We start from the raw sequence: 121896 nt of genomic DNA, 5'->3' as shown, positions 1-121896 counted from the left end.
TTGTCTGTTTGGGAAGTAGGAATACGAGGAATCAAGGTTCTGAATCCTATGAAGTTTGTGGCAAAGCAATTGGTAGAACTGTGAAAATGAAAATGGTCCATACCAACCAATTCATTCCTTGGGGGATGAATTAAACAACATGATCTTGACCTGATGGAAGGAATCTCAAGTTGTTGTCAAGCAAGAGGATTTCTCTGAATTCCTTTCATATCCATTTTCCTTGATTTTTTCCAGCAGTCATTTTCACCAGTTCTTTTCAATTGCTAAACAGACAACGAGCGATGGCTGGGCTGTTGCGCCCATAAGCTTGAAAAGTGGTGCAGGAGGCAGCCTTTAGCTTTATGAGCCTTCCATTTTTAGAAGTCTCGCGTATTGTTCGGTTGCTCAAATCTTAAATCAACAGTGTCGCTACTCCCAACTTGAAACACAACACGAATAGAAGGGCAAGACATGCTTGGGGCTTTTGTTTGGCAAACCATAAAGAATCTGTTTGCAGGCTTGTCAAAGCAAAAGGACAAGTGATTAATTACCGCTTAAGGCAAGCATGGACAATTTTCCAATCTGAAAACACCTTGGAAGCTTTCAGTTAAGACTATAAATCATCACCCACAGATCATGCATGTTTCATCTACAATTTAGTTGGCCTAAACCAAGGGTGCCAAACGGAAACGAGAAATGAGGTTTTATAGGCACATGAGAAACGACCAGGAAACGGATCCAGAAGTGACCGAGAAAAGCTTAAGAAAAAGAAAAGCCTTGATAACTTAAACCAAACATTACGATGCTTGAGAAACACATGGGAAACATGTGGGAAATAGTGTGAGAAATGTGTTTCCCTTAGAGTGGGAAACACTTTTCCCATAAATTTTTTAGTGTTTCCCAAATGTTTCGAAGATGCAATGTTTATTGATCGGAAACGGTTTCCCATCCTCTTATAGGGTTTCCGATAATCCTGGTCTAAACTACATTTTTTTTTGTGGTTATGTGCTTGAAAGGAGGCACACTGATTCCCTGAAGCACCGGTTGGAGACTACTCTCCAACCTCGAAGCAAGTTAAGCCAAATTAACAAGGAACGCTCAGCACTGTTGAAAAATTGAGCATCTTTTAGGCGACGTGCCATATACGTCTTTAGATAATCTCCCGTGAACAAATCCTCAACCGGGACTTGAATACAAATCCTGTCCTCTTAATAATTCTCTAAAACCACATACAAGCATTCCTCTTTGGACTGATACAACCACTAATTAAATGCAGACCTATTTACTGGAACGCTAAAGCAGAGGAGGCCAAATGCAAAATGAAAAAGGTCTGCCCAATGGCTGGCCTCCCTCATCCAATGGAATCAAGAACATCATTAGAATCAATGAAGAATTCACAAAATTCTTTTGATAAGTGGAAGCATTGTTCCAGCGCCTGCTGTTGAGCCTAAGGTGTGAGATGAAAGATCTGGCAACTGGGTTTGTAAGACCTCTTTGCTGCAGCCTGCTCAATTTTTTTGGCAATCACTTCATTATCTTGCAAACCTGTCTGCAAAAAGTAGCGTATCCACCAGGATTGGCTCCGGAGTTTGGCCTGCCAGATAGAACATATAAGGAAATCAAACTGAAATCGGCTATATCTGATCATTACTGTAACACAGACATGCGCCAACTTTTTCATATACACAAGCAACTTGATGAGCAACCCCAAAACAAATAACTACCTGCACATCAACTGGCAATAGAAACCAACATCAAGCAACATTTTCATTAAGCCGTGTACGAAATGAATGATGTTTTGGGAATTAACCAAAAAAACACTATTCCTTTCTCCACCTTACCTTGATGCATTGCAGCATTGTGGCTATGTCACCTGGGTACGGGTGCAGGTGCAGGTATGACACAGCAATTCTAAAAAATATGGGTACAGGGACACGGCTAAATATATACTGAAAGTTATATATTATATATCTAAAATATATATTATATATTGAAAATATAATACATAATATAATATAATATAGGACACGGCAAATGCCATGTCCAGGTACCAGTACCCGTGTCGACATGGGTACGGCACCCAAGGTGCCATGTCGCGGTAACATAGCATTGTGGGGACTTGTTTCCTAACAGTAAGAGCACAGTCACCAATCATTTGGCAAAGCAGATATAGAAACTTGACAAATATCGACTGTTTCAAAAGGCATTATATAGAAAGAAGGGCTCGGTACATTAACAAGCTCTGGTGTGGCGTGATTCAAACGTTCAAGATCTTGTGTGTCTGAACAATAGTGAGGAACTTATCTCTTTTTATTTTTCCCTATTTTTAGTTATGTGACATAGATATGACCATCATACGCATATGTTATGTCCATGTTTACCCTACTAGACTCTCTTTAATGAAATCACAACCAAAAGAACACTCACAATACCGCTAAGAGCATACAAGAAAGTGCTTAAGCACAAACCCATAAAGGCAAAACACTAACCATTAATAGACAAACACAAGGCCACTAAGGCACACTCACAATGACTCACAATAGCACACAAGAGAACACAAACAATATAAAAACTAATACTTTATTCACTGTTAATTGCTTAAGAAAAGCACACAAGAAATATGAGAGAAATCCCATATATATAGACAGCAAAGGGAACAAGAGGGCTAGCTTAACTAGCCGTTGGGCTAGTCCCAACGGCTAGAAAGAGAACAAAAATAAAAAATAAAAAAATAAAAATTGTACAAAAATGCCCCTAATGGGCATGACCTATTATAAATACAAAACAGAAAAATTCATAGGAATCCTAAGAATATATATAGGGTAAATATTGACTACTAATGAAGGTATGAAACTAATGAGTAAAAATCACTGTTTTCTTCAAAATTTTCTGATTTTTTGTAGAGCAAATGTTGCAGATGTGATTTGCATGGTTTGTTTAGTAGGAAACTTGTTTTGAATCATGTGATTATGACAAGTAATTAGGTTTTTAAAGGGGTCCAAAAATCAACGGCCTACAATGTGCCAAAATTTTATTACTCAAAAGATCACATTTTTACATCAGAAAAACATGATCCAAGGCTTGATCCTTAGCAAACAAACCATGTTAAACAACAGATCACATTTTTACATCAGCAAAACATGATCCAAAGCTTGATCCTTAGCAAACAAACCATGTTAAACACATGTATGTGGTTAGATTGAGTCGATACAACTTGCACCTATGATTTCTAACCCATTAGTTTTGTACCTTCATTAGTAGTTAATATTTACCCATATATATATATTGTTAAAATAGTATGTATATAATGACTGATATACGTATATTCTTTGGACTGCCCCCAAAGGTTATAATTCACTCCCTCTTGTAAAGCAAGCTTTTGAGAAACTTTTGTGTGAATACGAAATTCGTATCTATTGTTTTAGGCCTTGTGCCTCTTGTGCTATTGTGAAAGTGATATTTGTTATCTTCATTGTAAGACTGTTGTTGGTCCATTAGTGATCATTTTGTATTTGTGCACTTGTATAGCCTATTATTAGCTTTGTAATAAGTGCACTACCGTTTCATTACATGGTATAAGAGCAAGATTCTTGAAAAAGCCTTTTTTGGGGGATACTTTTATATACTTGTGATGCTACTCTTCATGATCGTATTCTTGAAAAAGCTTCCTTGTAATCTTACTTGCGGGGTGTTCTTCACGCTCGTGCTCATTATTTTTACTCTCCTATTCAAATTTTTTGCAATCATTATGGGAGAAAAAGATTTCGCCTCCGTCGTCACATACAAGCTCAATGAAAATAATTATTTGACGTAGGCGACTGCAATGGAGAATCACATCAAAGAAAAAAAACTATGGGACATTGTTAGTAGCTCCACTAATGAACCCCAACTTAAATTGACTAGAAGAAAAGGAGATCAAGTCAAAGTTTTGTCCGAAGAAGAAAAAGAAAAGGCTTTACAAGAGTACCAAGACAAATTGGAAGATTACGAAGCGAGCAACGCTTAAATTCTCTCATGGTTTATGAATACCACAGAATTTAAGATTACCACAAACATCATCAACTTCAAGAAGGCATGTGATGCATGGATCTTCTTAAAAAATACCTTCATTCAAAAAGATATGACTAGGCTATATTATCTTTGAGACAAGGTACGTAATGCAAAACAAGGAGACAAAAGCGTAAGAGATTTCTACGGTGTTTTATCTCCTATTTGGGATGAATTAGCCATGTTAGAACCCAAATGAGAAGGTCTGGCTATTGAAACGATAAAATCTCAAATAGAAAGATAAAATCTTTGCTCTTTCCTTTATGGCATCCGGTCGAAATTTGAGCAAGTTAGGTCATCTCTACTTCATAGGACCTCAACTCCTTCTATAAGTGATGCTCTTGCACAAATTTGCCAAGAGAAAACAAGACTTGGTATGCACAAGTCTAATGATGAGATCCTTGACATGGCAAGACCCGAAAACTTTGTAAAAACATACAAACCTTCTTACTTTGAGAGGAAAAACAATAGAGAAGGACATAATGGAGGAGGATACAAAGGCAAAATCATTTGTTATCATTATAAAGAACCGGGACATATAAGACCGGATTGTCCCAAATTCAAAAAGGTAGCCGCTTTAAGTGAAGAACCTCAAGATATCAAGAAAGGAGGCAATTTCAATTATTTGATAATTGCTCAAATAGCGAAGGTCGTCTCACACATTCTTAAAGTCACTTCTTCTACATCTGGCACCGCCATCTCCTCCTCTTCTTCTCCGAGTAAGTCTTCTTGGATTTTGGATTCGGGAGATTCATTTCATGTGACTTATAATGAATTTCTATTATCCAATTGCACCAATTCATACTTTTGATATGTGTCAACCGCCGATGACACTTCTTTAAAAGTCAAAAGTATAAGAAATCTCAAAGACACTTCAATTTTTTTTTGTTCCAAATGTGAGGGTTATTCCAAAACTAGATTTAAACATTTTTTCAGTGTCTCAAATTTTCAATAATGGGTGTAAAGTCTTCTTCTCATCTAAGGCTTGTTGGGTGCAGGATCTCCAGTCAAGGAAGTTGATTGAGCAAGGTCATAGGAGAGGAGATCTCTACTATATGAATTTTTTTATGTTTACCGAAAAAACTCTTTTTGTAATCAAGTCAAAGAACATGGATTTAGAACTTTGGCATAAAAGATTAGGACACCCAAGTATATCCAAACTATCCATTTTCCATTTTTTGAAAAATTTTGTAAAGATAAAAATTTTGTATGTGAAGACTGTATATTTGAAAAAATGCAAATGATTCCTTTTGAATCAAGAACCTCTTCATCTAGTGAAAATTTTGAATTAGTGCATTCGAATGTATGGGGTCCCTGCTCCTGTCATGTCAAAAGGAAGATACTCATATTATATTACATTCATAGATGATTTTAGTAAACATACTTGGAGTTTCTTCCTCAAACTTAAATCAGAAGTTTTTTCGTGCTTTAAAAACTTTCATAACCTTGTTAAAAACTAATTTAAAACAAATATTAAAGTCTTCCGCTCCGACTTAGGGGAAGAGTTTCTTTCGAATGAATTTCAATCATATCTAAAAACTCATGGTATTATTATACACCAACGATCTTGTCCAAGGACTCCTTAAAAAAATGGTATTTCCGAAAGAAAGCATCGTTACATTATTGAGAATACTAGAACCCTTCTTATTTCAAAAGCTATTCCAAAACAATTTTTTCACTGACCCCAATTGTTTTGGGATGAAGGCGTAGTTGTTGTTGTTGTTGTTGTATTCCAAAACAATTTTTGGGCTGAAACTGCACTCACCGTCGTATACCTAATAAATAAAATGTCTTCTCAAGTTTTGGAAAACAAATCTCCAATTGAAAGATTTTTTAAAATTTCTCCTGACTTGAAAAGACTAAGGATATTTGAATGTAAGTGTTTTATGCTTCTTGAAAAATATAACAAACTCTCTCCCAAAGCCATAAAATGTGTCTTTCTTGGATATGCCAAAAATAAAAAAGGTTATCGATGCTATAATAAAACAAATGACAAACTCTATGTTTCTAGAAATGTTACTTTTCTTGAAAAAGAAAATAGATTTAATTTTGAAAAACCCAAGAAAGAAACTGAGTATGCCTTTTTATTTGATTTATTACCTAAATCAAATAATGAAATTGTTAATGACATTGAAAATTTCGAGTCTATTAATGACTCTAGTGAAGAAAGAGAACCATCCCAAAATCTCTTACAATATTCTAGACGAGATAACTGGGAGCATCTATGTGCCTTTGAAAGCTATAATCAATCAACAAATATTGAGGAAACTAATGTTAGAAGATCTGAACGAATTCATAGGCCTCCAACTAGTTTTGTGTCCTATGAATCTTTCTCTCCAAATTATAGGGCTTTCCTTCTAGCTATCCATTAATATCATGAACCATCTAACTACAATGAAGCTAAAAACATAAAAGAGGGGATTGAAGTCATGAAGATAGAATTAGATGCACAACATAAAATCCATACCTGGACAATTCAACCTCTTCCCAAGAGAAAAAAGACTATAGGATGTAAATGGGTCATTAAAATCAAAACAAAAAGTGACGGGTCCCTAAAAAGATATAAAGCACGATTAGTTGCAAAAGGATACTCTTAGAAATATAGAATAAATTATGAGGAAACATTTGCCCCAGTAGCCCGTATGACCACAGTTATGACTCTAGTTGCAGTAGCGTCTATTAGAAAATGGCCTATATATCAATTAGATATTAAAAATGCATTATTAAATGGAAATTTAAATGAAGAAGTGTACATGGATCCTCCTCCTGGTTTTACTATTGAAAATGGTATGGTTCTTCGACTTCAAAAGGCTTTGTATGGGCATAAGCAAGCCCCTAAAGCATGGTGTGATCGGTTTAGTAATACTGTATTGAACTTTGGTTTTAAATCCTGTTACACTGACATGCTCTATTTGTAAGATCTACAGGTACCTCACTTATTATTATTCTTTTGTATGTTGATGATATGATCATCACAAAAAATGATCCGAAGAAAATTAAAGAAATTAAAATTATGCTTAAAAAATCTTTTTGTATGATTGATCTCAGTTTTTTGAGATATTTCCTAGGGATTGAAGTAGCTTACTCGCCAAAAGGATACATTTGATCTCAAATCAAGTTTGCAGCAGATATTGTTGCACGTTCGGGAATCACTGACATAAAGTGTGTGGATACACCTGAGGTGATAAATGCAAAAATGAGAGATAAAGACGAAGTATTATTAGATGATCCAACTCCTTATAAGCAATTTATCGGATCATTAATGTATCTTTCTATTTTTAGACCCGACATTGCGCACGTTGTACACAATGCAAGTCAGTTTCAACATACGCCCACATCGGTTCACATTAGTACAGTATTGAGAATAGTTTGCTACATCCAGAAAATTATTTCTAAAGGGTTATTCTTATCATCTTCCTCATCTTTAAATCTTATTGTTTATATTGATTCTGACTGGGGAGGAGATCCCAATAGTTTGTGTCTTTTTAGGTGATTCCCTCATCTCTTAGTGATGCAAGAAAAAACAAAAAATGGCATTATCCTCCATTGAAGTTGAGTATAAGGCAATAGCTACAACAACCACCGAAGTTGTGTGGATGCGAGCATTACCTTCAGATATGGGAGTTGATATTTAAGAACCTTCAAAACTATGCTGCAATAACAAAAGTACCATATACATATCCAACAATCACACCTTTCATGATCGAACAAAACATATTGAGATGGATTATCACTACGTTTGTGAAGAATATTTGAAGGAGACAATTACTTTGCCCTATGTTCAATCTGAGTTTCAGACTGCAGATTTTTTCACCAAAGCCCTTCGTCTACCAAGATTCTTGTATCTTAGCAAACTTTCGATGATCTCACCGTAAGTTTGAGGGGGAGTGTTAAAATAGTATGTATATAATCACTGATATATGTATATTTATAACTGTGTATATTTATAAATATACATATATCAAGGGTATTATGGTCATTTCATGTATAGTATTTTAGCACAGTCCATTAGGGACTGAAATGTAATTTTTTTTTTTTTTGTAATTCGGTATAACCGTTGGGGGTGGTCAGTCCAACGATTGTTGGACTGCCCCCTTTTGAGCACAAGTGAAGCTCTATAAATAAAGACTCCCTCCCTCTTGTAAAGCAAGCTTTTGTGTGAATACAAAATTTGTATCTATTGTTTTCGGCCTTGTGCCTCTTGTGCTACCGTGAAAGTGATATTTGCTATCTTCATTGTGAGATTGTTGTTGGTCCATTAGTAACCATTTTGTATTTGTGCACTTGTATAGCCTATTATTGGCTTTGTAATAAGTGCACTATCGTTTCATTATATATATATATATATATATATAATTTAACACTCCTCAAACTTATGGTGTGATAACCAAAAGTTTGGCAAGAAGAGAGATGAAACAAGGTGAAGGTAAAGTTTTAGTGAAAAAATGTGCCAACTGACATTCGGACGTCACATAGGGCAACTCAATTGTTCCTCACAAGTACTCTTCTCCAACATAGCGGCAGTCCATCTTTATATGCTTTGTTCGTTCATGGAAGGTAATCGTTGTTTGCAATACAGATATCACTTTTGTTGTCGCAACACGTATTCGAAGGACTAAAGATAACGACTCTCGTACTCATATCTTTGAAAAGACTTCTCAACCAAATAATTTTTATAATTGTCGTTACCATCACACGATATTCAGCGTTTGTAAGACAGCGAGACCTTTTCTTGCTTATTGCACCTCCAAGATATTAAAGAGTCCCCTAAAAACACACAAAATCCAGTAGTTGAGACTCTATCATTAGGATTTCCCTCCCAATTTGCATCAATATAAGCAATTAATTCCAAAGAAAAAAATCTCTTTAGTTATAATATTTTTATATTTCTGACTACCCTCAAGACGACACTCATATGCACCGCAGTTGGTGCATGTTGAAATTGGCTTGCTAAATGGACAACATGAGCAATGTTTGGCCTTGTAATGGACAAGTCAATTAGGACTCGATCAGTTGTGGATATGATGTTGGATCTTCGAGAAGAATTTCATCTTCCCGTCTTACTTTTCAATTGACAACTTCCAACATGTCTACTTTTTTGTCATCTGAGATCCTTGACTTGCAATAATATTTGCAGCCAGCTTCATTTGAGATAAAATATATCCTTTGGGTGAGTAAGATACTTCTATACCTAGAAAATATCTCAAATAACCAAGATAAGACATGTCAAAATGATTTTTAAAGATAATTTTAATTTCCTTAACTCCCTTTTTGTCACTTCCTGTAATAATTATATCATCTAAGTATAATAGAATAATAACAATGTTAGAACATGTATCTTTGACAAAAAGAGCAATGTGAGTATAACAAGATTTATAACTCAAATTCAACACAACATTTGTTAAATCTATCATACCAAGCTTTAGGAGCTTATTTAAGCCCATATAAAGTTTTTCTCAAATTAAGAACTTTTTCTTTCTCGATCTCAAGGAAGATTCATATACACTTCCTCATTTAGGTCACCGTTTAAAAAGGCATTCTTAGCATCAAGATGATAGAGAGGCTATTTTCTAATAGATGCTAAAGCAATAAGAGTTCATACACTAGTCATACATGAGTGCAAATGTTTTCTTATACTCAACACCATACTCTTGAGAGTAACCCTTGGCTACTAATCTAACATTGTTTCTCTTTAAAGATCCATCTTTTTTAATCTTAACCTTATAAACCCACCTACATCCTATAGTCTTTTCCCTAATAGGTAGTGATTGAAGAAGGACTTTGGCTTCATTGTAGAAAGAAGGATCATGATAATGGATATAAGGCAACCTCTATACTTAGGCACAAATGACTCATAAGATACAATTCTATCGGAAGGCCTAGAAGTATGATTGAATTTTCTAATGCTAGGTTCTTTGGGTGTTTGATTTTGAGGGAAAGATGAAGACACCGTGACTTTGAAAGTACGAGTTGAAGACGACTTAAGAAATTGTTGAAGAACCTCTACAAGTTTTGTTGATGGACATATCCTTAAGATCACTTTCGTTTTTGTTTGTCTCACTCCCTTCTTGGATGATTCTTTAACGGCTATGTCACAGGGATTCGGCCAACAGGGTGTCGCACTGCGTCGACGTGACGCGACCCGGGTGCAGGTGTGGCACCCGGTGCGTTCAAGCCGACCCTGGGTGCGGTCAATGAACCCAAGGTCATAAATGTTCAAATCTGGACTCGAAAAAAAAATACGATGAAAGGGGGCTAGGAGGGGGATTAGGGCAAAATAATTAATCCCCCCCCCGACACCTCCCCTTCTCCTCTGAGTCCTCTCCTACTCCTTTGACGCTCCTTTAGCGACTGCATGTGCAAGGTATGTCTCTCTCTCTCATCTCTCTGAATTCTACGCAAGTCGGCAACCCAACCTTGCAAGTTGGGTTCTATGCTGACAAACCCAGACCAGCAGGCTGGGTTCTGCACTGTCAAACCCAACACTGCAAGGTTGGGTTCTATGCCGACAAACCTAGCTCAGCAAGCTGGGTTTCGCGCTGACAAACCCAACCCAACAAGGTTGGGTTCTGCGCGTGGAACCCAACCCTGCAGGAGTGGGTTATGCACTATTGAACCAAGCATTAGGAATTAGAAAACCCCCAAAAAAAATCACTAGCATATGCTCTATGTTCATGGATTGAGATTTTAGAAAAAAATGTCAAAAGCATTAGAAATTTTGTTGTCAACAACCATCATGCTAATGTCATATTTAATAGGCATTCTAATCTAAAATTGTTGAAAGTTGCTGAAATACGTTTTGTGTCCATCATTATGATGGTGAAAAGAATTAAGTCAGTCAAGAACGCATTGGTTAACATTGTGACTGATGAGAATTGGACATTCTATCATGCTGATGATATTGTCAAGGCTCAAGAAATTAAGAAATTCATCGTTGATGATGAGTTTTGGGATAAAGTCTTATACTTCATTGAGTTTACGCAACATATTTGGAAAATCCTGAGAAAAGTTGATAAGGATGAGCCCATGCTTCACAAAGTTTATGAAATATAGGATAATATGATAGAAAAAATACAAGCAATTTTCAAATATGAAGAAAAAAATCCTACATTGGATGATTCAGAAGTTTTTAATCATATTCATTCAATTTTAGTCAGAATATGGGATAAGAGAAATACTCATTTGCATTGCATGGCACATTCTCTTAATCCCAAATATTATGCAAAGAAGTGACAAGAAGGTGGTGTTGGTCATATCCCTCCACATTTAGATCCAAAGCTATCAAGGCATAAAAATATATGTATAGCACGACTTTATCGAGAATCACATATTCTAAATCAAGTCACACAAGAGTTTAAAAAATTTACATATTCGAGGTTATATGGACATACATTAATAGCGAAAGAGGAGGAGAATATGGATCTTATCACATGGTAGTCAACATATGAATCAGAAACACCTCTTCTTCAACGTCTTGCATTGAGATTGCTATCACAATCAACTAGTTTATTTTGTTGTTAAAGAAATTGGAGTACATATTCTCAAATCCACAACATGAAGAGAAACAAACTCACCAACAAGCATGCAGAGGATTTAGCCTATGTTTATTTTAATCTTCAATTACTTTCGCGAACCAATGAGGAATACATGTACTAATTGCTCTCTTAATCAAGGTTTTAAAACTCGCCGAGTCAACCCAGTGACTCGGCTCGGCTCGGACCTCCAGCGAGTCAACCCGGCAAGGTAAACTCGGTTTGCGAAGACTCGACTGCGACTCGGCATTGACTCGGCTTGACTCAGCCGAGTCACGAGTCATACTAGACTCGGACGAGTTCTGGGCACTTGATTAAAATTCTTTCAATTTAAATTTTTTTCTTTCTCTATTGCATGCTTAAGAATGTGTCATATTTTATTGAATGAAGGATTTCTTAAGGGACTTGGAGATGGAAGTTGAAAACATTGAAGAAGTTAATCTTATTGATGATGAAGGTGGTAATAGAGTTGAAGATGCAAGAGAAAATGCAACTACTAGTACTCCAATTCAGCCATTAATTTCTACTTCCAACTCAAGAATTGATTCAAATGAAGTTCCAAATAATAGCACTTCGCCTCTATTTGAGATTTGACTCTTGACTTGAGATATCATATTTTGCAAAAGTGGATGAATTGTGGATGTTTGAAATTTGATTTTTGGGGTATCAATTTGGTGATAAACTTTGTCTGTTACGAAAACCGCGAGCAAAAAACAACCGAATGAAACAATAAACAAGAATGATCAAACCAAACATAGCAAGGACACACATTTATGTGGCAAAACCTCCCCTCCAATCCGAGAGGGAGTAAAAAACCATGACTGCCCAGAGGAAAAAACTTTATTTCTCTTTTCCGACAGTTACATGAGAGAAAGAAAAGAAAGAATTTATACAAGGCAAGGGCGACAGCCCTAAACCTAAATAAATTGGGTCTGATCCATAAGAAACCGGGTCTCAAACATAAGCCCAAGAAAAAATTTCTTCTGGGGGGTGTTGCCCCCTTGGACCCCCACCTGCTGAACGCGCAACGGGACCCATTGGACCCCCGCCTGCTGAACGCGCAACGGGACCCACGTTGGGGGGGATCCCCCAACCACCCCCTCCCTCCAGAAAAGGAAAAAACTTTGAATCAGGCTCCACAACTCATCATTTGTCATTGTGTTATGATTATTAACTTTAGAGTTATGAACTTTGTAATTGTGTTATATGACCATAGGCCTTATGCTTTATACTTTATATTTCTTACTTGTACAGTTGTACTAGATTGTAGTGAATGGTTTACAACTTTACTCAACATCTTTAGCTTATTGATGCAGAGCAGGAATGGACCTGGATCCATACAGCGTAACCCAAGCTGAGGACTGGATCTACACTCTGGGAATTGGTCCCAGAGCACAACAGGAAGAAGCTGGGTCCTAAAACCGTAGATGTTGTCTTTTTGAGTTATGTAGAGAACAGCTATGCCTACAAGTTCTTAGTAATTAAGTCTGAGATATCTGGCATAGATGTAAACTCTATTGTTGAATTTCGAGAAGCTACATTCTTTGAGGATGTATTTTCCATGAAAGTTGGTGTACCTCAGAATCTTTCTTCTATAGATATACCTTCAACTTCTGGTTTTCATCCCGTGATTTTATTTCTTTTCTTCGAAATAATAGAATAGGAAGAAGGGTGTCCTGCCCCCACACCCCTCAACAAAATGGGATTGCTGAACGAAAACATAGACATAAGTGCCATGAGTATGCTTCATGACAGTCATCTCCCTATCAACCTATGGACAGAAGCCTTTCATTCTGTCGTGCATGTGATAAGTAGACTGCCCATGGTTGTTCTGGAAAATAAGTCTCCTTATCACTGTCTTTTTAGAGCTCATCCTAGTTATCATGATTTGTGTGTCTTTGGTTGTGTTTGCTATGTGCATATTGATCAATCTTTGAGAAACAAGTTTCAGGACAAAGCCCAGAAATGTAGGTTTGTGGGATATGCAGATGACTACAAAGGATATAGGTGTTATGATCCCACCAACAAACGTATCAGAATCTCAAGAAATGTTGTCTTTGATGAACAAAATTTTGATGACGGAGGTGATGCAACGAATATGCCAACTGAAGTTTACTATCCTTGGTTGAGTTCAGAACTTTTTGTTGACTCCAATGAAGCATGCTCCTCAGATTGCGTCCAGCAAGAAGAAGAGAGTTTTGAAGACACTGGGAAGTCGAGATCACAGAATACAGAAGAAGTACCAGGCAGATACAAAGGCATTCTCTATTCTAGACAGAGACCGACAGCATCAAGCCATTCAGATCATGTCTCAGGTGGCAATCTGACTCATTCTCGTACTCCTGAGGTCAGAAAATCAAACCGCATACGACATCCCATTGACAGGTGGGTTAGCTATAACAACTTCTCATTGGATTTTCAACTCTTCTTAACTGCTCTCAATAAGGAAGATGATCCCACCATGTACTACCAGGCAGTCACTTCTACCAAGTGGGTAGAAACCATGAATGATGAAATGCAAGCCTTGCATGAATGTGGAACCTAGGAAGTTGTTCCCAGACCACTTGACAAAAATGTTGTCGGATGTAAATGGGTCTACAAAATAAAGTACAAGCCAGATGAAACTATTGAACGATACAAAGCAAGGCTTGTGGCAAAAGGATTCACTCAAGAAGCAGGGCAAGACTATGATGAGACCTTCAGTCCGGTTGTAAGAATGGGAATAATCTGAATTATTATTTCCTTGGCTGTTGAACATGGATGGAAGTTGAGTCAGCTTGATGTAAAAAATGCATTCTTACATGGGGACTTAAAGGAGGAAGTATACATGAAGCAACCCCCTGGGTATCAAGAACAAAATTGTAAAACTCATGTGTGCAGGTTAAAAAGAGCTATCTATGGTCTGAAGCAAGCATCTCGCTCATGGTTTGATAGCTTCTTGCTAGAGATTCAGAAACATGGATTTTCACATTCCATGCTGGACCACTCATTATTTATCTTTAGAAGTCAGACTTTGAGCACTCTGTTATTAATTTATGTCGATGATATTGTCATCACAGGAAACTCTGCGACCCACATCCAAGAAGTAAAAGGCTTACTAGGTCAGAGGTTCAAAATGAAGGATCTTGGAGTTCTACGTTATTTTCTTGGCGTAGAAGTTGATAACCAAGCTCATGGCTTGACCCTCACTCAGCACAAGTACATCGTAGACGTTCTCAGCAAGGCAGGCAAGCAAGACTGCAAACCTCTGGGAACTCTGAGTGTGCTTCATCAAAAACTTAGCGCTCAGGATGGAGATCTGTGTGATGACCCCACCAGGTATCAAAGCATAATAGGAATGTTACAGTACCTCACATTCACCAGACCTGATATTGTTTATTCAGTCAATCAAGTGTCTAAATTTATGCATGCGCCACGTACTGGACATATGGAAGCGGTCAAGAGGATCCTTAGATATCTGAAAGGGACTATTGGGGATGGATTGATATATTCACCACAGTCATATGGCAAAGATGAGCACGGACTCACTGTATATTGTGATGCAGACTGGGCAGGAGATCCTGATGAACGAAGATCTACATCAGGATATTGCGTCTTCATCGGAAAAAATTTAGTCTCTTGGAGCAGTAGAAAACAAAAGGCCATCGCTAGATCAAGCACTGAGGCTGAGTATAGATCTATGACTACTGCTACTGCCAAAGTCACATGGATCAGGCATCTACTAATCGAAGTAGGAGAAAAGATTTCCCACACTACTTTGCTATGTGACAACCAAAGTGCTATCAACATGTCATTCAATCCAATACATCATAGTCGTGCCAAGCACATTGAGATCGACCAACACTTTGTGAGACAGAAGGTTGAAGAAAAAAAGATTGAGCCTGAGTTCATAAATACTGAAAGACAAGTTGCAGATCTATTTACCAAAGGGTTAACAAAGGATCGTTTTTGAATGCTTAAAGGCAAGTTGTTCATGGTCCAAAACCATGATCAACTTGAGGGGGGGTGAAAAAGGTGGAAAGGATCCATGTCGATCCATGGATTGTGTACAGCCATGTAACATATCCATACTTATGTATTGTAACCCACTTAGACTGTCGGGTCGGGATACACCAGACCCGGATCCATATAACTCTATTGTAACATTATAAAAACACCTTTTAGGTCACGATTCTAAGCATGAGAAAATAGAAAGCGTAACAGCTGAAAAAGGCCTTGTGTTTCTTCTCTCTCTCTCTCTCTCTCTCTCTCTCTCTCTCTCTCTCTCTCTCTCTCTCTCTCTCTCTCTCTCTCTCTCTCGCTCTCTCTCTCTTTTCTCTACAGGTGAAAAACTTTCAGGTAGAACCATCTTGTTCTCATCCTAGACCCATTGAGTCTAAAGAAGTGACTGAACCTAGAAGGAGCAAGAGACCACGGATTTTCAAGGATTTGGGAAGTGATTTTATCACTTACCTTATCGAAGATGATCCTCCTACTTTCCGAGATGCAATGGCTTCACCTGAAGCAAGGCATTGGAAAGAAGCCATAAAGAGTGAAATGGACTTCATTGTCTCTAATGGTACTTGGGAATTAGTTGACCTCCCTCGTGGTAGTTCCACTATTGGGTGCAAATGGATCTTTAAGAAAAAGTTGAAACCAGATGAATCCATTGACAAGTACAAGGCAAGACTGGTTGCCAAGGGGTTCAAACAAAAGGAGGGAATAGATTACTTTGATACATGTTCTCTGGTTATCCGGATGACCACAATTAGGGTGTTTATTGCACTGGCTTCCATTTATGATCTCTCAGTCCATCAAATGGACGTGAAGACTGCCTTTTTGCATGGCAATCTTGAAGAAGAGATCTATATGGATCAAGTTGAAGGTTATGTGGCTCTTGGAAATGAAAACAAAGTTTGTAGACTTGTTAAGTCAATATATGGACTAAACAAGCCCCTAAACAATGGCATGAGAAGTTTGATAATGTTATTTTATCATTTGGCTTTGTTGTCAATGAATCTGATAAATGTGTTTATTGCAAAGTTAAAAGTGATGGTTGTATCATTTTATGCTTGTATGTAGATGATATTTTATTGTTTGGTTCCAATATGGGAATTGTGAATGAGACAAAGTCGTTTCTTAATATTAAATTTGATATGAAGGATATGGGTGTTGCAAATGTGATTTTAAGCTTAAAGCTGACTCATTCAGCTGAGGGGATAGTCATTTCTCAAACTCACTTTGTTGAGAAAGTACTTGAGAAATTTGGCTATAACCAAGGAAGATCTGTAGCAACTTCATATGACCCTTTTATTCATCTTCATAAGAATACGACTAATGTCCTTGTGTCATAATTAAGGTATTCCCAGATTATTGAAAGTTTGATGTATCTTGAAAATTGCACGAGACCGGATATTTCGTTCTCCGTGACAAAATTATGTAGATACACAAGTTATCCAAATCACACTCATTGAAAGGCATTGGACAGGGTACTTAGGTACCTGAAAGAAACTATTTTCTTGAGTTTGCATTACAAGAGATTCTCTGTCATTCTTGAGGGATATAGTGATGCGAGCTGGATAGCCATGAACTCTGAGAGTTATGGAGTAACAGAGTATTTATTTATCTTGGGTGGCGGCGCAATCGCTTGGATATCAGTAAAACAGACCATCTTGTCACGGTCTACTTTTGAGGCTGAGCTCTGTGTTTTAGATATCACAGGATTGGAAGTTGAATGGTTAAAGAGACTTCTTGAGGAACTTCCTTTAATGAGCAAACTAATTCCTGTTATATCTATGCATTGTGACAATATAGCTACAATTGCAAAAATCAAAAGCACAAAATATAATCAAAAGCAGAGAAAACACATCCAAGTCAGAATAAAATCTGTAAGGGAACTGGTGTCTCAATTAGTGGTTCCTGTGGACTATGTTGGATCCAAAGAGAACACAGTTGATCCATTAACGAAAGGACTAGATAAGTCATTAGTCCTAAAATCCAAAGAGGGGATGTGACTGAAACCCATCAGTAGTTCATCTATAGTAGCAACCCAACCTATCTGAGTGGAGATTCCACAAAGTAGGTTCAATGTGGTAATAACAAGCTGTAGGGTGAACTGGATACCACCTTATTTATGGGATACTATGTATTTGTGTTTGTTCCCCTGTTTACTCTGGAAAGGTGTTGTAGCTGCTAATTAAGGAAGAGTTAAAACTCTGAATGGGTTCAAAGCCTTATAAGCGAGATGGTAGCAGTGCATCTCTGGAGAAGCCCACCTATGTGAGTGTGACTGTGTGGCCGCAGTTTAAGGAATTGGGTTATTCCTGAAGTCATTCATGAAACAGGATTCGGTCGCATGGCCTTTAACGCGACATCCCTAAAGATTACAACCAGAACCTTTATCATGTTGTTGCTAATAGACACTCCTACACCAAAGGTTCAAGTTCAAGACTTCAGTTCACTTCATTCCTGTGGGGGTAAAGTTAGTCAATTAAGGTAGTGGTTCAAACCGGAAGGTACCATTACTGAAAGCATGATATGTCCTGCTGCAGATTATCCCATCTTGCATCTTGGTTTCCTCCCGTTTTCATTCTTTGAATTTGTGGGGGAATGTTGGGTGTAAGAAGAGGTGAGAGAGAATTCAAATGAAGAAAACGTGAGTTCTTTTACTTTTTGGAAAAGGTTTGGACTTGATGAGCGGGTCCAATCCAGATATTGGTTCCAAGACATGGGGAAGAGGTCTCGTTGCGTGCCAATTCCAGATCATGAGCCCAGAGAATACGGGACGGACAACTCCAGATCCAGCAGCACACCGGAGTGGCATCGGGTTCGGGGCCGGACCCGATACTCGGATCCAGCCAAAAGCCTTTAAAAAACCCTCTAGGGTTTCGTGCGGAAGGCAGAGAATATTCAGAAGTGCAGCCGCTTTTCCCTTTCAGCAGTTTTTTTCCTGTTTCTTTTTTTCTATTGCCTATTTCCTTGTCCTTTACACTTATTCAGTTTTATTATCAGTTCCTTATTCATTGTTCTTTGAATTTGCATTGAAATAATAAAAAGAAAACAAGCCTCACCGAGTTATCGGTGGGCATTATTCTCTACTTCTGCACATTGCACGATCGTGAGGATCGTGCCTTCGTCAGCCATTGTCAACGATTGTGAAAGTGCACAGTCGTGTGGGTCGTGTTTCTCACAGCCATCATCAAGGATACGTGAGGGCTGAAGACTGCGTCAGGTGGTCGTGCCTTCACTGCCATCAGCAAAACACGTGAACGTTGCATCACTTATCATGTGATGATTTCTAAATTTTCAATATATTAAGAGTTGGTACATAAAAAAAATAGAATTGTTGTCACTCATTAAATTTGCAGATTACATATGATACAATACGAGTACAAATTGGAGTAAAGACTGAATAGCGAAAGTAGATTGCTGAAATGCATTGCAGATTGCTCAAGTATGGTTATCTTTACTTTAGTTTTTACTTTTACTCTTGTAAGTTTTTAACTTAACTTTAGTTTAGGGCTTGTTTCTATTGAAATATTGAATTATTGTTTTGCTTGGTTGTTTGATTTCTTGCTATTAGATGAGTAATTATAAGTTAGATATAGTTTTACTTGGTGTTATTTTACTTATTAATCAATTAAACTAGTAATTAAGTCATTCTACAAACCTTTATATGTTTAAATGACAATTTATATATTGTTTTTCTTTTAAAATCAAAAGTTAACAAAACCCGGTCCGAGTCACCGAGTTGACCCGCCGAGTCACGAGTCAATAAAGAACGAGTTGAGTCCCGAGTCACTGGGTTTTAAAATCTTGCTCTTAGTTATTTGACTATTTCTTAGTTTATTCATTTAAATATGCAAGTATTTAATATTTTCAAATTGAGTTTGTAATGAAGACAATGATCATCCAAATTTTGAGATGTAAACCCATTAGAGGGAGAGCATGATTTCAATATTACAAGCATGGATTCAATTGAGCCTACTCTTCCTTCTTATAATGAAATTGATGATAAAGAAGAAAATTATTAGGATCATTACCTCATCGTCATATACATTGTATAGGATATACTTTTGGTATGTAATTATGCATTGTTTGCTTCTTTTATTAGTAAAATATATAATTTACTTCTTTTTTGCTTTACTTGTTTGATTATTTCTATAATATATTTAGGTTGATTTAATTGTGGTGTTAATTTTTATGATGAAGAATAGAATTATAGATTGTTAATTTGATTTATTGTATGCATGATGAATTGATGAATTGATGATATGATAATTGTTTTTTAATTCATTAGTGTTATTGTTAACTGTTAAAAATTATATATATAATTTTATATATATATACCCTCCCGCACCCCCGCACCCAAGCTTTTTTAAAGTGCCGCACCCACACTTATGTGACATAGCATATATTCAATAAAAACATATTTTTTATCTTTCTTGTGTTGCCATTATTGGCTCTTGTATTGTCTCATCGTGGACTTGTGCTTGTGCATTTTGTGATTGTGTTGTTATAAGCCCTTAAGAGGCATTTGTTTATATTTTTCGCATACTTCATTACAAATTCTCCATGTCGCCGGCCGACATAAGGTAGTTGGAATAGTTGAGCTTGAATGTAATCATCGTCATGGGTTCCTTCTTGGTCATCTTTGGAGGAGAGAGCTACAAGCAACATAGCTCTTGAAGTAGCCACAACCACGAGTCTCGAGCAAGTACAAAAGGATAGGCTTTGAAAACATGTAATCAAATCACAACCAAAAGAACACTCATGATACCACTAAGAGCATACAAGAAAGTGCTTAAGAACAAACCCACAAAAGACAAACACTAGCCACTAACGGGCAAACACAAGGCTACTAAGGCATTCTCACAAGAGAGCACAAACAATATAAAAAATAATATTTTATCCATTGTTAATTGTCTAAGAAAAGCACACAAGAAATATGGGAGAGATCCCATACATATAGAGGGCTAGCCTTTGGGCTAGTCCCAACGGCTAGAAAGAAAATAAAAATAAAAGAATGTACAAAAATGCCCTTAATGGGCATAACCTATTACAACAAAAGATAAAGACAAAAATGCTCCTAATGGGCATGACCTATTACAAATACAAAAATTCATAGGAATCCTAATATATACATATGGGTTAATTTAATATTAAACTAGTTGCGTTTGACATCAGATGGATTCACCCTTATTAAAATAACTAAAATACCCTTGAAAAAATGGTATTTTTTAAAATGCATAGTTATTTTTTGGGCATTATAGGTCTTTTGAACTTGGAGGGAATTGAAAAGTCAAACACGTTTTCCAAAAAAAGTAACTTTATGAAGCCATCAAAGTTACCTTTTTTACCTCAAAAAGTAACCTTGAATTTTCAAAAATGTCATTACTTTAAGGGTGTTTTAATCATTTTAATAAGGGAATCCATCTAATGTTAAATACAACTAGTTTAATGTTAGATTAACCCTATATATATACATATATATAAAGTAATTATACAATTTAACACTCTACATGGTTACTTTCCATTTTTTATTATGATAAAGGAGAAGATTATTCTTTTTACCAAACATATACAGATCAAATCACAATCTTATAATCTTATAATAAGAAGAAATCTTTCTCAATCAATCCCCTTGTCCCTCATTCTTTGAGAATTAGAAAGGACCTTTTTGAGTTTAAATTTGTCCATTTGGAATCTGGTTCAACATGGTTGCCTGTCTGAGATGCATTGCCACCATTAAATCAAAATTACCCAAAAAGGCAAAGTAAATGCACCTGATTTGCAGGGAACATTCAACACACTTGAACAATGTGAACTACACTGAGGAATAATGTTTCTGTTTTGTTTGTATGCTTAAATAATGTGAAGTATGTGGAGACAATGTTTCTTTTTTGTTTTGCTTCCATTACAGTCTATCTATGTATAGAGAACTGTACATTTAAAAAATGGAAATATGAACATATAAATCCATATCATGCAACGAAATAGCAATATAAGCATATTATAAGCACAAACATAAAATGAAAAACCCCCCAACACACCAAGTGGAGGCTGATGCAAATCTTACAAGACAATGTAATTAGGTATAACAGCATAGATGCTGCATCTCAGTGGTCTGAATAGAAGATAATTATTTGTCATTAGAATGAAATGAACTCCTCATAGGATTCCCACCTATGTTACTTGGACAGTGACACGGGCGTTGGTGTTGGACACGGAAAGAAGTGTCGGACACAGCATGTCTTAAAAAACTAGATACTTGGACACGGCAATATATATAAGAGATTTAAAGAATTATGAAAACAAAACCATAAAATATAAAATGCACATTCCTTTCAAATTTGTAATTTTATCCTTGATAACTTACAGTTTTATGAACATGTAAGATTGTAAGTACAAAAAGTCAAAAACAAATCATCAAGACTAATAGGAGTGTGAATGTGTGATGGATATACTTCCTAGATAAGTATCTTCCACACCCTAGAATAGTCTACACTTCCATGTTTAACAAGTGTCCATAAAGCGGGACACCCCTGTCCTTTATGCAAGAAACTAGACACTCGTGTGGACACTCCTTGAACACGGTGTGTCCAAACACAATTTAAGGTGTCAGACATCCAACATGCATGTCCAAATTTTTGGATACTTCTAATTTTAAAAACAGCATGTCGGTGCCGTTTCCAGGAGTGTTGGTGTCAGTGTTGGAAAGTGTCTGACACCGACACTTTAGCTTAGGTGAAGTGTCAATGTATCATAGATTCCCACTAACGACACATAGTTTGAATAGTTTAATAAAAAAGAAGCAAGATAAATAGATAAAGAAACCATTACAAAAAAAGAACTTACAGGTCTACCAAATTTCGATACTTCTGGTCCTTTAGCTCTGTGATGACCAGGATAACCTTCATAAGAAAATTTCAAAGCAAAAATTAATCAAAGAAGAAAGTCAGGTGAATCATAATTTATGTCTATGAGCTAAATTAAACTCCTCAACTGAACACGCATTATCCAACTAGTGCAGTAATGCTACACTGAGATGTTGGGAGCCAAAGACCTATTAATCTTTTCAAATAAAATGACATGAACAACAAAAGCGTAAAGATGTATTCACTAGGGAACTTGCATTTTCCTACCTACCTGACAAAAGTGCTGTGTGAGACTGTCCAGAACATAAAAAATAAACCAGATAAAAATAAATCATAACAAGACCAATTGAAATTTTATAAAACTTTATAAAGGCAAGTAAGGTAAAAGCTGTCAAACATGCCATATGTTATCACCCTAGATGCTCCTCCAAGCAGCTTCTGGAAACTGAAGCATCTTCATCAGCAATCAGGATCCACATGCAGATGTAACAGGGACTTGAACAAAATCCAAAAGTCAAGCAACATTATGGAACATATAAGAATTCTAGGAAGTGCAGGATTTTATGTAGCACATGCTTATGTAGAAAGATGATTGTCTAATCAAATCATATACTTGTTAATTCTGATGATAACTAAGGGTCTTCCCACAGGTTTACTGCTTGCCTGGCTGAGGGAGGCATATCGTTCAATGTATCTGTCCCTTGAAGGAGCAATTGTAGGCTTAGAGTCTACGAAAGATGCTCCTTGCATCATGAATTGATATCATCATAAATGAATACTCCTCAACAATGAATAATAATTTTAGCATTAGGAAGAAAACTAGCCTACAAATTATATTCCACTTTACTGAATCGAATAACATTATCAATACACAGAACAACTTAGGTCACTCGTGCTATGTCCACTGTTCATGAATTGGAGTCATTAGTGGCTCATAGCCAGAACAGAATCGCATGTCCTGCAAACTAGTGATTCAAGAAATTAAGTTCATTTGTATCACAATAGCATGGAAGGATGAGAATGAAGTCCTCTATTATTATAATCTCTAGGCGATTATCAGTATCTTTTGTAGAGAATTAGCTCTAGCGACAAGCAACAGAAAGTCATATAGCGATTAATCTCCATACCAAATTGTTAAACACAATTTTGGTAAAAAAAATGAATGGCATTGTTGTTACTACAAGAGAATTGTGTAGGAATAACAAAAAATGTAAAATACGGTTAGAATACTGTTAAAATATGTGTATTATCGACATTTGTAATCTCGTATAGATTTATATTCATATATATATAGATATATATATATATGTATATATATATATATGAATATAAATATATATACTTTATTTCACCCAAAAGGGTATTTCTGTAAATTCCTGTTTTACGCATATTCCATTTTGGAATAATGCTTGTAATTTTTATTTTTATTTTTCTTTTTCTTCTTTATTTTTCTTCTTTTTCCCTTTTTTATTTTTTGGCTTTTGCGCCACATAGGGAGGCTCCCCAAAGAGTCGTTGGGGAGCCTCCAACGGTCACATATGTGACCGTTGGGGGCTCCCAACGACTCTCTTGGGAGCCCCCTTTGTGGCTCCTTCTTATGCTTATAAATAGGGGCTCTCCCCTTTGTATTAGTGCATCCTTGAGGGAGCTTATGCTCCATTGTAATGGGGTTTTTACCCCTTCTCCATTATTCTTCAATGATATGCAACTTATGACTTTATGTCATATTTTTCCCTTTTTATGGGTTTTATGTGTTAGCACATTATGTGCTTATGTTGTTTCCCTTTAATGGGTATATTTGCACTTCACGTGCATAAGTATGGGTTCATTATTGAACCCAATGTATTCCAAGTCACTTTCTAACATGGTATCAAAGCAAGGTCACGATGGGGTTGTCCTTTGGTGCAACGGAAAGCGTGTCGCTCAAGAAATGGTGAAGTATTAATTGCTCTTCCTTTTTTGCTTTGAAGTTATTCGGTATGTATCCCTTTTCTTAAAATATTATGCATTTGAAAATATGTTTCTTGCATATAGTTTGTTCGTTTAATGGTTATGATAGTTGAATTATGTCTTTTCACATTTCGTGTGCTCGTATATTTTAAAATTATCTCCCTCAAATTTGGTGAACTCGTTTGTTGTTCAAATATATAATTTGTGTTTATCGAACTACTCATCGCATATAATAGCAATTTATGTTTTTCTTTAAAATTACCTTCAATTATGTGAGATTTATAATTCTTACATAACTATCTCATGATTGACCTATAAGTTAATTTTTAAAATTATATATATGATTTCTTGCTAAAGTAATGATCTTTGCTTAAAATTTCTTAACTCTCATATGAATCCTAATTTGATTTGCGTTCCTCTTTTGATTATGAATTTTAGTGCATCTTTTGAAAAATTTGATATAATCCTTATATGAAAATCTCTCACATCTAAAAATCTTTGTTGAATCCTAAAGTAGTTCTTGTTAATGATAACTTATAAGAAAACTCCTAAAAGTTTTTTGTTTCTTTTTAAAAAAAAATTGTTTATGATAAACCATTAGGAAAGATTTTTTAAAAGGAATTTCTCACACTACATAGAGTGCATAGTTCATCTTTTGCATCCTTTTGGTATAAATGATTTCATTTTTCATCTTTATAAACTTATTGGTTTGTATTTTTCATAAGGTTTCAAAACCTCTTAATAATATCTTTTAAAAATGCCTACATTGACCATAATATGGTTTTCTTTGTCCTCAATTGCAATTGTTAAAGTTTGAGAATTTCAAGCATTGCTCTTTTTATAAAGTGCATACTTGCTCACTTTTGTATATTTTTTTTGTTTTGTGCACATTTGTTTCTCAAATATTTGCGCTTGTATGCATTCCCTCTTTTTTATGAAATACATGCCTTAGTGCATGTTTGTTTACACCTTGGTGTGTATTTGTTCAAGTATTGTATGAGTGCCTTCGTGCACATCTTTTATAAAGCCTTTTGTGCTCACATGTGTATTGTCTCTTCGTAGACATTTTTGCATTATGGAGCCTTTATGCACATTTATTTTTGTGAAAAATATAATGAATTTAGATATTGAGTCCTTTTTAAATCATTGTAAGTGCTTTTAGCACTTTGAATGTTTCCGCATATCTCATCACAATCAAAGGTTTTTTTAAAATTGTTGTATGGGATTTAATCCCAAATTTATAAATTTTCAAGTGTTTTAAATATTCATTCCTTGAGTATTGTGTTAAAGCCTTCTTTGTGAACCATTACGGTTCTTATGATTTCTTTGATTAAAAGCTTGATTGTCTTGATGAATTCTTTATGTTGTTGTGTTTATTGCTTAATAAGTCCTTTTTGGTATAAATGACTTGTTTGAAGATTAAGCATAATTTGTGTTTATGCAAAATTGTTGTTATAAAGCACATTATTGATTATTGGACCTTTTGATTCAATTTTTTAATCGGTCCTCTTTTCTTTGAAAAATGATTCCTTAAGTGTTTATTGCATTTTTGTGGCATTTATATTTTTCCATCACATGTCATTTAATGCATCTTTTATTTGGCCTTATTATTGTTATATTAGAGATGTTTGTTGAGGTGAGTTATGGGCACCTCGTGTTATATCATTTTAGTTTGTCCACCTTCCATATTATAGATGGTTGTTGAGGTGAGTTATGGGCACCTTGGGACTCTAAAATGGTTTGTTGTATGATCTCTAATTATGAGTGTGTCACTCATTTTTCTCTTGTGGCCATTGATATTATGGATGCTTCTATATAAATGTGATGGACATATGGTGTTTTAAAACCTTAAATGTTTTAAGGTATATTAAAAATCAAGGGTTTTGGGATTATTGCCCAACCTTTTCTTATTTATGAATCTTATGAGTGCATTTGCACATTTATGATTTTGTGTTCTTGTGATTTTGCACAAGTATTCTAAGTGTTCTTGGTGTGTGTATGTTCACACATTTGTTCTCAAGAATTTTATTTTATCGATTATAGTATCTTGTTGAAGATATTTTTTACATGCATGTTATTGTTATGAGAATTCATTTTAAAAGGAGTATTGTTTTATTCGAGGTTTATTTTCATTACAAGTTTATTGCCTTAAAAGTCTTTTCCTTTTATGCCCATTATCTAAGTGTCATCATATGTAGACAAGAATTTTATTACACCTTCATGTGTTTTTAGCCCTTTGTTGGTTTTTGCTCTCTTGGTCTAGTAGCTGAACATACTTGTCTTGAGTGTTTTTATATGTAGACAAGGCTAGTTGATTCACACCATGGTGTGTGATTTTTAGCCTATGTTGGCGTTTGTGTCCTTGTTCTAGTCGCTTAAGATGTATGCCCATGGTTGGCTTATTTCACTCATTTCAAGTGCTATCATATGTAGACAAGAGATGTATTATGTTTTAGCCCATGGTTGGCTTATTACTCTTGTTCTAGTAGCTGAACATACTTGGTTTTAAGTGTATTTTTTACGTAGACAAGAGATACTTTTTAGTCCATGTTGGCATGTATTCTCTTGTTCTTGTCGTAGATGCACTTATTTCAAGTATTATTATATGTAGACAAGAGGTTCTTTTACACACTTTTGTGTGTGTCTTTGGCCTTTAATGGCTTTATATTCTTGATCTAGTAGCTTATACTCTTGATTTATGGGTTTTGGAGGACTAATGAGGAAGATGTTTGTAATGGATAAACTATTGTTGAAATTTGCAAAATTTCATTCATGACTTGTGTTTTTCAAGCAAATCATATTTTTGATATGCATATCAAGTTGATTTCTTAGCATTTAATCTATATATTAAATGCTTATGGTTTTTGCCACCCTTATATGCAAAATGTGTATTAAGTATGTCTTTCATAAATGATTTTAAAACCTTGTGATCTCTTGGGTTTATTTTGCCTAAAGTATGCTTGGAGACTTTGTTTCTCTTGTTTGGCACTTCATTACATGTTTTAAGCATGTTCATTAATGAGTTCTTTGAGTATTAATTCATTTCATGATAAGTATATGCATATGCTCTTTATGGCCTTTTTGGGCCCTCATTCAATAATGTTTATGTATATCATGCCTCTTCGTAGGCTTATTGTGGTGTCCCTTAGTGGACCATTTTGTTATTCCCCATTATGGGGTTATATTTGTCCAACGTTGGACCTTATGAATGCATTATGCATTCTTGCAATTTATTTATGCATAATTTGCTTCCGCACATTTTGTTTTAACATGATGTATTATTTTGAAACTTTGGTGTCATTTCTGCATAATTTGCATAACTTCTAACATGTGTCATCCATAATTATGCTAGTTAGAAATGTTTCATTTGAGTAAAAGTGCAAAGATATGTTTTACTTGTTTCTTTGTTGTTTTTCTACAGGATCACTAAGATGTGGAACATTAGGTACATCATGGATTCGATCGATGGTGAATTGGATTTGAAGACCTAGCTCAACTGTCATGAAGATGGAGCTTTTTCGTTAAAGATTTTTTGAAGAATTGGACTATGTTTCAAGACTTCCCTCTGTTTTGAAGAAATGTTTTTCCAAACTTTCGGGTTTTTCCCCGCAAAGTTTGAGGGGGGATGTTAAAATATGTGTATTATCGACATTTGTAATCTCGTATATATTTATATTCATATATATATAGATATATATATATATATGTATATATATATATCTATATATATATATATGAATATAAATATATATACTTTATTTCACCCAAAAGGGTATTTCTGTAAATTCCTGTTTTACGCATATTCCATTTTGGAATAATGCTTGTAATTTTTATTTTTATTTTTCTTTTTCTTCTTTATTTTTCTTCTTTTTCCCTTTTTTATTTTTTGGCTTTTGCGCCACATAGGGAGGCTCCCCAAAGAGTCGTTGGGGAGCCTCCAACGGTCACATATGTGACCGTTGGGGGCTCCCAACGACTCTCTTGGGAGCCCCCTTTGTGGCTCCTTCTTATGCTTATAAATAGGGGCTCTCCCCTTTGTATTAGTGCATCCTTGAGGGAGCTTATGCTCCATTGTAATGGGGTTTTTACCCCTTCTCCATTATTCTTCAATGATATGCAACTTATGACTTTATGTCATATTTTTTCCTTTTTATGGGTTTTATGTGTTAGCACATTATGTGCTTATGTTGTTTCCCTTTAATGGGTATATTTGCACTTCACGTGCATAAGTATGGGTTCATTATTGAACCCAATGTATTCCAAGTCACTTTCTAACAAATACCTCATAGATGGACAAAGCCCAAATCACCTAATTAATAGATATAGAGCAAGCAGCCAATCTGATGCCAAGCACCACTGCTTCCATACAACAACAACTACGCCTTCATCCCAAAACAATTGGGGTCGGCGATATGAACCAAAAAAGAAAATCATTCTGGGTCTTCCACATGAATCCTTCTCCTCCAATCATTTCTATCCAATGTCATGTCCTCGGTGAGGTTCAAAGCATTCATATCCTTTCCTATCATCTCCATCTATGTCTTCCTAGGCCTACCCTGACCTCTTTTAACTAATATATTTTCCCATTTCTCCATCCTTCTAACTGGAGCATCATTAGGCCTTCGCCGAATATGTCCAAACCACCGTAAACGATTCTCTCTCATCTTATTTTCAATGGGTGCAACGCCTACCTTCTTACGTATCTCCTTGTTCCGAATCTTATCTTTTATTGTATTTCCACACATCCATCTAAGCATACGCATCTCAGCTACACTCATTTTTTGAATATGATGTCTCTTGGCAGCCCAACATTCCGTACCATATAGTAAAGCGGGCCTAATAGTCGTCCTATAAAACTTTCTCTTCAACCGCAATGGCATTCTACGATCGCACAACACTCCAGTTGCACTTTTCCATTTCATCCACCCAACCTTTATCTTATGATTTACATCTCCATCAATTTCTCCATACTTTTGAATGATAGATCTCAAATATTTGAAACAATTATCCACCGGTATTTCTTGCTCACCAAGCTTCATTACACTCTCATCACTACTTCGTTGCTTACTAAACCGACATTCCATATATTTTGTCTTACTCTTACTCAACTTAAAACCTCTTGCTTCTAATGTCTGTCGCCATAATTCTAACTTAGCATTAACCCCAGCTCTAGACTCATCAATCAAAACAATATCATCAGCAAACAACATACACCACTGCTTCCATGATGCATAAAAAAAACACTTGAGAAAATTACAAATTATTTGGATGTCGGAGATCTAGGTACTATGTCACACAAACACTTCACTTAACCTGCATATCCCGTGTCGACACAACACTATATTCAGACATACCAAGACACCTCATAGATACAGTCAAATCAGCAACGGACACAGTCAACACTGTATCATTAACTTTATCTATTTCCTTTTATGACCTTGTCTACTTATTTTGTATTCACTTGAAATTTTTTTTTTTAATGTCATTAATTACATCATGTTTCAATTTCAACTTAGTTTTAATATTTAATGTTTTCAATTTGAATCAGAATTGATGTTCAAGAGTTTCCACTTGAGATGATATTCATGTTTCATATACATACATCTGTGTGTGTGTGTGTGTGTGTGGCTGTGCCTCCATGTCCTAATTTTTTAGAACTGCTTGTTGTACCAAACCCATTTGCATCATGCTCCATTCCCACACCTGTATCCATGTGACATAGTCTAGGTATCAGTCGTGATGAAATCATCCTCAATATGTTTAGATGATTACCATCTAACCTTTCTTAAGATCATCCAACCAGCAACAATCTCCCAAAAACTCGTAAAATTGAGGTCAGGCTACATGTACCATATCTCATCCTCAAAAATAAACAATATTGGTGATTGAAAGGATGATGGAATTCATCCAGCATTCATGAAATAAATAAACAAGAATGGGAGTATATTGCTGTGGAACAAATTAAACAAAAGCTGAATATGCCAATGAACCACTGCAAACAACCAGCCCTTGGAGTTTAGAACAAAAGCAAAGCAACACAACGCAAAATAGTTCAATTTTCAGATATTCAAAACAGTTGAAACAGCTTTCTGGAACTGACCAGTAAATAAAACAAGTCCATCCTTGGACACTCTAGCAAGTTCAGGAAGTGTCTTGTTGAGGTACTTTGGGGACAGATAGTCCAGTGCATCTGAGACAATGACAACAGAAAATGACTTTGGCTTGTAAGGCAGAGGAAACTTGATATCAGCTACACGGACTATGCCCCTGCGCACAAGGGCCTTGCAGTTGCTGTCTGCATCCTCCAAATCATATGGCTCCACACCCCAAGCTTCTGTATCATCTTCTTTCAGCAATTTTGAGACAACTGCACATGTATCAGGGCCTACGTGCAAAACTTTGTGCATGCTATCACCATATACCTTTTTTAGAAGAGGCAATGCTCTAAACACTTCCAATGTGCATGAATGATCACCTGCTCAGAAAAAAAATCAATCTGAACAAAATATGAAGCGTCGAAAACATATATGGATCTATTTATACAAACTGATGAAAAATCACTAGGATAAATGAAAATGAATCAGGCAGCTTATAGATAGCAACAACAGTCAACTAGGCAGCACATTAAGTGTCAGGGCTTACTATCACAGACAGACTCTCTTCAACCTAATATTTATGGCAATTAAATTAATGTCATCCATCTAAATACGAGCTAATTTGCAAGCCTTATTGATGTCAGATTTTGAAATGAAGCAGACAGCTAAGTCACCAGAGCAATTACATTATTTCCTCATGTATGTTAACAAACTTCATGAAATGTTCATTAGTTTGTCTGAAGCCTCTTTCTAACAATTGGCTGTTAATAAGTGAAAACTTAAATGACTCAATAAATGCACATTTTGAATCCAGGCACATTAAAAAATCAATGCAGGAAATATATCATTGTCATGATCTTGCAATCACCTAGAAGATCATACAGAAAAACATAAATATGGAGTTCCAAACCAGCCTTCCTTTATGCAGCAATAGTTCCAAGGCCCACCTCATCACTATATATGTCCAAATCCAGGCATCAAACCATTAACCCTATCTACACCCCCGATTTTGGCAGGAAGCATCCTTATCAGGATGATTAATCCATAACAATAAGCTGTCTTTGAAGAGACTCACATGCAGAATGTCTTGAAAGAATACCCGGCTGCTCCTTGATTGTCAAGCCATTGTGGGGTGTGTTGGTTAAGTTACTGAAGGAAGCATGTTGAATCATGAAGGAAAAGGCATTCTGAATTTATCAGATGGTTTCCACTTTCTGGAGGGGCACTTATTAGGAGTCTGTTATTTGGTGATTTGACATGGGCTAGATTAACATCCATTAATATATAAAAATTGTAAGAGAAGAAACCTTTTACTGCCCATATACATTTGGGTAATAGACAATGTGGAAGCATAGCAATTATTGGCTACTGGTTACTCTCCATTATGGCGGTTGATATATACATGATAAGGGAACACATGCATCAGTAATTTATAAAAGCAGACTTTTTTCATGTCAATAATTGATTTAATCTCATGATGAGCATGTTGTGGGGCTCCCTCAATGCAGTTTTGGTTCACATGCTTCAAATAAAATACCACATTAAAGCAGGGGTATGAGAGGAATGGTAAATGAAGGAAGCAATCAATCCAATATAGGGCTAATAATTCCTGTGACATATTGATAGAATTACAATCCCGAAGCAACTAAAATCCACAATTTCATGCCCATGATGATTTATGCATGGGAAGCTGGATTTTACAAGCCCTAGCCACTTGTATGGGTATAGATATCGCTGTGCATAACACACACACACACACACACACACACACACATAGGGAGAGAGAGAGAGAGAGGGAACAGTGTGGATGGAAGGTTTACATCCGGAATAATCAAATGAGTTGGAACCATTTATTGAAGAGCCTCAAAAAGGGGAAAACGCAAATTGAAAATTTTCATGGGGAAGCACTTTTATTTACAAGCAAAAAATGTAACTTTTCCCAGAGAAAGAAAGAAAGACGGAAAAAGACTAACTCCACAATGAAAGTTCTAAAATCTTAAAAACTTCTCTTTGTGCCTGAGAGATGGATGCTCTCAGCCAATGATTGATCACTGGCAGATAAGGATACGTCCATGTCAATGTTAAAATACAAAAAGAAAGCAATCCTAAGATGTCCATGAAAATGGAGCATAAGCCATAAAAAAATGCACTGATCATACTCCACATTCTAGTGCAGCAGAAAGTGACAAGATGTTCACAGCGTTCCTGTATGTCAAACAGCATCTAGTTTAAGCTCCCAATGGAACATGAGTTCAGAGCTAAAAAGGGAACATATGTTCTACTCAGGATATATATATATATATATATATATATATATATATATATATATATATATATATGTCAACCAAGAAAAAAATGATCCATTAATGAGCCAAGATGCAGGTTTTCAGGGAAGCGATAGAATGAAATGAAAGGACAAGTTAAACTTCATCAATGAATCAAGATGAAAGTTTGCATGGGAAGTGGGAAGAATAGAACACAACGAATGCAAGAGTGTATTTGAATATATGTTGCTTTTCACTGTTCAAATGGAATTCCTTTCTCCAACAAAAAACTTGGAACTAAACAAATGGGCTCATAAATTCCATCTTTGCTCATAATTGGTAGGTGTGCTCTGTCTTATTTTAAGGCTTTTATGATGGATCGATATTAACCAAAAAATAGGACACATGCAGCTCTCAAGGAGTAAGATAAGAATATCTTACTTTTTGAAGTTCGCAACAAGTGATGGTGAAGAACAAAATTATTTTACATTTACTTGACATTATTTTACATGAATTTTTTTCCAAAGTACCATCTAATTCTTTAGATAAATCATTTATGGTGCCACTATGACCAATAAAAACATAATAACAAGTGCACTGACGATAAAGGTGGGAATGCATGATCAAACCGAGCAGGCCTACCATCAACCCTGACCAAAGCTTCTTTATCACTACCAAAACCCCCTGTTCAAGACAAACAGAGGAATGTTAGAACAAATAAAATAGGGAGTTAACACTATACGAAAATTATATGCTAATTTAGTTATAAACAGACATTTATGTAGCAATGCGCCATTGATTGTGTACATCCAGCATCGGAAAAAAACTTGTCATAACTACTGCTGGATAAGCAAACACACGTGCAAATAGAAGGTTCCAAACAGGAGTATTTTCTTCAATCAGTTCTTTTTTTCTTTTTTCTTTTTTTGACAGGCCCAAAGAGAAGTACCTAAAGTCAGAATTTTCCACAAAATATGGGAGGAAATTAATTTGAATGTTATGGCATCTAACAAATAGAGATCCATACAAGACAATGATTTTCACATAGTTTGGGCAGTTATTAACAACTCGAAGGAAAAGCAAAAAAGTTTTTAAAGGAGACGCATGCATGAAGTTGAAAATGTAGGACATGAGAGATGAGCCAAACCTGAGCCACTGTAAGAATAGGCAATGAGAAGCAAAGCGCCCTGCAAGTAATCAACAAGAATGCGGTTAGACGCCAATTGCAATGGTGCATCCTTTCCCCTTTCAGACATAAGATAGTCACCACTGAAGACACTACCGATCTGTAACGGAAACAAACCATACCAGCACAACCAATCCAACCGGTAACAAAGAAGAGGATCGTGATTTCTGATGAAAGGCGTTCGTCAATGGCACGGTGGAGCTATCCGCAAAGCGTCTCGCGTTCGGATTCACCTGCCTCCTCGACATAATTCCCGATCTGTAAAGCCTCTACTATCTGAAAACATTATGTTTGAAACAATAATACAGAATGATTGAGGCATCGCGCTAAACAAACATACCGATATTCAGCAGTAAATAAAGCCACGAAATTGAACAAGTGACGCAAATGCGATCTAAAGCCCTAGTCAAAATGGAAAACTTCGTAAACAGAATCTGCTACTGAAATCATTCCTAACTGCTCCAAGAGCGAAACTGAAAAAGAATTGTTTTGCGAATAAACTAAAGAGTCAAAAAAAGGAGGAATTTGTGAGAAAAAATAGATCATAGTATTTACATTGGGCAAAAGATCACTTTTCACGGTAAATAACAAGAAATTCAGAGTCTCTGCCACGAAACCCGGAGATCTCATCGTGAAAATATAACGAATCAAACGATTCCGAACCGTGAAAACGACCCTAACGATCGAGAAGATCCGGCACGAACGAGAACAGGATCCACAGAGGAAGACGACGCTTTCGAAATCGAACATTTTCAAGACGAAAATCCCCGAACTACAAACTATCGCCGGGAAAGAACCCAAGAACTCATCAGAGACGATGAATCGAAGTGCGGAAGTAAATGCAGAATTAAGAAGAATGAACTTACCTCGTAAAGGAGAGAATTGCAACTTCGGTTCGTGCAGATCTGGGGCAGAACGCTGCGTCTCTCTTTCTCTCTCTCTCTCTCTCTTCCCGCTCATATAGTGTGCAGTTTTAAAATGGTTTTAAAACTTTAAATTGAAAATCAATAGGACGAAGAAAAAGGAGTGGGAAAGGACGACTGGACGAGAGCCTGTCGGCGGCGTGACAAATATCGCGAGATTTTCAATATCGGGAGAAATTGCCTAAAAGTTTCGCGAGATTTACGAAAAATATATAAATACCACGATTTAAACGCGATATTTACGTTTTAAACGGCTATTTATGGTGAAAATTCATGTATTTCCTTTTTTTAAATATTAAAATGTTATTATAAAAATTATTTTTTATACTTTTACTTTGTTTTTTATTACTAAGATTTTGCCAAAAATGGCAGATTTATGAAAAAATTTCAAATTCTTGTGATTTTTTGAAAAAACGATATTTTGTCATTTTTAATGTTTGTCACTATGGTCGGGGGTTTAGAAAATAATATGCATTCTTTTATGATTTTTTTGGCTTTGTTTTGTTTTTTTATTCAAATGGTACAAATTTGCACAGCCAAGATCATAGAAGACAAGTGAAGTTCACATGAGAAACCTCTTGTTTTTATTTGGCTCTTAAAAAAAAGATATGAGAAACACCTGAGAATCAGTATGGGTAATTTGATGTGTTTTTCTCTAAAAACTCTACAATTTGTGATATTCTTCTTATGTCCAAAATCATAAATAACTAGCATTCAAATATCTCTTTTACCCTTCACTTTTATAAAACTAATGAAGTTTGCATGATATATCGTTCTGCTCCTTGGGTGTCGCATACGCTCACTTAAAATAGGTTCACATGTTTTTTTTCTGAAGTTTGCATAAAATTATATGCAAACTTTCTGTTAAATTTTAATAAAATGTCGAACTCCACACATACTTTATGCAAACTTAAGGAAGTTTTGCGAACTTTCTATTAAACTTGAACAAAATGAGAAATTTCGCATATATGTCATACATACTTCATCAAGTTCTCATATATTTTATGCAAACTTAAGAAAGTCTACACATATTTTATGTAAACTTCCTCAAGTTTGCATGTATTTTATGCGAATTTGAGAAAGTATGCATATATTTTTATGCGAACTTCTTCAAGTTTCCACGTATATTTTATGTGGACTTTCTTAAGCCCTCATTTTGTTCAAGTTTAAAAGAAAGTTCGCATATAATTTTATGCAAACTTTGTGAAGTCTAAAAAAAATGTGCAACCCTCATTTTAAGTAGGCGTATATAGCACTCGAAGAGTGAAACAATATATCGTGTGAACTTTATCAATTTTCACATACAAAGGATAAAAGAGATATTTTAATGCTGGCTATTTGTGATTTTGGACACGAGAAGAATATCGAAAATGATAAGGTTTTTAGAAAAATACATCAAATTAACTATATGGTCATTTTTCAAAAAAAACATTTAGGGGGCAAGAGAGCAGATCTTGGGTTGAAAAAACTTTTAAATTATAGAGGTGGTAGTTATCTAAGGTTTGTTTTACTAGTTACCTTTGTGTTTATAACAATGGGGGCATAGTTTTCCTCTTTACGTGTGGTCCCAGCTTTTGGTCCAGTTATAAATATGGGCTTTGGTTAGGGATGTCAATGAATAGGATTTCATATGATATCGGACCAGATATGGTTTTGATTTTTATCTACAGAAAAATGTCCAAATTTGATTGATGTTCAAATTTGTTTACATGTAAAAGAAGCGGATATGGTATGAGTTGTTCACCATTAGAATCCGAATCCATGTAGCTAACATCCAATTAGTTGAATATGGCATAGGCTACATCTGATCCGAATCCAAACTGTTTACAGCCTATCTTTCTCAAATACGAGCAAGAGGTGCCTAATATTAGAACTTTAAAATAATTTTTACAGGGCCATGCCCATCGACACCCACCTTGATGGATTCAATAAGTTTATTGGTAGTGACAATTATGCAAATAATGTGGACATGACCATCCTATCTGCTGAAAACATGGTTTATTTGTTGTTGGGGTTAATATTTGGTGCTATTGAAAGCAGAAAATCACGAGTTTAATCTTCGTCGACTCAATCTAACCACGTAGATTTGTTCAACATGGTTTTTTTTGCTAAGGATCAAACCTTTGAACATGTGATTTTGATTTTAAAATATGATTTTTTTAGTAATAAAATTTTAGTGCATTGAGGGTTGTTGACTTTTGAAGCCCTTAAAAAAACATGCTTACATGTCACAATCACATAATTCAAAGTTCATTTTCTACTAAACAAACCTTTTAGGCCACATACAAAATAAAAAAAATATGAAAAGACGATGATTTATAGTTTTATACTCGATAGTTTCAAAGCACCTGAAATCCACAAAACATTTAAAATATTGAGTCAAATATTCAAAACCTGAACCCATTTACTTGGGTATGTTTTAAACTAATAACTCTAATTTAGAAACTTGGTTGGATGTACTTTTGGCTACATTTTTATTTTGTCGCATCTAGGGTTGGGAAAAACAAGTCAAGCCCCACATGGCTAATGTTCAGCTCGTAAAGTTCTCATTCAAACTCGTAAAATAAGCATAGAAAGATGAATATGAAGTGTAGTCATAAAATCTTATTGCTTCTAACTTTGAAAGAATGCATTTTTTTATAACCATATTACTCACTACAAGAAAACAGGTGATTAGCAATGGCATTTAGTCGCTACTTAGCGACGGGTTAACGTGAGAAACACATTCATCGCTTTAATCAATGAAATTTATGAAAATAGCGATGGAATATATTCCCTCGCATATTCCTTCGCTAATTAGCGATGGCTTTTGCAAAAGAATATTTTGTCGTAATAGACACACCATTTAGCGACGTTGGTTGCAACGGAATATATTTTGTCGCTATTTAAAGACATAATTGGTGACGGCATCTATTCCGTAATCATTTTCGTGTTTTGATTTACTGCGGCTTAGCATTGAAATTAATCTGTCGCTAAATGTCGCATAACCCCTAATCCCAACTCTCTTTTTTCTTTCTTCTTTCACTGCTCCCGCTGCCCTCTCCCTCTCGCCGCCCTCTTTCTCCGGCCACCCTATCCATCCCGTCGGCCTCTCTCCGGCCTCCACTGTTCGCTGACCGTCGATCCTCGTCAGCCTTCCGCCGTTGTCCGAAGACGCGCAGGTAAATTCCCTTTTCCGGTAGGGGGTCAACCCCCTGTATTTTTTTGGCAGGGGGTCGACCACCTACGTTTCTCGACAGTGGGTCGACCCCCTACGTTTCTCGGCAGTGGGTCGACCCCCTGCAGTTTCCGACAGGGGGTCAACGTCATGTGTTTCGGTAGGTCATTGGGTGTTGGGCTTCTCAAGGCCTATGCAATATGTTTTCATTTGTCTCATTTTTTTTTGGACAGGTGGTAACTTCATTTTAAAATAGTGTTTTTTGCAGATTTTTCAACGGAACTCGCTTGTGCTCAGCCACACATGGTAAGTGACAAAAAAAATGCAAATCGGGTAAATACCCATGGTGAGTAAGTGATGCAAGCGTATCATATGTTATTTAATTGATTGGATGTAACACTTTATTGTTTACACATTCACTTAGTTGTTGATATCTATGAATACTTTGTTGGAGTTCGGAGATCATGCTGAGCATGATTTTAATGTATGAGAACAGAAGTGTTCTTATTTTTTTAGTACGGATTTCATGCTAGGTATGGTAGCAATTAGTGGAATATTGGAGTGTGTTTACTGCAGATACAAATTCTATTTGAATGCATTGCAATACTTGATGTGAATGATTTAAATTATTTGAATGTATTGTAATACTTGATGCGAATGAATGGGTTGTATTGCAATACTTGATGTGAATGATTTGAATTATTTGAATGTATTATAATACTTGATACGAATGATTTGAATGGATTGCAATACTTGATGTGAATGATTTAAATGTATTATAATACTTGATGCGAATTATTTGAATGTATTGTATGACATTTGTTATTTGTTAGAATATGGTTCGTGGAGGTTACAGTGGTCGTTCATCCTATAGTAGCCAGGCTCATACTTCATCTTCATGTGCTCCTGTGATAGGTATATCATTTAACTAATTGGATGCTTGATTAGTTGAAATGCACATTCTGAGAATTTTTAACGTATTTTTTTTACAAATGATGTTTCTCCTATACATGACCCACCTACACCAGTTGATCACACAAGTCAGGAGCCAACACAGAATGCAGGGTCTTCTCAGTCTGACACAATAAGACTCATTCGAATAGTGTATATCGATAATCGACCGTAAGTATTTCATTTTCAATTATTGCATATCTTATAAATATTTTATATTGATATTTACTGTGTATCAATTCATATACAACACGAGGTTTGAGCCACAAAAAGTAGTACGCAAGATTAAAAATTCACTTCTTCAACATCTACCAGAACCAGTCGCTTAATGGAAAGAGTATCCAAAAGAGGTGATAGACAGATTGTCGTTCTCATTCACGGTATACAGTTGTTTATCATAGTTAATATGTTTCATATTGAAAATTTTTTATAATCATGTTTACTAACTTTTTGAAAATATATGTAGGTTTCGAATCGCTTCGCGACTACGGTGGAAAAACATGATGCAAGGAAAGTGTGACAGAGGGTGACTGTCAATCGATTTGCAGACATGTTGCATAATATGAAGACTGCAACAAAAAAAACATCTGGCGGAATAGATGATCCACTACAGTGGAAGGGTCATGACCCTATTACTATCAGGAGAGATTATTAGGAGGGAATGTGCGACAAGTGGGTGGGGGTGCATTTTAAAATCCCTCTACAAAGGCTGCACAAAATCGAGCGAAAATGCTCAAAGCCCATCTACACACATGTGTATATATGACTTTTGGGAGCCACCCGAAGAAAATGGTAACTCATTAATATATAATATCAATTTTATAAGTATTATTGCAAACTTGTTAACTAAGTCTTTTATCATTTAACTTCGCACGAAACAAAAAAATTAGGCATTGTAGCATATAAGAATGTGTTTGTTGAAACACATAAATGAAAGACCGCAGGATACTTTGTATCAGAGAAGGCGAGAACGACAACGGTATGTATTTATTCTATTAATAATCATTGCAATATACAAGTTATCATAAATATTGTAATTCTTAATTATTAATGCATACTGTAACATTATTTTGTATGAGGCATATCAGCAACATATGGTAGAGCGATATGGCGATGACGCTACTCATCATCCATCATTTGATCCTGCAGTATGGGTGATTGCAGCAGGTGAACCCAAAAAGGGTCGTGTGTTCGGGTTTGGGAGTAATATGAACACTTCACATGTTATTGCTTCTTCTAGTTACGGCTCACAGACTTCTTCCGTCGACATAAACTCCAAGCAGCATCCTATTCTTTCTGATAATGATGTACGTCAGATAGTTAAGGACACAATGTGTGACTACTTTTATGAAACCGTCGCCGACATTCTCCGAGTTGAGTTCAACATTTTTTTGCTAAATAGGGGAACTTCGATTGCAGGTCCCCCTCAGGTATGAAAGTTTCATGCAATATATTGCATGTCGTTAGATTTCATGTAACTTTGAATGTCTTAACATATTATTATTTTTTTACTGCCTTATAACACATATGAGCATGCTATAATCACATATTCAATTTTTTGACTGTCGTAGAACACATGTGAGCATGCTAGAATCACATATACAACTTTTTGCCTGCCTTAGAGCACATATGAGCATGGTAAAATCACATATAGAGTTGTTTTGATTGCCTTATAACACATATGAGCATGCTATAATCACATATTCAGTTTTTTGACTGCCTTAAAACACATATGAGCATGATCGAATCACATCTATAGTTTTTTGTCTGCCTTAGAGCACATATGAGCATAGTATAATCACATATAGAGTTTTTTGCCTATCTTATAACACATATGAGCATGTTATAATGACATATAAAGTTTTTTGCCTGCCTTAGAGCACATATGAGCATAATAGAATCACATATAAAGTTTTTTGACTGCCTTAGAACACATATGAGCATGCTATAATCACATATTTAGTTTTTTGACTGCCTTATAATACATATGAGCATGCTATAATCACATATTCAGTTTTTTGACTGCCTTATAAAACATATGAGCATGCTAGAATCACATATAGAGTTTTTTTACTGCCTTAGAACACATGTCATTTATGATAGAATTACATATAAAGTTTTTTGCTTTGTCTGCCTTAATTAGAGCACATATGAGCATGATAGAATCACATATAAATTTTTTGACTGCCTTAGAACACATATGAGTGTGCTATAATCTCATATTTAGTTTTTAGACTGCTTTAGAACACATATGAGCATAATCAAATTATATATATAGTTATTTGCCTGCCATAGAGCACATATAAGCATGGTAGAATCACATATAGAGTTTTTCTAACTGCCTTAGAATACATATGAGCATGATATAATCACATATAAAATTTTTTTACTGTCTTAAAACACATATCATTCATGCTATAATCATATATACAGTTTTTTGCCTGCTTTAGAACACATGTGAGCATGATAAAAATCACATATACAGTTTTTTGACTGCCTTAGAGCATATATGAGCATGCTATAATCACACATACAGTTTTTTGTCTGCTTTAGAACACATGTAAGCATGATAGAATCACATATTTTTTTTTTACTGCTTTAGAACAATATGAGCATGATAAAATCACATATACAATTGTTTGCCTGCCTTAGAGCACATATGAGCATGGTAGAATCACATATAGATTTTTTTTTACTGCTTTAGAACACATATGAGCATGCTATAATCACATATTTAGTTTTTTTACTGCCTTAGAACACATATGATCATGATCAAATCACATATATAGTTTTTTGTCTGCTTTAGAGCACGTATGAGTATGGTAGAATCACATATAGAGTTTTTCTGGCTGCCTTAGAACACATATGAGCATGATATAATCACATATAGAGTTTTTTTACTGTCGTAGAACACATATCATTCAAGATAAAATCACCTGTAGAGTTTTTTGCCTGCCTTAGAGCACATATGAGCATGATGGAATCATATATAGAGTTTTTTTACTGCCTTAAAACACATATGAGCACATGATAGAATCACATATAGTGTATAGTTTATTTCAATATATTTTGTTTATCAATATTGCTTGTTTTTTTCTTGTGTAGGTTACTGACGATAATCAGCGTAGCAGAGCTGAAGGGACAGATCAAGGCAATGAACAAGAAGACACACAAAATCTTGGCGATGATTAGATTAATGTGTTGAATTTGTTCTTTTTTTTTGTTTCAAAAATATAATTGTTGAATTGTAAATAATTAAACTTATGAATTTTAAAGTGGAATGATTAATTGTTTTAGTTTCCTTTTATATGTAACTTTATGTGTACTTTGTTTTTTATTCACAGAAAATATAAATTGTAGCGTTCTCGATATTTGATTTTCAATTTTTTTTTTTAAATTTTTTTCGTCTTGTTTGCGATGGATATATCCAACATTATACATATAATGTAGCGACAGTTGTAAATTCGTCGCCAAGATGAGGTCGCCGTTTAGTACCGATGGATTTGCGACATAATCCGTCGTTCGTTATTCCATCGCAATTAGCGATGGAACGGGCGGCAAATTTATGCCGTTGCCAGTTAGCGTCGAAAAAATTGCGACGTAAGATATCCGTCGCTACTTCGTCGCTAATCCATTGACAAGCCAATTAGCGACAGATTAGCGACAAAATTAGGTCGTCGCTAATCCACTGCTTTGTTGTAGTGACTCTCAACTCTGGAACATTGTATTTTTTTCTGTAAACGAGTTAGCTCAAGCTCAACTCATTTAACTCAAACTCGTTACGACCTAAAACTCGACTTGGCTCGCCACAAGAATGAGCCAAGCTTGAACACTTCAAGCTCTGAGTCATTTGGCTCATTTACCTGCCCTCATTTCATCCTAAGGGTTTAGGTTCAGGTTTAGAATATGATCACTGAGATGAGCCAATATAACAACTTTTAATCAAAATAAGTAGCTAAGCATCCATTGGTGTGCTTGCACTAAAGTAAGAGAATTACTTCTGATATCCACTGACAGTGGGTGTGACTAGAACTTAAGTGGATTTCAGGTCGGATTCAGTTATTGTTCACATAATCAAATTCAAAATCATTTTTGTGTTTTTTTTTACATTCAAGTTAGAAACCAAATTTGATTAATCATATTTGATTATGCATACATCATACTCGAATCCAAACTATATGAACCAGACCCGATAAAACCATACTTTTTATCATTTTTACATTGAAATTTTGGTCTTAATCGGAACTCTGGTATAAAATTTCTTAAAATATACCCTTGTCCATGTATTAATCGGACCTTCAAGTCCGGACTCAGGTCTTAATCAAGTCTTATTATTTATCACCATACCCAAACCTTATAGGGTTTGGGTTGGGTTCGGGTAAACCAAGCCCATTGACACCCTTAGGTCTACGTGACTGAGGCTTACATGTATCATATGCCTTCCTTGGTGGTAGAACCCTTTTTTTTTGACAAAAAGAACATCTATTTTTTTCGATATAGGCAAGTTATGACATAGAATCCTTGGGATTTGAGATTGAGACCCCTTGGTTGTAATATGTGAGACCTCTAACTCTATCCTGGAATAAATTTGACTTTTTTAAGCATATTATGTATCTCTTTAATTAAAGTGAATGATATCCTTTTTATTTTAGTCTCTCTCTCTCATCATTAATGAGCCTAGTTAATAAACATAACTCAACGGTATATATCCATGCATGTTTAGCTATTGAATCATAGAATTATCTTTATTAATTGAAGCAACTTGACCAAAGAAAATGTATGCAAGAAATTAAACATGAAACATATAACATGCTACATATTAATAAAACCGCGCTCACTGCATTTGTGTTGAGAACCAAACTGTCTGCACCAGTCCATATTTGGGTTTTTATCATATGTCAGACCCTCTAACTCTATCCAGGAATAAATTTGACTTTTTTAAGCATAAAATTACAAATGCAACTGAAATTAGAAAAGACAATTTACCATAGGCCCTTTAGGTTAACTATAAAACGAATATGGTATGCATTTGAAATGCCAATTTTTTTAGTATGATTTTGAATGTAAAATAATTTCAAGTATGTGTTGTGAATAACTCTACAAAAGGGTGAACAACGAGTTTGACCGAACAACCACCATCTCAATGGTTTTAGGCACGTAATACTATTTGAAAATGGAAAAATGATTGTGACGTGTTTCTTGAAATGCTTTTAAACTTTTTAATTTCTTTCGCCGTCTAAAATCATAAATACTCATATTTATAAGGCTATTTTAACCTTTACACCTATTATTTTCGATGTGGATTTTCTTCATATGCAAATTTTATGTCTCTATTGAAAATGCCTTAGTCACACATATTTTATGCGAATTTAATAATTTTTTTATACGAGATAACTCAACTATTTGCGATTTTTTTTGTTCGAGTTTAAAAGATTTTTTTTTTTATTTTTTTTTATGCGTATTTTTTAAAATTTTATGTGAAGTAACTTAAGTATTTGCGATATTTGCTATGTTTTTTGGTTCGCGCTTAAATTTTTTTATAGATTTTTTATACGGATTTAATTTTTTTTTAAAGTAACTCGGGTATTCGTAATGTTTGAAGGTTTAAGTATAAAAAAAAGTTCATTTGCACTTATTTTATATGAATTTCATAAATTTTTTATGCAAGGTAACTTAAGTATTTGCAAGGTTTGTAGGAAAGAGTTTGTAGTGCATTCTTTCTTGTAAAAAAAAGAATCACTTGGGTTTCTTTCTTTAAATTACCTCATAAATGTGTGCAAGATTTTAAGGTTCGAGTTTAAAAGAAAGTTCATTCGCACATATTTTATGCGAATTTAATAAATTTTTTGTGCGAGGTAACTAACTATTTGTGAGGTTTTGAGTTTAATTTTTTTTCGTGCACTTATTTTATGTAAATTTCACAAATTATTTATGCAAGATAAATAAAGTATTTACGAGATTTATCAATTTGAGTTAAAAAGCAAATTCATAAATTTTTTATGTTATGTTATTATATTTTTTATGTAAAATAACTTATGGGAAGAAACACAAACATTCTTTTTTGACGAGAAAGGATGTGCTATGAACACTTTTCTACAAACCTCATAAATACTTGAGTTACGTCACATAAAAAATTATGAAATTCACATAAAATAAGTGCAAAAAAACTTTTTTTTAAACTCAAACCTCAAAACATCGTAAATACCTGAGTTACTTTGCATGAAAATTTATTAAATTTCTATAAAAAATCTATAAAATTTATTTTAAACTCAAACAATAAACATAAAAAATATTGCAAATACCTGAGTTACTTCTCGTACAAAATTTCTAAATTATTATAAAAAACTGTGTTTTTTTTTAAACTAAAAAAAAAATTTAAAAATAGTTCTCACATAAAAAAATACTAAATTCGTATGAAGAGAAAGAAAATTGTCATATAGAGAAAATTGACACTGAAAACAATAAGTGCTAAGGCTAAAATGACCCTAAAAATAACATTATTTGCTATTTTGGACATTTAAAAAGTTTCAAAGCATTTTTAAAAAAATGCCATTTTGCCGTACACTATGTTCATTTTTTCGATTTGAAAAGGTAATTTTCGTGTAAGCACTTAAGGCTTGATAAATTTGTGGTTAGTGGCCTCAGTTTTGAAATATTTAAGGTTAATATTACTGCTTGAGTTACTTTTATATCCATTGAAATTACTCATCTAAACTTAGCTGTAGCAAGATGACATTCAACCATTTAAAGAAAGTGAACGGTTAAAAATGTGATTTTCGAAAGTTAACCAGATTTGAGTGATATAAAAAGTAACTCAATCAGCCATTTAAACAAATTCTAAAAAGTCAACCATTTATCTCAAATATTTTGAGAACTGAGATGGTCAATTGTAAAATTTTCATATGTTAAACGTCTATGTGTAAAGTGCTCCCTTTTAGGAACAGCAAGACATAAATCCAAAAGAAGAAAAAAGGGAAGGTCGGGTAAATGTAATAACCGAAAATTTTGGCAGGATTTACAAGAATATATAGTAATTTTGGGGGTTTTCTGTGTTTTTGCTCGTTTTAGCATGATTAGGTATGCAGAAAAGGGCGGTTGAATAAGTCGTCGCTATTGCTGACCCGTCCATCGGAAGCGAGATCCGACGGTGGATTATGGGGAAGAGAAAGCACAATCCGAGCGAATCCTGGCCGTCAGTGTGGGAGTGCAGAAGCACACCCAATATTCAATCTCAACCGTCGGTTTGAATCTCACAGTCTCCAGAGGGAAGACCCATAACGGGCATTGGCCGACTATAAATTAGAGTCAATTATTTCTACCCCCCTTCTTCGTCCGTCTCTGCGCAAGGAGATTCGTTTTGGGAGAGAGAAGACTCGTCTTTGAGGTACGGCTTCTACTTCTCTCTCTCGTTGTCTTTACTTTTTTCATTGATCGTTTTCTCTTCTTTTGGATGGAGGGGTCGATCGGGGTTTTCCCTTGCGTTCGTGTTCGCGCTCGTGCGTTGTCTTCACTTTTTTTATCGGTTGTTTTCTCTTATTTTGGATGGAGGGGTTGATCAGGGTTTTTTCTTGAGTTTTGAACTCTCTCTCTCGTTGTCTTTATTTGTTTTATCGATTATTGTCTCTTCTTTTGGAATCAGTTTTTTTCTTGCGTTTTGAACTCTCTCGTTTTCACTTGTTTTGGATGGAGGGATTGATCAGGGTTTTGTCTTGCGTTTCGAACCACCCCTCCTCTCTCTTGTGCGTCGCGATTGCGTGAGAGGGGATGGTTCGTTGATTGTGGGGTTCTTGAGTTTTTTTTTTCCGTTTTATAACAAGTTTTTGGAGCATTTGGTTGCTAGAGTTTTCTTTTCGTGTTTTTGTTTAATTTGTGTGGTTTATGCTAATTTTGCCAGATAATTCATCGTGGATAGGGTAAAGCGGGGATCGCTGGGGGTCGTATCCGTTTGTTGGTTTTATACCTCGTTTTCTTAGGTTTCTGAAGGCTTTCTTCTTTGGGCATATGGTTTATTCGTCTCCGTGTTTCGCTTGCCTTTTGTTCGTGCGAGTTATTTAGGAGATTAGGTTTTGATTCTTTGTGGTTCCCCAATTTTTTTCGGAGTTGTGGGGAGGGGGTGTGTTGTGGTGAAGATTGATATAGGTGGATGAAAGAAATTCACACGATACATAAAATAACATGCATACCAGAGAAGAATAGACAAGGAGCACAAACGTTCACGTGGTTCGGGTGAGAAATCACCTACGTCCACGACCTTTGCTGATTCAGCCTCATACAAACTCGTTTTTTGGTTACATTTGGTAGGATTTCTCTCTTGAGAAGGTGACTGCTTTGCTGGAGGAGTCTCATTGTTACAAGTGATTGAGTTTCTATCCTGAGAGGAGTTCATCTTATCTAGGTAGACCTTCTTCTCTCTATACTTGAATGGCGACATCTTTGGAGCGACGGACATTTTATCTTCACTAGCTTTGATTCGTGGATCAACTGGATCTGGGCGTGTGGATCCGATCAGCAATGGCTGAACCCATAGCTTTAACAGTGGATGATGTTGTCTTACCAAAATATGGATGTGGTTTCTTATTTTTTGTGGTGTGGGTCGTGTGTCTTCTTTGATATTTTCTTGTTATTTTTTCTTTTGCATCCTCAAGTTCGTGAGTTGTTGGTAGAATCGTAGATTGCTTCTGATTTTTAGTTGTACACGGTTGTTGCTCGTACACTTGCTATATTCAGAATTTGGAGATAACCCTTTCTCTGCTCTCACGGACATGGTCATTGTTTGTGTTATTGGACTTTAGGTTTTCTTCAGCCATATCTGGTCACGAGTTCTTTTCTTTTCTTTTATTCTTGCTTTCTTCCTTTTTTCCCTTTCTTTTTACTTCTCCCTTGCAATATTGATCTATTGATTCCTCGTCTGTACTTTTTCATGTTTCTGTTAGTCGTTTTTGCTCTGTTTCCCGAGTCATCCAACCTACGTGGTTGTAAATCACAATCACAACCCTTTCTCAATTTTAGTGAACAGGGGAAAGTACAATTTCTGATTGTGATTACCAGCTGTGATTGAATCATATGAAAGTTGGTCACAAGATTGACCTTGTGACTAACAATCACAGCTTCAACTTTCTCAGCTGTGATTGTTCATCCCACTCGTGACTAAAGTAAACATCCCCTAAAGTTTTGGGCTTCGGGGTTTTAATTTTCTACCATATCGAGTGGACCAAGTGGTTGTATGGTTAGATTATCTCGATTGATGGTACGATCAGTTGTGTCTGATGCTATGGTAAATTTTATAAAGAAAGAAACACACAAAATTGCTTGGTAAAACGATCTGTGCTTTGTTTCTGTAGATGGCGCGTACCAAGCAAACAGCTCGTAAGTCTACTGGAGGAAAGGCTCCCAGGAAGCAGCTTGCAACCAAGGTGATGATTTAGTCTACAAGGGAATGGTTGTCATTTCTCTTTTACATCCCTTGCGTGCTAAATCTGAAAACCCGTTTCAAAATTTTCTTTAGGCTGCTCGGAAGTCTGCCCCTACAACTGGAGGAGTGAAGAAGCCCCACCGCTATCGTCCAGGAACTGTTGCTCTTCGGTGTGTTGAAATTTCACTCTTTGCAATGTTGCATTTCCGTGTTTCTTATTTATTTGCAGCCATTGATTTTTCTTGGTTTTTGCTTTGTCACTTGGATAGTGAAATACGCAAGTACCAGAAGAGCACAGAGCTCTTGATAAGGAAGTTGCCGTTCCAGAGGCTTGTTCGTGAGATTGCCCAGGACTTCAAGGTAAGTGAGCTTGCCCGAGTGGTCTTCCTCATCTCTCTTGGCTGTGCTCCCAACTTGGCCTGTTTGTTCTTACTACTGCACTTGTGGTATGAATGTTGTGCAGACGGATCTGCGTTTTCAGAGCCATGCTGTTCTGGCCTTGCAAGAGGCTGCAGAAGCCTATCTTGTGGGGCTCTTTGAGGACACCAACTTGTGCGCCATCCATGCCAAGCGTGTAACCATCATGCCTAAAGACATTCAGCTGGCTCGAAGGATCCGTGGCGAGAGGGCTTGAGCTGATTTGAAGTGGTTGGGGGCCCGCTTTTGATTCTGGAACTGTGAGGAGCTCTATCCATGACTACTTTTAGTTTAGTACTTGGCAGTTGATGTATGAAGACTTTAACCAGGTTCCAATTGATACTTTTGGCGCGTCGATATTTATGGATAATGGTGATTAGAATGTTTTGTACATAAAACCGTCTTATTGTAGGGAAAACACCTTATGGCTTTATGGTGACAACACTTTTGTCCGCGTGCCTATGTTCATTAAACCGTTGATTCTTGTGTTGATGTGCATATTTCTCCCTCTCTCTGGATCTTGAGTTGGCCTCTGTCAGGAGGACTCGGGACGGGTAGAAGGTTATCTCTTGAAACATTCTAGTGCATTTGGTGGGTTGAGTTTGTTTTGTACAATTTAAACTGTTTCAAGATGGTGCTTGAAAGATGTCGTTAGTTCAATTGTTAAACTGTATCTCTGCATCTGAAATACTTGGATGGTAACCTACAAGTGATCTCTTTCAAGTATGCTATGAGTAAGTTCTAGTCCAAAGTATGGTTCGTGTGCGAATGAGATCGTGGGATTATTTAGAAGGCTAGCTCTGGATGGTTTTTTATGAATCATTGTTCCCCGAGGTTGATTTTGAAAAGGCCTTTGCCAAATTTTAGAAGCTTAATCTTGGTGGTGAATCAATAAATCACCAGTAACAAGGATCTGTAAGTTGGTTTCTCTGGTTATTCTAAAGACAAAATCGATGGGAAATTAAATAATTATACATTCTTTGGGATTGGGGCGTTGGGTCTTCTGATTATGGATGGGACATCACCTTATTAAATAGAAAGTTGGTAATCGTTTTAAATGTGGACTCGCGTCACGAAACGGGCACCAGATTGAACTTTTACTAAAGTTGTTTGCCCCCACTAATGCCAGAATCGGCATCAGCCTGCGGGGATGGCTGTGCCATTTTATGGTCCATTGTTAGGTTCCACCACTGGCTATAAAATAGGGTGTTATATTCTTTTTCAACATTTTCAAGCTACAAAGATTCTGAACGCTGAGGGGATATACGATGTTAATCTGTGCTAACCATTAAATTTTTTTCTTTTGCAATGTTGTACGGATCTGTTTTTGAAAAACACGTTATTTATTTTTTCTTGTGCATGTTATACAGATCTCTGTTTTTTGAAAAACAATCTATCCACGAGTTGTCACCAAGTTGACATGATATGAACAAGTTCAAAGCCCTCACGAAGCATTCTTTGTTGCAAGGTTGAAGCTGGGTGTACTCCCAAACGGGCAGGATGGAGCTCAGGAGTTGTTTTTTTTTTCCCAAAGGCAAGCTGGGGTGGGACAGGCCCCACCAGTTATTCAATCGTATCATTGGGGTTTTGAACCTGCAACGTTCCACCACAAGGAGACGTGCACTGACAGCATGGTTGGTGATGAGGGAGTTTTACGAACAAGCTCCAATAATGGTCCCGATTGTGTAGGTTCACCTCCATTTCCCCTGGAATATCTATCAGCCAAATTCTGAAATCATTGTTGCCAGAAGAGATGGCAGCAGGACAATGCAAGCTTGACATCTCGATGGCACATAATTAAACGCGGATAAGCTTGATTAGAGAATGCATGAAATGAAGCATTGGAATGACATGAGAACTTAAAATCAAGCCTGCAATTTACACGTATCAAAACAGAGACTTTCGGACGAACACATCATAACTTTACAGAAGGGACTGCATCAAAGAGCTACGAATTAAAGCAAGAGATTGATTAGCAATTCCTGGAGATTTCTGATTCAATTGATACACATCAAACCAATCTAGTCGCTGGTTATGCAAGAACAATTATGAGCAAATGGTCGTTCGCAAGCAATGCCCCCAAAAGTTCCCATCTACAAAACCAGAATAGCCTCAAGGAGCTGAAATCACTATACGACGTGGTCACAGAGGAATTTTATTTGAAACAAGGATATTTTGGGAGAACGGACACATGAAAAAAGAAAAAAGAAACTGGTGCTGAGCAGAAGACAGCGTCTGAAGCGTTGAATCCAGCAAGGATATCTATCCATCCATAACTATTATGAAAGAAACAAGACTGAGTCTCGGCACACGCCTATAACTCTTCTTTATATTTTGACAGTTCCCGGTAGTTAAAACCCGAAAAACTGTAGCTGCGCAACAGAAAAATGGGCAGGTCCTTATTAAATTAATCATTTGGAACAAGATTTTATAGGAGTTTCCTCATTTTAGTGGCCTTTCCTGATAGCAGTCGGTATGAAATAATCACTGCATGTCTTGGCCCCTTCTGATTACAAGGGGCCAGGGAATGTGCCATTTTCTCTTTGCTCATTCCACCTCTCAATCTGCATACAGAATGACCAGAAATGAGGCAATGAATATGTTACTTAGCAAATGCATAAGCAAACAGTTATCCTTACCATGAAAAAGGAACCAATGCAACAGGTTACTTCACATAGACATGCGGGTGTGGGACATGACAAAGGCATGCATGGGCAACAAACAAGTTTTCTAAAACTGAAGACATGCTAACACAGCAATATATATGGATTTATCAAACTTTAAGCCCTTTAAATTAATATTAGCAGCATTCAACTGATTGAAATGACTGAAACCCTTTAAAAACAATGATAAATATGAAACATCCGCCTACTATGGATAGATTGTCATCGTTTTAAAGAGAGAAGAAAAAGCTGAACACAGTTCTTAAAAAGTAATAACTGTTATTTTGATAAATTTCAAGTTAAAATTAACATTTTTTACCAAAAATCAAAACTTCGTACCTTAAAAAATGCATCCGCTTTTAAAGGTGACATGGTCATTTCAATTAGTTGAACACTGCTACTATCAATATAAATGGTTAAACGTTGGGTAAACTCCAAATATAACACATATGTCACATGTATGGGAAAAGATTCAGATATGTCTTGGGCCATTGATTTACATATGAATGAACAGGGAAAATGATACCACAGTCAGTCAGAAGTGAAAAGAAAAACTGTTAAATAATGAATATACCATAAAAAAGGTTTTATATTAAAAAAGATGGATGAAAAATGGCACACAATATACATTGGTTTAATATTTTGGTTTGAAAAATGTACAGAAAACTGCCCAACTTTTGACCTAATTACAAAGACCTGCTTAATGTTTCAGATTTTACAAATAGGGACCGAGTTAACATAATAATTCTCAATCAGGCGCTTAGACGATTAACCATGGTCGATTAATGTCAGAAGAACATTTTACCCTTATAAGATACTAAAATGGTGGTATCAACCTTGTGCCCTGCCAGAACTGCACTAGATTCCGGTCGCAGAAAAGCCCGATCTTCTGTACCTACCTCCTCTCTCTCTGATTTTTTTCTCCACCATTACCACCATGATTCCCTTCATTCCACACTGTAGAATTTTTCCTCGTGCTCTTCCTCTCTCCACCATATGATTTCCCATGCTCCAAGGTTTGTTTTCCCCTTATTTTCCAGCACCATAAAAAAACATCTTTAAATAATAGAGAGGGCTTCAACTTAGGGTTAAGCCTTAGGATTTTGGTATGTCTAAGATCTCTGCCTGGTTCCTCTGTTCATCACTAGGGATGGGCAGTGGACCGGGGGAAAATGGGGCCCCGCCCCGCCTCACCCCGTTTGGACTGGGGATGGAGGACATTAAACGGGGATGGAGGCAGGGATGAAGGTTAAAATCAAAACCCGTGTGGGGATGGACTTATGCTTTCCCTCGTCCCGCCACGTCCCGTCCCCGATCCCCGTTAGTAAAATAACTAAAATACCTTCAGGGATGGCAGTGGACCGGGGAGAAACGGGTCCCTGCCCTGCCTCGCCCTGTTTGGACCGGGTATGGAAGACATGAAACAGGGATGGAAGTTAAAATCAAAACCCGTGATGAAGGCAGGACTGGAGGGCAGAGTTTTGAGACGGGGTGGGGGTGGAGACCTTGTCCCCCGCCTCCGCCCCGGTCCACTGCCATCCCTATTCTCCACTTTGAATTAGTGGCTAGGCCCCCAATGGACCACCAGTCAACCGGAGCTCAACCCTTCATCACCGGATTGGATGGTGGACGGTTCAACTCTGATAAGTGCTCTATGCCACGCTCACTCAAGTGCCGAAGATGATCTATAAAGGGTCCTCATATTGAAGAATACTTGATGCTACAAGATTGGATGGTGGGCGGTTTAACTCTGATAACCAAAGTTGCTGCTGCTCCTACGGCCATGTCCTTTGCTGGCCCATCAGCCACCTCAAGGGCTTCAAATGTCACTGAGGCACTAATCCTAACACCTGTGTTCAATGTCTCCATTCAGGGCTTTCTACAAGAGAGGGTAAGACATTTCCATCTCATATTCCAGTGAGCAACTAGTCTCCAGAATGGTGAATTCTGGCATTCTACCAGGGCTATTGAGGTAAAGGAGATTAGTAGGGACAAGGTAAGGGCAAAAAGGTCTTTTGATATAGGCCAACCATGGTTTGATTAAGGTTAATGTTCTACGGATAAGCCAGGAGTCTGCTTGAGAATTATTTTGTTAACTCAGCACTTCTTTGTAAAATCTGAAACATTAGGTGGGTCTTTGTAAAATTTTCTTTTGGTTTTATAAAAAGAAATTGGATGTACATATGTAATTTTCCTTGAAAATCAAATTAGGGGCATAGGAACTACGAGATTCAAATTCAAAACTCAATGCAATTCAGGCCTGAGATCTGATAAAACTGGATCCACACTTAAGTTTTTTGTAAAAGTAATTTTGTAAATAATATTGTTCATGTTCTAAATGTTTTGCTCAAGATTTTGAAAATTACCAAGTTTCCTCTAGTTGGTTTTTGAAGTTTTATTGAAAAGGACGTGTGCTAAATGGGGTTTTGCTAATTATGTCTACTGCTGGATAGATAGCTGTGGCAGCTATTACAGTGGAGGAACTATTAAAATGTGCAGTAAACGGCTCTATGTGCATGTGGGTGCTTCACACATGCATGTATGAGTATGATTATGTGTATTCAAATTGTTAATCCAAAAGAATGAAGCACGGATATCATTTTAAGTGCAGATTCTTCATCGACAATTCTGAGCCCCATGATTAGTAGACATTACAATAAATCTAAGTTAAAAAAATGCATGTAATAAGTAACAATTTAAGATAAAGAAAAATGCTACTACAATATAAAGGATTGAGATTATAAAAGGATGAAATCAGGAACAAAATGTTGGCTGTTTCTGACAGGTTTTGTAGAGACAAGTCTTGTACATTACCAGAGGGTACTCATGTGCACTTGGACATTCTAGTTATTTTTTACTTTTTCATATCCTTTAGCCTAGGGCTGCTTAAGGGTATGAATGCCTGGGTACTCATGTGCACTTGGACATTCTAGTTATTTTTTACTTTTTCATATCCTTTAGCCTAGGGCTGCTTAAGGGTATGAATGCCTTTACTTCTTTTACTTCTTATGCATGTCCTCGTTTTCTCTAATGTAACTTTTCAAGCGTAATGAAGATGTTATGCTTTGTTGAAGCCTTCTTCATAGTGAGCTCCATTGTCTGTGATGTTTGACCGTCCATGAAGTGCATGGTGTGTGTGGCATCATGGTGCACACATGCCAAGTGAACTGTCCATGTGACAAACTACAATTTGAGTGAGTTGTAGATACTAGATACAGTTAGCATAGAGGCAAGATAAATTCGAAGATGCACAAATATGCATTAGTTTGTAATCCAGCGCTCACAAGGTTGTAGCCCATACCCAGAGACCAAAGTTCAGGTGGAGTAATGCAAGTAGTAGCATGTTCAAGAGTCCAGGCACTGGCATCTGGAAATTCTGTTCTACTAACCTATGGTTGACATTAGAAAAATGCAGAAGCCACCAGAGGAGATAAAGAGTGGATTTCAATTTGGTGCAAGAGCACCTACTTTAGGACACGTTTGGAAGCAAGAAAAAATCTCATAAGAAAAAAACATTGCCTATGAGAAGTTTTGATATGAGAACCTTTCCAAATAATTTTTTTTCACTTGTTTGTGTGTAATAAGAAAATTAGGATTGGAAACTTTCCTCTATTGAAGGAAAGTAGGGAGAAGGGACTCACTCAGACCCCAGAGAGAGAGAGACCTGAAGATGGAGGTGCACTGGAGGAAGATGAAGATGAAGGCAACAAAGTGGCAGCCGATGGAATGAAATGTTTTGAAGGTGAAGGGTTGCTCTAATGCCAAAAGAAAACTTTTGATATGAAAAATTCCTCCACCCCCCTAAGGTAGAGGAATTTTTCCTATAAAAAATCTGAGTTTTTAGAAAAACTTTAATTTCAGAATATTCGCTTGTTTGGAACAGATGGAAAAATTGCCACTTTTTCTTTCATATTTACATTTTTCCTATCATTTTCTCGCTTCCAAACATGCCCTTACTGAACACGTGTATTTGTGCACACTGTGCCATGTGCCTTATAGGCTTATGTACCTGTCACAGGATGAGCCATGCTTGAACCCAAATTTTGGGTCTGAGACTCATTAACTCAGGCCATGAACTGCCCAAATTATTTCAGTAGACCAAGATACTTAGCACAGAATTTAAGGTTATGTAAGATAATGTACATTATGAACACCACATATAAAGATGTGAAAATGACCAGGGAAAAGAAAAGCATTGAAGATGCTAACATACCCATTCACCAGGGCAAATGGAACGGTAACACTTTGCAAACTTATCACATTCAGTAGCACCTTCTCCTTTTGCAGCTATGCACCTGCAATATATAATTGTAAAAAGCCTTATTTTCAAGCAAGCCAACACAATCCCAGTAGTTTAGTGATTAATTAATGATGTAGATTCAGAAAAATGAAAAGATGAAGAGAAAAGAAAATCTGTCTGCAAAACTAGCTTACTTATGATACTCAACATAGCATGTAAAGCAGTGTCTTGTTTGATTTGTCGTAGGGAACCGGAAGTCTGCTGGTGCAGTATCAACCTGAAATTCAAAGGAATAATTAGGTGCACTATATGCAACTTACTGACTTAAGCACACAGCATAATCATAGTATTAATGACTATATTACCTTGATCACTGGTGCTGGATCAGCAGTTTCTTGCACTTCCGGTTCTTGTGGCTCAGAATCTCCATTACTTTCATCAGCAGCAACAGGATCGAATTTTTCTGTAGCTACTTCTGGAGTAGCATCAGCAGCAACAGGATCAGGTTCCTCTGTAGATGCTTCTGAAGTAGCTTCAGCAAAAACAGGATCAGGTTTATCTGTAGCTACTTGTGGGGTTGCAGTTTTATTTTCTCCCTCCGTTGGTTCCATGGCAGTTTCTACTTGTTTTTCCTGCGGCTCATTCTCCTACAGTAAATATTCAGAACTATCAAAGATCATAAGAAGGTCAACCATGTTGCTACCAACCTACCACCAAGTGAATAACATACAAACATGAAGAAAAAAGGAGCAATGAGACAAATAGGAAGGCACTTCACAACACCAGATACTAAACCCAGAATTTGGACAGCTAGGTCCCATGATATGTAACATGTGCACTTCAAAATGCCTAGCATGCTTATTTCAATGCTGGTACTTCAGGGTGTAGGGGATAACCACTACTGCATGCTTTCACTTATTCATATATGACATGTACAATTATAATAAATTTCTCTGTATTTTATAATTTGTTTATGTTTTTCTTCATTGTCATCCAAATCCTATACACTCATGCACACACATAACCCCTCATGATTCCTTTAAAGAACATGTTCCATATCAGCTGTACCAGTGTCTTACCGTGTACCTATACTTGAAACCATGTGACATAAGTCTCATCCCAAGAAACCCAAATTGTCATGTGATTTACCTTAGAAACTGAAACTTCAATGGTGAAGGTCCAGAAAGATTTCATGGTGTAAAACTTATTGACTGGTACAAACAATCCCAGATTAAAATAAATTGTACAAGCAGGAGGCAAAAACCAATCTCTAGTGCAACACAAAAAGTTGAAAGCCAAAATATTTAGTCAGGGCTAAAATAAAAACAGAATATAAGAAAATAAGTTCTGTACAGATTCACTACATATTTGTGAATGGCCACTGTATGATGATTAGGTGATTATCCATCAACAAAAAAGAGGGGATACAGAAATGCTACCAATCCTTCTGAGCAGCACAATAGGAACCACGGCTAAATCTAAATTCAGCTACTGTCACTATCCAAAACCTGCACGAAAAGGAATTAAATTTTCCTGACTCTTAAATTCAATGGCCTCAACTCTCAAGGTTCTCATGAAAGTTGAAGGAAACTACTAAACCACTCTTCGCTCCTTTTCAGATAAAATTATGTGGCATTTGTTCAAATATTGATGGTTAGATATTTCCCAAATATGAGGATGAAGCAAATATTAGAAACTCCATGCAGTGAGATCCACAATGCCTCATGTAGAAAAATACATTTAAATTATACTTATATTTTTTATTGGTTTACCAAGCTTTAACCCATTGACTTGGTTGGAGCTTTGTCTTGAGATGCCATTCCAGTTTGCTTGGTCTTGGTGGTGTTCTTCTCAAAAGATCAGTCTTCCATACCCTTTTTTGCTCATAGTTGTGTATCTCATATTTGATGGGGTGGATTGCCAAAGTAGAGAAGTTGGTAGGAGTGCAAAACGAGTTAGCCCTAAAAAACAAAGGATAGTACCCCAAGGAGCAAGCCAACAAACCACTCAAAGGAATTCCTATTGAAGCGTAGCAGTGGATGACCAAGCAAGGATTGGACCACGCTTCTCTTATTAGGTATGAGGGGAATAGAACTGAAAGGGCTTTCTTTTTCCATTTGAAGGACTCTTTGAGAGCAGGAATTCTCTAGATACATTGGGGCTCCTGTTAAATTATGTATCGATATTTGTAATCTCATATATATATATATATTCTTATCCACCCGAAAAAGGTATTTCTGTAAATTCCTGTTTTACGCATATTCCATTTTGGAATATGCTTGTAACCTTTCCTTTTATTTTATTTTTTTCTTTTTTCTTTTTGTTTTTTTGTATTTCGTGCCACATAGGGAGGCCCCCCAAAGAGTCGTTGGGGATATGTGACCGTTGGGGGCTCCCAACGACTCTCTTGGGAGCCCCCTATGTGGCTCCTTTGCTTTCTTATAAATAGGGGGATTCTCCCTCTATGGCTTTGAGTCAAAGCCCAAGGGCTCAATAAAGTAATTCCAATATTTTTTATGCCGTTGTGCATTTGTGAGATTTTGTGAGTTGTACTTTTCTGCACAAGTGTTCTAAAGTGTTCTTATTGTGCATGTGTGCCAAGTTTATTATCAAGAATATTAAGGTCTTGATCTTAGTATCTTGTTGGAGATACTTTTACATGGTATCAGAGCCTCGTAGAAGAAGGGAAATCGTGCATCTCTTCATTTTTGAAGTGCCTCGAAAACCATGCCTTCAAGCTATTGGAGTTTGAAGTGGATCATCTTCTTCGTGCAATATTTTAGAAGCCTCTTTTATCAAGAAAGACTTGAAAATCTTTTGAGGTACGTGTTATTTTTTATTTTCTACCCTCTCTAATGGGTGAAAAAGACTCCCACTTCTCCCTTGGTTTTAAACTTAGTGGTTCAATTTGGGCCGACAATATGGAAGCCCATATCAAAGGAAAGGGCCTTCGGGGTACGTTCAGGGTTCAATACCGGAACCCAAACCCAAACTTACAATCATTGAAAAAGGGAATATTTGTTAAATTATGTATCTCAATCTTGTAATACAATACATATTTTATATATATAATAAGTACTACATATACATATACTATATGTATGTATATGTAGTACTTATATATATAAAATATGTATTTTCTCAATATTAGCCATAGGGGTAGTTTAGGTATTTCCTTTTATTTTTATGCATATTCACATTTCCAATATGCATGTAATTTCCTTTTTCTCTTTTTTTTTTTTTACTTTGACTTGCCTTGGGGGGCCCAACCATGTAGACATTGGACCCCTCCAACGGTCACAATTGTGATCATTGGAGGGGCTCCAATGTCTACATGTTGGCCCCTCCAAGGCCTCTTGCATTCTATAAATAAGGGGCTCTCCCCTTTGTATTTTCTAAGCTTGTGGGATTATAGCCCAAGCTCTTTTAGTGGAACTTATAACTTTTGGGTTCGCATTTGTGAGTTTGTATTATGCCCTTTGTGCACAAGTGTTCTTGTTGTGCGTGTGTGTTCACATTTGTTTCCGAGAATATTGTAAGATTGTTCTTGGTATCTTGTTGAAGATACTTTTACATGGTATCAGAGCCACGTTAGTGATAAAGGATAGTGGATTTGTTTGATTTTCGAGTGCCTCGAAAAACGTGCCTTCGGATATTTGAAGATTGAAGTGGTGGAGCTTGCTTCTCAAATATTTTGGAAGAATCTTGTGCAAGAAAGAGATTTAAATTTTGTGTTGGTACGTATTTCTCCTTCTCTCTTTACTCCTTAATGGGTGAAAAAGAGTTTCATTTTGCTCTCGGCTTTAAGCTAAATGGATCCAATTATCATGTTTGAGCCAGGAACATGGAGGCTCACATAAAGGGGAAGGGTCTATGGGGCTACGTGCAAGGCACAATCCCCGAACCGGAACAAAAAATTACCATTGTTAATGATGGTGAAATCAAAATTCTCGATGGAGAAGAAAGAATCAAAGCTCTTGAAGAATATTAAAAAAAACATGAGGAATGGGAAATGAGGAATTTTAAGATCCTCTCTTGGATTTTTTCCTCCGTAGAAACAAGAATCAATGTAAATATCATCAAATTCAAGAAGGCCGCTCAAGCTTGGGAATAGCTTGAGAAAATGTACACGTCTAGAGATTTATCCCATAAATATTATTTCCAAAAGAAGGCGCTAACGCTTCAACAAGGGGAGATGTCTATAAGAGAGTATTTGTCGAGCTCTCTTCTATTTTGGGACGAGCTTGTTATGCTCGAACCAAAATGGAGTGGAGAAGCAATAGTGCTTCGCTACAAACAATTGGAAGAAGATAGGTTCTTCAATTTTTTGAATGGGCTTAAGCCCGAATTTGAACAAATCCGGTCTTCGCTTCTATTCGCTTTCACTTCCCCCTCTCTTGAAGATGTAATTACTAAACTTAGTGGGGAAAAGACTCGCATAGGGATTAGCAAAAACCATCTAAGTGTTCTTGCTACTCCTCATATTGAAGAGAATGAAGGTGCTAATGTCGTATCAAGACCGGGGAGTAATTTAAAGTCCTACAAGCCTCCTCATTTAAAGAATCAAAACTCAAGTGGTCAAGGAGTGAAGAAAGGCTATAGCAACCTTACATGTCATTTTTGTAAAGAACCGGAGCACATTAAACCTATATGCCTTAAATGGAAGAGAATTCTTGCTATGACCATGACATCTCAACCGGAGGAACAACCATCAACATCAAATGGGTCTCTTTCTCTTCATCAAATTGTAGAAGCTTTGCAACCTTTCCTCAAAGAAGGAACTTCCGGAGCCGCTATGTCACCGCTCCTGTAATATCTAAAGGAGGATTCTCGTATTATGTTATTTTCATAGATGATTTCACTAGGTTTTGTTGGATATACTTTTTAAAACATAAACATGAAGTTTTTTCCACTTTTAAAACATTTCATATGATGATTTTAAATCAATTTAATAGAAGTTTAAAAATTCTTATGTCTGACTCTGGTGGTGAATTCAAGAGTTATCTTGAAGGTTATGATATTCTCCATCAGAAATCTTGTCCAAAAACCCTGCAACAAAAATGGGTTAGCCGAACGGAAGCATATTATAGAAACTACTAGAACCTTGCTTATTTTACAAAACATTCCAAAGAAACTCTGGGCTGAAGCCGCACTTACCTCAGTATATCTCATAAATAGACTTCCATCGAAAAATTTGAGCAAAATTCCTCCTTTTGAAAAGCTATATGAAAAAGAACCTGATTATAGCACGTTAAGGGTGTTTGGATGTAAGTGCTTTGTCTTTACAGATAGAAATGATAAGCTTTCGCCAAAGGCCATCCCTTGTGCCTTTCTTGGGTATTCAGAAACCCATAAGGGTTTTCAGTGTTATGACATTAAAAATGACAAACTATATGTTTCCAAAAATGTGAGTTTTTTGGAAAATCTGAGTGGTTTTAAAAGTTCTGAATCACATAATGAAAATACTGACAATTCCTTTTTATTTGAACTATTAGCCAAAGATGATGATTCTAGTGATGATAAGTCAAATCAGAATGACTCAAGTGATATTGATATTGAGGAAATCTCCTCACAACAACCTATCAATAAAGGACCATCTAGAGATCCCATCACCTATATTCACAGAGATAGAAGCACCTTTAGAAGTGCTCATGAAAGATATGATAGTCCGACTGTTCCTCATGAAGAGGAAAATCTTCGTAGAACCGAAAGACATATAAAGGCTCCATCTAGGTTCATATCGTATGACTCCTTTTCACCCAGATATAGAGCCTGTCTTAATGCTATTCATTCTTATGTAGAACCTAGAAACTTTGCGGAAGCTAGTAAAAGTTCTGAATGGATAGTTGCGATGGAAAATGAACTCAAAGCTCTAAAAAAGGCTAAGACATGGGAATTTCAAGATCTTCCTAAGAGTAAGAAAACAATAGGGTGTAAATGGGTCTTTAAGGTTAAAACTAAGAGCGATGGATCTCTTGAGAGATATAAGGCTCAATTAGTTGCCAAGGGTTATAGTCAAGAGTATGAGATTGACTATGAAGAAACTTTTGCACCTGTGACCCGAATGGTCATTGTTCGATGTCTCATCACTGTTGCATCCATTAACAATTGGAACATCTATCAAATGGATGTTAAGAATGCCTTCCTGAATGGTGATTTGAATGAATAAGTTTATATAGATGCTCCACCTGGAATGAAGACTCCTAAAAAGAAAGTGCTTCGTCTTAAGAAAGCACTCTATGGCCTAAAGCAAGCTCTTAAGGCTTGGTATGATATGTTTAATTATGTGATGTTGAAAAATGGTTTTTCTTCTTGCTTTACTGACGCTGCTTTATTTGTCAGAAAATCCAATGCAGGGATTGTGATTTTGCTGTTGTATTTGGATGATATGCTCATTACAGGAAGTGATAGTAATGGGGTTAAAAATATAAAGTCAGTTTTAAAAGATAAATTTGAAATGTTTGATTTGGGTTTTCTAACTTATTTATTGGGTATTGAAGTAGCTTACTCTCATAGAGGGTACTTTTTATCTCAAACTAAACTTGCTTCTGAGATCATTGACAGGTCAGGCATTACAAATGAAAAGGTTTGTGAAACTCCTGTTATAGTAGGAGCAAAAATGAAAATTGATGATGGGATTTCTCTTTCAGATCTTACCTCCTACAGACAACTTATAGGGTCTTTAATGTATCTGAGTATTACCAGACCAGATATCTCTCATGCAGTTTATACTGCAAGCCAGTTTCAACATTCACCAACTTCAGTTCACATGAGTGTCATCTTGCGAGTCGTAAGATACATAAAGGGTACTCTAAATAAGGGAGTTTTTCTGTCATCCTCTTCTGATTTAAAATTAATTGCTTATACTGACTCTGATTGGAGAGGTGACCCAAATAGTCGTCACTCCACCACTGGTTTCTGTGTGTTCTTAGGAGACTCACTGATTTCATGGAGGTGCAAGAAGCAACAAAAAGTATCACTTTCCTCAACTGAAGTTGAATACCGTGCCATGACAATTACTACAATGAAAATTGTTTGGATCCATCAGTTGCTAGAAGACATGGGGATCACAATAGAAGGGCCCACCAAGTTGTGCTGCAACAACAAAAGTGCAATCTACATTGCAAAAAATCACACCTTCCATGAGCGGACTAAACACATCGAGATGGACTGTCACTATGTTCGTGAGGCGTATTTCAAAGGAGTCATTGACCTTCCATATATCACATCAAAATATCAGTTGACTGATTTCTTCAACAAAGCATTGTGTGCTCCACGATTCAACTTTCTTCTTTGCAAACTCTCGGTCATTCTGCCCTAAGTTTAAGGGGGGTGTTAAATTATGTATCTCAATCTTGTAATACAATACATATACTATATATATGTATATATAGTACTTATATATATATAAAATATGTATTTTTCTCAATATTAGCCATAGGGGTAGTTTAGGTATTTCCTTTTATTTTTATGCATATTCACATTTCCAATATGCATGTAATTTCCTTTTTTTCTTTTCTTTTCTTTTGTCTTTTTTTTTTACTTTGACTTGCCTTGGGGGCCCCAACCATGTAGACGTTGGACCCCTCCAACGGTCACAATTGTGATCGTTGGAGGGGCTCCAATGTCTACATGTTGGCCCCTCCAAGGCCTCTTGCATTCTATAAATAAGGGGCTCTCCCCTTTGTATTTTCTAAGCTTGTGGGATTATAGCCCAAGCTCTTTTAGTGAAACTTATGACTTTTGGGTTCGCATTTGTGCATTTGTGAGTTTGTATTGTGCCCTTTGTGCACAAGTATTCTTGTTGTGCGTGTGTGTTCACATTTGTTTCCAAGAATATTGTAATATTGTTCTTGGTATCTTGTTGAAGATACTTTTACAATATTAAGATTCTTGAGGGGGAAGATTGGCAAAAAGCTATACAAGATTATTCAAAAAGGCATGATGAGTGAGAGATGAAGAACTTCAAGATCTTGTCTTGGATTTTTTCGTCCGTAGAAACCAAGATCAATGCCAACATTATTAAGTTCAAAAAGGCCTCCGAAGCTTGGTTGTACCTTGAAAAAATGTATACTTCAAAGGATTTATCACACACGTATTACCTCCAAAAGAAGGCTTTGACCCTTCAACAAAACGATTTGTCTATTCAGGAATATTTTGCCGAACTATCATCTATTTGGGATGAGCTTGCTATGCTCGAACCAAAATGGAGCGGAGAAGCAATTGAGTTAAGACACAAACAACTAGAGGAAGATCGATTCTTCAATTTTCTAAATGGACTTAGACCCGAATTTGAACAAATCCGGTCGTCTTTTCTATTCGCCTTCACATTTCCCTCTATTGAAGATGTAATCACTAAGCTTAGTGGTGAGGAGACCTGTATGGGGATTAGTAAAAATAATCCTAGCATCCTTGCTACATCTTCTTCTCAAGATGATTGTGAAGGGGTTAATGTCGTGTCAAGACCCGATAACAATATGAAGGCTTACAAACCTCCTCATTTCAAAAATCAAGGACAAGGAGGAAATGATCGATATGGCAAAAGAGACTAGCAAATTAACTTGCTATTTTTGTAAAGAACCTGCGTATATCAAGCCCATTTGCCCCAAATGGAAGAAAATCCTTGCTACGGCTATGGCATCCCAACTAGAGGAACGACCATCTTCATCAAATGGGCTTCTTTCCCTTTAACAAATTGTGGATGCTCTACATCCTCTTCTCAAGGAAGGCATTTTCGGAGCCGCTATGACATCCTCCTCATCTCTCGGTAAGAAATATTGGCTCCTAGATTCCGGTGCATCTTTTTACATGACTCCAAGTGCTTGTTCTCTTTCCGATTTTTCTAAAAATTCTCTTCCATCTTTTGTCTCAACGGCAGATGGAACACCTCTTGAATTTAAAAGAATAAGCAATTTTGAAAAATAAAACTTCTTTATTCCAAAAAAATTGTCTTATACCAAAACTTAACTTAAACCTACTTTCGGTCTCTCAACTCTCGGACTATGGTTGCGATATAAAATTCTCTTCTAATAAATGTTGGATACAAAATCGCTACTCCGGAAAGTTGATTGGGGAAGGCTCTAGGAGAGAAGACCTCTACACTATGTTGATTTTCTCCAAATCCCCAAGAACCAGTTTTGTAATGTTGCTCAAAACAAAGATATTCATGTATGGCATAAGAGACTAGGACATCCCAACATTGTTAAAATCTCTTATTTACCTTTTATTAAACATCTTTGTAACGAGAATTTTGTATGTAATGAATGTATTCTTGAGAAAATGAAAAGTCTACCGATTACTCAAAGATCTATGTTTACAACAAAATCCTTTGAAATTGTTCACTCCAATGTATGGGGTCCGACTCCTGTGATATCTAAAGGAGGTTTCACATACTATGTTATTTTTGTGGACGATTTCACTAGATTTTGTTGGATATATTTTCTAAAACATAAACATGAAGTTTTTCAATTTTTAAAACATTTCATATGATGATTTTAAATCAATTCAATAAAAGTTTAAAAATTCTTAGAACCGACTCCGGTGGCGAATATCTTTCAAATGAATTCAAAAGTTATCTTGATAGTTATGGTATTCTCCACAAAAAATCTTGTCCAAAAAACCCACAACAAAATGAGTTGGCTGAACGAAAACATAGGCATATCATTGAAACAACTAGAACCTTGCTCATCTCTCATAATATTCCGAAAAAACTCTGGGCTGAGGCAGCTCTTACATCGGTCTATCTCATAAATAGACTCCCATCAAAAAATTTGAACAAGGTTTCTCCATTTGAACGATTGTATGAAAAAGAAGGTTTGTGAAACTCCTGCTATAGTAGGAGCTAAAATGAAAATTGATGATGGTGTTCCTCTCTCCGATCCTAACCCCTACAGACAGCTTGTAGGATCGTTGATGTACCTGAGTATTACCAGACAAGATATCTCACATGCAATTCATACGACAAGTCAGTTTCAGCATGCACCTACTTATGTTCACACGAGTGTCGTCTTATGAGTCATAAGATACCTAAATGGTACTCTAAATAAGGAAGTTTTTCTGTCATCCTCTTCTGAGTTAAAATTAATTGCTTATACTGACTCTGATTGGGGAGGTGACCCAAATAATCGTCACACCGCCACTGGTTTTTGTGTGTTCTTAGGTGATTCACTAATCTCGTGGAGATGTAAGAAACAACAAAAAGTTTCTCTATCTTTGACTGGAGCTGAATATCGTGCCATGACAACTACTACTATGGAAATTGTATGGATGCATCAGGTGCTTAAAGACATGATGATCACTAATGAAGGGCCTACTAAGCTGTGCTGTGATAACAAGAGCGCAATTTACATTGCCAAAAATTATACTTTCCACGAGCGGACTAAGCACATTGAAATGGATTGTCACTATGTTCGTGAAGCCTACTTGAAAGGAGTCATTGATCTACCTTATGTTACTTCAGAATATCAGTTGGCAGATTTTTTCACCAAAGCCTTATGTGCACCAAGATTCAACTTTCTCCTTGGCAAACTTTCGGTCATCATGCCCTAAGTTTGAGGGGGGGGGTGTTAAATTATGTATCGATATTTGTAATCTCATATATATATATATATATATATATATTCTTATCCACTCGAAAAGGGTATTTCTGTAAATTTCTGTTTTACGCATATTCCATTTTGAAATATGCTTGTAACCTTTCCTTTTATTTTATTTTTTCCTTTTTTCTTTTTCTTTTTTTTTTTGTATTTCGTGCCACATAGGGAAGCTCCCCAAAGAGTCGTTGGGGGCTCCCAATGACTCTCTTGGGAGGCCCTTATGTGGCTCCTTTGCTTTCTTATAAATAGGGGATTCTCCCTCTATGGCTTTGAGTCAAAGCCCAAGTGCTCAATAAAGTGATTCCAATATTTTTTTATGCCGTTGTGCATTTGTGAGATTTTGTGAGTTGTGCTTTTGTGCACAAGTGTTCTAAAGTGTTCTTATTGTGCATGTGTGCCAAGTTTATTATCAAGAATATTAAGGTCTTGATCTTAATATCTTGTTGGAGATACTTTTACAGCTCCTTCTAGTCCCCATGAGTGGGTAGAAGCTCATTTATGGTGTATACATTGCCTAACAACATCAAACTTCACTGAGACCTTTGAGTCAAACCAGAAAAAGGCTCGAGCAGGTGGAAAACACACCTCTATTAGGTTGCCTAAACCACTAATGCTTCCATTTTTCTCATGACATATCAGAAGATAGAAGGAGAGGTAACAAAAGCAGTTCCTCTCTTCTAATCAAGCCAAGGGTGAACACTGACCACATATGAAAATTACAAGGTACCAAGGGTAGGACAAGCTCTTATAGTCAAAAGAAGAGGGCAAATTTACAATGAGAATAGGAAGGAGCAGTAGTAGATTACTACCAAAGTTGAGAGAGTGGTTCATAATTCATAGCTTTTCCTTCATGATCCAGTTAAAGCAGAAGCCAAGACAGAAGGTTCTCTTGCTACTATTGCAGTTGCTTCCATTCACTCTTGATTTGGTATCCACTCTTTCATGTTTTTTTTTTGGTTTAGTATTCATGAATTCCGGCTTAGTATACAACAACAACAACAACAACAACAACTACGCCTTCATCCCAAAATAACTGGGGTCGACGATATGAACCAAAAAAGAAAATCATTATGGGTCTTCCACATGAATCCTTCTCCTCCAATCATTTCTATCCAATGCCATGTCCTCGGTGAGGTTCAAAGCATTCATATCCTTTCCTATCACATCCATCCATGTCTTCCTAGGCCTACCCCCGACCTCTTTTAACTAACATATTTTCTCATTTCTCCATCATTCTAACTGGAGCATCATTAGGCCTTCGCCGAATATGTCCAAACCACCTTAAACGATTATCTCTCATCTTATTTTCAATGGGTGCAACACTTACCTTCTTACGTATCTCGTTCCGAATCTTAGCTTTTATTGTATTTCCACACATCCATCTCAGCATACGCATCTCAGCTACACTCATTTTTTAAATATGATGTCTCTTGGCAGCCCAACATTCTGTACCATATAGTAAGGCAGGCCTAATAGTCGTCCTATAAAACTTTTCCTTCAACCGCAATGGCATTCTACGATCACACAACACTCCAGTTGCACTTTTCCATTTCATCCACCCAACCTTTATCCTATGATTTACATCTCCATCAATTTCTTCATACTTTTGAATGATAGATCCCAAATATTTGAAACAATCATCCACCGGTATTTAATATCTTGCTCACCAAGCTTCACTACACTCCCATCACTACTTCGTTGCTTACTAAACCGACATTCCATGTATTCTGTCTTACTCAACTTAAAACCTTTTGCTTCCAATGTCTGTCTCCATAATTCTAACTTAGCATTAACCCCAACTTTAAACTCATCAATCAAAACAATATCATCAGCAAACAACATACACCACGACACATTTTCTTGAATTGATCTCGTAAGATCATCCATCACTATAGCAAATAGGAAAGGGCTTAAAGCAGATCCTTGATGTAACCCAACCGTTATAGGAAAATTGGTTGTCACCCCTCCACAAGTGGGGGCATTGGTTACTACTCCTTCATACATATCTTTAATTATTCTAATGTACTTGAGAAAAACACCTTTCTTCATCATTGTCCACCAGAGAACGTCCCTAGGTACTGTATCGTATGCCTTCTCCAAATCAATAAAAACCATATGCAAATCTTTATTCGTCTCTCTATTTCTCTCAATAAATTGTCTAAGAAGATGTATAGCTTCCATAGTTGATTTTTCAGGCATAAAACCAAATTGATTCTCCGATATCATGACAACCTTGCTCAACCTAAACTCAATCACCCTCTCCCAAAGTTTCATAGTATGACTCATGAGTTTTATACCACGATAGTTTGTGCAATCTTGTATATCACCCTTATTCTTATATAGAGGCACCAAAGTACTCTTCCTCCACTCATTAGGCATCTTATTTGTCCGCCAAATCTTGTTAAAAAGATTTGTCAATCATTCTAAACCTTTCTCTCCCAAGCATTTTCAAGCCTCCATAGGTATACCATCTGGGCCAACTGCCCTTCTTGATTTCATTTTCTTCAAAGCCTCTGCAATTTCTTTCTTTTGAATCTTGCGCATGAAGTCACGATTCATCTCTTGAAAAAGAATAGAGAAGTCTCCAAGATCCTGAGCATGACTTTCATTAAATAGCTTATCAAAATAATCTTTCAATCTCTCCTTAATCTCCTCATCTTTGACTAAAACCCTTTGCGTTTCATCTTTGATACATCTAACCATACCCAGATCCCTCGATTTCCTATCTCTCATCTTTGCAAGCCTATAAATATCCCTCGAATTCCAGCTTAGTATGCATGACAATAAAACGGAAGGCAGTCAATGTGAAAATGTCTACGAAGAGACACTACCCATACAAGCACAAATACTTTGCACGAAGGCACTCTTACAACACTTGAACAAAATACGCAAAAAGCGTAAAAGTAGCAAACATGCACTAAGGCATGTATTTTATAGAAAAGAGCAAATGCTTGAGACTCCCAAGCTTATCAAATAACAAGGGGAAACACCCCTATTTATACAAGAGCAAAAAGGTGCAAAGGGGGAAGGGGGGGGGGGGCTCCCAAAGGAGTCGTTTGGGAGCCCCCAACGACTCTATTGGGAGACCCCCAATGCACCTTTACATAAAAAAAAAATACAAAAATACAAAAATAAAAAGAAGGAAAAAATACAGCATATTCCAAATGGAATATGCACAAGATAGAAAATTACAAGAATACCCTTTTCAGGTAAAAAGCAAAATATATATATAAATATATATACTTATATATATAGAGATACGTATACATATAATATATATGTATGTATATGTATCTCTATGTATATAAGTATATATATTTATACTTACAACAATGGTTTTTGAGGATACATTTTAACACCCCCCTCAAACTTACAGTGCAATAACTGAAAGTTCGTCAAGAAGAAAATGAAATCTGGGTGAACATAGTGCTTTTGTGAAGAAGTCTGCAAGTTGATACTCAGACGTTACGTATGGTAGATCAATGACCTTCAAGTATTCTTCTCTGACATAATGGCAGCCCATCAATATATGCTTTGTTCGCTCGTGAAAGGTGTGGTTCTTGGCAATATAAATTGCACTTTTATTGTCAGAGCATAGCTTTGTTGGTTCTCTGATAAACACTCTCATATCTTCCAAAAGGTGTCGTATCCATACAATTTCCATGGATGTACATGCCATGTCTCTATATTCGGCTTCAGTGGATGACAATGAGACATTTTGTTGCTTTTTACATCGCCATGAGATCAAAGACTCACCTAAGAAGACACAAAAGCCAATGGTGGAGTGACGGTTACTAGGGTCACCTCCCCAATCTGAGTCAGTATAAGCAAATAATTTTAATTCAGAAGAAGAAGATAGAAATACTCCCTTATTCATTGTGCCCTTCAAGTATCTGATAATGCGAAGAACAACACTCATATGAACGGTTGTGGGAGCGTGCTGAAACTGACTGGCGATGTGGATAGCATGTGACAAATCAGGTCGAGTAATGCTAAGGTACATCAAAGAGCCTACCAACTGCCTGTAAGGAGTGGGATCGGTTAGAGGAACACCGTCATCAATCTTCATTTTTTATCCCACGACTTTAGGAGTTTCACAAACTTTGTCATCAGAAATCCCTGACCTGTGAATAATCTCACAAGCAAGTTTAGATTGAGATAGAAAATAACCTTGTTGAGAATAGGCAACCTCAATTCCAAGAAAATATGTCAGAAAACCCAAGTCTGACATCTCAATTTTTGAAGTCAAGACAAATTTAATACACTTGACTCCTTGAGCATCAACACCTGTAATTAGCATGTCATCAACGTAGAGTAATAGTATCACAATCCCTGCATTAGATTTTCTAGTAAATAAGGCAGTATCAGTATAACATGAGGAAAAACTATTTTCCAGCATTACACTGGTAAACCTGTCATACCAGGCTTTGGGGGCCTGTTTCAAATCATAGAGGGCATTCCGAAGACGAAGAACTTTATCTTTATGAATCTTCATGCCTGGTGGGGCATCCATATACACTTCTTCGTTAAGATCACCATTTAAAAATACATTTTTCACATCCATTTGAAAAATGTTTCAATTTTTAATAGATGCAATAGTAATAAGACATTTAAATGTAACCATTCGGGCTACAGAAGCAAATGTTTCTTCATAATCAATTCCATACTCTTGCCCATACCCTTTTGCGACTAAGCGAGCTTTATACCTTTCCAGAGATCCGTCGCTCTTAGTTTTAACCTTAAAAACCCATCGACAACCTATAGTTTTCTTTCCTATGGGTAGAGTTTGGAAATCCTAGGTTTCAGCCTTCTTAAGAGACTTAAGTTCATTTTGCATAGCTTCTTGCCATTCTATACATTTTTTAGCTTCTTCAAAATTTCTTGGTTCAAAATAAGAGTGAATGGCACTAAGACAAGCCCTATATCGGGGTGAAAAAGAATCAAAAGAGACAAAATGAGTTGGAGGTCTCCTATTCCTTTCAGATCTTCTGTGATCGAGAGTAGGAACCAACTCACTATATTGGTCAATAGCACTTCTAAATGTGTCTTGGTTTCTACGAGAGTAGGTTATTAGATCACTTGAAATTCTACTTCCTTGTTCATTGAAAGAGTTATGCTCACCAACATCACCATCATTTTCCTCATCATGGCTTGATGAGGTATCATCATCACTGGATATATCATCATTACTAGACAATACGTCAAATAGGAAGGAGTAATCAAAATTTTCTTGTTGAGAAACATTTTTTTCAAAACCACTTTCATTTTCTAGAAATGTTACATTTCTAGAGACATATAACTTATCATCTCGAAGGTCATAACAATGAAACCCTTTTTGAGTTTCGGAATATCCAAGAAAGGCACTAGGAATAGCCTTGGGAGAGAGCTTGTCATTCTTATCTGTAAGTATAAAACACTTACACCCAAAGACCCGTAACCTATTATAATCAGGTTCAAACTTATGTAATACCTCAAAAGGGGATATTTTTCCTAATATCTCAGATGGTAAACGATTTATTAGATACACAAAAGCAAGAGCTGCTTTAGCCCAAAAGTTTTTAGGAATGTTTTGGGATATAAGAAGGGTCCTAGTGGTCTCAATGATGTGTCTATGTTTTCTTTCTGCCAACCCATTCTGTTGAGGAGTTTTAGGACAAGACCTTTGGTGAACAATTCTGTGATCCTCAAGGTACACCTTAAATTGATTGGAGAGATATTCTCCTCCAGAATCACTTCTAAATATCTTTATGTTACTGTTGAATTGATTCTTGATCATTGAATGAAAAGTTTTGAAACACGAAAAAACTTCATGTTTGAACTTAAGAAATTATATCCATGAATATCTGGAAAAATCATCCACAAAAATTACCTAATAAGAAAAGCCTCCTTTTGAAGCAACAGGTGCGGGTCCCCAAACATCTGAATGAATAATTTCGAAAGTTTTAGAAGAGAACATAGTTCTTTGCTCAAAAGGTAAACTTCGTAATTTTTCGAGAATACAGTCATTACAAAAAAATGAGCTTTTACATAGGTCTTTTGCAAAATGTAAATAAGATAACTTGGTGATATTAGGATGACCAAGTCTTTTGTGCCACACATTTATGTCTTTGTGTCGGGCAGCATTACAAAAAAAATTTGGAACTTGAAGAGATTCCATATAGTATAAGTCTCCCTTTCTAAAGTCTTCCCCAATCAATTTCCCAGACCGACGATCCTGTATTAAACATTTATCACGAGAGAATTTAATATCACAACCATGGTCCGAGAGTTGAGAAGCAGAGAGAAGGTTTAAGTTTAGTTTAGGTATAAATCTAATTTTTGGAATAAAAAAATCTTGAGTTTCAAAATTACTTATTCCTTTAATTTCAAGAGATGTTCCATCCGCAGTGGAAGCAAAAGATGGAGAAACATTTTTTGAGTAATCGGAAAGCGAAAAAATGTTTGGGGACATATGAAAAGATGCACCGGAGTTCAAAAGCCAAGAGACTTTACCTGGAGATGAAGAAGCGGATACAATAGCACCGGAGGTAGCTCCCTTGAGGAGAGGTTGAAGGGCTTCTACTATTTGATTTATAGAGTGACCCACTTGAAGATGCCTCCTCCTTTTGTGGTACACCGGTGGTAGCCATTGCGAGAAGCTTCTTCCATTTAGGACATATGGGTTTGATATGCCCCGGTTCTTTACAGAAATGACAAATAATCTTGCTATAGTCTCTTTTTCCTCTTTGTCCAGCATTTTCACCTTGATTTTGTGGTTTAAAGTGAGGAGGACGATAGGTTTTTATATTGTTTCCGAGTCTTGATATGGCATTGACCTCATTGTTTTCTTCATAATTACAAGGAACCGCAAGAACATTTGATCCTTGTTTACATAAACTCATACGAGTCTCCTCACCACTTAATTTGGTGAGAACATCTTCAAGAGAGGGAGGAGTAACCCATTCAAAAAGTTGAAGAACCGATCTTCTTCAAGTTGCTTGTGACGGAGTTCAATTGCCTCTCCACTCTATTTTGGTTCAAGCATGGAAAGCTCGTCCCAAATAGAGGAAAGATCGACAAAATATTCCCTTATAGTCATTTCACCTTGAGTAAGAGAGAGGGCCTTCTTTTGAAGGTAATACTTATGAGATAGATCCCTTGATGTATACATTTTCTCAAGATAATGCCAAGTTTTCGATGTCTTTTTGAACTTGATAATGTTGGCATTAATCTTAGTTTCAACGGATGAAAAGAACCAAGAAAGAATCTTGAAATTCTTTATTTTCCATTCATCGTGCTTCTTAGAATATTCTTAAAGAGCTTTGATCCTTTCTTCTCCCTCAAGAATCTTGATTTCACTTCCGTTTATCACTGTTATTTTGGGTTCCGGTTCCGGAATTGTGCTTTGCACATAACCCCATAGCCCCTTTCCTTTTATATGAGCCTCCATGTTCCCGGCCCAACATGATAGTTTGACCCATTTAATTTGAAGCCAAGAGCAAAATGAGACTCTTTTTCGCCCATTAAGGAGTAAAGAGGAAGAGAGAAAAGGGGTACAAACACAATATTTCAAGTTCTAGCTTGCACAAGATTCTTCTAAAATATTTGAGAAGCAAGATCCACTACTTCAACCTCCAAAGATCCGAAGGCACGCTTTTCAAGGCACTCGAAAAGAGGAGAATCCCACGATCATCTATCACCAGCCTTGCTCTGATACCATGTGAAAATGTCTACGAAGAGACACTACCCATACAAGCACAAATACTTTTGCACGAAGGCACTCTTACAACACTTAAACAAAATATGCAAAAAGCGTAAAAGTAGCAAACATGCACTAAGGCATGTATTTTATAGAAAAGAGCAAATGCTTGAGACTCTCAAGCTTATCAAATAACAAGGTGGAACACCCCTATTTATACAAGAGCAAAAAGGGGGGGCTCCCAAAGGAGTCGTTGGGGAGCCCCCAACGACTCTATTGGGGGACCCCCAATGCACCTTTACATAAAATAAAAAATAAAAAATAAAATAAAAAATAAAAATAAAAATAAAAATAAAAATACAAAAATAAAAAGAAGGAAAAAATACAGCATATTCCAAATGGAATATGCGCAAGATAGAAAATTACAAGAATACCCTTTTCGGGTAAAAAGCAAAATATATATATAAATATATATACTTATATATATAGAGATACATATACATATAATATATATATGTATATGTATCTCTATGTATATAAGTATATATATTTATACTTACAACAATGGTTTTTGGGGATACATTTTAACAGTCAATAGGGGGAGGAGCTCCCCCCACTGCTTGTTTGTTTCCTTCACATGTCATTCATGACCTAACTACTATCCTGGTTTTAGAAAGGCAACCTCTTGCTGGATAGATTTTCTCAGCCAGGTCTTGGGTGGTTTATTGAATGAACACTTGACCTCATTGATCTCATTCAATCCTTTACAGCTATGTATAATACTCGCTTGACCAGGTCATCATAATGTAATGTAATATGGAACTTCTTTGAGAAATGAGATAGGTTATGCTCGTGGAAGCTCACTTTCTTTCCTAGGATGTAGTGATCAGCATTCCTACATGCTCCCATTATAGAAACTACCAAAACAACATATTCCTCTCAAATTTCTAAAAGCAAACATTAGGCTTCATGCCTTTGCAATTGATTGCTAACTCATCATATTTGATGTTAAGTTTATTAAAGATCATTTACTGTGACCACTTTTTTTTTCCAACCAAAGATGCAGATATTTACATTTGAAGATGTGCACAAAATGTGGAGAGTGTGTTTCCTTTACATGTTTAAGACAAATCACCTACACAATACTGTTAGAGGGAGAGTACTTACAACAATAACCAGATTAGTTCTTAACATGGATGGCACTACCACTTAAAGTGCTACTACTGGTAGGGATGCACACGAGCCGAACCTGGGCTGTTCGAACTCGGCTCGCATAGAAATGCTCCTGTTCAAGCTTGGAGCTGAGTTTCAACAGCCTTGTGCAGACTCGGCTAAGTTCCGAGCTCGAACCGAGTCAAGCTTGATCGTAGTTCCATTTTTTTTTACATTTTTGAAACAGTGGGATTCGATCCCTCACACCATCAAAAGGTGCACAAAAGCCTCACCGTTAGGCCAAGTTATTGTTTTTGCATACATTGGCTCAAAAAATAATACACATTAAATAAAGTGGCTAGGTTATCGTAAAACGTGAAAGTTTAAAGGAGCGAGATTCGATCTCATCACCACCTTTTGGGAAAGATACTAATGCCCTACCCATTAAAGAAACATTAACTTCTGTTTTATCTTGGAGAATATGTTTATATATATATTATTTAGGCGAGTTTAATAGAGTTCAGCGACTTGATCAAGCTTGGATCGTTTATCTAGACCGAGCCTGGACTTGTGTTCAAGCTTGGCTCATTTATTTTCACGAACGAGCTTGAGTTGAGCCTAAACAAGCCAAGCCCGAGCTAGCTCAGTTCGTTGTGCATCCCTAACTACTGGTTCAATTATATCAAAACTCATGACTTGCAACCCGTTAATGAAGGGCTCAGCTTTATTATTCCAAGGAAGAAATTTTTGATTAACTGCTGATAAGGTGAAGCCAACATTATGATGATTCAGATTCATTGGAAGACAACATTTATGAGCAGCTGGGAACAAACTGAATGTCAGCAGGAGGAAGATAAGCAGAGAGTAAGTATTGTAGTCAACGAGGAGGAGAAAACAAATCTTATTTGGCAAAGAAAGAACAAGTGACGTTAAGGGAAAGGTGGTAGAAGAAAAGAGAGGTGATGTCTGACACACAATTTGATTCACAAATCAGCATAGTATTGAGAGAGAGAGAGAGGAGGCCTGAGGTGAAGTAACAATAACATGAGATGGAAAAAGAAAAATGAGAAGAAAAGGAAAAAAAAGGTGAACGGACAATGTTAAGGCAAAGAAAGACAAATAGTCACAAGTTTTCTTAAAAAAATATCCACTGGAGTAAACCTTGCAAATAAGTTTTGGTTCAGAAGTATCATAAAAGAAAGAATACCTGGAATGTCTTCACTGTTTCAATGCCTGGATCAACAGCCGCACTAGGTGGCTCTTGTACCACGTGATAAGCGTCAAGAAGGGTTGGCTGCTGCACAGCAAAAGACAGAGAAAAGAAAAAAGAAGAGAACCAGTACTCAGGTGCTGATGTTGGAGAAGACACTCACAACTATTCAAGTAAATCAAATGCAAAGGTACAAAGGAAAGGTTACTACTGCATAAGTAGATGGATGGATATAAGAACTAAAAGGACAATTCATTGGAAGACAACATTTATGAGCATTTATGATGATTCAGATTCATTGGAAGCCAACATTATGATGATTCAGATTCATCGGAAGACAACATTTATGAGCAGCTGGGAACATACAGAATGTCAGGAGGAAGATAAGCAGAGAGTAAGTATTGTAGTCAACAAGGAGGAGAAAACAAATCTTATTTGGCAAAGAAAGAACAAGTGACGTTAAGGGAAAAGTGGTAGAAGAAAAGAGAGGTGACGTCTGACACACAATTTGATTCACAAATCAGCATAGTATTGAGAGAGAGAGAGAGAAGAGGCCTGAGGTGAAGTGACAATAACATGAGATGGAAAATGAAGAATGAAAAGAAAAGGCAAAAAAAGGTGAACGGACAATGTTAAGGCAAAGAAAGACATATAGTCATAAGTTTTCTTAAAAAAATCTACAATGGAGTAAACCTTGCAAATAAGTTTTGGTTCAGAAGTATCATAAAAGAAAGAATACCTGGAATGTCTTCACTGTGTCAATGCTTGGATCAACAGCCACACTAGGTGGCTCTTGTACCATGTGATAAGCGTCAAGAAGGGTTGGCTGCTGCACAGCAAAAGACAGAGAAAAGAAAAAAGAAGAGAACTGGTACTCAGGTGCTGATGTTGGAGAAGACACAACTATTCAAGTAAATCAAATGCAAAGGTACAAAGGAAAGGTTACTACTGCATAAATAGATGAATGGATATAAGAACTAAAAGGACAATTAATTCAAAACTCAAGAAAATTGAAATGCTCCATGATGAAAAAATAAGACTCGTATAAATATGACTTTTTCTTATTCAATTAAATTAAACCCTTAAAATTGATAGCATGCACCACAAAGCATATGTTAAGACGTAAGCCATAAAGGGCATCAACAATCCCAAAAGGTGGAGACTAAAGGCGCAGCATTAGCAACCCAATAGTTCATGAACACCTATATCTCCGACATACTCTTGGACAGGAGTACTAACTTTTCATTTTTGAAACAAACAAGTGCGCTGGGGATTTTGGTTGTGGAGAACATGCAAAAAATTTCTACCAAAAAAAATCACAGTTGCAGGAGAAAGGGTTCACAATTTTATAGTTTTTATTTTCCAGAAAACTAGTTTTTTCAATGTCAATTTCTATGCCTGCAGAGAATGGAGTCTTGACACTCCTATAATTAGATGTAATAGCCCATAAATAACTTACATGCTGATGTAAGAAGATTGACCATGAACGGGATTCCTCAGGACTCATCCACCAAAGATGCATTTGGAACCACTAGGAACCAGATAGTTCCCTTTCTTTGCCCAATTAGGCGAAGAATTGAAATCCAAGGAAAAACAGAACATCAGTTTCTTGGAGTTTTTAAGCCAGGGACTCTGATTTCTAAGCTGTCTATTTCCATTTTCCAGCAGACTAGCATTTTGTAATGCCTGTTGATACTGTTTTACGGGGAAACAACAGGTTTGGATTCACCAAGACACAAGCCTAAATAAGTTTGGAATAAGTAATGCTGGCAAAAGAACAGAAATGACGTAGGCCCCTCAGGACTTATCTCATGGACCTGCATTGCACCAAGAAGAAACCAGTTGTGAACCCTTTCCCTTCCTCAAGCCAAATGTGCTACATAAATGGAACAATCACCCCTATCAAACCGGTTCAAATCATTGACCTGCTGTCAAACAAATAGCAGACACGCCATCTTTTCTTTCAGTCGGAGCCACCTAATTCCCAGGCCAGTTGAAGTTTTTTGAAATTTGCTGCAATTGAAAATATAGTAATTGCAGATCTTATTATGATTTGCAGTTCTATATTTTCTGCATTCTACCAAACATTAATGTTAAGCAAGAAAGTTAAATTCCAAACTGACTTTCAGACTCATAAGCAATCCTCAAGTTTGATTAAGTCATTCAATCGCAGTTCGAATCCCAGACAGACGCCAGCAAAAACTGTCGTGATTTTACCAAACTCAGCCATAATATTTGATTTGTTGGCACCGAGTTAAGAACAGATTTTAGACCTCTATGTAATACAAGCTTTAAAATACATCACCTAGCATACTATGAACACGAAAAAAAAAGAAGAACACCTCTTTCGCTATCATATCACTAAATCGCCCTCACAAACATCTCCCCTGACAATTTTCTACAAAGTACAGCTTAACCTCATCATCCTAAACATCAAAGACCCAAGCTTCAGGCAGAATATACACAGAGCCATTCCAACGAATAAATCATGAATTCACTCTCAGAAAGAGAAAAACGATCACCAAAACAGAAATTCATCGGTCGGTCAAATGAGAAACAAGAAGAAACTTCACATCAACCCCAAAAAGCCGCGCATTCCGAGCAATCGGTGTCAACAACAACAACAACCCGTGACCCAAGATGAATCCTCAGAACACGAAAAAAGGCGATCGCATAAGAGCGGGATTGAAGGGTGGCGGAGAAGAGTAAGGGAGAAGGAAGCATCTAGAACTTTCTAGATCGAGAGGGGCGAGAGGGTACCTGGTTCTCGGGACTCTTGTGCTCCGCTTCCGCCATTGACGGACTCCGAGCGAGAGGGCGGCTTCACTCTTTCAAAAGAGAAACACGAGATTCCGGAAACGACGGAGAAATTTCTCAGGTACAAAGAAGGATCCAACGGCTTGCACGAAATCGCCCCTCTTTCTTCGCTTCACGTCAACGAGCGGTTGAGTCGCCCTAAGTCCGGTACGAGTACGAAATAACGTAAAACCTTTGCCTATCTTTGATAATGCCTAACCTACCCTCCACACGTTTAAAAAAGGGTCGAGTACGTTTTTGACGGGACGGCGAATCAGGAAGCGAGTGTTAAAAAAGTAGTCTTAGCGAAGCGAACGTGAAAAGTGTACAGAGAAGCCAAAAAAAAAAAAATTAAAAAATTAAAAAGAAAAAGAAAACGATAGGAAAGCAAATGAGAGGGAGAAAAATAATAAATATTAAAATAAAATTATAAAAATAATCAAGAGAAAAATGAAAAGGAAGTGAGGAGGAAAGCGAAGATAAAACCGTTTGAGAAACGAATGGGAATCACGCTCCCTGGAATGATACTCGTCTCCCATCCCACGCCCGATTTTGGATGGTGTGTGGCCATTGGGAACGGGTTACCTAACAAACGATGAATGTGGCGGATACGCTGAACGTCGTTCGCTGCCTCTTTATTTCATTGATTCAACCGTTTCACCCCTGTTACGCTGAGAATAGGACTGAGAAAACAACTTAACGAAGAGGCCACCGACAACTTAAAAAAAACAACCGTTTCGCCCCTGGCACACTGCTCTCTCTCTCTCTCTCTCTTTTCTTTCTTCCTCTTCTTCTCTCTCTCACCCTTGTGCAGTAGCCGAGCGATGAAGGCCACCGACAATAACACCCAGGTCTCTCTCTCTCTCCTTTTTTCTTCTTCTTCTCTAAATAGGGCTGGGTTAGAGCTTTATTTAGGGATCCGAATAAAAAAAAACTTTGATTAAGGCTTTAAATCATTTTTTTAAATTAGAGCTTTTATAGTTAGTCTGATTAGGATTTTTCTTTATTTTTTATCAAGGCTTTGAATAAAAAATCTTTAATTAGGGCTTTTGATATATAATTTGGTTAGGGATTTTCTTTTATTTGATTATTTTTTTCTTTGAATCAATTTTATTAAATTATGGGTTTAATTTTATAGTTAATTTGATTAGATTTTTTCTTCAATTTTCATTTATTATAGTTTTGAATCAAATTTCTTTACATAGGAGTTTTTATAGTTAATTTGATTAAGGTTTTTCTTGCATTTGATTAGGGTTGTTTTTCTTTATTTTTCTTTTATTAGGGTTTTTTATATTTTTTATTATGATTTATTTGTGGTTTCTTTGATTTTATGACTTGTTTATAGTTTATTTTTCTTGTAATTTAGGATTTTTGGTTTGTTTATAATTTATTTTCTTGTATTTTAGGGTTTTATAATTTCTTTATGGTTTTTGATTTGTATATAAAAAATTGTGAATTCTTATTTTTCTCAAATTACCCAAAATTTAAACAAGTTTCTGTACTTTGATTGAGTTTGAAGCATTTATATATCAATAAATATCAATTCTTATTTTTATCAAATTATCCAAAATTTAAATATTTTTTAATTTTTAGTTCCATTCCAAGATCTATATTCGAAGTTAAAATCCATAATAAACATGTTAAAACACTCATGTGGTTGGACGGATCAAGTCCTATGATCCAAAAAAGTTATCTTACCCATTATCTATGTGTTTCTATATTATTCGCATAACGTAAAACAAACGTTGGACTTTGGAATACAACTTCCTTGTATAGTCGAAACAAACTTTAGATCGAATACAGTTGTTACATTGTTACTTAATAGAAAAAACTTGTATTATATCTGTTTTATTCATAAGTTTTGTCCAATCTTGGACAAACCATCAAACATACCCTAGCACTTCCTGCTTCAGAAACGTGCTCCCTCCATCCCGGCTCCCCTTCCCTTTTCAATTAGGCACTTCTATTAAGTATGGCCTCATCAACATCGCATCATCACCAACATCCATGACTGTCATCCCTACTATTCATGGGAATAGTCAGTAGGACCAATATTGCCAAAATCAATCAACTCAAATCTCATTCAAAAAGGGTTGATTCAAATTCATTTTAAGCATTTTTAGCATTTTTTTTTATTTCTTAATAGCATGTGTCATCTGATTTTAAAAAGATGTAGATTCCAAATTGATTCGATTCATTTTTTCCATTTTTTTAAGAGATCAATTCACCTAGTGAATTGAATTTAACAACATTGAGTGAGACTCCCTATAAGGCTTTGTTTAAAAATTAGTAGTAGAAGAAAGCTTATTAATACACCCTCAAATTCGAGGACACATAAAATCTATGTTACCCTACTCCTATGCAAAAAAAACAAAGAAAGAAGAAAGAAGGAAAGACGATGAAAAATAAAAATTAACTCAAAAGAATAAAGAAAAAAATAAACAAGGTCTAAATCCAGCAAGCTCTCTACCAAAACCCACATAGCCAATATATAGGAAACTAACAAAACGCTAATATATGTGATGGATCTTGAGATAAGATCCAAATAAAAACAAAATCCAAAATAATAAAATCAAATCCAAAACTAAAATACTAATTGGAGATACATTTTTTATCCTAGATCCCAAATTCTAATGTCGGCCTTTGTTCTTTTTCTTCTTCTTTGGATCTTTGTGACTCATCATGGTTGGATTCAGCTTCGGCTGTCTTCGGTTCCTTGGGTGCATCATCCTCCCCGGGTTAGAAAGGCTGTCTCTGATGAATCACAAACATTGTCGAAGCCATGAATCCTCACAATAAATCATCTCCATAGAAGTAAATTGTCTTATCTTCTTGCCATGTATCTGCTTTCACATGCTCCTTGTGCTCAACCAACTGAACCTGCTTGTGAATTGTTGAACTTTGGTCTGCCAAGTGTCTAACTCCATCACATCAGAAGCATATTTGTCTGCTCTAAGTTGCCTGCTCATGAGATCTGGTATTATACGCGGGTCCCAAATCTTCATGTCATGTTGGCGACTTGGGGTCCCTTTGACTGATGACCTTAGTATTGTCATGGTTTGAACCTACTCCCTAAGTTAGAAACGTGTCCTTGCAACAATTAGACGAAGATACACGTGTGGATCACCAAAATTTGAAAAACATAAAAAGTTTTTCTAAAAGAAAACTTTAATTTGGATAAAAAACTAAATCCAAACTTGAGATTTGAGTGAGAGTTGTGAGGTTGGTTCCTCAAGTTGTGCGTCTTTCCTGCTTCGTCGAGTAAGGATTACCTGCACCAGGAGTTCAAAATCTTCAATGCGGGCTTCAGCTTGTGGGTGCTCATACCTCATATGTGGGTCCTAGAAAAAAAAGTAAGCTTGATGGTGTGAGTTGTAACACTTGCAATTTTTTTCTAATATAAAAAAAAGATGTATTTTATGTCCAATATATATATATATATGCAAATTTTAAATTTAATTTGTAATTAGATTCTGAATATTGTTTATAATGGATATTGGATATATTAATTATGAATTTAAATCCTAGTATTTAGATCCGATATAAGTTTAAATTAAATTATGAATTTGGACTTTTGAATGAATTAATAAAATTGGATGCAACCCACTTGGATTAGATATAATAACAGTTGGATCCAATCTCAAATGGATTGGACCCATATATGGGACACCACCTAGGTGGGACCCATTTAAACTAATTAGAGCACATGTGGATGGAGCTCTAATTAATTGAAATGAGCTTAAGAGGGTGGGACGTCCCCATATCTCTAGCTCTATTAATTAATGAGTTAATTAACTAGTAAAAACTAAAGTCAAAATAAGAAGTTTAAATAAATAAGATTTTTAAATAGCTTAGAAAGTTTAAAATAATTGGGACTCCCTCCTCCATTCACACAAATATGGGGAGAGTGCCCTATTCTAAGGTGAATAGAGGAGGTGAAGGCCATTTAAAAGACCTCTCATATGCCCTCTCTCCCATCTCGGATAGAATTCTCTCTCTCTCTCTCTCTCATAATTTTCTCTCTCTCCTTCTCTCATCTCTTCTTCTTCCTCCTTAACCCACAACCCCTAGGAGAGGCCTCCCACACACGAGTGGGTATGGCAGCTATTAGAGCATTCATATGAAGGTGGTCATGAAGCTTCGCATCGACACCGAACATTTGGCAATTTTATGTTCTACGTGATTTTAGGTAGAGAACCTTCAACTTGTGTGTATGTACATATCACCAAGGATGTATCCACATGTTGGATTAAAGTTTCAGATGCGTATTAGAGGTGATATCAATCTCAACCTCAAGCTCGGATCGATATTCGATGTTTTTGGAGGTCTACGGGACCCCGAAAGGTGTTTTTTACCAAAAATAATTTCTAAAAAACCCTGTTTCTTGTCGTAGTTCATAAAAAACATGAATTACACTTCTAGCCGTGTGTTGGATGTGATCAATATATTTAAATAATATTGAAATCAATATTTATGGTATTTAATAAAATAAAATCTAAAAAAATAAAACCTTAAATATGGGAAATCAAGTTTGGGGATTTCAAGTTTTTTTTTTTGAAAAAACGGGTTTAAGTATTATTTGCTGATATGATTCCTGTTGATATTAGTGTATTGAATGATTTGAACCATCTTTATGTTTGATTCATGATTTTATGGATGGTTGAAATTAAATATCATAAATAAAATTATTATATAGTTCATAATGATTAGGGTTTATGAGAGTTTTTTTTTTTAAATATGAGTTATACGATTTTATTTGTGATATGTGTATGATTAATTCATGATCAACCTATGTTTTATTCATTATAAAATATACATGTGTATGATTCATACTCGATTCAAAATTAAATTTTATTTTTCAATACGTATTTTGATGTACAAGTGCCTGTTTTTGAATAAAAAAGTTTCTTGGTTATTTGAGATTTAATTTCATGTGTTAGATGATTTTGTATGCAACATAAAATTTTGTTGATATATGTTTATACTGCGATTAATTATATCGTGATGAATCGAATCATGAAAATCATGTTTATGTGGTTTATTTTGTAAAAATATGAAATATACATGATTTTTCATGAAAAAGGCATAATATTTTATTTTTCACAAGCACAAACACTTTTCAAGAATTTTATCATTCGCCTAAATGGCTTAGCAAAAAATTTCCAAATTTTAGATGGACGTTCCAGACTCATTGATAAAGTTCTAGGAGAAATTATGGCTTTGTTCGAATGAGAAAATATGACCTCCAGATGTCAGAACAAAATTTTTATCCTGACAGAAATCCTGTATTTTGATTGAACTGCATGGCAATTTTATTTCTCTTAATCTATTCATGGTTATGGCTGAAAAATTTATGTGTTAGATTATATATTGAGAAAGTTTCAATAAAAATTTGATGCATAGATTCATTACGGTTTGTGTCTTAAAAATCATGAAAATTGCTTTCAAAACCTGAAATTTTCTTAAGCATAGTCTGTCCAAGAACATAAATAGGACATGGTCTATTAAATTTAATTCACAGTTCCGATGGAGTTTGGACCTAATTTCTATAGAAGATTATTTTAAACATGTTCATCTATTTACAATAATTTTATAGGATTTTTTTAATTATATAAAGATATTGAATTTGTGCTTCTTTAGAGCGGTTGAACCGAACATGTCAGTTCTGGAGCAGAAAAATCAATTTTATTAAAATAATTATTTCTTCCTACTCCAAACTCAGAATTAGGCAACATTTATGGCTATATTAGTTAACACATCCCACATCTACTGTTAAAATTTTAGATTTTTTTTTATTATAATTTGATCATGACAAAATTTACATCAAATGATAAAATTTAGTGATTATTGTCCAAGTTTTGAAAGTGGACCAGTTGGAACATGGTTGAGTTCTAAAATTGAACCTAATGAGTACATAGAAAGTTAATATCAATATGTATTCTTTTGATATTTATGATATGTACTTTATGATTATGCATGCTTTCATGAATTGATATACTACATGTGCTTGTATTAAATAACATGTTTATGATATGCATGAGGCTATGATATGTAGTATGTGTGCATATAATGCATTTGAGATTTTATTTGTATAAATTATTTAAAATATAATATGTCACTATGTGATTCTTGTATATAATATGTTAATGTGCATGTGTTTATGGTTAAGTGCATTATGCCATGATTGTACATAAAAATTGTCATGTGTGTATAGTGCATAATAACAAACATGCATATTGGTTATGAAAGTATGGACCCAAGGCACATAGTGTGGGTAGACAACCCACTTGCACTGACCTATGTCCTTAATAAAGAGAACCTTGTTGGAGATTTTTGTGCAGAATTGATTGCTAAAATCACAGGATGATGGATCACATTTAGCAGTTTTGGGCATTTGTGCAGAACTCGTGTGATCAAACTTTTTTTAGCTTGCCTTGGAGAGGGCGGCGGTACAACTTGCGTAGACCCTATTTTTTTTTGCGGGCAAAAGGTTTCATTGGTCCCCAATCCACGAAGTAAGGGGGCCAGACTATATAAACAAATCATAGGCGATATGTCAATGTCTCTGCAGAGTTCAGATCGATCATGTTTGTATCACTAATGAGTTTCGCTTGGCGTTGAGACTAGTCCCAGGTGGGTTTAGCGCAGTCAGTCACTCGATTTTAATTAAAATGCATTGAATAATATATCCCGAGTGGTTTGGACTGGGTTGTGGTTGCTCTTTGGCATACCTAATAGAGTTGTTAAAAAGAGAAATAATGCATTCGTTGATCAATGACACTTTACAAATATTGCATGTATGTTCATAATTGCATTTGTGTTTATAGCATGTTCTTGATCATGCGATGATTAACTATGACATATTTGGATATCATGTTCCCTGAATTTAACTTTTTGATTGAATGCTTATGATTATTAATTGCATGTACATGTATGCTTTGTGTTAAGTATATATGCCTTGTTGATGCATTTTTCTACTGAGACTGTGGAAGTCTACCCCTATATTTTAGAATTAACAGATACAGATAGTTGAGCTGGAGCAGTTGCAGGGGTGCCATGAAAACCAACTATTGATCCTTGGGAGACTTTTTGGATATTTATATTTGTTTATTTCATTTAATTTAGACTCATAAATAATTGATTTATGAAATGAATAATTTAGATTTGTTTATAGTTTCGTAGAGACATTTTTACATACATGTAACTCGCTCAAAATGTTTAATTGGTTTCAAAATAATGCTTTAGTTGTAATTTGAAATATATTTCATAAAAGCGGTTTTATCAATTGGATGCATTTTCTTGAATTTGATTATAGGGAGCTATTAAACGTCGGTGCTTGCATAAGCTGACTTCTTAGAGTTCAATTCAATTAAAGCAATACCATAGATGAGATCTCATATATATATATATATATATAAAACATATTTTTGAGTTAAAATTTTGGGGTGTTACATGCGTCACCACAAAGGCTAAAAAAAAGCAAGAAACACATAATATACGAAGGTTAGAGAATTTCGTACTTATAGAATAAATGAAATAAACATAAAATGAAACCAAATCTCACTTCGGTCTTAGGTAGCCTTTTTTTAGGTAGCCATGATGACGAGCATGGTGGAACTCGAACAACACTCCAACTTGGTGTGGGTCTCAAAGGTGGGTGAGATAGAAAATATGGGCCCTAGGTTAGCTTAAGTGGATTTAGCTAGGATGAAGTGCTAGGTTTAGGTAAGTAAGAATTTTAGTAGAGTGAATAGACAACTAGATCTCAAACTCCAGATGCTGAAACGGGGAGGGTGGACTCCAATTTTATAGTTTTTAGATAGATTTTGGTGCAATTCTTATATATTCGGGATTCATAGATTTGGATTCATCCAATGATGAGTTGGCAGAATTCTATTGGGCGAAGTTTAAATATGATCTTTTGATTGACCAAGAGTGTTTTTATCCTAATATCTAGAGATTAGGTAGGCTAGATAGGATTTAGGATTGAGCTAGATCTTTATCTCACTATTTTGTGAAATAGTGATAAGGAAATGAACAATTTATCTTCAAATGATTTACACTTTTGATGACTCAAATTAACTGCTAACAACACATTCTGCTAACGACATATGCAGATAACGATACTTAAAATGTTAATGACACATTTTGCTAATGACACTCCAAAATACTAACAATACATTGAAATTTGCTAACAATTCATTATTTTTGAACTCTCCTGATGACATGAAAAAACTGCTAACAACACTACAAAATGTGTCATTAGGAGTTTTCTAAGCAAAGCCTTATCCTTTACCCTTATTAATGTCATGTGCTGACGCTCACGGGAATGGAATCTTGACCACCCGCCTTCAAAGCCGCCTTCACTCCACCAAACCCCTTGGGGCATGCACTATTTGGCATTTGAATCAACATTTCTTAGGCAACACAAACCAACTGCTATAGTGGTGGCCCCCTTCCTTCCTCCAAGTGGATTTTCCTTTCTTTCCACTAAAAAGGAAACTCAATGTTGCCTGAAGGGAATCATGAAGTGAAATTGGCCCAACAATCATACTCTTGATAAAGTCACGGGCACACCCTTTAGTGGTTTGATCTCTAAAGTCCAGGGCCTCTAGTCTCTTGACCCTCTCTCCTAGCCAAGACGACATCAACCACCAACGGGGGCTCAGACCATCTGGTAAGAGCAGTTTGTGCAAGTCACCATGTGATGGGACGTTGTAAGTTCAAACCCTTCTGGTATATGGGTAGTTGAATAACCACCTTATAGTATAAAAAAAGCCTGTTTAGGTTGGCTAAAGCATGTTTGTAAAAGGGAGGGAGCCCTAATTCCCCCAGCTCTGTTACAAAAAAACAAACAAAAACAAAAACAAAAAAAGAGGACCTCAACCACTGGCACATTCAACTACGATAAAATGGGCTTCCACTTACTTCAGTATCAGGTTCCCCAGGTTATCCTAATCGGTTATAATTCAATGACACACACACACACACACACACATATATATATATATATATATGACAAGCATTATCACAATCACAAGAGTGTTTTCTTCCTCGCTTGAATATCACAAATTTGAAAAAACACCTTGACAATAAAATCTTGTCAAGTGTATGATGCTAACACAATTGAAAAATACGACATTGTTTCCTGTTCTTAGTGTCTTCCCTTTAACCAAAAAATTGTTATTTACTTTACCCATCTTCCCTTTTTTCACTTTTGTGAAAATTGAGAAAATTTAATTTAAAGTTTAGGATGCATAATTCGCCCTTATGTGATTCAGTGACGCTTGACGCCATGTCTATTAGAGCTTTCAAGGTCTGTTTTTCATCCTTCAGTATTTCAAGCACATGAATACAAGTCTCTCTCTCTCTGTATAAATAATAAGAATATCTAAGTATGGATCAGATGGATGGCAGTTTCCAATTTATCTTTTTTTCTCTGCACATTTCTAGGGAAGTCTTTTTGGTTAGGTCACCGTTAAGACCCTCTAAAAATTATAGTTTCAGGTGTTTTATACTAGATCTGAACCCATTGGATGAGTTTATCATGGTTTATTCAATATAAAATATGTTTTTGATTAAGCATCTTTACGTTCATATGTGTATTTAAAAGAGGTAAAAAAAAATCAATAGTTGATATTGTACTAAAATTTGATAATAAAAATATTCACATTTTTACATCAAATTGACTCGAAACAAAGCTTGCTTCTTAATAAATAAGCAATGATAAACACATCTAATGGTTCATGTCTATCATAAAACACCTAAAATTATGATTTTTGAAGGGTCCTAACGGTGACCTAACAAAAAAGAGTCAACACGATCCCATTCCCCAAAATAAATCATGAAATAATAGTCCATCTTTTAGGATACATTAATGGTTGCTGAACAAGTAGGTGATCCAATAATTCCTTTTGTCCTTTAGGGAGAATTTGCAAATTGCAACCTCGGACGCTGGAAGCCCACATCTCACAGAAAAATGGGACAAAAATTGCCTCTGCTGCACATGTGCCTTGCAAACGCAGGACAACCCACCACAGAGACTGTTTTGTCCCTGAACGTATCCTGTCACCCGTGAAGGGTTAATCGCTTATGGTCTATAAGACATTTACAAAAATGAATAGAATTAAGGATCGACCAACTGATTAACGAGCAACTCACGTTCTTATCCATGGGTAGGCAGAGAAGAAACATGTTCAGCACAGGGCAGCTGGGGAGTTTTATGATACAACATAACACATGCATCTGTTCTTCACATACTCAGGTTTATTATCTCTAGCCTATTAAGAATAACCTGAATGCGAAATTTAAGATAGAGATGCCAGAAAACTTGGCTACTGTGATATCTTCATCAAAACCATCGAGTTTGAGGCAGGATGTACCCACAACACAAGCATGCATGCACACACACAGTACTCTGTTTACCACTGAGACCAGATGTACATGAACAACCATTGCAAGTTTATTCAGCACAGAGCATACGGGGAGTTTTATGATACATCATAGAACATGGATTTGTCCTTCACATACTGAGGTTTATTATCTCTAGCCTATTAAGAATAACTTAAAAATGAAATTCAGGATAGAGATGCCAGAAGACTTGGCTGTTGTGGTATCTTCATAAAAACCATCAGTTTGAGGCAGGATGTACCCACAACACAAGCACGAATGCACACACACACATATAGTACTCTGTCTACCATTGAGACCAGATGTACATAAACCATTGCAAGTTTATTCAACACAGAGCATATAGGGAGTTTTATGATACATCATAGCACATGGATCTGTCCTTGACATACTGAGATTTATCATCTCTAGCCTATTAAGAATAACCTGAACATGAAATTCAAGATAGAGATGCTAGAAGACTTGGCTATTGTGGTATTGTCTTCATCAAAACCATCAAGTTTGAGGCAAGATGTACCCACAACACAAGCATGCATGCACACACAAACACACACAATGTTCTGTCTACCACTGAGACCAGATGTACATGAACAACCATTGCAGGTTTATTCAACACAGGACAGATGGGGAGTTTTATGATACAACATAGCACAAGGATCTGTCCTTCACATACTAAGGTTTATTATCTCTAGCCTATTAAGAATAACTTGAAAATGATATTCAGGATCGAGATGCCAAAAGACTTGGCTGTTGTGGTGTCATCTTCATAAAAACCGGCAAGTTTGAGGCAGGATGTACCCACAACACAAGCATGAATGCACATGCACATGCAGTACTCTGGCTACCACTGAGATCAGATGTACATGAACAACCATTGGAAGTTTATTCAACACAGGGCTGATGAGGAGTTTTATGACACATGGATCTGCCCTTCACAGACTCAGGTTTATTATCTCTAGCCTATTAAGAATAACTTGAACATGAAATTCTTTTTTTTTTTAGATAGGCAAGATGGGGTTAGGCAGATGGTTATATGAATGAAATATTAACATAAATCATCAACTAACAAGGGGAACCAGTCTGGAGGTTTGTCCTTCCAGATTTTGCTCTCCTAATAAAATTCCAAACGAGCAAAGCACTTTGGAATATAGTTCTTCTCAGCAGCTACATGAACACATCACACTCGCTCAAACCGAAAAAGAGCATCTACAACAAAGGGCTTCGACCATCCAAGATTCGATTCTCAGCATGATAATGTCCCACCTCAAAGATTCAACTATCACCCTATGCAGTTCCAGAATAAGGTTCAAAACTGTTAAAATGTAAACTGTAATATATATATATATATATATTATTTAATATTATTATATTTTCTTTTATTATTTTCTTTTTCTATTTTTCTTTATTTTCTTTTTTAGCATCTAGTTTAATAGAAACTAGATATTTGATCCAGTCAAGTACCTGTTGGAACTTGACTGTGCAAATAGCTGTTGGACTGTAGTCCAACAGCTATAATAAATGCTGTTGGACTATAGTCCAACAACTATAATAATAAATGTTGTTGGACTGTAGTCCAACAGCTATATTAAGAGACGTTGGAATCCAACGTCTCTTTTGGAGAGCTCAAAATGAGCTCTCCTCTCTCCCACTTTTTTGTATATATAGGGGTGAACCCCTTCAATGTATATAACCATGCTTTTTAAGCATTTTGTTCATGAATAAAGTATTATTTATTTTTCAAGTGTTCTTCCTTTTATACCCTTTCAAGGGTCATGCTTGTAGTGTCTCCAATAGACACTTATTTGTGAGTTATTTGTGCATTTGTTGAAGACCACCATTTCATTACATTGTATCAGAGCTACGAAATCCTTAGATCTTGAAGTGCTTCCGCCTCGATTTCCGCGCCACATTTACAAAAGGTGTTTCATCACCTTGTTCTTGGTTCAAGAAGATTTGTTTGAAGAAAGGCGAACTTGTGCTACAAAAAATTTTGGTTTTGTATCCTCTCTTATTCCTTTGTCTACTCTTTTTCTTTTCTTTTTATTTTTCTCTCTCTCTCCTCCTATTTATTCCTCTCTTACCCTTGTAAAAGATGGATGACAATGATAAGATCACCATCATTCCTATGAAGCTAAATGATACTAATTATGTAATGTGGGCTTCGATTATGAAGCACCACATTTGGGGAAAAGGTTTATGGGGTATAGTGGATGGTTCCGATTTGGAACCTAAACTATCTCTTACCAAGAAAGAGGGTGATAAAGAGGTTCCTCTAACGGAAGAAGAGAAGAGTAAGGCATTAGCCACTTATGAAAAGAAATGGAAAGAATGGAGGATAGGGCATGCAAAAATTATGTCATGGCTCATCAATAGCATAGACATTAAAAAATGCTCTAGTCTAGCTAAGTTTGAGCATGCCGATAAGGCTTGGGAATACCTCAAAAACATGTATTCCCTTAAAGATATTGCACATGTATGCAATTTACAAGATAAAGTTCGGACAATGACTCAAAAAGATAAAACTATTCGAGAATATTATAATGAGTTGTCCGAACTTTGGGAAGAGTTGGCACTTCTTGAGCCCAAATGGCATTGTGCCGAAGACATCGAGCTTCGCCAAAAGCAACTCAATATGGAACATTTCTATCAATTTGTGAATGGTCTAAGGCCGGAGTTTGAATCCACCAAATCGGCCCTTTTACATCGTGGAAAAATTCTTTCTATTGTTGATACTATAGAAGAGCTCACTATGGAGGAAAATAGACTTAGAAAAAGTACTCCAAAAGTTGATGATGACTCTGTTTTAGCTGTATCTAGACCGGAAAATCATACTCGTACTTACAAGCCGCCTTATTTTGGAAGGCAAAACGGCAACTTTGATAAAAGAAAAGTTATTTGTCATCATTGTCATGAATCGGGGCACTATAGGCCTCAATGTCCAAAGTTAAAAAGAAGAGAAGAAAAAAGAGTTGCATCTGTTGAATCTGAGTCAAAAGATCAAGATGCACCTGTGTCTATGGCTCAACTGATGGAAATCCTTCAACCTCTTCTCAAAGGGGTATCCTCCTCAACCGAAGCCTCAACTGGAGCGGCAGTTGCATCTTTCTCCGGTCCAGGTAACTTTCCTTGGCTTTTAGATTCTGGTGCTTCTTTTCATATGACCCCAAATGTTAATAGTCTATCCGAATGTCTTAAAAATAACTCAAGTGTGTCAAAGGTTTTTACAGCCCTGGCACATCTCTCGAAGTAAAAGAAATAGGATGTTTTGAAAATCTTCAAAAATCCAAAAGATTTTTTATCCCAGAAGTTAGATATATCCCTAAACTTAATTTGAATCTCTTATCTGTCTCACAAATATCTGATTATGGATGTAATATCTCTTTCTCTTCTCATGGTTGTTGGGTACAGGATCGCCAGTCAGGGAAGCTGATTGGGGAAGGCTATAGAGAAGGAGGACTTTATTACATGGACTTTTTGGAATTACCCAAGAATGCATTTTGTTATAATATTCAGAAATTAGAATTGGATTTATGGCACAAAAGGCTTGGCCATCCTCATATGTCTAAAATTCAATATTTTCCAAGTTTGGAAAAATTTTATAATTATGAAAATTTTTCTTGTAAAGACTGCATTCTTGGCAAAATGAAAAGGTTACCATTTCTTAGTAGAACTTTTGTTTCCTCACGACCACTTGAGTTAATACATTCGGATGTTTGGGGCCCCGCACCAGTTATTTCCAAAGGTGGTTATATATATTATGTCATTTTTGTTGATGACTTTTCTAGACATACTTGGATTTATTTTCTTAAACATAAATCTGATGTCTTTGCTAACTTCCAAATATTTCATAAAATGGTTAAAAATAAGTTTCAAAATGATATTTCTGTTTTTCGCACTGATTCAGGGGGAGAATTTATGTCCAACGAATTCAAAGACTATCTCAATTTACATGGTATTACACATCAAAGATCATGTCCACACACTCCACAACAGAATGGCCTAGCCGAACGCAAACATCGGCACATTATGGAAACTACTAGGACATTGCTAATTGCAAATCAAGTTCCAAAAAGTTTTTGGGCTGAAGCGGTCCTAACTGCCACCTACCTCATTAATAGGATGCCATCTTCCTCATTAAAGAATACAACTCCAATAGAAAAGCTTGTTAATTTAACTCCAAATTATTCTAGATTAAGAGTCTTTGGATGCAAATGTTTTGTTTTCACCAACAGAAATGACAAACTCTCTCCTCGTGCAATCCCATGTGCCTTTTTAGGATATGCTGATAATAAAAAAGGCTACAGGTGTTTCGATTTTCAAAATGACAAATTATATGTGTCAAGAAATGTATCTTTTTTGGAAAAAGAAAGCTTCTTTGAATTTGAAAAATCCAAGGATGTCACTGAATACTCGTTTTTAATTGATCCAACTTCAAAATCCAATGAATGTGATGTTGGATGTGACCTTGACAATGATCAAAGTCCTATTGTTGTTGAAAATGATGATAATGAAGAGCAAATCCATAGGGATGTTAGTCTACAATATTCAAGACGTAGAGAGCAAAATCTTCCATGTGCATTACAAAAATACTCTGAAGTCTCACCTAGAAGAACGTCTAGAATCTCTAAACCTCCAGAAAAATTTGTGTCTTATGAATCTTTTTCACCCACGTATAAGGCCGCCATTACATTAATACAATCATATGTTGAACCATCATCCTATTCTCAAGCAAAAAATCATATAGAATGGATAGAAGCCATGAAAATAGAATTGGATGCACTAGAAAAGGCCAATACTTGGACGATACAAGATATTCCTCCGGGTAAGAAACCTATAGGTTGTAGGTGGGTATACAAAGTCAAAACCAAAAGTGATGGGACCCTGGAAAGATATAAGGCCCGTTTAGTAGCAAAAGGATATGCTCAAGAGTATGGCATCGATTATGAAGAAACATTTGCTCCTGTGGCCCGTATGACCACTGTTAGAACTTTAATAGCCTTGGCCTCCATTAGAACATGGCCTATCTTTCAATTAGATGTCAAAAATGCTTTCTTGAATGGGAATCTCGTTGAAGAAGTATACATGGAAGCCCCACCTGGTATTAGTATCCCTAAGGGTAAAGCTCTTTATGGTCTTAAACAGGCTCCAAAAGCCTGGTATGACCGATTTAGTCATGTTATGCTTGATATTGGTTTTCAACCTTGTTTAACTGACACTGCTTTGTTTGTTAAGAAATCTGATGCAGGCATCATTATTCTTCTTCTCTATGTGGACGATATGATCATCACCGGAGGCGACAAACAGGGAGTTGCAAATATCAAATCTCTTCTTAAAACTCACTTTGAAATGACTGACTTAGGTTTATTAAGATATTTTTTAGGCATTGAAGTTACTTATTCCCCTCGGGGGTATTTGATATCTCAATCTAAATTTGCTCTTGATATCGTTTCCAGGTCTGGAATTACAGATGATAAGAAAGTAGACACTCCAGAAGTGGTCAATGTTAAAATGAAAATTGATGATGGAGAACTTCTTGATGATCCTACTCCTTATAGACAACTTGTTGGAGCTCTTTCTTATCTTTCCATTACTAGGCCAGATATAACTCATGCGGTTCATACAGTCAGTCAGTTTCAGCATGCTCCCACCTCCGTGCACATGGGAGCGATTTTGCGTATTATTAGATACTTAAAATCCTCTCTTTCACGAGGACTTTTCTTGTCTGCTTCATCTTCATTAAATTTAATTGCATATACTGATGCTGACTGGGGAGGTGATCCCAATAATAGACACTCAACTACTGGTTTTTGTGTGTTCCTAGGTGAAACCTTAATTTCGTGGAGGTGCAAGAAGCAGCAGAAAGTCTCTCTTTCCTCCACCGAAGCTGAATACAGAGTCATGGCAATCACCACTATGGAGGTTGTTTGGCTCAGACGATTGCTGGCGGATATGGGAGCTAAAGCATCGCAAACTTCAAAGATGTGTTGTGACAACAAAAGTGCGATCTACATTGCAAGCAACCGGACATTCCATGAGCGCACTAAACACATTGAGATGGACTGTCACTATGTCAGAGAGGAATACTTACATGGAACCATTGATCTGCCATATGTTACATCAGAATATCAATTAGCAGACTTCTTCACCAAACCTCTCGCTGCTCCCAGATTTCACTTCCTCTTAGACAAACTTTCGCTCATTGTACCGTAAGTTTGAGGGGGAGTGTTAAAATGTAAACTGTAATATATATATATATTATTTAATATTATTATATTTTCTTTTATTATTTTCTTTTTCTATTTTTCTTTATTTTCTTTTTTAGCATCTAGTTTAATAGAAACTAGATATTTGATCCAGTTGTGCAAATAGCTGTTGGACTGTAGTCCAACAGCTATAATAAATGTTGTTGGACTATAGTCCAACAGCTATAATAATAAATGCTGTTGGACTGTAGTCCAACAGCTATATTAAGAGACGTTGGAATCCAACGTCTCTTTTGGAGAGCTCAAAATGAGCTCTCCTCTCTCCCACTTTTTTGTATATATAGGGGTGAACCCCTTCAATGTATATAACCATGCTTTTTAAGCATTTTGTTCATGAATAAAGTATTATTTATTTTTCAAGTGTTCTTCCTTTTATACCCTTTCAAGGGTCATGCTTGTAGTGTCTCCAATAGACACTTGTTTGTGAGTTATTTGTGCATTTGTTGAAGACCACCATTTCATTACAAAAACATGCTTCCACACAATCAATTCAGAATGGAGCTCATGAATGTGATAAACAAAAATTCTCATAAATAAGTTAATGCATCTGAATTGCAGATAGTGAACCCAACTCTCCATTTGTTCTGCGGCATGGATTAGACGTTTACTTTAATCCATTCCAATGTAGGAGGAACCCAACAGGAAGCATACAACCATTTTAAGAAAATCCGATGATTTGACTCCACTCCCATACAAAGAACATGGGTGTGTACCTCATTGAGAACCTGGCATTGGATAAAAAGTTTATGTATGCTTTTTTGATCAAACAAAATGCGACATCCAAGTTCCCAGATCTTCCTCACCACCACTTGAAAGGAAACCAGCCATGCCCAATGAAGTTTTTTTGTCCTTAAAGCCATGTCCCCCCCCCCCCCCCCCTCCCCTAACAAGGCATCCAACAAGCTATCTCTAGGTATTTTTCTTCTTTCAAAATAGAAAACTATTTTTTTCCAAATAGAGATGGCAACTTCACAAGACATATGTGATCAATCGATTCACAATCCTTTCCACACATAACACACCTGCTAGCCATATGAAAGCCAAGATGCTGCAGACGACCTTGAGTAAGCAGTCTTCTGCCCACTGCTAACCTTAGTGTAACTGCCGCATGAGGAATATGTTGGGAAAACCAAATGAATGGATGTAACTGGAAAGGAGGGGGCACCCACGATTTGCTTCCCAAATAGCATGAGTTGAGACCTCTGAATTACCTAGCCAAGTTAACATATCCACACCTGTTACTCTATTAGTGGAACCATTTATCAGTGGGCCAATGAATGTAAAGACTAGAGCGCATAGCTCCTCCCAGTTTGAGTCTGAAAGGAAGCAACCATTCCTTCTAGTAGGATCAATCATCTCTGCCACTGATATCTGATGAAGCTTTTTCAATATCACCTTATCCCAAGTATTGTTGACATGACGGAATAAGTGGCCCAAATTCAACCCAGGGATCATACCAAAAAAGATTTTTTTGCCCATCACCAACCTGCCATTTAGTCCCATCTTGAATTAACGCACAACTATCCACCGCACCTTTTCATCCCCACGAACGACCATGAAAGTTCCATTTGTACCAGATTGGACCATCTTTGGCATATTTAGTGATGACAAGATTGGTCCAATGATTATCATGCTTAGAAGCTACAGATCATGCCAACTTGGCCAACAATGCCAAATTCATCTCTTTCAGCCGTTTTATTGCGAATCCCTCATGCAAAGGTAGACAAACATTTTTCCATGCTAGAAGATGGAAAGAATTAGAAAAATTTGGGCTATTCCATAGAAAATTACATATCAAATGTTCTAACTTGCTGATCACCTTTTTAAGAATCTTGAAACTCATCGTCCAGTAAATAGGAAAAGAGCATAAGATTGATTTGATGAGTACAAGACACCCAATGGTAATAACTTACCACTCCATAGATCAAGACACTGCATAATTTTATCTACTAATGGTTGGCACAAGCTATCAGAGAGGCGGCTAGTGAAGATAAGAACTCCCAAATAATTGAAAGGAATTTGATCAATTTTCCATCTAGACATACGTCTAATAGAAATAATTCTACCAAGAGATAAATTAAAAGGACCAAAAGTAGATTTCTCCTTACTCACCAGAAGACCTAAAGCATTTTCAAAGCTGTGCAGAATAGATTTGAAAATTTCAACCAAAATTTTCTCGTCTCTTATAAAGAACAGTGCATCATCAGCATAAAAACTATGACTCCAGCTAAACGACAGAATGGATGATAAAAATACTTCATTTAATCTTTCAGCAAGCCAAATCCTCTTGGTAAGCCATTCCATGACAATGAGGATGAGATAAGGTGATAGAGGATCACCTTGACGGATGCCTCTGCTACTAAAAACTATCACATGGTTCACCACTAACAAGCACCACAAACAAAGTTGTAGATACACATAGCATAATATGATCAATTCCCTTGCCACTGAAACCAAAATATGAGAGGGATTTATGAAGAAAACCCCAATCAACACTGTCATAAGCCTTCACCAAATCTGACTTAAAGAGAACATTCTTCTTATTGCTGACTTCCAAGGAATGGACCATCTCATGCATAATCAAAATACTTTCCTGAGTATAATGACCTTTTAAGAAGGCACGTTGGTTTTCTGAAACGATACGTTGCAAGATCCCTCGCATTCTGTTAACCATGAGCTTTGTGATTACCTTGTAATTTTGTAAATCACATTACATAAACTATTAGGATGGTAATCCTTCAATTTCTTAGCACCCTGGATTTTGAGAATCAGCGAAATGCAATGTTGTGAAAAGCGTTGAGGCATAGCAAGGCACTCCACCAAAAACTGAGGCGAGCTGTAAGCCTCGAGGTGTAAAGCATAAGCCTCAAATTTTTTTTGAAAACTTCAAAAAAACTATAAAAAAATCTAAAAATACAAATAAATAAAAAAATGCTTGATTGATGAAACAACAACCAATAAGAAATAAAAAACCTCAAATAAATACTAAAAAATATGAGATTAACATGTAAAAGTTATGCTTCAATTTTTTTTTTGAAAACTTCAAAAAAGCTATAAAACAATATCTAAAAATATAAATAAAAAATGCTTTATTGATGAAGCAACAACCAATAAGAAATAGAAAATAAAAAATAACTACTAAAAATATGAGATTAACATGTAAAAGTAACTGAAAAACTGATTATATAACTGAGAAACTGATTATATAATTGAGAAACTAATTATATAACTTGGAAACAAATTATATAGCTATGAAAAAAACTACACCGCATAACAAGATTAAAAAAACTGATTATATAACTGAAAAACTAATTATATAATTGAGATCTTCTTCTTCTCGCCTTAGGCTGGCACCTTGAGGCACAAAAGGCCTCGCCTTAAAGCGTGCTTTTAACAACCCTGGAGAAATGTATGTAGCATTTATCCGCATAAGTATTCTCCCACTCTCAAATTTTTTTTTTATTGCACAACAAACATCACTTGCAATAATTGACCAATATTTTTAGAAGAAGAAGACCGGGAAACAATCAGGACCCGGTGCACCATCACTTTTCATCTGAAAAACAGCTGTTAGATTTCTAAATCAGAGACAGCAGCATTTAAAAATTGGTTCTCCAAATCACTCATCCTTGGATGAGCCATACCTTCAAAATCATCTGTGCCAACAACAGTCATAGTAAAAAGCTGCTAAAAATAATCTTTAGTCGCTGCAGCCATATCCTCCCATCGATCCACCACTGAACTGTCATCTTTCTCAATGACCCTGATGTGATTCCTAATAGTGCTATGTTTAACTTTGGCATGAAAAAAAAGCCGTATTCTGGTCCCCCTCTCTCATCCATTGTACACGAGATTTCTATCTCCAAAAAAGCTCTTCCATGAGAATGCAACACTGTAATTCATCCTGAATAAGGGCACTCTTTTCAATAGCCATACCATCCTCTCGGTCAATAAGTCCTTGAATCGAAACTAAGTCTTTTTGCAACTTTTTTTTATACCAATTCTAGTAGAGTTCCAAATTTTAAATTGCTTTTTGACTTCCTGTAGTTTCTACACCACAATAAACATGGGAACACCCTTAATCGGAGTAGACCAGGCTTTGAGAACAATCTGATCACAATCTGGCAAGATCGTCCACATCTTGAGAAACTTGAAAGGCACCTTGGCTTTATGCAGTAAGGAACCACTATCTATAAGAAGGCCAACATGATCATAGACAAGATGTGGAATAAAGGTGAGTAGTTCTCGGGCAAGACAACATCCAGTTAGAGTTTAGTAAAGCCCAATCAAGCTTGCTGGCTTTAAAACTTACTCCGGATTGCTTATTTGTCCATGTAAACCTCACCCCTTCATTCTGCAACTCAAAAAGCTTACAATTTGAGATAAAACAATTAAACTCATAAATCCCTAAAGAGTTCCCCTAAGAACCTTTTCTCTCAGTTGGGGAGCGAATGACATTCCAATCATGCAGGGAAAATTCTCAGGATGAATATCCAACCGTTAAATCGAAAAGCGCACGCCGATAAACATAATAATTATGACCACAGATACGGGACATTAGTATTTAATGCCTCCCCTTTTATGGGGTCAACCAACCATCAGCAGCTCCCATGCCTTTAGGCAACTCTATATCCACCTTTCTCAATTTGGCATTCACATGATTCGAAGGAAACTTACCAAAATCATCTGCCTTGCCGGAAACAAGGGTCCTCTCGCCAGAATCCGGTGGAAGGGCAGTTGCAGACATCCCACTGGCTGCACCATCAGCCAACGTCTCCCTCTCATCACCTTTAATCTCAGGTGGTGCACCCCCCATGACATTAAGTGATGGGTCACAGATCTCACCGCCCTCATCTTCTTCTTCTAATATGATGAACAAATTAGTCTTATCAATTTTCATAGGCTGTTAGGCATCCTTCTTGCGTCACATCTTTCGAGTTTTTACCTGTTTCCAGCCACCAACAGGTATTTCCTTCTCCGTGTTCATGTGCACAGCTTCCATTCGCTTAATACACGCTCCATCTCGATGGAAGGCGGAGCCACATGAGGAGCAGAAAGTGACCACGCCTTCGAACTCCAATTCTTGAGAAATTATTCGGTGATCTTCAATCTCTACTTCCACCACCAAAGGTGGACATTTCTGTGTAGGAAGTTCTACACATATACGTGCGTAAAACACACGAATGGAAGATTTAGTGCATCCATCAACATCAACCAGACGTCCCCCAATAAACTCTGCAAAATCAGCGAAAAATTCTTCAGACCATAGTTCGTTGGGTAGTCTCGGAAGACAGACCCACAGCGGAACTGAACTCATTGGCTCAAGCTTCCACTGCATCCCCGGTTTCCATTGATTCACGAGCAACGTGCGACCAGAAAGTTTCCAAACTCTTATCAGAATGAAATTTAGATCCTCCTCTTTCGTCAAATGAATCAAGAAAAGACCGTCCGGACCTACCGAGAATCTCAAATCAGCGGATATTCCCCCACATTCTGATCAGATTCGAGAAGATAAATTTAAAGTCCATTCGTTTATGATCTTCATCCCCTGCGAAACCAGCCAGCACTACCAACTTGGCGTATTTCGAAGCGGAAAGGAAAATCCAAGAGCCTCTTTCCATCGATCTTGTCTCCAGCGAACTTATCCTATTCGCATACGATACCGATCCTCCTCCTACGACATCAGACCATTTTCGAGCTTGAGCAAACATCTGCGAAGAAGACCCTCCCGCATCACCCTGCTGACTTACATGGACACTACAGTCACCAAGATCCCAATGGTGGTGTCCATTACCAAGGGGAGCCCAACCTCTCAGAGCAGACCTTTCCACCATCTTCGACCTCATGTATTGAGGTCACTTGTTTGTTTCTTCGCTCAATTTTTCTTGTCTTATTTTAGTCATAAAAAAGAAAAAGAATTGCTTAATGAGATAACCATTTTTCACTTGAAAATGAAATTCAGGACAGAGATTGCAAATGACCTGGCTACTGTGGTATTATCTTCATAAAAACCATCAAGTTTGAGACAAGATGTACCCACAACACAAGCATGAATGCACACTCACACACAGTACTCTGTCTACCATTGAGACCAGATGTACATGAACAACCATTGCAAGTTTATTCAGCACAGGGCAGTCTGGGCAGATGAGGAGTTTTATGATACATCATAGAACATGGATCTGTCCATCACATATTGAGGTTGGTTATCTCTAGCATATTAAAAATAACCTGAACATGAAATTCATGATAGAGATGCCAGAAGACTTGGGTACCGTGGTATCATCTTCATCAAAACCATCAAGTTTGAGGCAAGTTGTACCCACAATACAAGCATGCATGCACACACACACACACACAATACTCTATCTACCACTGAGACCAGATGTACATGAACAACCATTACAAGTTTATTCAGCACAGGGTAGATGGAGAGTTTTATGATACATCATAGCAAATGGATTTGTCCTTCACATACAGAGGTTTATTATCTCTAGCCTACTAAGAATAACCTGAACATGAAATTCAGGATATAGATGCACCATCAAGTTTGAGGCAGGATGTACCCACAACACAAGCATGCGTGCACACACACACACAATACTCTACCATTGAGACCAGATGCACGTGAACAGCCATTGCAAAATATTCAGCACAAGGCAGATGGGGAGTTTTATGATACATCATAGCATATGGATCTGTCCTTCACATACTAAGGTTTATTATCTTTAGCCTATTAAGAATAACTTGAACATGAATTTTAGCATAGAGATGCTAGAAGACTTAGCTACTGTGGTATCATCTTCATCAAAACCATCAAGTTTGAGGCAGGATGTACCCACAACACAAGCATGCATGCACACGCACACACACAATACTCTGTCTACCACTGAGACCAGATGTACATGAACAGCCATTGCAAGTTTATTAAACACAGTGCAGATGAGGACTTTAATGATACATCATAGCACATGGATCTGTCCTTCACATACTGACATTTATTATCTCTAGCCTATTAGGAATAACCTGAACATGAAATTCAGGATAGAGATGCCAGAAGACTTAGCTACTGTGGTATCATCTTCCTCAAAACCATCAAGTTTGAGGCAGGATGTACCCACGGCACAAGCATGACTGCACATACACACACAGTACTCTGTCTACCACTGAAACCAGATGTACATGAACAACCATTGCAAGTTTATTCAAGAAAGGTTGCAAATTTGATAAACAATGTCATAATGTAAATAACACTAACAAAATGAGGTTCTAGATAGAGAAATAAGCAGATGGTTACTCTGAATCAACAATCGCCACCAAATGAATAAAATGAGTACAAAGTTAATAGAAAGTGAATGACCAAGCTGATCAAAGCAATCTCCAACTAATTTGCAATGGAAGAACCTTGACCATATTCGATTTGGCATTACATTTTCCCCCAGTTTAACATTTCACATAAGACCTATAATGTTGATCCCTGGAACAAATCAACTATTTGAGGCAGATTGTTTGCATGGTGCACCTATGTCAGCAACTACATAGACCACATGCTTCCAGAAGCCCAAAATGCAGCATGTCTGCAACTTGGATCCGTAATTCTTAAAATCCACAGGCCATTCAACTACAACAATATAAACACCTGTTTATAAGGGCAATTATCACTATACTGCTAACCATGCCAAAAGTTTCATTCCCAACATAAATCCATGGCTTGAATCAGATTTGATGTTCAATGACATTGGCTAGAATATCAAAACAATGACAGTATGGAGAAGAAGAGCATACCATGCACAAACAGGAAATTCTACTCTAGAGCAGACTATGATTGCAGCATCTCAGTAGCAATTGCATTGGAAAATGCTCACTGCAAATAATATTCTACTAGAAGAATAGCTGGTGATTACAATATTTCATCTTTGCAAAAGGTCTGGCCTCAAAACACCACCATCATAAAACAAAATCATCGGATATCTGTTGGATGGCTACAAGTGTGAAAAAACAGCAGCAGTCGTCAATTTTGGGTCAGAGGCAGAGAAGATGACTGTCTCCTGTGATGCTGCTCTTTAAAATCGACACCAAACTTGTAAATGCAAAAAAATGATTGAATCACAAACAATCATCACCATTCTCTATCTGAAAGCTCATTTATGGTTGCCTTTTTTCTTCAACAGGTCCCCAAATCTCCGCAGCAATGCCTTTTTCTTTTTCTGTATGGCAGGAGAGACTTTGTTGCTTTCCATCTCTTCCAAATGGGGAACATCTATGTGATCATAATCATCAGAGTTAAGTATTTCTAAATCATCCATCTTGCTGGGTGATGGTGTTCTCACAGATATCTTATTGACGGAGTCATATTGTGGTTCAAAGTCATGCGATTCTGCTTTATCAAAGGAACCATTCATAATTAATTTCTTGTTTGTAAAATCTGCACTTGAATTTTCTGATGGAAGACTAATGGGCTGAGCAGACTTTGTTTTTCCATCCAACGACAATCCTGCAACATGTTTATAATAAAGCCCCTTAGGTGATGCTCTAGATTCATCAGCTGCTCCTTTCAACTTCACTTCCGATAGCCCTTCAATCCCACGATTTTCCGGTGACCTGGTTTCATTCTTCAACAAATCATGATTTAACTTACTTGACAAACTGCTCTTTTCATTGGAGTCTGTTACTGATGCTGCTTCCAGCAACCTCATCAGCTTGTCCACTTTCTGAAGGGCTACTGCTTCACTATCCTTTAGATGTTCATTTTCATGGAGAGCATTCTCCAACTCTTTCTGAGCCTCTGATAACGTATCCCTGAGTCGCAAGTTCTCAAAACTAACAAGCTCAAAGGCTTCCCTGGCAGCATGGGCCTCAGCCTCAGCTTGTTCTACAGAATCCATAAGTCTGCGTTTCTCCTCTTCTGCTGTTCTTGCTTCTTCAGTTTCCTTGAGTAAAATGATCAATTTGTCATTCTCTTCTTTCTTGGTGGCAATCTCCTCTTCTGCTATCTTGATACAGTTAATAAATCCCTTTTCCTTTTCATTCCAAGCCGAACTAGAATCCTCTGCATCTAATCTAGTTTTTTCAGCCACCTCTTTCAATTGTTCAATTTCTTTCCTTGCTTCGTTTAGATCTAATTGAAAGTTATCTTCTAAGCTATACACATTCATCTTGTACTGCTCTGCTTGAATCTTCAAGTTCTCCAATTCTGATTGGGTGGAATCCAGTTCTTCCTTCAATTGGTTGGCCTCACTGGTGACTTCATGAAGCACCATTGCAAGATCATCCAGCGCCTTCTTGCTCTTCTCCTCTGCCTCTGTCGCCAACCTAAGCTCTTCTCTAAGTGAACTTGTTTCCTCTGCTAGAGTCTGCATGTTTGAAACTGCTAATGATTCTCTCTCTCGCGCACGAAGCACATCAGTATGAGCAATTTCTAGCTCCAACTTGAGGGTTTCAACAGTTTCACCCATGTTAAGAACGCCAGCCTTGGCTTTCTCAAGACGATGATGTGAAACTTCCAGATTCTTGCTGCTCTGCCCCGATGCTTCCATCTTCTCTCTAAGAGAAGATATCTCAAGCTTGGCTTCTTCAAGAGACATCTTTGTCTCTTCTAGTTGTTTTGTTAGTGAGATCATTGATTCAAATGCTTTGCTCTCAGATTCTTTAGCAATCTCAATTTCTTCCTCCAGCACCTCAATCCACGCCTTGCTTTCCCTTAACAAACTTGTAGCCCGGGACTCCGATTCTCGTGCATTGCTAAGCTCAAGCTTCAGCTTCTCCCATAACATTTCCCTTTCAGACAAATTCACTTCAACACCTTGTGTCCTCTCGATCTCCTTCCTCAGTGACTCGATAACCAAATTCGACTTAACAGCCAATTCAGCTGCATCTCTCGCCTCCACTTCCCACTTAGAAACATCAATTTCCTTCTCTCTCTCTGCTGCCATCCAAGAATCAGATACCGAATCCAGAGATCCCTTCACGAGCTCTGCTGACAGATCCTCAACCTTTTTAGCATTTGCATCTGCCATCTTCCTAGCATCCTTGGCCTGATTCAATGCTAAAGTTTTTGCTTCCAATGCCACAGACAGCTCTTTTCTCACCCCCTCGAGCTCCTGCTTAGTTGCAAGCAATGCCGCAGCATCCAAAGAACGCTGCTTCTGCACTGCCTCGAGCTCCTGCTGCCAAGCTTGGTCCCTCTTCTGTGCCGCCTTGATGCATGCCTGCTCCAATTCATCGACGTTGAACTTCTCGATCTCTGAATTCTCCTGAGCACGCTTCTGTGCCAAGAGAGCCTCGCTGAGCCTCAAATTCGCCTCCTCGGCCATCTGCTTCATCTCCCTGAGCTCTTCTAGAGCCCGCGATTTTGCATCCTCAGCCATCGCCAGCTGATCATTGACCTTCTTTAGATCTACCTGAGCCTGACCCAGTTGCTGCTGCAGCTCTGATCCCCTAGCCGTGACCCGTTTCTACAGAGAGAAGGGAGATTTCCATCAAAATTGAGATCCCTCACCAATTCCAAATCAGAAACAGAAGACTAAAAGAAAATGGGAGAAGGGCATACCTCAGAAACCGTATGGTTGTTGTTGGTGCTGCTGCTGCTGATTTTTAAAGATTTGCGTTCTACCAACCTGGGTGATTGATCAGCAGAGGCCTTTGCATGAGTCGAATTCGATTCGGAATCTGGAGATCCCCTTGGGATTCTGCTAGCAATCTTAGAGGTAGATGTGGGTGTAGAAGTGGAGCTCTTGTGTGGCATTTCAGATGAGGAAGATCTACACACAATAAAATCCCAATATATATATATATATATGTATACATCAATCATCGAAAGCATTACCAACAACAAAATGGATCGCAGATCAAAATTTCATATGGAGATACAGCAAAAACAACGCAATCTAGCTATTGATCAACGTGTATCCTTTCCAGTTAATCCCGAATATGGTGAAAAAAATTTAGCACCCACCAAAAGAAGAAAACAGAAACTAATCGAAAACACAAGATTTTGCTCGAATTGAATATGCATACCGGGATTTCGAAGACATGTTGAATATTTGCTTCTAGTGGAGATGATGGAGAGAGAGAGAGAGAGAGAGAGAGAGAGAGAGAGAGAGAGAGAGAGAGAGAGAGAGGTTTGAGGAAGGTTTGGGGAGACGAAAATGGCGTTTCTATCCTTTGCCGAAATCCGTAAGTCGCGGGTCTCCTTTGCCAAACAGCGCGAGACAACTATCAGTTGACCCCCAACGACTCGTCTCTCTCTCTCTCTCTCTCTCTAACGGCTCTGTGTAAGTCTCTCTCTCTAACGGCTCTGTGTGCAAGAGTCTCTCTCTCTCTCTCTCATGTGCCAGAGGGCAGAGGCCTTGTTGAGTCCTGCCAAGCCTGGCCCAGCACGTTGGCCCTAGATGCGCGGCTTTAACCTTGTCGTACAATTTAGGCCAGATGGGCTTCATGGGTGTCAACGGGGCTTGGTGTCCTACCAATCAGGGTGAACCCAAACTCCCCAAAATAACTAGTTGCTAAATTCAGGTAGAGATTTTGTTAGGTAAAAAAAAAAAAACCTCACGTTCATATTGTTCAATGACCATGTACTTATTAAAAATACATATAAAATACTCGAGTAGTTGAATTAGACATCCCACAAAAATCATAATCCAAACCCAACTTGGGTTGACAACTTGACATCTCATGTGCTCATACTTGATTATTTGGGTTTAGGTCAAATCAATACTTAGTGCAAATCAAACCCATTGATGCCCTACGTGACGTGCACATGAACTGGGACTCGTACGAGCACGAGACTCGAATCCACAAATTTTGTTTTTTGGAAAAAAAAGATATCAGATAAGGATGTCAAATGGGTCGGACATCTGATCCAAATCTGAATCCAAGTAGTTGGATTTGGTATCTAAATCTGAATCCCATTAAAAATTGAATTCAGGTTCGGTATTGAGTTTTGCATTGAAACCCAAATCCGTTTAAAATCCGAACCCGATTAAGTGTAAATATTGGATTTTAAGTTAGTCGGATCCGGGTTCGGTTTTAACCTTTTCCATCAGACTCTTAATTTGAATCAGAATCCAATTAAATCGGATTCAATTTGGTTTTATCGGCTGACATTTTTTTTTCTGGACTGCAGATATATATATGTATATATTATATATATACATATATTTTTCTGTTTGAGTTTTGTTAATCGATATCCTGTTCTCTTCTAAACTGCTAAACATTGTTCATCTTGATTGAACAACAGGGTGACCCTACGTTAACCAGCAACATGTATGCTCATATATGCTGAAGTCACCTGCAACCTGTATGCTCATATATATAAATTGTGGATGTTTGATTGAAAATCAGGAACCAGTTTTGACGTCAGCTGTCATCTTGTATCTCAGGCTTCTGCGTGGTTAATTATCGCGAAATAACTCTGATTTTGATTAAAATAAAAAATACTGAATTTATGTTGATGTCGATTCTATGACTGATATAGATTGGGCAGCTAAAACTCTGTTAGACGTTGGTTCAGTTTGCTCCAAACTGTTTATTTTGAACTGATCTTCCTATGTTGGAATTGAAAAATGTGCAACTGAAGTACGTATGTGACTGAATTTTTAGAACACGTAGTTACTCATGCATTTACTGGTTTCATGCTCGATCTAAATTCCCCAACTGTTTGGGATGAAGGCGTTGTTGTTGTTGTTGTATGCTCGATCTAAATTGCCCAAATCCGGTTCCCCAAGTTAGCCCCTTAGTTGTGTGGCATTTCAGTTTAGGCTTAGTTTTAGCATTGTTCACGTGTGTGCATGTGAACATTTGTTGCACATTTAGTGTTAGAAAAAATAGGCTCATACTCGCACTTTAGAAAACCTTTAGTGTTTGAGACACCACTAGCTAGTGCCTAAAAAACCCGAAATGTAAAAACAAAAACACATACCAATAGCCATCACGGTGAAAATGACCGAAGGGAGCATTGACGCGAGTGCTCGGCGTTCTCCCCAACTTATCGACGCCCACGATGAGCTCAAGCCATCAAGTCGATGGTGAGCAAGATCCTGAACCCAAACGAGAGAGAGAGTACCTTGGTTACACTCATCAAGCAACAATGCCTCAATTTATAGTGAGAGAAGAGTGGAGGGTTACATGCATGACATTTATATATGTGAACCTTTCACATTGAAGTAACCCCGTCCTCATTAGTGCCTTGTTTCAAAGCGGGTCACTCACGGTTGGACCCAATCCAAAATATCCAAGAGGGTGTTCTTTAGCGTCGCACCCCCATTAGCTACATCAAATAGCCATAAATTTGGATATTTGTTAGTTTTTTTAGCAAAAAATCAAAACCATATCTGCATAGTATTACAATTTGATACAGTTTTGGCTTACCAAATGAAACTAAACTAAGATGTCAGATACAATCCAATTCATTGACATCACTAGATTTAGGATGGTTCAGGTAATAAAAATTCTGTTGTTTAAAAATAATCTTTCGTGTGTGAAATTGGAATGTGACATTTATTTTTATAGTCATATTTTGGTGCAACCTTGACTGTTCATTTTTTTTATCATTATTCAAAATATATTCTGACGTAGATGGCACTTACTTTTGACACCATTTTGTGTTTTGATTGATACCGAAAAATATAACACATGATCAATTCATGAGTCACAATATGACAAATTTGGCCAATTATTAGTCAAAAATATATTCTGACGTAGATGGCACTCACTTTTGGCACCATTTTGTCTTTTTTATTGATACCGAAAAATATTACAAACATGATCATGAGTCACAATATGACAAGTTTGGCCAATTATTATTTCTTGATGGTTTTATCGTTTTGTTTGGAAAATTAGGTACATCGGTTAAGACATTTGTCTAAATTGTTACCTAAAAAATTTAGGTGCCATGCAAGTTGTCGCCTGAAAAAATCAAGTGCCATGGAAGTTGTCACCTGAAAACATCAAGTATTATGATTTTAACGAAACAAAAAGAGCAAAACTATCAAGAAAATAGTAAATTGGCCATGTTTTTTATATTTTCTAGGTCACGGTCAATTATGGTATTGTACTAAAAAATAATGTCATCTGCGTCATTGCCTGAAATATATTTAGATGTCTAAGTTTATTGCAAGAATTGTGAAAATAAACCATGATAAGATCAATTTGTGCAATCAAATTTACTGTAAATGGATGAGTGATGAAATATTGGGCATTGATATCAAATTTTTGGAGTTGCCTATTTCAGCACTAAACACTTATATTATATATACACACTAACAAGCCAGGTTCAAGCTGAGCTTGAGCTGGCTCGGCTCTAGAGGAAGAAGTGGTTGTTCGGCTCGAGCAGAACACATTTATAATTTTTTTTTTAAAAGAATTTTTTAAAATTTGTGTTAAAAAGAGGTATGTAGTGGGATTCGAATCCAGGACACTTCCCAAAAAGATAAAGGACAAACCACTAAAGCAACAGCTCTTTTCGTGATCAAGTATAAAAAAATAATATACATATATAAAGTCTAATTTCTTTATATAACTATGTGAACTGAGCCTAATCGGGTTCATCGAGCCTAACCGAGCTGGACTACCTTTTCAAGCTCGGCTCATTAATTTTCGAACGACCTCGAGCCCGAGCCCAAGCCCAAGCCAAGCTTAAATGGCTCGTTGTGCATCCCTATACTCACATACAAATGGCACATGCACACAAACACACACCCAGAGTTTCATAAGCTATTTTTGCCTCAAAGGTAGCGGTGTCAAGGTCAGGTTTGACCAGGACCCGACCCATACCAAATCATATAGGGTTAAGGTTTGCTGATAAATAAGAAGACTCTATTAGAATCTGGGTCAGACCCGAAGAGTCCGATTAATATATGGAGTCGGGTATGGTTTGTGAAATTTCATACCAGAACCAAGTTTCGATTAAGATCCACAAATTTTCAATGTAAAAATGATAAAAAATATTATTTTACCGGGTATGGTCTGGGTCTAGTTCATGTAATTCTTATAGGATCTGGGTATGGTTTTTCTTATGGTGGGTCTGATTAGACCCGAATTCGGACCCAGTACCATCATCATAAATCAGGTTTGGGTCTGGTTCTACCTGAATCCGAGCCAAACCGGATCCATTGACACCCCTACACAAAGAGCATGTAGAATAGTACATTATCTGACACTTGAGTCTTGACTTTAATATTTAAAGTCTAAGATGATAGGGATTGCTTTCTTGGTATATATTTTTTTGTTCTGAAGAATATTCTTTATAAATTTATACAAAAACATAGAAGATAATTTCATAGGAAAACGATTTTTAGAGATCGCCATCTCACGGATTTCACAATGGCATGTGCCCAAAATGAATACTTTCAGTTTTCCCAAGAAATTTATTATATTTCTCAAATTAAGACCAGGACCCTCGTTTCCATCATTTACGGTTCGACCTGTGGAAAACTCCGGGCACTTTTGGCATTAATAAAAAGTTGAGGACGAGACTTATTGCTTCGAAATTACTCGTCTTAATCTCAACGCATCACACATAATTATTATGCATAGGTAGCACACGTAGGGTTGTCAACGGGTTGGGTCAGGGTTGACCCAGATCCACCCATATAACTAATAATAGAGTTCGGGTTTTATCGGGTCACAAAAATGGAAACCCAAACCCGAACCTGCATATATATCCCCAACAAAAAAGCTGGGTTGGATATCCGACAAAAAATTATGACCCAAACCCAGCCCACATATTGCACTACAAGAAAAATGTGGATTAGCAACAGACGATATCCATTGCAAATTTGTCGTTGAACTATACTTTAACGATAAATTGATGACGGATTAGCGACATATATCATCCATCATAATTTTTTGATCGCTAAATACTGACCGAATTGATCTATCACTACTTTCGTCGCTACTTTGCGATGGATTAACGACAACCATGATCCATCGCGAGTCCGTCACTAAATAAGCACGGATTTGGTTTTACGAAAAATACATATCCATCACTAATTCGTCACTATTTTAGCGACCGATTAGCGACGGATTACATTCCATCGCAAAACCAAATATTAGCGACGAATAATATCCATCGCTAATCCATCGCAAAATTTTAAAAAAATTTTTTAAAAAATTTGTTTGAAATAAAAAAATGATCCAGCAAACATGTTATTTACATAACTAGAAAAGAGAACCGACAAACATGTTAATTACATAACTGCATTCAACATGATCTGTCTGTTGTTCACAAATGTTAAAACAAGTGCTTGAGAAAAGCAAATGATCTCACTTAAGAGGGTGGGATTGCACACTGCCAATGAGAAAACCACTTTCTCAAAGATGAGTTTTGTTCAAATCATTAAAGTAAGCGTGCTCCATTGCCTTCTTTACAAAGATTCTTTTTGAGGAATCATATTGCAACATGTTCTCTAGATGTTAGAGCACATATGTAAGTCAAGGAGTTAACATGAACTTATCGATCTAAAAGAAAAAAATGGAATGGGGCATATAATACCCAGAGAAGATCCAAACCAATAGGGTCAAGATCAAGAACTACTCTTAATAAACGAAAAAAATGGAATGGGGCATATAATACCCAGAGAAGATCCAGACCAATAGGGTCAAGATCAAGAACTACTCTTAATAAACTCTTTGGCTTCCATTGTGGGTACTCATGCCAGTTTTTTAGTGCACTTACACCAGGCCACACCTCTTCATTTGGAGTTTCCAGCAACTTACAACCAAAGGAAATAATTTCTAGTTGACCATTTGAAGCAATGCAGTAGTTCATATAAAAGGGAAAACTAATAAAGTTAAGGGCTAGCTAGTAGAACCTGAATATGTGCATCTCCTGCAAAGAGTGCTTGATTTGTAAGAAGCTTAGCTGCAACATAATTTCAATCTTTATGTTGTTGAAATAATAATAAACATGTAATTGGAAAAATTCATGTTAATGAAAATTTGGTTGGTTAATTTTTTTTAACTTGCTTTAGGCCTTGTTGAATCAGATATGAATCACATTAAGGTTTGAAATATTTTGAATCTAATTGAAGAAAAGAAAAAACAGCAATTTCATCTATTCACAAAATTAAAACAGGGTCGCTTTGTGCTAGATGCGAAATTCAAACTTTTTTTCTGAGAAATTGTTAAAATATTAGCTTTATGATAAATTTTCTTTCACACAAATACATATTGCCCTGAATATATTATTTTTCAGTGAAAAAAGTCATACCTACCAATTCCAAAGACCGGTATGAGCCCAAGACTCGGGAATGGTTATATCTCCTATTTGAAGGCTTGGATTTGCATTGCTTGCTATCCCAAAATGCACAACCCTTTCAACTCTAAATAAACTCAGTAACAGTTGGGTAGTTATGCCTACATTAAGTTGTAAAAGAAAAGCTATGGTATCATATTTTGTATTATAGCAGTAAAATTTTATATTTCCTGTCAAATACAAATTGCAGAAAAATACATTACCATGCTCAATCCTGTCATGACCACAATGACCTTCTTATCTCCAATTGCACCAAATCTAAACCTTCTACCTAAAAAAAAAACATTATACACCATCGAAAGAACATATGACTATGGAATTCTTCACTTTTTGGAGCTCTCTACAGATGACTATGGAAGAATTCATGTGAAGTTAAAAATTTCTTCTCAAGAATTCATGTGAATCTATAAGGAGTCACTAGAAAAATCCAAACATAAGTTGAACCTAAAAAATGAACACTGAAAAAGCTGTGACTAGAAACAGAATTGTCTCAATCATATTTAGCAGATGATCATTTACATGATCAACAGCTGATGAACTAAAATGCACATGAAAGCACCAGAAAAAGATATAAATTTTTTATGTTTTATGGAATTGCTTACAAGAAGATTGAGAAGGAAAGTATATGACAGGTTCCATGGACCTAAAAAGCATTGCTGTATGTAAATGGATTTGCACTTTCAATTGCCAGTGGGCCCAATACATGAGTTGCATTTAAAATTTCCAGGCTCAGTAGGTTGCACCATGCTCGAGCTTGATCTATCTCAGTAGGTTTTTAATAATTTACTTGTAAAATTTCCAGGTCTTTATGGGATCTCTGGTCACAGACTGGTTTATAAACCCCAAACCAGATATGAGTCTGCTTAACACTCAAATACCAATTACCAAGAGTCCAACCCAATCAGCTATTTAGGCCCACTTGGTGGGTTGCCAATGCTATTGGGTCAATTTTTTTTTTCAGAGGAATTATCAGGTATCATTGGGTGAGACCCAACCAAAAGACAACTCTATATAGATTTTACTTTTTCTAATGGCTGCTCAACAAGTATACATTATTGGGTCCTTGACAAACCTATGCCAGGCATGAGCTTGGAAGTCAAAACTAAAGGGGTTAAAACTAGGCTCAATTACTAAATAAGAAGACTCCAGTTGAGCTGTTATTGAGTCAAGCTTGAGTATCTAAAATGAGTTTTGACTAGTGGCCCACCCTTAGTAGTGAAACACCCATATGAGTTTACTAAAGCCATGAAATAGTGAACCGCTATAAAAATGCACACACACACACAAGGAAAAAGAAAAGAAAAGAACAGAACCTTGAGAAGATATATGCTGCATACAGGTGGAGAAATTACCATGAAGCTCGGTCGGTTGCCAACATTATCAATCAATGTAGGGCTATTCCAAAAAGTAAGAAACATAGAAAAAAGGTAAATACAAAAAAAAATTATTTTGGTGAAACGACACACAACCATTCTTCACAAATGTGGTATAAGATTCTATAACTGGTAGGGGTCTGCTTAACCCCAGCTTTCTATTTAAAAAAAAAACCTAGCACATCGGGATACAAACATCAAACCCTATTCATTATCAACAACCACAAGGAAAAACTTCTGTATATATTTTTGCACCCATTGAAGCCTCCACATACGCTCAAATGGTGTTTTGTGTGGGCTCTCCAAAAATGCAGCACATCTGATATCATTCATTTCTGCATAAAAAAGGTTCAAAATTACAACAAAACTATTTTCTATGAAACACAATCAAGAAATGGTCTAACTATATGTAACAATAGATGAACATAAGAACATATCCTCCACAGACTGCAGCAAGAGAGAGAGAGAGAGAGAGAGAGAGAGAGAGAGAGAGAGAGAGAGAGAGAGAGAGAGAGAGAGAGAGAGAGATGATCGAAATCGAAAGGGAGGGGACGCAAGAGAGTGAGGGAGCGGTAGCGAGAGAGGACGATTGAGAAAGACGAGGAACAAGAGAGTGAGGGAGAGGGAGCGAGAGATGAACCACTCCTGGGCGACATGCACCTCGCACTCGGCGGAGCAGGCGCCGAGCTCCTCATGGTCGTGCGACTCCGGATCGATCGTGAAGATCTTCATGATCCGATCGACCACCTTCCATGACGACAATGACGACGACAAAGACACCTCTCACTCACCGAGTGGGGGGAGAAGCACGAGCGGGAGAGAGAGATCGTGCCCTAAATGGGCCTTTTTATATCGCAAATTAGCAGCGAAATTCACGATGGAAAATTTCCGTCACACAATCCGTCGCTACTTAGCGACAGATTAGAGACGAAAAATTTTCATCACGAAATTCATCGCTAATTTGTGACAAATTAGTGAAGGAATTTTTTCGTCGCTAATCTGTGTCTAATTTGCGACAGATTTTGAGACAGGATTTTTCCGTCGCTAGTTCGTGCAAGAGTAGAGATGGATTGTGCGACAAAAAATTTTCATCGCGAATTTCGTAACTAAATTCAATTTTATGGATGACTAGTTTTCTCTGGCTAATCCGTTGCAACTTTGCAACGGATTATTTCTGTCGTAAATGTCTATCGCCAATTAGCGTTTTTCTTGTAGTGTTGCTTGGGTCAGGTTCAGGTCGACCTTAATATTATTTGGGTCGGTACTTTTCATGCTCATATTCGGGAATTTGGATTTGGTTTCGGGTTGAGTACTGGATACAAAATGAACCTGTTGACAACCCTAAGCACACAGTTGGTTTTCTTGGACGTTATCTGGTTATCTTCTGTTACACCCACTCATTGTATTGTTAGGGAATTGCCTGAAAGGATAGTTAGAGTCCAAAATCTACACCAAAATTATTGTAATTTCTTTGTACACCAAAATTATTGTAATTTCTTTGTTTGGAGGTTAAGAAAAACCCTTATTACCAAACGCACATTGGCGGACCTCCAAGTAGAGAACTCCTTGGGTTCCTCCCTAAAACCACCGTCGAGTGTGCCCAACTTCGTATCTTGCAGCAAGACGTGTCTCCTGTGGGTTTTGAACTCGTGATAACCTATTTAGTACGGTGGCGTTACTTCACGAGCAGACTCTGCTTGTGGCTAATACCACGGGAACCACTAAGAGATCCTCAAGAATTTTTGTCGAAAAAAGAAGTAACAATGTTGCCGCAATGTTGCCAGTATCGACCAGAATCGTTCGATAAGTATCGTATCGGCAGAAAATTGATACGCTACTAACCTGGATCATCTATTTTTTAATAAATATAAAAATGCATAAAATTAATTTTTAATATCATTTTAATAGTTCTAACACATGTCACAGTCTGATTGACATAAAATATTTTTTAATTATTTTTAGCTGATTCAGAATGATTCACTTGAGAATAGGTATCGGCCAATTCACCTCAATCGTTGGCCAAACGATTCAGGGCCGATACAGATACTGGCAACATTGTTGTTGCCAATTAGTTAAGTTTGGGAATAAAAGAAAAAATGGCTCCTTTTTTTCCATACTATACAATCAAACCTAAAATTAGAAGGGCTGATTTTTCCCTATTTTTGCAGCCATATTTCTCTTTGAAAAGAAAATATGGAATATTGCTGGTTGGTAGTTGGCGGGGAGGGTGAAACTGTAAGACTCAGCCCGGTGGGCTCGAAGTTGAACCCAGTCAAGCCCCATCAGGCTGGGAGGATATACATAAAAAAAAAAAAACAAAATTTTGAAGAAAGAGGGGGAAAGATCGTTTCTCCAAACGAGGAATTGCCTCTCTCTCTCTCTCTCTCTCTCCTGTGGGAGGGGCCGAAGATAAACCTCGCCCTCACGATTTTGGGAGGTGGAGAGTTATAAGAGCTCTCAGAGTGCATCTCCCTACCCTACCAGATCAGAGAGAGAGAGAGAGAGAGAGAGAGAGAGAGAGAGAGAGAGAGAGAGAGGAGGAGGAGGAGGAGGAGGAGGAGGAGAATCCCGTAGAAAGCCCCCCTTCTATTTTTAGTTCTTTCTTTCAGTTTTGTGAGGGAGGCTGGCAACCATGGCTGCCGATGTGTCCACTTAGAGGAGAGGCTGACAACCACTAGAAAGAGAGAGAGAGCTGACAATCAGGTGGTTGTCGATGACCTCTGCTCGAGAGGGAGGAGGTCGGGTGAGGGGTCGCGCCCCTCGGCCTTGACCACCGACAATCGGGTGCAGTTGTTGGCATCCTGGTTTGGGGTGCAGGAAATGCATTGTTGGCTGCAGGTTGCTGCAACCAAGTCTCAGTTGCACCAGGTCTGTAGATCAAGTCAATAGGTCGACTCGTGCTATCTAGGAGCAAACTAGATCGAGTTGGGACTATTGGGGACCTAGACCAGGCCGGTCTGGGTGAGACCTAAACCAAACTAGTTAAAAGAAAAAAATAAAGAAAAAATAAGGGGCTCGTCTGGATTGTATGTCGATCGACCTGGTTTGGGCTAAACCAGACCAAGTCGGCTTGATCACCGGTCTGGGTGTGAACCCAGACCAGAGCAGGCTAGACTGAGGACTGATTCAGTTTGGGTTTAACCAAACCGAGCCTGATCAGGGAAATAAAAAAAAGTGTTAAGACGAGAACCGAGACAAGCTGAGTTGGGCCCTGTTTCGGTTCCTTGTGATGGATCTACATTGAACTGGACCAGACTCGGTCTTGGTCCAGTTGGGCATAAACTAGTTTAGATTGGAGTAGACCTAGACTGAACTAGGTATAGATCTAGTTGGGTTTAGACTAGGTTTAGTAAACCCTGTGTACTAAACTCAATCGAGCCCGATCTGACCTGGGCTGAGTCAGGTAAGCTTGCAGTGAGTTGAAATTATCATTTTTTTTTGTATTGTGACTCAATATATAATTAGTAAAATGGTCATAAATTCGCACCCTGAACTCAAAATTAAGTGAGGTTTGATGTGTTAGATTCGTGATGCAGAGAAGAATATATCTGTTTTATGGTTTTGACCAAATGATGGGTGTAGAAATCAAAAGTCGGATAGACCACCTCAAGAGTAGTATTTTGGTAATTTTGATAAATATAGAGAATACCTATTTATTGATATGAACATAATTGTGTGATGATTATATCTTACTATTATAGCTATGAGAGACTCAATTGCAAACTAGATTTCAACATTTGCATTCGAGTTAAGAGAAATTATAAGCATTGTAGTTAATAATATATTGTATGCTGACGTATTTTGTCAATTAGACTATATGAAATTAGAAATGCACCCTCATTGTGTTTATAAGGAATAGAATGAATGCATGTGACTTAGCCTTGGTGCTATAAATGATCTCATGTATTTGTGAATTTTTAGCTTGAGCGACATATATTGAATAGTTGTATTTTAGATAAAATGCATACTTGAGTTTGTAAAAGACTTAGACATACATGCATGAAAACAAAGTCTTTGAAATGAGATTTTGAGTCTCATACTAGTTACATTTGTGTTATTGTGATTTTGAAATACCTTAGCATGCTAAAACCCCATAAATTGCCAGGAGGTGACAACTAGCACTACAAGAAAAATGCTACTTAGCGACGACAATTTGCGACGGATTTTGTCCATCGCTAATTTGCGATGGCTTAGCGAGCGAAAACTATTTGTCGCTAACGTTTGAAATATTTGCAAAATTAGCGACGAAAATATATCCGTTGCTAAAGCCATCGCTAATTAGCGAGGGATTAGCGACAACATTTTTTTTGTCGCAAAAACGTTAAAAAAAATGCTAATTAGCGACAAAATTAGCGAGGGAATTTTTCCGTCCCTAATCCGTCGCTAATTAGCGACGAATTAGGGATGAAAAATTCCCTTGCTAATTCCGTCGCTAATTTTTGTCCCACCTGAGGCGCGAAATTTTCCCTCCCTCCGTTCAAAAATTTTCCTCCGTTTGTTTTTCCCTCCCATTCGATTTAAACCATCCCCACTTCGGCTGGTTCTCAGGACGCCAGAAGCCCCGTTGACGACGCGCACAAAGAGTCGATCCCCACCTATGGAGAAGTCGCAGATGGAGCCGCCGTGGCTTCACCGGAGTCGAGACGTCAAGGGGGCGACGAAGAGGAGGCTGCTGTTGGGGAGCCACTGGAGCCTGCCTGAGTCGAAGAGAGTGGCGACGAAGAGGAGGCTGCTGTTGGGGAGCCACTGGAGCCTGCCGGAGTCGCTGACAGACCAACCGTGTCTCGTAGTAGAAATCCGATTGCTTCCCGGTGTGGTCGTCCCACACCCCTATGCCGTACTCGTTGCTCCTCCCCCTGCAACTCACGAAGATCCGTGCGGAGTTGCAGCTGAAGCTGAGCGCCCCCGCCGTGAAGCTCTTCGGCTGGTTCTCGTGGCAGACCTGGAAATTGAAGAGGAGCTCCCCCCGGATCCGCGCGGAGTCGCAGCCTGCCGGAACGCGCCGGTTCTGTGAAAAAAATTGCTCATTGCCGGAGAACGCGCCGGCAGCGAGCAAATTTTTTTTTTTTAATTTAACGACGGATTAGCGACAAATATTATCCATCGCTAATTTAAAATAGCGAAGGACTCACGATGGATAATATCCGTCGCTAATCCATCGCAAATTAGCGACAGATAAGTTTTGGCACTACTTAGCGTCGAAAAATTCATGATTAAAGTTTTCCGTCGCTAATCCGTCGCTAAACTGTTTAACGACAGATTAACGATGAATTTAGGTTGTCGCTAATCCACATGTTTCTTGTAGTGTAGAAACAAGTACCTGATGGCAGTCAGTTTGAGCGCCGTTATTGTCGAGTCTCAAAATTTATTGGTGTAGAAAGATTACATTTCTGCATGCTTAAAAAATTGGTGAATATCAGAACCCTAGGACTGTATCTTGAGAATGCTTAATTGAAAATGTCACTTAAGAGCACTTGTCAAGATACTGTGAATATGAACTTGAGAAAAACTTCACGTGAGAATGCATGAGATGCATATTATGTATGTCTTAGGAAATTATATTTTTACTTAGAGATTTGAGAGATTAAGAAGTAGCATGAGCCACGAACCTTGGAGTAAGTATAACTTTACTTATGACTAATTATCATTTTGATCACTATTGAGGGTCCTACAATACAATGGATAAAGACAGAGAGTGTGGTTCATAGTCTGGCCAACACCATATAATTTAAGTATTCTACACGGGTTGTTATACCTATAGTAGGCTATTACCGTTATAGCTGAAGTAGATAGGGGTTAGTATTGAGAAAATGCCAACTTGTGAGAATTGAATAAGAAACTAAAGGATTTAAAAGATATAAACATGTGTGTGTTGCGTGATTGAAAACTAAAATAAAATTAGGGACTTAGAACTCACTGCAGTTGTAAATATGAGTTTTATTTGCTTTTAATTTATTCCTTACTTAGTTTTAGACTTACCCTCTTTAATAATTACAACAGTAAGTTTTAGGTAACTTTGTGAAACAAAACTTGGAGATAGGACGTTGCCAGCCTTCTTGTCATTAGGCAGAGCAACTATATTATTTTTTCATTTTTATTGAACTTGAGAGATGATACCTCATTTGGATGATGTAACCTTAGTGGCTTGATTTGATTACGTGAGATTTATTTTATTAACATTAATTTATTATTGTTTTATTTAGAAAAAAACTTTTTTATGCCATGTTTGTGCGCTACTTTGGTATTTTTCTCTGAAAAATAATACCCACAAACCCGAATTTCAGAGGTCCCGAATCGAGGTGTTATAGAAAGGCAACAAAGCTGCCAACCCTAGTGGATCTAAATTTCCAACAATGCACTTTTTTTAACGAAAAAAAGTGAAACTAATTCACACTGCATACATAAAGGAAGCTTAAACATTTACCAAAACTAAAAAGATCCACAAAGTGTAGAGAAAAACATGATTTAACTAGCACATAATATAGGTCCCCGAATTCAAAAATCAAACTATTGTTAAGGGCAAAGGAAAGAAGATTGTGATTGTGCTGATTTACGTGGATGATTTGATCATTACCAAAGATGACACAGGAGAGATCAATCTAATTTCAAATAATCTTTCAGTAAGATTCGAAATGAAAGTGCATGGAGAGTTATGACACTTTCTTGGTTTAAAGGTTGATTATGAATAGAGAGGAATCCGATTCCAGGGAGCTGCTATATGCCATGGCATATAGGTTCTCACCACATGCCTATCTTTTGTGGCTTGGGGAAACGTGGGAAAAATGGCGGCATTGTCTCCTCATTTTGCCATTCTAAGTTGAAAAACAGATGTAGGAAATGTTCTCACCATGAGCTGCAATACACAAGGAGAGGGGTGCGGCATAAGTCTGTCCGGTTGCTGTCGAAATATCGGCCGGCAAAGAGCCTGACGTCCACTCCAACAACCACCGAAAGGTCTCTCCCTCAAAACCCTCTCTCATCAAAACCCTCCATTTCTCAAATCAGATCTCTCTCTCTAACAAAACCCTTCTCAAATCAGAGCTCTCTTAGAGCACGATATGCTCTCATTCTCAGGCAACAGTGGATCCAATGGATTCTGGCAACGGTGGGAACGTCTGGCACTTGATATCCTCCCGCTTCTTCTCCACCAACTCTCGAGCAGGCATCAACCCATCGTTGTGTATTGAAGTGTGCATTCAGTGGAGCCTGTGGCCTTATATTTAATATTGAGTTGCGGATAATGGCTTTAGAAATTCTACACAAAGATCTATAGAAAGAATGACTCAAAACACATTGCAGAATCCACATTGGTATTGATACAAAAGGATAATTAATAACTACAGGTGATGATTCTCATTTAGGGTGTGTGTGATAACTTGATCATGGATTTGAGGATCTGATGTAGCGTGAAAAGCTTCTGATATGGTGCGGGACTCACGCTCAGATTCAAGGCATTCACACAATGTATCCCAAATTTTTAAAATTTGAAGATT

The 121896-nt window shown here is 36.8% G+C and overlaps 4 protein-coding genes and 1 long non-coding RNA gene across 10 annotated transcripts; 2 read left to right on the top strand and 3 right to left on the bottom strand.

Moving 5' to 3' along the window:
• Positions 1-1103: 1103 nt before the first annotated feature.
• Positions 1104-34836, bottom strand: LOC149816387 (putative pectin methylesterase CGR3). Its single transcript, XM_089988225.1, has 7 exons — positions 34776-34836; positions 34032-34185; positions 33871-33910; positions 33366-33407; positions 30465-30839; positions 22395-22450; positions 1104-1573 (listed from the first exon to the last, which is right to left on the bottom strand). Exons 2-7 carry the CDS (start codon positions 34155-34157, stop codon positions 1427-1429), a joined length of 786 nt encoding a protein of 261 aa, XP_089844351.1. The 5' UTR covers positions 34158-34185; positions 34776-34836; the 3' UTR covers positions 1104-1426.
• An 11418-nt stretch (positions 34837-46254) lies between these two features.
• On the top strand, positions 46255-49211 carry LOC149816386 (histone H3.3). 2 transcript variants are annotated; one of them, XM_089988224.1, is made up of 6 exons: positions 46265-46324; positions 47242-47335; positions 48282-48353; positions 48446-48522; positions 48622-48712; positions 48816-49211. In XM_089988224.1, exons 3-6 carry the CDS (start codon positions 48282-48284, stop codon positions 48984-48986), a joined length of 411 nt encoding a protein of 136 aa, XP_089844350.1. In that variant the 5' UTR covers positions 46265-46324; positions 47242-47335; the 3' UTR covers positions 48987-49211. The 2 variants fall into 2 exon arrangements, with proteins under 2 accessions (XP_089844349.1, XP_089844350.1); XM_089988223.1 differs by lacking the exon at positions 47242-47335 and having other exon boundaries at positions 46255-46324.
• A 1113-nt stretch (positions 49212-50324) lies between these two features.
• LOC149816385 (uncharacterized) lies at positions 50325-50809 on the top strand. The gene is made up of 2 exons (XR_016427764.1): positions 50325-50454; positions 50699-50809. It is a non-coding gene; the product is annotated as an uncharacterized LOC149816385 (long non-coding RNA).
• On the bottom strand, positions 50371-79971 carry LOC149816384 (uncharacterized). Of its 5 annotated transcripts, none has more exons than XM_089988222.1 (7): positions 79068-79244; positions 77047-77136; positions 76305-76394; positions 56038-56319; positions 55867-55949; positions 55646-55727; positions 50371-50543 (listed from the first exon to the last, which is right to left on the bottom strand). In XM_089988222.1, the coding sequence occupies exons 1-7, from the start codon at positions 79101-79103 to the stop codon at positions 50505-50507; spliced, it is 702 nt and encodes a 233-aa protein (XP_089844348.1). In that variant the 5' UTR covers positions 79104-79244; the 3' UTR covers positions 50371-50504. The 5 variants fall into 5 exon arrangements, with proteins under 5 accessions (XP_089844348.1, XP_089844344.1, XP_089844346.1 ...); XM_089988218.1 differs by lacking the exon at positions 50371-50543 and adding an exon at positions 50909-51333 and having other exon boundaries at positions 79068-79971; XM_089988220.1 differs by lacking the exon at positions 50371-50543 and adding an exon at positions 50909-51333 and having other exon boundaries at positions 76305-76391; positions 79068-79229.
• Positions 79972-103506: 23535 nt separating this feature from the next.
• Positions 103507-106520, bottom strand: LOC149816383 (WEB family protein At4g27595, chloroplastic-like). Its single transcript, XM_089986880.1, has 2 exons — positions 106326-106520; positions 103507-106230 (listed from the first exon to the last, which is right to left on the bottom strand). The coding sequence occupies exons 1-2, from the start codon at positions 106518-106520 to the stop codon at positions 103918-103920; spliced, it is 2508 nt and encodes an 835-aa protein (XP_089843006.1). The 3' UTR covers positions 103507-103917.
• Between the last annotated feature and the right edge of the window lie 15376 nt (positions 106521-121896).

Source organism: Nuphar pumila, chromosome 14, assembly GCF_984573655.1.
Source record: "Nuphar pumila chromosome 14, dmNupPumi1.hap1.1, whole genome shotgun sequence".
Taxonomy (NCBI): domain Eukaryota; kingdom Viridiplantae; phylum Streptophyta; class Magnoliopsida; order Nymphaeales; family Nymphaeaceae; genus Nuphar; species Nuphar pumila.
This window is presented reverse-complemented; position numbering and strand designations above follow the sequence as displayed.

Coding starts and splice junctions, on each gene's coding strand:
- LOC149816387 (XM_089988225.1), bottom strand. CDS start 34,157: ATGTCGAGGAGGCAGGTGAATCCGAACGCGAGACGCTTTGCGGATAGC. Junction 33,911..34,031: donor CGGTTGGATTGGTTGTGCTG/GTATGGTTTGTT, acceptor GATTACTTGCAG/GGCGCTTTGCTTCTCATTGC. Junction 1,574..22,394: donor TATCGAAATTTGGTAGACCT/GTAAGTTCTTTT, acceptor TCTATCTGGCAG/GCCAAACTCCGGAGCCAATC.
- LOC149816386 (XM_089988223.1), top strand. CDS start 48,282: ATGGCGCGTACCAAGCAAACAGCTCGTAAGTCTACTGGAGGAAAGGCT. Junction 48,523..48,621: donor CCAGGAACTGTTGCTCTTCG/GTGTGTTGAAAT, acceptor TCACTTGGATAG/TGAAATACGCAAGTACCAGA. Junction 48,713..48,815: donor AGATTGCCCAGGACTTCAAG/GTAAGTGAGCTT, acceptor AATGTTGTGCAG/ACGGATCTGCGTTTTCAGAG.
- LOC149816384 (XM_089988218.1), bottom strand. CDS start 79,103: ATGGCGGAAGCGGAGCACAAGAGTCCCGAGAACCAG. Junction 56,320..76,304: donor AAACAGTGAAGACATTCCAG/GTATTCTTTCTT, acceptor TATTTACTGTAG/GAGAATGAGCCGCAGGAAAA. Junction 51,334..55,645: donor CCATTTGCCCTGGTGAATGG/GTATGTTAGCAT, acceptor TTCTGTATGCAG/ATTGAGAGGTGGAATGAGCA.
- LOC149816383 (XM_089986880.1), bottom strand. CDS start 106,520: ATGCCACACAAGAGCTCCACTTCTACACCCACATCTACCTCTAAGATT. Junction 106,231..106,325: donor ACAACCATACGGTTTCTGAG/GTATGCCCTTCT, acceptor TTCTCTCTGTAG/AAACGGGTCACGGCTAGGGG.